This window comes from Barbatula barbatula, assembly GCF_947034865.1.
Source record: "Barbatula barbatula genome assembly, chromosome: 24".
Classification (NCBI taxonomy): domain Eukaryota; kingdom Metazoa; phylum Chordata; class Actinopteri; order Cypriniformes; family Nemacheilidae; genus Barbatula; species Barbatula barbatula.
The window spans coordinates 12,888,017-12,999,571 of NC_136787.1; the positions used below are offsets into that span (position 1 = coordinate 12,888,017).

The 111,555-nt window shown below is 40.0% G+C and overlaps 2 protein-coding genes across 7 annotated transcripts; one reads left to right on the plus strand and one right to left on the minus strand.

The window, feature by feature from the left end:
- The first annotated feature begins 281 nt into the window (after nt 1-281).
- Nucleotides 282-56,924, plus strand: cblb (Cbl proto-oncogene B, E3 ubiquitin protein ligase). 2 transcript variants are annotated; one of them, XM_079448853.1, is made up of 19 exons: nt 282-619; nt 1,004-1,166; nt 1,831-2,081; nt 28,685-28,831; nt 34,973-35,129; nt 36,477-36,598; nt 39,000-39,137; nt 40,163-40,250; nt 40,405-40,536; nt 43,646-43,837; nt 45,822-45,989; nt 46,061-46,423; nt 47,418-47,503; nt 52,267-52,392; nt 52,478-52,542; nt 52,880-52,984; nt 53,468-53,623; nt 53,952-54,074; nt 55,293-56,924. In XM_079448853.1, the coding sequence occupies exons 2-19, from the start codon at nt 1,014-1,016 to the stop codon at nt 55,514-55,516; spliced, it is 2,796 nt and encodes a 931-aa protein (XP_079304979.1). In that variant the 5' UTR covers nt 282-619; nt 1,004-1,013; the 3' UTR covers nt 55,517-56,924. The 2 variants fall into 2 exon arrangements, with proteins under 2 accessions (XP_079304979.1, XP_079304980.1); XM_079448854.1 differs by having other exon boundaries at nt 284-654; nt 55,293-56,923.
- A 40-nt stretch (nt 56,925-56,964) lies between these two features.
- Nucleotides 56,965-111,249, minus strand: alcama (activated leukocyte cell adhesion molecule a). Of its 5 annotated transcripts, none has more exons than XM_079448856.1 (17): nt 111,177-111,249; nt 109,619-109,962; nt 71,210-71,316; nt 70,834-71,053; nt 69,866-69,930; nt 67,750-67,837; nt 67,010-67,183; nt 65,824-65,948; nt 65,536-65,668; nt 64,587-64,699; nt 64,365-64,491; nt 64,157-64,278; nt 60,954-61,083; nt 60,271-60,297; nt 59,797-59,911; nt 58,938-59,054; nt 56,965-58,524 (listed from the first exon to the last, which is right to left on the minus strand). In XM_079448856.1, the coding sequence occupies exons 2-16, from the start codon at nt 109,674-109,676 to the stop codon at nt 58,970-58,972; spliced, it is 1,689 nt and encodes a 562-aa protein (XP_079304982.1). In that variant the 5' UTR covers nt 109,677-109,962; nt 111,177-111,249; the 3' UTR covers nt 56,965-58,524; nt 58,938-58,969. The 5 variants fall into 5 exon arrangements, with proteins under 5 accessions (XP_079304982.1, XP_079304981.1, XP_079304984.1 ...); XM_079448855.1 differs by having other exon boundaries at nt 110,966-111,219; XM_079448858.1 differs by lacking the exons at nt 109,619-109,962; nt 111,177-111,249 and adding an exon at nt 88,428-88,741.
- Nucleotides 111,250-111,555: the final 306 nt, after the last annotated feature.

Here is a 111,555-nt window from a genome sequence, read left to right on the forward strand (position 1 = left end):
AAATGTCTCCTTTTAAAACACCAAGACATAATGTTCAGCCAATGACCCACGTGGTTTCAGAGCACCTAAACAACAAAATGTGTTTCCACCGGAGAAAGTGAAGATGACTAAATACAATTTGCATAATAGGAACAACCCACAAAAGCGCTTTGCGTTTTCATTGCCTCTTCATTTACGGAAATATTAAGTATGCACAAACAGCCTTTTGTCTTATTGGCCATTGGAGAGCTCCATCACCCCCGCGCACGTCCCTTTAAGACAGTCGTCTCCTGATTGAACATACGAGAGCGATTGCTTCATCGACCCCGCCCTCTCGGCTCCGCCCTGCTGCTTTCGCTGCTCTTGTTCCACAGCCGTTTAAAGCGAACTGATTTTTAACCGAGCTGCCTCACGATCATATCAGAGCGGGATTTAACGGGCTTTAAACGAGAGGATACGGCACAGCAGCGTCTTGTTTCTCAACATCTGGGCAGAGATGTGACAGCCTTCTTGGCATCGGCGTTGTGTTTTTGTTGCTTTTGTTGTCATCTGTTGTGGAGGACCTCCCTAAAGCCTCAACTCAGGAACTATCAACTGACATTCCCTGCCTTGGCAGCTACACTGTTTGCCTTTTGCCGCAGTAAGACTGGAGTTTATATGTGATACAAAAGAGAGGTTTGGCGAAATTCACAGTGAATTTGTACACTTTTCACCTCTGGTTGATAAGTTGTCAGTTGTTTTGTTACAATGTTGCCGTTTCTTGCATTCTTGCACAGCGATACATAAGTCACATTGCGCTCCGGGAGTTACATATCTGTGATTCCGTGCGTTGTTAACAACGACTCTACTCATTGTAAAGGAAACTTGACCGTAAAGTTAAGTTTAGGGGTTTAAGCGTGCGGTACAGACACGAAGGCAAAGTTAAAGATGTAGCGCATAGCACAGTCCGGTAGCCGTTTGTGAGATGTTCATGGTCACTCGTATGTGTTTTGTTCAGGAGCGACATTTCGTCTCTGTGTTACAGTGTGCAGAAAATGGCAACTGCTCTCAGCGGACGCCCACCCAACAATCGGAAAGGCCGTCTTTTGGGCATCATAGAGACCATCCAGGACGCGGTCGGACCCCCCAAGCAAGCGGCCGCGGACCGCCGGACCGTGGAAAAGACATGGAAGCTCATGGATAAAGTGGTGAGTTTCTCTCTAGTGTGTTTACGGTGTTCCTGGCGATGACGCAACAGCGCTTCCTCTCTCTCTTCCCGCGCTGACAGAGTTTTCCACGAAGTCGCATTTATTTGATACGATGTGACAAATGTTTACAAATCGGCAAACGTGGGAAGTTTGTTTGTAGATATTCATTTGATACTTACCGGACACGTTTCTTACATTGTATATGTTCTGCGAGGTTATAAGATATTATTTGCGCGTTCTTTTGTTATTATTTTCTGGTTTCATTATTTATATAAATGTTTACCAGTGTCACAGACACAGTCTCCCAACCCGTATGAAAATTAACCATGCTTTTATTGTAGTATAAATGTAAAAGTTTTAATGTTGTAAACGCTTATTTTTTTGGCCGGTGTGTTACCATTTGCATTGCCGTTGTTTTAATACAAATTACATGGTTAAACTACTTATTACATTGAGACAATTGTAAATTTGTGGTTACAACGGTGTCACGACAAATACCACAGTGAAATGATAGCTACTGTATTAAAACCACGGTTAATGTTTTCTTTGTGGGTCCGAATTACCCCGTACACGTTAAAACTGTTTAGCTTAAATGAAAGAATGACTTGATTTGGATTAAAGTTCCTGCGTAAGTCTTTGTTACTAAACCTGTGGTGTTATCTAGGTGAGGTTATGTCAGAACCCCAGGCTGCAGTTGAAGAACAGTCCTCCGTACATCCTGGATATCTTACCTGACACTTACCAGCACCTGAGGCTGATTCTGTGCAAATACGAGGAGAACCAGAGACTTACTCAGCTAAGCGAGAATGACTATTTCAAAGTGTACATCGACAGCCTAATGAAGAAATCCAAAAGAGCGATCCGCCTTTTTAAGGAAGCCAAAGAGAGAATGTACGAAGAACAGTCACAGGACAGGTAAGATGGCCTCTTTTGGCTCATGGTCTGATTCATATGTGGCGTGTTCAGTTTGTTAGTTTTGGTGTTTTTGTCTGTTCTTCTGTGAAACGAATGGGCAAGTCTGCGTGGATAGAATTGGGATTCCACATTGCCTCGGTTGTATTTGCATGTATTTGTTTCGGACGTCTAGCAAGTGTTATCACGGCTGTTACTCTCAACTCGAACAGTCCTTTCTTTTTTGACTGACCTGTTGCTCTTTGAACATCTAATTAGATAGACAAAAGAAGAGGTCACGTCATGTGACTTCCCATCGGTCAGTTTATTGAGTTTGCTCCCGTCTTCCATGTCAGCTTGAGTCATGGCTAATTATCACAGACATCCAGCTTGAATCAAGAACAGCAGGCCTTATAAAAGAGGCAGAGACCCCCTTTGGATCTGAACCCTTGGTGGGCCACCAGACTGTGCACAGGGCGAGACAGAGTGAGAGAGATTATTAACAGACCAAGTGTGTCCCAGGCAAAAGCTGACACATGCACAACGCTCACCCCGGGGGCCATTAGAACACTGTGTCGGCCTGTACATTTCAGACACGAAACACGGCTCTTGACTATAGAGGAAAATTCAAGCATTCTGTTTTAGTGACAGCCAAGCGTAACAGTCACAGCATCTGATTTAGAGAGTAACCTCACATCAATTAAACCGCATTTAGGCCACTGACTATTTAGGTAAAGCTGCACAGTTTGAAAATGTATCACAAGTCGTTTGATGCGGGCAGGAAATAGAAGTATTTTAGTTGTTATGTCCCAGTATTTTGGAATCTGGCTCTGCTTTTGGCAGTGAAGTTTAATTTTAGTCATTAACCCCAGTTTCTTCAAATTCTGCAGAATTGAAATGACACAACTGAGTTGGCTGAAAGTGTGTGTGTGTTGTGTTTTTGGGGTGACAGAGAGGTAAAGCAACATTTGTTAGCCCGAGGACACCGTCTGACAGGCGGGCCTGACACCCCTGTTATACCCAGACGCCGTGACACGCATTCTGGACAGAGCAGAGATATCGTCTGACAGGCTTTCCATGTCTGTCATGCCACCCCGCCACAAATCTCCGGGGAGAGATCCTCAATTACACCTTACAGCCCTTGGCTTCCTGTCCCACACAATGGACAGAACAGTGATGTGTCTTTTGTGCAGATTACAGGTGAAAAGAGGGAAAGGAATAGAAAGAAATGGCAGTATGATTGAGGAGATGTTTGTGGAGAAGAGCAGAGAGTTCATTCATAGTTTGGTGGGGCTGTTGGGAGACATCGGAATGGTGAATTGCTCCCCGGCTTGCAGCCAGGCATCTCCATGGAGGCCGTGCATATGCTGTGGTAATTATACTGCTGCTCCTGAGACCAACAATGGGACGTTTTTTTTGCTTGCCCCCTCCTAGAACACTCCTGCCATAAATATCATGTCTGCCCTGCAAAGTTGTAGAGTATGTGGAAGACCAAAAAATTTGATTGCTTAACTTTTGCTAACTTAAAATGTATTTTTGGTGTGTTTGTTGTGAGCAAAGTAGCATCACACAGTAAACCAATGGAAACTTGCAAGAAGTTTTTGCCAAAACAAATTTTCCCCATAAAAACGTCATGCTTTTTTTATTCTTGATTATTTGTACCCCCATGCTTTATCGTTTAATGTTGACCACACCTCTGTACTAATCTTGTTACCAATCTTCTTTGTTTACATTTTGTGACAGCTGTGGGCAAAAAAAAAAATACCATTAAAATCACCCGAGAGACACCAAAAAAGGGAACCGGTTCTCACTTTGTATTTCATTAACTGCACAATTTTAATAGCAGTGAATTTGGAACAGCTGCTACAGTGGCACACCAGCAATAGACGCCCGTCTTCAGTTGGTTTTTCCATTGCACAAGGGCACATGAGTTGACAGCGTCAACCCTGTTTGATAATTGTGCTGAGGTTCTGATCTTGCTTCTTACTGGAAAGGTCTAAATGCATTACTATCTATTAGTATTGACGTTAAAAGCTAGGCAAAACAGTGGTCTGGAACGGAGATGAATGGGCCGGATGTATTGAATCTAGAGGACATTGGCAGCCTTCACTGTATATTGCTCTGAAATGGCCGTTTTAAGGCTTTAAGCTCATGTTTGTCTTGTGCTGTTGTTTCTTTCATGTCTTTGGTGACAAAGATGGATAACATTGTGTAAAGAAGCATGTAGTGCAGTAGACCAAAAGAGATGCAGAACCCTTAAACTTTGCCTCTTTGCACACTTACCAGCATGCTTGTATCTGACTTGTTGTGCAACGAGAAGGTCAACAAATGTTTAAATGTTCCTGTGGCTTTGAGGTGTGAGCAGATGAGACTGAGACTGCTGTCAACCGAGATAAAGACCTCGCAGAACAAAAATATCTGAGGTTTGGCCTTTGAGCAGTCCTCAGACAGCAGGAACCATTCAGGGAGCTGTTTTGCATTTGCACCATTTCATAATTGTAGAATTGCAATGTTATTTACCCTAGTCTAGATGTAATTGATGGACGAGGTGTCTGTTCTGTTACGGCACCTTTTGCACCCCGTACTCTCCATAAATGAAAATGGCAGAGTATTATTTAAACCCAAATTTCTAAGCTCTGAGATGCATACATGACATCCAATATCTCTCAGAAGGTGACAGTATGTGTTCCACTGTGGCAGGATGTTTAATTTCCCGTATTATAGCTATGTAACTTTGTACGTGTAACCCATGTGGGCTGTTTGGAGTGTTTACCATTTCCTTAAAACACAGGATGTTTACTGATCTCACCGTTGAACCATTCTTAATTTTAGTCTGACCAGGAATATGAACATGAACCTACACATGTATGTACACATGTTTGCATATAGTCCTGATACCATAATTTGTGGATGATCAGACTAGTCCTTCAACAATCAACTTATTGTTATTTTATTATTTTAATTATTGACAGTGGGTGATTTAATTTCAAGACATTTTGAGGCATATGAATTTGTACAATTTGTTTCGATTATTGAAAAAAAATTCAATTATTAGAGAAAATCAATAATAAGGCCTCACCCCTAAAGATAACAATGGGGTGAAAGCAGCTTAACTCATTTGAATTTGCCATCTCGAAAAAAAAGTTACAAATTGCCATTAGATTGTGTTGGTAATTTGACATTCTGTGTTTTTTTTTGTTAGTAAACGTAAATTCTATAGTATGGTTTAGTTATCCAATTTTGTCATTATTAAAATTGCATATCAGCAGCTTCTAACTTTGACAAACGTGTCTAATCAGAATATGAATAGTTACTGTATAACGATTTCTTAAGACCAACTATATAATTAGTCAATCTTATAACTAACGTGATGTTGCTTTGCATGTTCCTCTCCGCTTTATCCACAAGAACACTCAGTGTAGATAAACACAGTGCTCTTGTTGTTTTTAACTGCCGTCTTTTGGAGCCCATTACCATCTGTTGTGAGTAAACAGAAAGGTTCAACACGGTGCGGTGCATCCAGCTTAATGTTACATTAACAGCTTTTCAGCACACAGGAACACACCCTTTAAACTCCAGTGACGAGGGATAGTACATGGACCTCCTGGCTTTGAGATCAGACTGAATGTAATTGCTAATGCAGCAACAAATTTGATTGTTCATGAGAGCCAGTGGTGAAGGTCACTGGTGTAGCTTTACCTTAAGACGTCCTCTGAGTCAGTGACGAGAAGTTGAAGTGAAAGTGCAGACTTTGATGGAAACAGAGCTGTGGATTCGAAACTGCTGGGTAGGGGAACAAAAACACAGGCATTTCTTTTGACCTCAAGTAGGCAAAATGCAGAGAGCATCTTCTAAAAAAACTTAATTTTTAATTTGCAAGCAGAAGGTAAACTTCAGTGTTTCTTCATAAGTCGATTGTTGTAGGTTTGTTTGATTGGTAAATGAGCTTTTAGCGTTCAGAAGGACAGTTGGTTGCTGTACTGTACAAAACACATTTGATCTATTTCACTATCCAAAGTAGCCTATTAACTATAATTTGAAAGGACGTCACCTTACTATAAGTATTCTAATTTTTTACATCAAATTATTTTTGAAACAAACAGTTTAAATGATAGCATATGTTTCCCTTTAAATGCTAATCACACTCTTGAAACTGAAAACCTCTTTATCTGTCGAAATATTTTAATAATTTATATACAATTTAGAGCGCACAATGCTGTATGATAGATCGGCCAGGAACTAGTGCACTTGATAGTCTGAAGAAGGGCATGCTGCCCCTTGAGTTAATGGGAGTTATTTACAGGCTTAAAACCTTCAAAGATAATGACATCCCCATTGGGAATGTAAGGAAAACATATTTCAGAGACTGCACACCAAATGGGTCTCTCACCCTTTCTCCGCCCCGCTACAGCTACAGCTGCATTTGAGGCACACATACACACACTAAGTAAGCTCTGCTAATTGTAATTTCTGTAAACTAACCCTAACAAACATAAGATTTATGTTGTATACATGTTGTATGTTTATTTATGTTGCAACACAAAGTTCAAACAGCCAAATAACAGCGGAACAGAGCCAGATGTTTTACTCAATTAGGGGTCTCCCTCTCCCAATGTTTTTGTTTCTTTTTGCTTTGCTACATTGTGTGACGGCTGTCGGCTCTGCCGTGCTGAAGATTCCTCCTTGGTGTTATTTTGACCATTTTTGTGTTTATTGCTCTTAAATCGTATTGTCAAACGTTGTCCCAGTGCTGTGATTAATGAGCAAAGGTCTGTGTTTGGATAAAACCTCAATTAACATCCTTACATTTTTCCACCAATCACACGGCACAGCACATACCATGAAACCCCCAGTCTACCACGCCTCATTTTCCTCGCCGTCTGCTCCGTGGTGTGATGATGAGGATCATCTGGTGCTCAGCTAATGATGAAAGAAAGCTCTGTAATGAGAAAGTCACGGGCTGGTGGCGAGCTGAATTTGATTTCCAAGTCGATTTAAAGACATTTGAAATAAAATAATTTTTTTCATTTTCTATATTAAGTCGAATCAAGTGTTATTCACATCAGAAAGTAAAGACGCTTGAATTTCTGACCTCTATAGGAAGGACAGACACACGCATGCGAGAGCGAACAGCCTGTGCAACCCAATCTTTGTTCAGCTGTATTTCGCATAGGTGTCTGTTGTGATTTTGCTTGCCGTGATCCGGTGTACCGTTTAACCCTCGGTCATCTGGAAGAAAGCTCACAGAGAGGGAAGTGCCCCACATCCTGTTTCCTGTCTGCATTTATTCTTTTAACAACACACACACTCCTTATCAAGCATTGCTTGGATCCAAGAGATATGCAAAACAATTTTCAAAATCAGTTGTAGTGCAGTCTTATATTCGGTCGTAATTACGCTGGTTTCGGGGACATTTCACCTTGATTGGTTTCGCACGCATCATATAACGTCCAAAAATTCCCCTTAGTGCCAAAAGTGTGAGCGATTTAATGGAGATGAATTTTGAGACCCAACCAAGAGAGCGTTTTTACCCCTCTGACTGACTAATACGCATGCAGGAAGAACCGCACGCCGTCCATGCTAATCTGCAACTCTATTAGGGCCCCAAATTAGCGGTTCAACCTCATCTGGAAAAGCGTGCACACTGGACTCCCCCTCAAAGTGAACATCTGATTAATTATTCGTTTTTAGGGTTTCATTTGTGTCCCCGCTGGTGGTTTTAAATGTCAGAACATCTGCTCACCTCTTTCGCATTTTGCTCTCCCTTGTCTTCTCCGTCTTTTTATTTCAGTCTTCGTCGCTCATCTCCGGTGTCCTGTGGGGCTGTTGCGCTCGTGAACTGAGTGGGTGTCGCACTTTCCGCTGTGGTGAGAATCTTTCTGTGAAACAGGATCCCCGATTGTGACAGCTCCTTGTCTTAGTGGCTGTTAGTCTAAGTAAATGTGTGTTAGTGCTGTTTTTCTTTGACGGGGGGCACAGACAGCAGGTGGCACTTCAGAATGGATTGAGATCAACTCGACAGCAAATCAATAGTTGTCTCGACAGTTGCGTCTCAGGTGGTTAGGTCTCTTTGAGAGAGAGAGAATGAGGAGCGGAAGATGAGAGAACGGGCCTTTTGTTTTCATGTTTGTACTGATGTCCCATCAGAGCTCTGGGTGAGGTTCTGGTGAGGTCCATCACCGGAAGATGTGTGCTTTACAGAACAGAAAGCTTCCTTGTTTCTTGGGTGTGTTTTGGGGATTGGTGGGGTGAAGGAAAACAGTCACAGTCATTCAATAACTGACTTGTTGTTTAGAGAATCTAGTTTCATTTATTTTCAATGTTCTTGCGGTACGTTCTTGCGGTACTTTGTTAAGCGTCCTTATATCATGCTCTGCTTAAGCTTTTAGTGAGTAAGATAAAATATGGAAAAATTATTTCTGCTTTAAATCAAGTAAAAAAGACAAAAGCAGGATCTTGCACTAAATTCCAACTACATTTAACATGATTTCAAGTTGTTCTTGTTCTTGGATAGAATTGATTAAGTCAAGTTAAAAAGTCAAAAGACAAAAAAAAACCCTGTTGAAAAAAACTATAAAACAATTAACACCATAACAAAATCTTGAATGGTTTCTAAAGGGATTTGTATTGGTTTTAAAGGAAACCGTAATGGTGTCTACTGGAATGTGATGGATGCTGTTTGGTGGGATATTAAATCCTATTGGAATAATGCCCAAAAGCCACCACAAAAAGGAATTTTGTAATGGTTTTAACAGAAAAAGCTAATGCTTGGTGATGGTGTTTTAATGGAAACCATTAGAATTTCTGTGATGGTTTCGATTGGCTTTCTTTAGTTTTTTGTATGCAGGAAAGACTCCTGTATTCTGTTTCTGAATGGATTAACTTGTCTATATTGACATACCCCATATATTAACATCTCTCAGGTTGAGACAAAGCAAAACTTAATAACATTTAGGTAAAAAGTAATTTAGTCAACCCACAGCCTAGCTTCGATTTCGATACGAGTAGTTTTGCAAACCCCTTGTGGGACGTTTGGTGTGTGTACCCATTTGGGAGAACAAACGAGTCACATCCAGCGAGCTTTCACGGGTGTCCATATGGGGCCGTGTTTTGTCTTTGTCTAGGTGCTGCTGGTCTTCTGGGAGTCTGGCTGACATGCCTGATTTATTGTGATGTGTTTGCCTCCCTCTTTCTGTTTCCTTCTCACATGCACTGGAACACACATACATATATGCACCAGCGGGCCATCTGAGCCCAGTCACCATCCGCTGTTGTGAATGAAATCCCTGGAGACAGGCTGAGAACAAACAGCTTGGAGTCTGAGCATTTAAAAAACACAGACTACATAAAAACATATCCTTATGGAACCCACATCATGTTAGCCTTCAGTTGCCCAGTTGAGTTATGATCTTGAGTCTTGTTCCAAAACATATTGAGCTGTTTACCAAGCAAAATTGGTTAGAATGTTTTGTCTATAATTGTACACATTTTCCTTTTTTGTTGTGAAATGTGATTGCTTACATTTCATCTAATTTCAATGGACCGTTTTACCCAATATTTGAAGGTTGTATGTTTTCGATAGCAAGCCAACAAACTAGTTTTTGAAACCAAGTTTCCTTCCTTAAACCGTGGACCTGTATGTGAACTCTTATAGCCTGAACCTTCAGTTCATATAAAAGAAGTATGTGTGTGTGTATGAGAAGATGAAACCTCAGACCTGACGTTTAAAACAGCCACAGAGGAACACCTGCTGTATCTCTGAATGGCTTTTGTCTTTTACCGGCATACTAGCGGTGACCTCATCAGAGCGACCACATAAACGTTCCTGTCGGCCTTTGCATTGTACTGTCAGAGCATGTTGAAGCGCACAGGATGGAAACTCTGAGCTGGCAACATCATCTTTTCTTCTCTCTCAGATCAGAAACCTCACTTGGACTAGATTCTGCATAACAAGGTCCTGAAGCCGCCGGCAGCGCCGTGACCGACTCGCTACCTCAGTGTGAAAGCCTGTTAAAGTGTCAGACTGAATCTGTCCCTCTAGGATTGGCTGCCTTCAGTCTGTCACTCAATCTGGGAGATGTGTCATTCATCGCTGGGTGTGAGAGATGAATGTGCTGTCTTTTCGGCTTTCTAAACACCATTTATCTGTGTATTAAAAAACATACAGTGAGTGACTTAAGATAACTGAAACTGTTTCATTGTTAAATGTTTTTTGTTAGTTTAGTTGTTATTAGACTTCGACTTCATGAAGATTCACATTTTAAAAAGAATCCAAGCCGTATCTTTGTACCAAAATGTCTAACACCTAGCAATTCCTTAGCAACAATCCGAAACCACCTAGCAGTAGGAAAACCCTTAGATGTTGAGAGAGAGAGAGTCGCAACAATGAAAGTTCAACATTTTCGCGTGTCAAGTGATTCATGGAGCCTTCAGATAGCTCAAGGAAGTTATGATTTCTCTCTTAATGCTTTATTTCTTTCATTTTTGTATTAATTGAATGAATTACGTCTTTAATGGGTAAAAAGTTTTCCTCAATTGGTCTGTTAAGCTGCAGCTCAATGAGTTTACTAGTAACTTCTGGGAACCGTCATTGCTGTGAAAAAACGGTTCCATTGGAGTTGACGAAACTTTATTTTAAGGGTGAGTAAATGATGAGTCTTTTTTACAAGTTTTGGGAGAACTGTTCTTTAACCTAGAGAAAACACTGCTTCATTAGCTTATTATAAAGGTAAATTCTGAACGGCTTGTTTTTAATTAGAATAATGAACTCCCAGATATCCCAGACGTTTCCCTTAATTAAAACATCACAGCTAAGTGCTTGGACATGCTCCCACTGCAATCTCTCTCTCTGTGTGTGTGTGTGTTGTCTTTAAAGACCCGATCTGCACTCAAACTGATAAAGCAGGATAGATCCTCCAACAACCTTCCTTAACCGACACCAATATTGATCCACACTTTCCCGGAAGCAGCATCATTCGAGAAGAACAGATCGCCCGTGAACAGATTTATTGTGAAACGAGAAGAAACTAACTCATCACTTTTTAATAAGAACAGGTTCTCCTGCTAAACAAATCCAAGCACAGCTACCTGACTATTTATTTGCTAAAGGCATGTTCTCAACAGACTGACTGAACAAACTTTGACCCGTTCTATATTTCTTTGTTATTGTCCACTTATAATAGGGACAGAGGCAGGAAATGGTGTGATTATGATCCGGAAATGCTGGATTTGAACTAGTATTACCCACAGAAGCACCGTAGCTTTCTATTAAAAGGTGACAGTCTCAGAAAGTAGTCTATCGTTTCAGGAATTGGATAAAAAAATAATATATTTTTTATCTTTTGGAGCATACTCGCATACAGAGGCCTTAAAGATAACAGACATGGTCAAAACTTTGTTTTGAGAGCTTTAGTCCTAAATTGTGCAGAATTGTTTCAAATCAGATATGCACGGAGAGTTCCAACCCTATGCGGATGCTTTTAATTTATCTCTGTCTGGTGCGGAGCGTAAGATGTCTCACGCTTCTCAGAGCATTTGATTTCTATGCATGGGAGCATGGGAAATCTGTCCAGCTGTTGTGGTAAGTTTCTGCGTATGATGGCCGATGTGACAGCTGTACCCACTGCAGCTTCTTAAAGTAATCACCACACAATCTGCTCTGTTGTGTTTTTATCAGGAAACAGGATGTTGCTTGGCCATAGATATTGTTTCACTTTGTTTATAGCATTTGTTTTGACTGTGCACTATGAAACTAGGGTTTAATGGGTGTCGTATACAAATAATGTTGTTATAGGGATAGTTCACCCAAAAATAAAAAGATCTGTCATCATTTATTCCACCTCCTGTTTTTCTTCTGTGGAACATAAAATAAGATATATGGAGAAAGGTCTCAGTGGTTTCGTGTCCATGAAATGGAAGTTAATGAGGCCCAGTGTTGTTGGCGTTCTTCAAAATATCTTCTTTTATTTTCTACAGAAGAAAGAAAGTCAGGTTGGCAATGACATGAGGGAGAATAAATGATAAACCATTTTTTTTGGGTGAACTATGCCTTAAAGGAATTAGTTACTATATATATGAAGCTGCCGTTGACTTGGTCAACTATTATCTAGTGTAAAAACATTATTTTGCATTGTCAGTAAGTCATCTATGTCATATGTGTTGCCGTAATAAGGCCTGAAATAAAATGTGGTGATCTTAAGAGTTTCAACGTGAAGTCATGTGCAACAGGCGATTTCCTGCCAGTAAGTGCAGTCAGTGTTTAGATCAAGCAGGTGTGTCAATCACCTCGCCGTAGAAGAGCTCCGCAAACAGGAAATGGCTTGAAGACATCCATTCTCATTCTCATTAGCCTTGTCTAAGCTCTGTCTGATCTGAGGCTACAAAGTTTCTAGCTGATTTCATAAAGCTGATCATTGTAGAGCTAATCTCAAATCTCTTTTTCCTGTTTTCTCTGTGTACCAGTTGGAACATACTGCAGTGATTCACTTGCAGTTAAAATGATATCAGTATGGGTAGATGTTTACGTTGGTCCCTTAGGAAATGTGACAAAGTGAAGAGTTTCTTCGAAAAACCACTGGCATACAGTATGTGGCTTATCCTGTTGCTGTGTCAGAACCAGTGGTCATTGCCTGGGTGTGTTAGCGAGATTGTTTGTGATAGTGCATCCAAAATATGAAAATTCTGTCATCATTTACTCAACCTCATGTAATTTCATATCTCTATAAATGACTTTGTTCTGATGAACACAGAGAAAGATATTTGGAATAATGTTAGTAATTTTCAGCTCCGTTGACTACCATAGTAGGAAGAATTAAATGGTTGTCAAGGTGCCTGAGAACTCTTTGTTTTCCTAAATTCTTCAACATATCTCATTATGTGTCCAACAGAACAAAAGAATACTATATTTTTTGCTTTCTACTATGGTAGTGGATGATGTCCCAGAACTGAAAATTGCCAACATTCTTCCAAATATCTTTCTCTGTGTATATTCCCTTTCGAAGCACTACGGGGGCTGATACAGAACTAAGATGTTCTCATGTTTTTGCTTCTCTGCAGAAGGAGATAACGTATTTACGAAATGGCTCCGTGGAGCCGATTGTCCGTTTAAGGCTACTGAAGAAAAACAACATGGTGAATTCAATATAAGGGGACCCATGGTCTATGTATATAGATATAGCTCATTCTAGGGCGGTAATTTAAACATAATGCTTCATTATGTAAAGTCTTTATACACCTCTAAGGACGTAGTTATGTATATTTTATTGGATTTCTGTCAATAGATCCTTGGACCTTTAAGTTTGGGGCACATGACGTTTTGTTTATGTTGTTTTTGTTGAAACCATCTATATTGTTCTGTCTTCTTCTGGTTTCTGCTTGTTCATAGCGGTTTCCTTTTGGCTTCAATAAAGTGCTAAGGTTATGCTATGCACGTTTGTATTCATGTAAACCGTCTGCTGAGAAAACAGGCCTAGAGGGGGAATAAGAATTGAGTAAATTCGCTAGATAGAAAAGGGGTCTTTTACTCATGTCTGAGTAAGGCAGCGTGTAGCGAGTGACACAGGAGAAAGGAATGATGGAGTCTCCTCTCAGCATGAGAGTTTTGAAAAGCACTGACTCTTACTCTTACTCAAAACAGAGCTATAGATCAAACTCGGGGATCACCCTGAATAACTAGTCTGACACAGACTCTCCAACAGACTTGGAAATACAGGGAGTTCCCCTACTTCATCCAGAGCCAGGCGACACGTAATGCCTTCGATTTTGCTCCCTGTTCATATACACGCTGTTATAAATGAAAAATTATATTTAGCTAAATTCATATTATGTTGTTAGTGGACAGATATTTTGAAATGTATCAGTTTGCTCTGAAATTTCACAAATTTCCGGAAATGGCGAATAATTTTTCCACCAAATAACCACTTAAGGTTAAAGGGACAGATTGAAAAACGTTTTAATGCAAATGGAGTAAAGATGAAGTTAAAAACATTTTGTTCCACACTTTGCGCGTCATGTGTTATATACAAGCAAAAACATTTTTAAATGATGACACACATTTATGCGATTAAAGGGGTCATATTCAATGACTAAAACGAACATTATTGTGTGTATTTGGTGTAATACAGTGTGTTTACAGTAAGAAAAAAACGCAATAGTTTTCACAAACCGTGCATTACTGTTGCTCCTCTGTGCGCCGCCTTTCTGAAACACCTCTATTTTTCACAAAGCTCATTGTTGTGAAATGCGCCGTGTGCTCTGATCGGCCAGCTACCCAGTGCTTTGTGATTGGCCGAATACCTCAAGCATGGGACAGAAATGTAATGCCCCTTACCATCAGCCTTCGGAACATCAGCCTTCAAAGCATATTGACAGCTGATACTTTGCCAGCGTGACTTTGCCAGCAGAGCGTAACAGATCGTTAAAGTTTTATTTTTTAAAACTATTAGGTTTAACAATGAGCTAACTAAAGCTAACTTCTTGAGCTGCCTTTGACGCCATGTCTCGACGCAACGTGACAAAGTAAATAAAACAATAGACACGCCGGAAACAGGAAAACGCGACCCATCTGCCAGGATGTGGTGATACGGACATGAGCAAGGTTTAGACATCTAGTAATTACATACGCCTATGGCTCAAGCCATGCCGGTTAGAGGCGAAGCATGTGGGCAGTGAGGAGGAGGATGGAGTCTTTCTTTAGAAATGCTGACTGTTAGGGCTCAATGACACGCGCTTAGTCACTTCGTGGGTGGGGATGGCGTTTTATTCATCTGTTTATTCTTTGTATTAATGAAGAAAGCCTTCTGGCCACACATATCACGCTTTGGAGTTGATCGAAGGATAAGACATGCCAATGCCACAGTAAATAGAAGTGCAACCTTGATGCTGGAGCTGACAAAATATGTGATTTGATTTTCAGTTTGTTTCTTTTACATGCCCTGTACGCTTTGCCTTTCTTTTTGTTACAAGGCATACGATCACATTAGCAACAGGTTTTCAGGTTTCATTTTCCATTTTTTGTAATGATATTAGTGGTCTAGGACTGCACGATCATGAGTAAAATTATAATAATTTTGTCAGTTCAGAACTTTTGTTTTAAATTTGACTTCAGCATGTTTATAAGGGCCTGTACTTTACAGCCCATGATGTTATAATCTGCTGCCATTGAACGTCTTCAACATCATATTTCAAAGCACGCGATCAATCATCTAAACAAAATGAACATTTTGTGACCTTCGAAATGAAACCTTGCTACTCCATTTTTTTATTTCTTGTTTTTTTAATAGTTTTAAATATTGGTCACCCTTCAGGTTTGTCTGTGGGTTTTGGAAAAAAAGTACAAAGTCAGTGAATTTTTTATTTCCTGTAAAAGTGGCAGTTAAAATATGTTTTTCTGGCCTTATTCTGAGTTTTTTTGCTTGCTTTTAAAATCTTAATATCACAGCGATTAAGTTGAGACTAAATTGTGGGAAGCATAAATCGATATCACGATTAAAATAAAATTAATCGTGCAGTCCTAGGTCTCACAATATAATGATTATTTTGGCTAGTGAAAATTCACTATATTATTATTATATATTATTATTATAGTGTGTGCGGTTAAGAGAGATTTTGTAAGGCAAAACTTCTTTACAATATTATCATATGTGTAGAATTAATACAATATCAATAACCATGGTTTTCATCACAATTATTGCCCAAATCTGTATTTTGTGACAACCCTAAAGATTAAAACAACACATTTTTGTGGGAAATAACCTGAATCACAGAAAAATGTGGGAACTATTGCAAAAGCTGCATCTGGGCTCAAGAGGACATGCGATTTGCATCCGTTGTCGGAGTTTGTTTGCTTGTGTCTGTGTGGTATGCGTACCTTAGTACGTGTGAGATCATGCAGAGGCCTTGGGGTGGAAAGTGACATTTATTCTTTATCTGGAATGATTGATGATGGGCTTCGGTGTGTCCTACGCCTGTGTCTCTGTTTGAGTGTTGTTCTGTGCAGCCAGGTAAGGTGCCGTTATCAGTCTGAGGCTAAGCTGGTGACTCACGGCTGATCTGTGATCAGTGCAGGCTGACGCCTACACGTTCACCAAACTGCTCTCAGTTGGCTTCAGTCTCTGCATGCTTCGGTTTGGGTTCAGTAAGTGTTAAATAACTTTTTCTTTGGAACTTTACACCTGATGCACAGAATAAAAATATATGAAGCAAATGCAAGCTCTTTATTGTCATAATGGTTTCAATTGGACAGGAATTAAATTAGCAGAGGAAATAAAGACCAAGACTTCTGTATCTCTGATGTTTCATCTTTATTAAAATGCCCAATTAATCTGTGTTGTTTGTTATTCTGACCAATAGGAGGAGGGGGAGGGTGGTACTTATTTGAACACAGTAATTATTTCAGTTTCATTTGGAGATGCCAGGGATCCAGAAATTATACACTTTGTCTTTAATCACATGGACTGTGGAAGAACAAACCTTTGAGCTGTGACCTTTGATTACATGTTTTTACACCTGGTGTCTAAAGACCCATGCACACCCACACACATACAGATTTCCATTTCATCACATGAGCTCACACCATTCCTCCCTCATACACACACAGCATTGATGGCATCATGATGGTGGTGCAATGGCAGAATCAGACATGCAGACAAAGTGCTGTTTTGTTTGTGTTAAGTGCAGCACGAGACAAAGAGCTGTTCTACAGGCCGTAATCTGTTTCTGTCATAACACCGAGTTAAACATACAGGACATGCAGTTGTGTTTGTCTCTGTGTAAATGTGTAATGCAAGTTCATTTAAAGGGAGAGTTCATCCCAAAAGGAAAATTCTGTCATCATTTACTCACCCTCTTGTCACCTCAACACAAAAGAAGATATTTTGAAGAATGTTGGTAACCAAAAAATGGGCGTACACGGTGTCCATACAGTAGAAGTCAATAGGGGGTCTGTGTTGTTTGGTTAGCAACATTCTTCAAAATATCTTCTTTTGTGTACAGCAGAAGAAAGTCATACAGGTTTGAAGCGTGAGTAAATGATGACAGAATATTCATTTTCGGATCAACTTTCCCTTTAAGCTCCAAATATGACACACACTTCTCAAATTAACATTTTACTAGAAGTACTTTTGCAGTCGGTATTGCACACAAAGCAAAGATTTTATGGTTACATTAACACAGAATACTTTAAAACATGTTTTTTGGTAAAAAAACAGCATGTGGGTTTGAAACACCCGTGTTTTAGATAAACATTATCTTTTGCTGCTAGTCAGGGTGTCAGCACCACAAACATTCACGACTTCCAAGCACTCGCCTGCATTTCACTATTCTTGAGTTTCCGTTGCACGAACTGTAAGCAAAAAGCCGCTGCATGCATTTGTATTTTTGATAGTTTCGACTGCGTACAATAGCATGGGCCATTTTTTTGCTTAGATTTTTCGTCATTGTATTAACGTATAAACTTTGTGCTGAATTCGAGGAGAACATGAGTCTGTCTATGTTGTTATATGTTGTTTTTGTTGTGGGCTGCATGTTGTTCTGTGTTGTTGTGATCGTAGCTTTCATAGCATCAGTTCAGTATGAAAAACAGCATGCAGGGTGTTTTAGATCAAGTAGCTAGAACACAATCACACTCTGTGCCAACAGCAATTATCTGTCTGGGGTGAGACAGTCTGTATTGTAACGCTGTCTCTAGGACACACACACACACGTGTCTTTTTGCTGTTGCTTTGACATTCTTTGAAAGCTTTGCTCATGGCAGGGTATCTTTTTTTTTAATTATTCATTTCAAATACCTGCACTTAAAAGTTCTGGTGGTGGTGGGCTTAGTAGTACACATCAATGTAAAAGTCGTGTGCAATGACAAAATTTGATTGAAATTACTAATGCAATGAATAAAGTTTTATTTTAAAGCATTTCTGTGTGACACGATGTGACAATAAGTGTGAGCGAATCTTGTAAATGCTTTCCTGGAGCTCAGTGGTAAGAGCATTGCGTTAACAACGCAAGGTTGTGGATTCGATCCCAGGGGATTGCAGATACCTATGTAACATGTATATCATTTAAGTCACTTTGGATAAAAGCGTCTGCCAAATGCATTAATGTAAATGTAAATGTGATACTTCCCTTGGCATTTTTACTGTTTATTTGCATCCGTCTGAACATTTTGTTTTCTTTCAGTCAGTGTGAAAATTAGAAGACAAGGAAATCCAGTAAACGTTTTAAACCTTTGTTGAACATACTGTAGGTTACTGTATGCCATATCAAAGTTTGCCAAACACGTTTCTACACATTTCTGACCACCATCTAACCAAAAGCGATAGAGAGAAATTTTGTCTGTGAGCAAATGAGAGGGTATAATCTCTCCTAAATCTATATACCAACTAGAAGAGAGATCTGAACGATCAGTGAGATGTAGATATGTGTGACACGCGATTTCGATGCCTGACACATGTGTGCATGCTTTCTTACACACATACACTGAAAGCCTCCTGCCAGCAGAGACTGTTTTTTAGTTTATTAGATAAGCTAATCAATGAATATGTTTAGCCTTTTTTATTATCAATTTAAAAGTGTGCAAATGTTTAGGGCCAAAATTGGTTTGGTCACTCAAAAACTCATTTATCATAAATAATGTGCTGAGTTGATTATGGTTTGCCGGGTAATATTCTACGGAAAGTGGATTTGAATCAATACGTCAATGTGGTTGGAATGATGGGATTGATTTCTCTTTGGCCCATCTCTGTCACAGTAGCCACACACATTCTCACCCTCTCATACTTTCTCTTGTTAAAGGGCTAGTTCAGACAAATTCTGTAATTGTTTACCAATCTATTAGCCACTCCTATACAATTAATTTAATATCGTATTATTAAAGTGAATTGGGATCTGTCAAGCACCAGAATAATGATTTAAGCTTTATAAAATAAGATTTTTTTTACCTATAACCGATTATTCTGATTAATATCTGGCGATACAGATTCTGAAGATTAAATTAATATTTATTAGATTTCTGAATATTATTAAATAGCATTTTCCTGTCCTCTTTTGATTGACAGGATATATCGGCTCGGATCATTGAATGTTTTTAAACTATCGATTATTACCGATTATTGGCCGATATATCGGTGCATCTTTACTATGAAAGTTAAAATATACAAAGCTTTGTGACGAACAGGCTGAGATGTACGTTTATACTACCTTCATGACCTGTCATATAGAATGCTTTTATAATAATTACTGTATATTATGTTTTTTTGCACACGTTTGAAGCTAAGCAGCTCCAGCCCCCATCCATTTTCATTATATGTTGAAGAGTCTACATTTGTTACTATTTCTCCATTTATATCCCTCTACTGAAAGAAAGCCATGAACATTTGCTATGACATGAGGGTGAGTAAATGATGATAGAATTTTCATTTTTAAGTGTGCCGGCCCTTTAATTAATCAGTGTGTTATTATGAAGAGTACTTTGTAGCAGCCAGGGCAGGGTGCCAGTGCTGGGACAGGCCATCGAGGTGCGCAAAGGCTTTCAACGATTGTATAATTTGTAATACTAAAACTTGATCGGGTAGGAGGAGCTGAGCAACAAAAAAAAACAAAGAGATGGGGGTGTGTAGGATGTGGTATATCAAGAAGGTTTGATAGCCAGGGTGGGGTTAAGGGGAATTTTCTTTGCCAGTTGACAACCATCCCCCTCCCTCTCGTTTTAATTTCCTCAGGCACATGTGTCCTTCCTTTCCCCCGGGACGGACCTTAACCAGGCAGTGGACTGATGAGACAGACGTGTCCCTTTTCTTTGTTTTGATTGGCACAAAAGCAGTGTTCTCCAGACATTCGTAGCCGCATAGCCCCCAGAAACACAGCCTGGAATTAATATTCCTATACCCCAACTTCAAAGAGAATCTCGTCTCTTTCAGTCTTAAAGTCTGTGTTAATTTGCAGGTCAGAGATGAGAGAGTTTGCCGCACACAGAGAACTCAGTGACAACTCGGAGCCGCAAATGCTGCATAAGTCTCCTCCATCCTTTGAAGAAGAGTTCCTCCCAAAATGAAAGTTGTCATCGTTTATTTGCCCAACACTTACTCCAAAACCATATGATTGACTTTCTTGTGTGAAACACAAAAATATTTTGGGGACCGGTTATGCTACATGTTTCTTTGCAATGAAAGAAGATGCTGCTTAAGCACTAAATCAGTCTCTACTCACCTTCATTGAATGCAAAAGCTGATATTTAGCAGAAACAGGTTTAAAACTTTATGAGGATAACTTGACAGGAATTTTCTCTTTTATCTAAATAAACGTTTAGCCCTATCTTTAGAAATTCCTTCTTCATGGCCTATTTATACTTGATTCCCCTTCACTCGAGCTGTCGAACTTTAAGTACACGTATCATGTCAGACTCCTGCGAGGTTGAACTGCTGACGTGCACCACTGTCCTTTAGTCACTTTTCTAGAAATCGAACGGATTGTGTTGTAATCCAAGCTAGTACTTTGAATCTCGACCGCTGTGAGCGATGCAGAACGCCTGCTGTCTCTAAGGACTTATTATAGAAGGATAATGAGACTGAAATTGCTCTTTCATAGAAAATGTTTTGCCCCGCAATTTTGTTTTCATACAATTGCGATTAATATCCTACGTGCTGTAAGTGTTTTCTTTGCTCTCATTGAGCGTTTAGGGCATCATGGGGAATTTTCACAGAAAGAGAGGGAGGATTTGCTAATTAGCGAATGAAATATTCCGGCCACATGAATTGGTGTTTGGCAGCATTTGCATGTTAATGACCTAGGCCTGAGCAGAGACACACATTACCATTTTATTATTTGAATATTTCTTCCTAACATTGCATAAGCTGCGAATCTGTTTACACTGGACCTTTTTAATTAAACATGCATTGCCGTGTATAAAATGAATAAAGCTTTGTTGCCTTTTGTATTTAAACCCACAAAGATCTCCGTATAAGTGAAACTCTGCATTGCCTTCATACAGGATAGACTCAGGCGGCAAAAATTTAGAAGATAAGCAAGAATAAAACTTTGAGATGAGATTATGTGCGTCTCTCATAACTAAAGGATCATCTGAAGCCCCCGGCAGGTCTTAGAAGTTTTCTTGAAGGTTTTTTTACGATCAGCGTTTCAAGCCTTTCGAAAGCTAGTTGTTGTGGTTTCTTTTTAAGGTTGAGCGAAGTTTGTTCACTGCACCACAGCCAATCAGAGAAATCTCATCTCAACATCAAATTTTGAGTTTTTGACCAGGTTAGAGTGGGAATCGAGCAAGAGATGAGGAGAGAATGATGTGGATGAGATAACTGCCAGGAAGCCCTCACATAAAGTCTGTTTACTTTGTTGGTTTCCCTGAAGCTGTAAAGCCTCTTCTTGTTGATGTGAGTGCGCAGAGGTACATTTTTACATTAGGTTGGGCAGAGATCGATATACATCCATCTTTTGATTCACCAAGTGAAAATTGCTAAAATAAAAAGGGATTTTTATATTTTTTTTTATAGAAAATGTCAGTGGTGCATGCCGGTGTTTTGTTTTTTGTGAGTGCATTGCTTTGAGGTTGCTAGAATGTTCCGCCAAGTCTGCAATCAAAAGTTATTGAAGATTTCTCTATAATTCAAACATTTACCTAAAAAATCTATTATTTTTCAACTTTATATTCTTTAGGTTTTTTAACAATTGTTTTGTTTCTGTTTGTATTTTTCCTGAGCAATTAGACTATAAAGACATAAAATCTTCTTGCTATTATAGAGCTAATAAAATCGACCTAAAATCTTCATCTGAGAAACAAAAATATTAAATCCAACTCGCCGTGTGAACAATCCCAAGTGTTAGCAATAGAAATAGCCCTGCTTGTCTTAGCTGTGCTTATTTTTGGATGGTTTGGCAAACAACTGCTAATCTTTTCCAAGCTAGTTAACAAGACTTGAAATCAGTTACTTGAATCCTGTTTTTTCTGAACATTTTCGATGTATCGGTGAGTGGATTGATGTGTTTGTGTATTAGTGAGACTAAGAGGGGGTTGTGACAGCATCGATTTGTTGTAAAACAGGCTTATGACGTCTCACTCCCATACACTAGTCCCTCCTTTCTGCCACTCTCAATTACAGAAGGATAGGACCACTTTAAAGTTTTTAGCTGTGTAGAAGAACTCATAGTTACGTTTGGCTAATGGACATGCTTGTTTGTAAACTCTGAAAATGATTGTCAACAATTTTAATAATTCATAGTTATTTGTGTATGGGTGTTGCTGATAATTTGTGTGTGTGTGTGCTTGTGTGTGAAGCAGATTGGCCTGTGGCAGGAGGTCCAGATAGATATCTCATCTGTGCTTCAGCTCTTAGAGGTCCTGCTGCTATTACCATACTGCTATTACCATTACCATACCAATCTCTCTCTTTCTCTTTCTCTCTCTCTGTACGGTCCTGCTGTGGAGCAGTCTGCCAGGTGTTTTATTGATGAGTCATGTCGCTGGCCTGGTGCGTTCACTACTGCAGGGAGCTTTCAGATAAAGAAAGGACAAAGAGAAATGAGAAAATTCAACACTGATGACTTCAATATATACTTCTCATTTCTCCGGTGTTCTGTTCATTCTATGTCATTTTGTTGTGTCATTCACATTTAAATATGAAGGTGCTTAAAAGGTTCTTCACAGCGATGCCATAGAAGAACCATTTTTGGTTCCACAAAGAACCATTCAGCCAAAGTTATTTTTATAATATTTTTTTCGCCACAAAGAACCTTTTGTGAAACAGAAAGGTTCTTCAGATGTGAAAGGTTCTTCATGGAACAAAAATGTTCTTCAATGGCATTGAAGAACCTGTTGAAGCAACTCTTTTATAAGTTTGACCAACAGTAAGGCAATGCCATTTTTTGCGATATCACTTTATTTGTGACTTATTTTATTTTAAAATAATTTTTCTGTTGTGCTTACCGCTTTACAACTTTGCAAACTTGCAGTATGCATTTATTACTAACTTTTTTTATAGTAAAACAGATGTATTTTATCTATGATATATTGAGATTAGGAATAGTTATGAATATGAAAAGATGTGTAGAAGAATTCTTGGAAATAGAAACTATTTGTACCCATTAACTTCTATTGGACACATTCCAGTGAAAAGCCAATGGGTACCATCATTTTTGTATTAAAATATCTTCTGTTGTGTTCTGCAGGAAAAATAAAGTCATACAGGTTTGAAATGACATGAGGGTTAGTAAAAAGTTTTTGGGTGAACGTTCCCCTTAATAGCTTGGGAAGCAACAGTTTTAAAGACAATTCCCCAAAATCAAATGAATAATACAGCAGGGGATTTTTTTTTCTGTGATATTTGACAGCTCTTCTGTAAATCGAGCAAATTTTACCCGCCGCAGAGCTGCACTATGACTGACAGCCGGCCGGTGTAATGACAGTGTTTATGGAAGAGGGCGTGTGCTTCTGAATATAGGTCAACAAGAAAGTGAAACACAATAGCAGTGCAAAGTCCTACAGGTGTCAGGAAACCTGAAGAATGTCATGCGGGCCGTTAAACGTGCCAGGTGCCTCCACGTCTCTTACACGTGCCACAGAACCGCATGCTTCTCTGCAGTGTGCATGAGGTCTTTGTTTTATGTGTTGCAGATTGAGGTTTCCATGTCAAACTACTGGGCATGATGAGCAAGTAGATAAACTAATTCTTAAAGGTTTTGTTTTACTTTTACTGCTTTCCTGTGGCTCAGTGGTTAAAGCATGGCGCTAGCAACACCAATGTCATGGGTTTGATCCCAGTGCATTGCACATACATTGCATCACTGTATGTCACAAGTGAGTAAGTCACTTTGGATAAAAGCGTCTGCCAAATGCGTAAAGGTAAATGTACTTAGTCAATATAGTTTGATATAACACATTTGTATTGGTTTCTTGTTGAAGCACAATTTCAATGTGTAATAGTGACATCTCTTTGACACAACTTAGTCCATTTGTGTTGGGACAGTGGATTGAGTTCCCAGCATGCTTTGCTCTTATGACTGGATTTAGATTTTAAAATTGTTAAAGTGCTATTGTATTTGTGTTTTTGGACATTTAAGGATAAGAGTGAAGGTTTTACTCAGGTTTACTCAGGACGAGCACATTTATGCCGTAGCATGTGTCCAACTTTACTCAGCAAATGCAGTAAATTTGTTATATCAAACTATATTAAGTAAAACAAACAAACTTTAAAAATCATTATTTTGGGTGCGGGAGGTCTCTCTCTTTCTCTCTCTTTCTCTCTTTCTCTCTCTCTCTCCCTCTCTCGCTGGATTCTCTGTGCCTTAATGGTCTGGCTGTTAATCAGATCAATGCCTGGTCTCTGCCCGGCCACCATAACGTTCAAATAACATCTCGGTTCTGAAAGGACATTTTATGTGTACATTTGACACTCCCTGATGTGTAGCTTTAGACCTGAATGCAATGAAGTACTTGACCCTGCACACTTCATTAGCACAAACAGCATGGTCCTGATCTTTTATGGGATAACAATGAATCAAGTTTCGTTGATCTTGTAAAAATGCATATTGAAGGTTGTTTTTATTGTTTGTTGGTACCACTTGGGATTGTAGTATAATAACTGGCTCAGGCACCAACGTACATTTTTAACTAGTATCGACTGATCTTTCTCACAGAGTTCGGATTAAACAATGCCGCTGTGGCCTTTTTGTGCGTAGTATGATTAAGCAATACATGTCAGATGGGATACAAACTTTTCAAGGGCCCGCAAACACGCTTCATGGGTTGTTCTGGAAATGGTGCCGCTTTTCTCCAGCCAAAATGCAGCAATGGGAAACCTGCAACCCTCACCGGACCACTCAACATCAGCCACGTGGCAACATCCCGAGCCAAAACGCTACGCATGTGTGTATATGGGGGGTGGTTATTAGAGGTTTCGACAGGAAACCCAGACAGATTGCTGGGACATAATTGAAGGCTGAAAAAAAGCTCTCCAGAGTCGTTTTACAGTTTTTCCCTCCTCTCAAGATGAGCTCAGACAAGCCCCAACCCAACCACTCTGCCATTATCTGCAATTACTGAACAATCTTCTATGTTCAAATGCAACACTGTCATCCCCCGTCCACCAATAATAAATTGTGTTTTATTGGTCTTCGGTAAGGAAGCGATCTGATTCAGCACACAGTTAGACTGATTCATAAAAAAGAGCAATACAAACTAGGCAATTCACAAATTGGATACTGTATATAGTTTGTTTGCATGCAGTCATTGAGAACACAGCGATAGCTCTGCAGAAAGACCTTGTTTATCCTTTTCAAGTGCTGATATCTTCACTGTAGACCTGCTGGCGATTATGTGTGCTCGTGCAAGTAATCCGTTCCAGAGAACCTACCATGCATCAGTGATTCACAAGGCACATTAGTTGCCACACAAACACTCCCTCTCATTTTTCACATGAAAACACACTTGTTTGGAGTGACTCATTGGAACATAAAGCAAAATTGTGCTCAAGTGCGCTCCAGTCATTTTTTTCCTGCTCCAGCAATCTATTGAAGGAGTTTAAGAATCTGAACTCCAGCCTCGAGACTCAGTGGGTCTCACGTGACCTTGGCAAAGCTGAAATGATTGAGCTTTATATGCTTTCAGTCCAGTCACATGATGCTTATGCGCGCTCCGAGTCTCGTTTATAGATGTGATTGATACCTCTAATTATATGGTTTGTCGAGGGGAGGTTTGCTGTTACTTTTCTAACCGATCAGACTTTTTTCATTTGACGGACAATAAAAAGGGTGAGAACCTCTTGGGATGTATTTAAGGGAAAGTGATGCGAGTTATATGTAGGGACTAGAATATCATATGAGGGAGGGGGTGTATTTTGACATTTAGTTTGTAAAATACTCTAGAAATGCCATAGCAACCAACCAGTACACCCTAGCAACTACCTTTGGCAACCACCCACTACATCCTCTGCTCTGTTGACAGTGAGTTTCGGACAGCCATGCACCCTTTGTTTTACTTTAGAAAATGTAAAAATCTACAGGAAATTCAGATGAACATTTCGCCCTTCAGAACGCTGATTTACAAAGGAAGGTGAGTTTTTGCATATCCCCGATTAATCTTCATGCAGACCCCGCCGAGCTGTGGCATTGCGTGTGATAGAAACGTGTCCTGAACTGGCTCTGTTCAAGCACACCCCCGCTCCTCTTGATAAGAGAGGTGAGGCATACAGAAAAAATCCAAGCGGTGCAGAGGGAATTAGCATACGTTAGTTGGCTGGGGGGCCAAGATTATTGTTCCTTTATTAAAATGTAATTTATTTTACCTCGGGACAAGCTGTATGAGGATTAATACGCACTCTCTCCCTATCACGGGCTGTTACCATCACTCAATGTCCTCAAAGGCTTGTCGGCATCTTGTTTCCTTTGTTGTCGGCATGTGACATCTTATCAGTCAGAACCTTATGGATCAGGTTTAAATGATTTGGTAACATGGCTGGAAATTGTTGTGTGTCCGAGGACTAAACTGTAGCCTTGAAACCAATAGTAAACATGAGCATATCTTGGTTTCATCCGTGTTATGTTTATTGTCATGTGAAAGTTAAGATATCATTGCTGTTCTTATGTCGCTGACACTGGCCTTCAGAACGATAACAGCAATTCGCCCCTTTACCTTAACTTACTGCTCCAGGTCTACCTGTCATCTTCGGTCTGAAAATGAGCGACGCCTGGTTGTACCTTCACAGCGAGGAACCAAATTGCTTGCAAAAACCTTCACTCATTCAGTTCCCCTGTGGTGGAATGAACTGCCAGCCTCCACCCGAACTGCAGCATCCTTCACAACTTTCAAAAACAGCTCAGAACATACCTGTTCCTCATTTATTTGACTAACCAATAACTGTTTATGTCTTGTCTAAAAATTGTTTTTACTTGTTCATTCTCTCCCTTGCTTACTCCAGCTTTAATCCTCCTAGTAGCATGGCTTTGAAAACTAACTGTACTGTTAACCGTGTTTGACAAAATGTTTATATGCTCTCCTACTTGATGTTAATGTAAATTAAACCAAGGATGTCCAAATTAGCTGTTTTTCAGGAAATAAAAAAAACCCACTGATTGCACAGAATTTTGTCATTTAAAAAGTACAAAGTCGACAACCATTTGGTTATATATTTGCAAAACCCAGTTACAAACATAAATGGTGACAAAAAAAGATTTATATCACACAAAAAATGTAAATCACAAAATATAGAGATACAAGGTTTCAGAAGAACAGCAGCGGGATGTCAAACATTTCAATGCATTTCTTGTGTCAACCACAATATTTAGACTTTTATTTTTAGACATTTTGCTTTGACCGTATTCTGAATTATGAGGATCATGGAATGAACGTTGTTTTGAGAAACGATACAATTTGTGATTAGTGAAATTTCACCCAAAGTGAACTATCTCCTTAAGAACCATCCATGCTGTTTAGTTTTGTATTGTTTTTTAATTGTTTCCTTAAGTCCGAGCTAAACACCAGCTCTGAACTACTTCAGTGTTCTTATGTAAACATCACAAGCTTCTTTGATCCTGTGTCTCATTTGTCAGTCCTCTGGCGGTTCCGAGCTGCTGCTTGAGTGCTAATTGCTTTGTTACAGTAATGTTTTGACAGGAAGCTACACTGATCCAGCAAGCTAATTAATGGGCCTCTTAATACGTCCAGATTTAGAAAAGAAATTCAAATGTGTCTGTCGCCGGTGAAAGTTGAGAGATTGTTTGCGCAAAAAGCCCAGACACTGGGCGGAACAGAGACAACACTCCTGAGAGCTGCAGGTGCATCTTTTGCAAATTGCTGTGTTGCAAAATCCCACCTTGAAACCTGAAAGCCTGTATGTTGTGCCTCAGAGGGGCTAGTTATCTAATGCTCGCAGCTTGGTTCTTCTCAGCCCCTCTCCAGACCTCCCTTGAGCTGAGTGGCCCAGCGTAATTGAGTGCCACCTGAAAGGTTCTTATGAAAGGTGGGTTATCTGCCCGCTCTAATCCCACGGGAATGTAAGGGCCTGTGCAAAGGGAGGAACGGGACAGCCTCTTAAGATTGTCTATAAGCCACAAGGCATTATGGGAAAAGTCAGTTTTATGACTGGCTGTACCTAGAAACGGCAATGAATTATGTTTGTGTGCATCTCTGCAGGGATTTTTGTGTAAAATACCCAGTAGTCATTATTTTGGGTAACAGTAATGATGTTGTTATGAAAAGTACACACATGAGAAATCCTGAAGTAGAAGCTGTTATTGCAGGTACTCAAGGAAATGAATGGCGAAGGATGATTGTAGTCATGGAAACCTACTGTAGGCGTGTAAATTATGTGTGTAGCTGACTACCTAGGCGTTTATTTTCCTTTCAAAGTGTTGTTTAATAAAAGTAAAACTCAATATGTATTTCTACAGTGTTTCAACTGCATGCCCGTCAGACCGAGTGCATCAGAGTGCGTCTTTCCACGTGGATTATAAAGAGAGATGTGTGAGGCATATTAACTTCCAGACAAGCTCAAGGGCAAGAAACTCTAGCATCTCTGCTCAATAGAAAAGCAGAGAGGTCACATCTCTACGCATATGCACGCTGACTGCTGATGTGTTGTCTGTTTGCTGTACTGACCCTGGCGCGTTTCTCTTTGTTGCTTTCTCTCTTTCAGGCGAAACCTCACCAAGCTCTCGTTGATCTTCAGTCACATGCTGGCCGAGATCAAAGCCATCTTTCCAGGCGGACAGTTCCAGGGAGACACGTTCCGCATCACAAAGGCTGACGCTGCCGATTTCTGGAGGAGATCTTTTGGCGAAAAGTAAAAGCTTTTTTCCCTCATTTTCAGATGAGTCTGCCAAATCAGACCTGCTCTTTGCAGACCCTCATTAGAGCTCCAATCTATTAAATCTCTTTAGCATGGAGGGATATGCTTTTTCTCCTCCCATTTAGCCACGTGTAAGTGGGGTGTACTGTCAGGTCATGTGCTGAAGTGCTGCTCTTGAAACAGCCCAGTTATTTAGCATACATCTGCACACCGAATTAGATGCCACAATGCTTTTCCTGATCGCTTCAGTCAGCGTTTATATGGTGAAGGTCACCGATTTGTGGAGTTTTAGGCTAATATGGAGCATTAAGGGTCTGTCTATTTTTTCCCTAATGTTGGAATATGATGTTTCTCAGAGGGCTTGACCAGTGTGAACTTGTTTGATGGGAAGGGTAATGCACTACATGCAGCTTTTAAAGATACAGAGGCAATAGCAGTGCATACCCGTGTGCATTATGTGAGTGATGTAATACACTTTTATTTAAAAGTCGTTCTTTGACTAAGGCTTTGTTGCAATCTGCACTGTCATTTTGCAAGTAATTTGATTTATTCCTTCAGACAGTGTAATCGATATTGTATTGATCTATATTGGTTGGTAAAGCAATGATGCAAAGCCAGTGATATTTTGCTAATAGACTTACAACAGCAAAAATTCAGACACAGTTCCAGATATTACTGTGCTCATGAGGTTACATCCATTTTGCATTCTGAATGGGGAAAAAACAAGGATAACACTCTAAGCAAGGGTATTAGTTTACCTAAATACTCATAAAATATGGAATGTTCAATGATTAATCGCATACAGAATGAAAGTGTGTGTTAACAACGATATATGTCTGGGTACTCTGCATATCTACTATTAAGAAACATGTATATATTCAATAAAAATATAAAAATGAATGTTTATATATAAATATAAATTAGGGCTTCATTTATTTTTCACATCCAGAATAAAAAAAAGTTTGTTGTTACATAATATTTGTCTGTGTACTTTGCATATTAATTTTGTATTTATAAACACATACACATAATTGGGAAATATTTACATGTATTTAATTATATTAACCAATCATTTAAATTATATATACAAGTTTATTTATTTTAATATTCCTTGCCTAAACATACAGATTTATATGTATGTGTTTATAAATACAAAATAAATATGCATGACACGCAAATATAATTTATTACAAACACAACCCTTTATTCTGGATGCGATTAATCATGACTAAGCGTTGAACAGCCCTAGCCTTGAATGTGCATCCACCAAACCCGTGAGTGTAATAACATCGTTTGTCGTATGAACAAAGCTTTAGATATTATTTTAATTTCATCCCCTGATAAAGGGGGAAATAATAATATAATGCTGATTTCAATTCCAAACACGCTGGATATGTCTGATCTCTCCGGATCTTTATGAGCTGTTGTCCGCTTACAGATGGCAATGTTTAATTCATTATCAATCTCTGTGGATGTCTCATATTTCCCCTTCTGTTGAATCCAGCAAATCTGAGGGTTAAAAGGAAGCGTGTGCACACAGACGGACACACCTATAGATACACAGACAATGATGGGGCGGAGAGGTCTGATCAGCTCTCCCAGAGAGGAAGCACAAGACATGAGCGAGCGAGATAGAGAAGACTGGCGCAGTCTCTAGTGTGTATCTAGTTACCGCTCTGATATTTTATAGATTATTATGAAGGTCTACTTCCCGATCTGTACAGAGGAAGTGTGTGAGTCATTGATATGAGAAATAGAGCACCCTTCCTTGAGCTCCTCTCTCTAGCTCTCTCAGTTTGTGTGGAAATGGAAAGCTCAGCATCCTTATCCCACAGGCACACATCAATCCTGTGAGCGCTAGAGCGCAAATCTTCAGACACTCAGCCCAGGGGTGTGTCCAGATAGCTGGCCTGCAATGCCATTATGGACCTCTATAATCTGAGTGGACACTGGTTTTACAGACTTGAGTATATTTTTAAATTAAAAAAATTATATTCATCTATGCTTTCTTTAGAAAACCGTGTAAGACGTTTTGAAGACTTTATCATGTCTGTAATTCAACTGGCAGCTCGAAATGATCAAAGGTGTGCTCTGTAGGAAGATAATATATTATCTCTCTCTCTGTCTCTCTGCATTAGTGTGGCTGTTTCTCGTAATGGAATATAATGATTTTCCTCTCAGTCACCAGAGAACTGAATGAATGTGAATTCACCTCTGTGATCTGATCACTGTTCTGAGATCAGTTACAGTTCTCAGACATCAGGATGGTCAGGCCCGTGGCCCTTCACCTCCTCTGCCGATGTATAGACTAACCCCAGCCAGAACCTGGTGCATTGTGTGGGTATTTTAGGAGTGGAAGATACACATTTGCTTCTGCATCAATGAAGTAATGCTCACTGTTTCTCTATATCGGCTCATATTAATGGCCTGCTGTTTCACAGGCAGACGTGTTGTTTTGAAACTAATTTTAATTTATTAAACTCCCTTCTGTCCACCAAAACTCAAATCCATTTAAAACTCTTGTTTAAATGTGAAAAGTGGCCACGGGCCAATAGGAGCACAGTTTCCAGAGGCCACCAGCCGAGCTGTCCGTTTTTTCATTCTTAGCAGCCGTTTACAGAAATAAAATAATGCACTTCAATCTGTTTTTAACCAATTTGCTTTTGTAAGGCATGCCATTGTTTTCTACAGAATTGGTGCTGGAGGCAGAGAATAGGAAGAGTAGCTTATCGGACAAACATAATTGTCTGACTTTTCATTAACTTTTTTAAACCTTAAAGCATTTCTTAGGAAGTTTTGTGATTGGTTTCAAAGGCATTTTTGGTGGTGCTGTAGCTTTCGGTCTGATTGGTCAAAGTTGAGAAAGCCGCTGTACATGGATTAATGACTGGGTTAACAACAATGAGTTTAGAGGGGATTTTACCTAGATTGAGTCCACCTTAACCCCTTTCACACAGACCGCTGATACCAGAAAATTGGCCAAAAATGGCCCGAGTGCCTTGTGTGTGAACGCAAACGCATCCCGGATTGAACTTTTCGCAAACTTTGTTTAAAAACAAAATGAATTAAAGGCGGGCCGTAATAATAACAAAATGCACTATTTAGCCAACTAAAAACACTGCAAGGAAATATATTTTCACAACAAAAAAATGCACATAGCTTTACATTGCAGTATGAAAGTATGCAGTAAAAGTCTTAGTAATAAATGTGCTCATATGGAGGCACAAATCAAACTGCCGTAGTGTGATTCTCACACCCATTTATTGTCAGTGACATGATGCCATTGTAATAGTGTATTAGTGAAGGACATGGTCTTTTATTAGCTGCCTTTCGATGTGTCCCACGGAGATGCCCTCTGCCCCTTAAAAAGCCTTCTTTAATCGAGGGGTCAGTCATTTTAATGAATTTCATTAAACAAGATCTCATCTTTTTCCACCCGCCACTCACACAACCTCCTCCCCTCCGATTCCTTTCCTCCTGATGTATTTTCGCTATTTATGAGTCATGCCTTAATTCCATTACCCTTCTTTAAACTCACCAAATTGATTCACTGTTTGTTAAAGCAGAACAGCCTTATCGAGACTGACGCCCATCAAGCCTCTCGCTCTCGATAGATGAGCAGTTTCTTTTCCGCCTTGACAGGCATTTAGCAAGTTCATAAGAAGCCGGAGCGAGTTTCCTCATTTCTCGACACACACAGGAGTGCGTCAGCAGGTTATGCTTGCTGACTAATAAATATGCAAAATATAATTTTTCTTCTGGAAAAAAGGGGTCAATCCACCGCTGAGCTGGTGGGTAATTATTTGAAAAACACATAATGCTCAGGGCGTGACAGAGATGAGTTTTGAGGTCTGAGCTGATAATGCCCTTCATTTGGTTTACAAAGAGCAGTTGTTCCGTCGCTCGCGTGTGGTGCTTATGTAAATGAAGGCATCCGCCGGCGTTGTGTGTGTCTTTGTGTTCTGTCATAGCTGCCGAATGTAATAAAACGAGTAATGTAATGTAAATGTAAATTTCTGTTCAGAGTAAATGATAAATATGCCATTCATAGAGGTATTTAAATATTTTATGGTATCTAGTCACACCATAAACCCCCATGTTTGCATGTTACATAACATGCTCTGTGTTGTGAACAAGTGCTCTATTTAATTCTGATACATGCTAGACTGAACAAGTTAGTAAATCCGTACTGTGTTATGCTCAGGATATGACAACACTTTATATTTCAGCTCTTCTCCTGTTACTGCCTCCATGAGAAGAATTGCTTTATTGTGTTCTTCTTTTGTAAGTCGCTTTGGATGAAAGCTTATGGGAATTGAATAAATGTAAATGTAGAATGTAAATGTCTTTCCTCCATCTGCCTGTGTTTAGACAAACCAGAAGCCCCACTTCAAACTTACATCATTGAAACAAAAGTCGACTCAAACAGGACATTTGTTAAAGTCCCTATACTTAGAAAGTTAAGTTAAGTAAGGGATAATGTATAGACAGCCGGTTGTTATCGCAGAAACAAGCCCCGACAGTGTGATCACGACCTGATGCGAAACGAAGGTCTTGTATCACACATTTTGCGTTCATCTGGGATTAACGGACCTGCAAATGTCACGATTGGCCAATCAGACTAAAGCATTCCAACGAACCATGTAATAACATAATTCGTGTTGTCTTGTTAACCTGCTGGTCTATCCGGAAGGTCTCGCCCTCGGCTGATTCAGTGAAGACATGTTACCATAATCCATGTCATTGTTCTTGGCATTCGAGCGATTCAGTTTGTCTTTACCGGCTTGATGAACAGGCTCTGGCCCTCATGCTGACTCAAGCTAGTATCAGTATTGTTCATTTTGTGTTCGCGACAGAACACTTCTCACTTCTCGGCAAACCTGGGCTGGTCATAAAACCTGAAAGTTCCTCTTCTCTGTGCCAAAGCATTCTTCCTGAGGAACAGTAGCCGGCAGGGGGCTACGGGGTAGATGTGTGATGTGCTGTCAGACTGTCAGAATGAGAAACGGTGGAATCTCTGTTATTAGCGTGATGACTCTTTTTTATTTTCTTTCTCGTCTGACCTGAAGGAACATTATGACAGCTCAATATGCCCATTAGCCCGAAGTGAGAAGGCATGTGTTAAAACTAAAAGAGAACAAGGGGCTTTTAAGCAGAACTGCACTTGGGTTTTCTGGAATCTCAAATTTGTTTCCTCGTAGTTGTTTAACTTTTTTCCTCGAGTGTGTGTCTGAATGCGTTTACTGTTAAAATGTTTTTGACGGTCAGTGTTTATGAAACTGTTGAAGAAGTCACAGCAGCGTGTGGGTGACACATTTCTCCACACTCTGCTGTTTCCCTCACCAGCTTTCATTTTGTTCCTGTCCTAGACATCACAAGATTTTGTTAGATATTTGTACGGTTTGGTCATAGACGCACAATTAAAACAGATCAAATATTATGCTTTAAAGGGATTCTTCACCCGAAACCGAAAATTCTGTCTTCATTTACTCACCTTCAAGTTGGTCTAAATGGGCATAAATTTCTTTGTTCTGATGAACAGAGAAAGATATTTGGAAGAATGCTTATTATCAAACAGATCTCAACCCCCTTTGACTCCCATTGTAGGAACCATTACTTGATCATATTTTTTGTCCTGTTAAACACAAATAAAGACAATTTGAAGTTCTGAGGCACTTTTGACTACCACTGTATTTTTTCCTAATATGGTAATATGGCCAAGGGTGGTCAATATTAGTTTGGTTATAAGCATTTATATACTTATATAAGTGTCTTTCTCAGTGTTCATCAGAAGACATTATTTAGGTGAAGTATCCCTTCAAATGCCTTTACATGGTCAAAGTGTATTTTATAAAGCTTTTGCAAGGTGATGGTTTAAATCTAAAGAAAAATATTAATACCAATTATCTTATTACTATAGTGATGCTTGATTCATATTAAGCATAAATATAATAAATGTTTTTTCAAAACTGTGTAAGTTTGTCCTAAAGACATGAATGAAGTTGTGTGGCTTACTGAAGAGAGGTGGCTATTTGTTTTGTAACAATTGCAATAACATGAAAAACATGAGTTTTGCATGAACAAGAAGAAGAGTTTCTGTGAATCTAATCAGTGTGTGTATTTGTGTGGTTTCAGGACAATAGTACCCTGGAAGATTTTCCGGCAGTGCCTTCACGAAGTGCACCCCATCAGCTCTGGGTTGGAGGCCATGGCTCTCAAATCCACAATCGACCTCACTTGCAATGACTACATCTCCGTGTTTGAGTTCGACATTTTCACTCGACTTTTTCAGGTAACTCCCGAACCAGCCTCCGCAACCCCAAACCCCCATCACCCCTTTATACATCAGTCCATTTTAAATGTCAACTTCTGTCTAAAAACAAGTCACAGTAATGACGAAAGCGATACCAGAGGATCACCCTTGTTTTTCTTTCTCTCCGGTGTGGGATGATCTACTCATACTGAGAAACCTTTGTGCATAGATCGCTGACAGATACCGCAACACTCACGCGTTTGAAGACTCCCAGAGTCTGACACATTTTCTCCATACGCTGATGGAACACTGTGCCAACGCTGGGGATCACCTCTGTCGAAGTGTGTAAAGTGGGCGGCTTGTTTTACGCAGAGGAATCCCTTTCGTTATAGAAAAACACACCTCGCCCTTAACCGCAAGGCACACATGCTTACAAATCTGTGTTTGCACAAGCTTTTTAATGCATAAGGTGCAAAACACCCACATTTCTGCCTACTGATTTATTAAAGTCAACATTGTGCTTTGAAATACTCAAATTCCCATAAATGTAGCACTATGACCCACGCTGTTTCGCTTGCGTCGATTTGTGTTCGTTTGTGCGCCATTCAAAGAGCAAGACATAGACGATGAATACGAGTTTGTATCTCACGCTGTGCTTCTTTGGATGTCATGTTCCTAACTTCCTGCTGTGACAGCTAGAGCTCGTGTAACTTTCCTGCGCTGAATCACAACCTACAACCTCTGTTACCTCACAGCCAAACCTAACAAAACGACACCCTGCTCATTTTCACTTCCAAAACCGTGTCTCTTTGATTTCGGAAATTGGTTCGGTCTGCTCGCGGAAGGTCGAAAGTTGCATGAGGAACTTTTCCACATATTTGTATTATCAGAAGTCCAAGGAGCTTTTCATTGAGCTTGATTTAGAATGTCAGGATGGGTGTTTTTAAGACGTCACAGGGAAATAGTTTTTAGTCTAGATGAGTAATGCAACCCATGTCTTCAATGTACTTTAGGTTCATAAAAAAGTATACATTTCATAACAAACTAGATTGTCATATGAAAATACTGAGTGACTTTTTAGAAGATGTGTGAAAGGGGCTCCCTTATGTCATTGCAAACCTGTGTGATTTTCTTTCTTCTGCAGAACACAAAAGACGACATTTTGAAGAATGTTAGTAACCAAACATCATTGGCTCCCATTGACTTCCATTGTAAAGAGACAAAACCTGTGTTCCACAGAAGAAAAAAAGATCATTCATCCATATGCTCAATAAATGAAATTAGTGTGAATAAAAAATGACAGAATTTTCTTACTGGGTGTACTATCAGTCACTATGCGATAATGTCTGACTTAACCTAGTCTCGCTTCTCTTTTCCTTCCTATAGCCGTGGGGCTCAATCCTGAGAAACTGGAACTTCCTGGCGGTCACTCACCCAGGCTATATGGCCTTCCTGACGTACGATGAAGTGAAGGCACGTCTACAGAAGTACATCAACAAACCCGGCAGGTACAGACTAGTTTGTGTGTGTGCATAATGTAACCCTCGGGGTTTGCGCTGTTATCTATGCACCATCTGCTATTTGGTGAACGGAGCCAGCCAGCTGTTTTTCTCCACTTTGCTGTAGTCTGGCAGACGACCCGCTGTTGGAATAGGGGGCGAGGCGGAGATGTTGGCTCATTACAGGAGGCTCAGATACACAGACAGACAGAGCCGCTTTGTCTGCGCTTCTGTTCTCGCCCTCTCGTTGGCCTTTTCTTCTTGCTTGTCATTTTGCAGGAGCTGTATCAGCCGAAGCGACTTGCTGCGCTGTAATTGCCGGGATTGTCCTCTTTAAGAATGACCTCGGGTTAAGTGCCTTGCTCACGGGGGCGGAGAGGACTCTCTAACTTCCCAGTTCCTGGGTCATGATAACCTGGAAACAAGCCTGTGATTCTTGCACTGGTCGTTGCCATTTCAATATAAATTCTCTTTCAAATCAAGCAATAGATAAAGTTATTAAAAAAACGTAATAAATATCAGTCAACTGCAGTTTCATGCTTTACACAGAAAATGCGATTAAAGAGGCCAGATCGTTTCAGCAAACTACACATTAGTTGATTTTGCGAATTTATCCCTTTGCGCATTTGAGAATATATGAACGTCCCACAGACTCCCCTGGTGGCCGGTGACATAAGAGGTAGTTAAATCTAGTCTGTTGGATTAGCTGATTAGAGAAGCATGACTGCATCTGTGCTGGAGCAACGGTGAGGTCCAGGGACACAGCAGACGCGATTACACACTGTTTAGGGGCGTTTAACACAACAGCCAGATAATAGCAACGCTTAAGAAACGTAATGTCTCTGGTTGATTTTCAGCCCTTTTTAAAGACTCTCTAAGCTGTGATATGTGAGTGTGTATTTAATGCTCACACAGTGATGTGTGTGTCAGAGATGTGGCTAAGCAAACAGAAGGAAATAGAGGACAGTGGGTGGTCGTGCAGAACTGCATGCAAATACCAAACTACTTAAAAGAAGCAGCAGCTGTGTGTGTGTTTGTGTGTGTGTGTGTGTGGTTAGAGCAGGTCATAACAGCACCCAAGGGGATAAACCAATAGTTAAATGTGCATGTGCGTGTGTGTGTGTGTGTGGGGGGGATGCTATGTTTAACTCATTTAGTTTGTTGCTGATAAGTCAGCTGGCAAAGCGAAGCTGTTGACCCACAGTTATATTTTCATATATAGAGAGGAAGCACACACACACACACACACACACACACACACACACACACACACACACACACTGTTGATGTTATTGGTTGGTAAGAGGACTTCAAATGTCCTCACAAGTGGGTAGTTGACATGTTTTATTATATTTTTGAGGGCATTCAAAACTTGGCCACATAAAAAAAACGTAATGCAAGAATTAATCTCGAATGATGTGGTTTATTGATCACAGCAGCTCAAAGCTGCTTATGAATTTGTGTGCATGTGCGTGGACAATTCTGATCTTGTATGTGTTTGTGTCTTAGGACAATTCTGAGCATCCTTGTGGTTGAGGACATTATGAGTGTGTTTGTGTGTGTGTGTCTTCATCTGTGTGTCTGAGGACGTTGCTGTGTGTGTGTGTCACTTGTCAGTGAGTTTCAAAATTTGAAAACATTATTTCTCTTTAGGCTAAATGTTCAATAGGCACAAAAACATAACCTACTATGCACTGAAGTAGTTATGATAGTTTCATATGTGTAATATAAAAAAATATTGATAGTCACATACCATCATTATTGTCAATAACGGTAATTGATCCTAATTCACAGCAACAAGTGTATTGTTATTCTAGTGTTGCAAAAACTTGTTCAGACACTTTCAAAACCTATTTCAGCCCTGCTATGAAACAACAGGCTGTTCCTTCATTCCTCCGTCAGCCAGTTTCTCTCTCACCCGGCTGCAGTGCCAGGCTGTACCATCCTGATGCCGAGGGGAATCGCATCGAAAAGTCCGGTCTGGTACCAGCCTGATCTCCTAATCCTGTCTGAATTAGTTGCTAGGCAGTTGTATAACCGAGAAGCTTCCTTTAATAACTGGAACAATGTGCGCTGCGTTTTCCTTTCATTCGTTACATTTTTTCGATAAAAGGACAAGCAGGCGTAAAATTCATCCATATGGTTCTGTTTTGCTTTCCAATGTGGATGTTTCCGTTTAATGAAACTTGTGAATATTTCAGAATTGAATCTGATGGTTTCAAAGCAGTTATGGATGCCTAGTTTAGCCTTTTGAACATGTATTGTAAATAAATAAATCTTCTCAAGTCTATTATCAATCCAAGATCATCTTGTATGAAAAACCATAATATAGTAATTTCGTTAAAACCTTATATTTGTGCTGTTGTGTGTTTTGATGTTGGTTTCTCGGTCTCTCACTCTCTCTCCCCAGCTACATCTTCAGGCTGAGCTGTACACGGTTAGGGCAGTGGGCCATCGGCTACGTCACCAGTGACGGCAACATACTGCAGACCATTCCACATAACAAACCACTGTTCCAGGCGCTCATAGACGGATGCCGAGAGGGCTTGTAAGTCTTGCTTCGGAAAAACTAATTTTTTGATCTGTGGCCATGTGTGCCATGTTGCTCATGCAAATATTGTGGGTTCACGTCTGGTTTGCATCTCTTCCTGACCTTTTATTTTATTATTTTCGGTCTATCATCTGTTTTTGCGTGTTGCTATACAAGTGGCAAATAGATAAAAAAACATTAAGATCAAGTTTAGCCCCTCTTGTTTTAAAAAGAGACACACAAGTCCGTATCCTTGCAGTGTCTAGATCCATCCCTTTTATTTGAATTTCTCATATGTACTTTTCCTCCAATGTTATAAACGTCTCATCGAAAGCAACCTGGCAGGACAGAATGATCTGAAACTATCACTTTCTTGTAAACAAACACATTCACGCAAAAAAGAGTGGAACTTTCTATAAGCATGATGCTTACAGTGTGCTAGTGAAAGCCGCTTACTTTCTCTGAATGTCTCACTAAAGTTCCCCTAAAAATGAAATTCTGTCATCATTTACTCACCTCCGTTTGTTTCATACCTGTATAGATTACTTTGTTCTGATGAACACAGAGAAAGATATTCGGAAGAATATTCGATATTTTCAGTTTTGGGACATCATTGACTACCATAGTAGGAAAAATGAAATAGTAGTGAAAAGTGCCCCAGAACTGTTTGTTTTCCTTAATTCTTCAAAATATCAAATTTTGTGTTCAAGAGAACAAAAAAATAATAGATATGGAAAATTGCTAACATTGTGTTCATCGGAACAAAGAAATATATACAGGTTTGAAACAAAGTGTGAGTAAATGATAGAATTATCATTTTTGGGTAAACTATCCCTTTAAATTTTGATCCCTGTAAATACAGATTGACTGCTGCTCACTCAGGCTTTAGCTGTGATTGGCCGGGCCGTAGAGGTGGCCCACTTATACAGCGCAGCTAATGGAGATGCCACATGGGCAATTACGTGTCAGCTCGGCTGTCTCTTTGCTTGGGGAAAAGATGTGTTACACTGAATACTCTCAACCTTGTTGTTTTTCTTTCTCAGCTATCTGTTTCCTGATGGCCGCAGTTATAATCCAGATCTCTCCGGCTTGTGTGAGCCCACTCCACACGACCATATTAAGGTCACCCAGGTTAGTGGCCGATGTGTGTGTTTGAGTGGTTCTGGATTACTTCTGAGAACAGCATTCAGAGAACAGACATCCTTGTGTGATGATGACCTTTGACCTGGTCTATGCTGTATGTTTAAGCTTCTCCTACTCTTTATTTCTTGTTTTGTCTTTTTAGGAGCAGTACGAGTTGTACTGTGAGATGGGATCTACGTTTCAGCTATGTAAGATCTGCGCAGAAAACAATAAAGATGTAAAGATCGAACCATGTGGACACCTCATGTGCACTTCCTGTCTGACATCATGGCAGGTATGTATACACCAGAAGGCACCAGTTAGCCAACCCAAAAGCATCTACTAAAGGGGAATTTATCAATTCAAAATGTTTACGATGTCATAACTCAAAAATAATAATAAAAAAAATATAAAATGGGACTGGACTGAAATTTTGACTTGACTTTTGTCATTTTAATGCAAAGCCAGTTCCAAATTTGTACATTTCTAGAAGTAAAGCTCTGCTGGATTGCTTATTTTAAAGCTACTAAATGTGACACGTGTGCGACCGCTCTGTACTTTTGCTTTTCACAAAGTGGCAGCCATGCATGAAATTTGAATGCACAGAGATACAACTCTTTGCATACTAAGCAAATGCTTTAGTGATGGCCAGTGCTGAGCTAATGGATCCGGTTAAAGGTGTTTTAATTGTGTGCCGTGATCCGAATACTGGCGGACGTCAGACTCGCTCTCTCTTTCGATCGACCTTGCAATTGTCCTGATCGCAAATACAATTGCCACCACAACAGGAAGGTTTAAAATGGCAGAGAGGGAAATAATTTTGTGTGAAGTTGTTGTTAGTGTGAGCACATATATGTGTTCTGCGATAACAGCCATATATCCCCGGTGGTGACAGATCATCACAACTTCTCTTACAGTAAACACATACTTTGGGGTTACGATAGGGTAAGCACAGCTCAGCCCAGTCTCCTCATCCACAGCAGATGTGAGTGCGTATGTGTTGCTGTAGCAGTGTTTTGCTAGGGACAGTGATTTAACATCTCCTGAACTTGGATCAGCCATCCTTTGTGTTTCCGAGAAGCTGAAGGTGTTAGTGTTACATACAGACTAAGGTCACTTATCGAAGATATGTGCTCAGTGATCTTGTACCAGTCCTCAAGATAATTTAAGATCGGAGTATTTGAACACCTAAAGCACGCTTTAAAATGTATAAATGAAGTTGCATTATAAATGTATTTCGCTTTTTATTTTAGCAATGCATGAAGAGCTAACACATTAGAGAAAGCTTGCTGTTGCACGTTGATTCTTGTTTCTTGTGGAATAACATTAATGCAATAAATGTTGACAAAGAGAGAGAGGCCACTGAAAATTCAGGCGGAGGTTATCAAGACAGTAAAGTCTATATAAGCACTTATGGTGTTTATGAAGTTATGATTTAAGTGTTTACTTTGAGTGTTTTATTTTGTCCGTGCCACATGATATTGTTAAAAGAGTGCGAGCAGAAAGGTGTGATCGGCGCTTCAGGACAGTGTTGTCACATAAAGTAAATCCCCACAACAGCTATAAAATGACATCTAAAAGGCCACAGCTGTGGAATAGCATCACACTGAAGCCTCGGATGGTCCTCAGAGTTCCTGATAACATATTGTGTCTGCCTGGCTATCACAGATTTATTCAGAATAAAGAGGAGAACAAATATGAGTGCTTTGTGAGAACGTAAGGCTTTCACTAGCTCTCTTTTAAACCGAGTGGCTTCCCTTTTTAACCCGTGACCTGCCTATAAAAAGAGACATGACTGTTAAATAAAGCATGAAATGTACTGCACAGGTTGAGAGCCCAGAAAAATGTCGTCTCACCCTCCAGCTGGCAGGGGCATTAATATTCATTGCTGTTTTTCTGGGGAGTTTAGGATCTCAAATTCATCAGGTGGCACTCAGGGAATGATGATATCAGACGTCTGGAATAAAACTACAGCCCACTTTGCATAATGTTTCATTGACGTGTTTTATTAAAGGAGAGAATTTGACACGAATTCAGTTTGGTGTGTAGACATCATGTAACTGTAGGTTGTTTAAGGTTGCTAAGCAACAGCACAGGTATATTTTGACCATTCCCAATTTTTATTTGACCATAATTTCTAGATTTCAGTTCAGCATCTGTTAAATTTCAACAAAATCAAACCTCAGGAGGGACTGAAAGCAATATGAAAGAATGACAGAATTTCCTTTTATATATAAATTGGACATGTAAGACTTGTACTTAAGAGCCTAATTGACCTTAGATACTAAGTCAAATTAAGGCGTTAATGCATCAAACCAGAATAAAATCTACCAATGGATTAAAAAAAGTACTTAATTCAAGGTTATTTTTTCTTACCCCTTTGGTTTAAATATACAAATGTATTCTTATCATTTTTTTCAGAACACAAGACTTAAAGCAAGATACGTTTTCTTGAGAAGCAAAATGACTTGGGATATTAAAAAGTTTACATAAAAAATACGACAAAATACTAAAGAATTCATTTTCGGAGTGGGCACTGTTGAAATGTGTGTAGTTTGGTTGATCAGATTGGACGAGGCCTCATTCTGGTAGCCGCAGAAATCCCTCTCAATGCCTCTCTTTTATGCAGAGTCAGTCCTCCAGTGTTCTCTCCCTCTTTATGGGCTTTAATTAGGATTAGGTTTCAAAAGACGCTTTGATGTCCTTCATAGCCCCTCAACCAGATGGCGGCCATGATCATCTTTTGTTCTCGTAAATATTGACACACTTGGATTCTCCAAGTTTAATTGAGGAAATGAGACTTGATTGTTTTTGGTTTCACCATGTGTACGCTGTCGCCGGGCACAAAGCTTACGACGTAACGGAGTGGCCTGGTGTGTGAATCCATGCGTGCGTCTGGCTAACTTCGCCAGCAAAAGTTCTCTTACTAAATAGAAAAGGAGATGCTTGATGCTCGGTTGGGGGGGAGGTTGGTGTTGGGTCAGGGGGGGTGTAAGCATGTGTTTTCCAGCTGTGTGTGATCAAGCATAGCCATTTAGATCCTGCCAGTAAAGAGCTTCCTCATGGCAGAGAAATATTTCCAGTCTGTCAGTGTTTACAACGTTGTACAAATAAGCAGAGCAGAACCGTTGGGATCAATATCACCGGAGGCTCTACGGCCTGTGTGTGCGCATACACACGTGCTCGCGTCTGTTTTGGATATCGAGCTTGTTTCTAGACTTCTACATGCGCTGTAGCATTTGTGTCTGTGTGTTTGTGAATCATTTCACTGTTTGAGTGTGCATGCTTGTGTTTTTAAAGACCACAGGAAATCAAAAGGATTGTTATTGTATCAATACAGAAAGGAAACTGCTCATGATGCAGTCGTGTAAAGTTTAATTTATATACGATGCTCTTTTTTGCAGGATTCTGACGGCCAGGGTTGTCCATTCTGTCGCTGTGAGATCAAAGGGACGGAGCCTATCATTGTGGATCCGTTTGACCCACGAAACGAAGGGGCCAAATGTTTCCTGCTGGACCACTTCAGCTGTCCCATGCTGGACTTCGATGATGACGATGACAGAGAGGATTCTTTAGTCATAGATCATATCAAGAAGGTGAAATTCTTTAACACTCTACTGAGTTATTAAGACTTCAAGTGAACATGAAAGAATGACTCTATTAATGTAACATGTTCATTGTCTTATGGGGACGATTCAGCATTCATTTTATGTTACTTCAAGAGAAAAATCTTCATAACATTTTATCGAAATGTGAAAATGTTCTTTGTCTTTGAATGACTTTCTTTTTAGCTAACGTCACCAAACCCATTTTGGTAACACTTTACATTAAGGTTGTTTTTGTTAACATTAGTTAAAGGTCCAGTGTATAAAATGTAGTTATTTAGTTAGGTTGCGAATTGCAAGCAACAGATCACTCCACCCTTCCCTTTTAAAGCACTATGGTGGCTGATAAAGGGCTGAGATGTTGTCACGTTTTTGCTTCTTTGCCGAAGGAAAAGAGCCATAGAGCACTTTGTCCTTTTAGGGCTCCTGTAGAAACAACATGTCAAATTCCATGTAGATAGAAACAGCTCATTCTGAGGTAATAAAACCTAATGCTTCATTATGTAGGTCTTTATATATCTCGGTTACATAGTTATGTATATTATATTGCATTTCTGTTGATAGATCTTCCAAAAAATTTGACCTTGAATGCATTAACAAACCTGAACTAACATAAGCAATACTTATACAGCATTTATTAATCTTAGTTCAATACCCAAACAACACCACATCTCTGCCTCATTGCTCTCTCCTAAAATAAATAGTGAGCTATTCGAGTGTTATTGTGTTGAGTATTTTCAGTCCTATTTAGACAGCGAGGACTAAGCACTTAACACAACATTTGTTTCAACACACAAAGAGAACAGACATCTAGCAAATGCTCATAAAGTTGTTTGTTTGTTGATTTCAATGGTCAACAGTGTTTCTCAGAAATCGCTTCGCCTTTAAAGTGGTAGTTCACCCAAAAAATTAAAAGAAGTTTGCAACAAAAGAAGATATTTTGAAGACTGTTGGTAAAGGAACAACGGTGGTACACATTGACTTGCATAGGTTTTGTGTCCATACAATAGAAGTGAATGGTAACCGGTGTCGTTCGGTTACAACATTCTTCAAAATATCTTCTTTTGTGTTCTGCAGAAAAAAGAAAGTAATACAGAGGGTGAGTAAATACGGACCGTTTTGAGAGAACTATCACTTTAAGTCCGATTTGTGTTATCATAAATGTTTAAAAGTTAGTTTTTTGCTCAAACCTCTGTAGGTAGCCTAATACTGCATCAGTCACCGCCATCATTCCATCACTAGTCTGACTTTAACATCTCAAGTTCAAAAAGCCCCATATCCTGATTTTATATTAGTAAAAGAACTCCGAGCCCCCCTAAAGACGGCTTCCCGCTCACCACCAGCACAAATTTCAGCCTCTTTTATTAGAAAGCGAAACCTGCCTGAACCTGCCTCATGAACCTTCACAACTCCACAGAGTAAATTCTCATTAAATGCTGCTTCAAGAGCAACCGAGGGCACCTAGCAGGGACATTTTTAAATATAAATGTGAGATATTAGTTTTCTCCTATAATGCTCTTGTATGATCCAGAGTGGGGGATATTGGCCTCCTAGTGTGAGAGGGAGTTTGATGTTTCAGGGCACATGTAGTACATTATTCATCTTTTCATTTGCTGTAATTTTTGCTGCAAATTAAATTAGCCTTTTAACCCTCAATAATGAATTTTCTGCACTGCAGACAAAAGCAGTTTAGCTTTGTTCATGAAAATGCTAATGAGACTATTAGTTTATTATCAAACCAAGTACACGAATCTGCTTGAGGCACTGAAGGCAATAGGCCATTTTGATAACTTAACACAGAATCATGATAGGAGTACATTTGTCATTGCTAATTTCATTTGTACTTCTGTCATGTTTTTATTTTAATCAAGACTAAGATGTTTCAAAATGCAAGCCTACCTAGGGCTTATGTATTATAGTTTCATATGCATTTGAATGATGTGGAGTTATAATCATGTTTTCTCCTACTCCTCAGTCCATGGATATCCAAAACTCGCCCATAATGTCCCCGACATCCTCTCCCATATGCGATCGTCGAAAAACAGCTGCAGATCATATGGGTTCTCACCTCAACATTCCACCTGTTCCACCCCGCCTAGATCTCATCCGATCGCCGGCCCCCAGCCCCACCGGCTCCCCTAAGGTTTGTTTCATGTTGCTGATCATGATTTCACATTTTCTCGAGTTTTGTTTCTCAACGTCTTTCCTCTGCAGTCATCACCAGGCATGTCCAGAAAACAGGACAAGCCGCTTCCCGCTCCCCCACCGCCACAGAGAGACCCCCCTCCGCCACCTCCTCCAGAACGCCCTCCTCATATGTCTCAAGAAGGTCGGGCCGCCTGGCTCGCCACCCCCACGTCTGGCCTGCCCAGAGACCCGAGAGCACCCTCGGAAGCCTGGAGTCCCAAAGACAGCACCTCTTTGTCAGACAGCAGGGCCGCTGCTGCCGATCGCTCCCCTAAACTGGCCCATGCTGCCCCTGTACACATCAACGGGAGACCCCTAAGCTGCTCCGGTGCAGACCTGGGGGTAAACCGGAACGGCCACAGATTTAACAACCAACCAGAGTGTAGTAAGGTAAGAGAAAACCCTGTATCTCCATTTGAATGACTTTTACAAATAAATCTTTACTAGAGATGTGCCGATACAAAATTTCTCCACCGATACTTTCTGAATGTTATTAAGCCTTATAAGGACTATTAATATTGAAAATCAGCTGGTGATGTTTTTTTAACATTTGTTTTATATACAGAGAACAAATTCATTGCATTTGCATGTCCTCTGTTGATTGACAGGATATATTGGCCCTGATCACGGGATGTTTTTAAACTATCTGCTTTTATTGACAGATACCGATTATTGGCCGATACATCGGCGCATCTCTGATTATTACTATTGGTCACCCTCTATATTTGCAAATATTTAACCAAAGACATGCATACATTGTTAAAAAGGATACTAGGTATTATGGGCTGTGAAACTCTCAGAAATCCAGTTGGAATGTCTTTCTCTGATAAGTCTGGTATATCAGATAAGAACAGGAGAAAAATGTCTGGACGTTGTGCTTTTAAATCACCTAGAACCCTCCGTACCCGTTCACCTATTCTGAGCCATAAATATTCAAGTTTTTTTGCTCATGGCTGTTACTAAGCAACAGTGATGCAGGAATGCAGGGATGGGAAATTTGGCGGTGCAGTGCTTGTCTTTGGCCCTGTAGCTTTAAAGGACATTTTTAAAAACCCATTCTGTGCCTTTCATGATGACAGCAAACCCCCGCAAACAAAATGCGGAAACGCATGTATATTCGTTATGTATATGTGGGTTAATGCATTAAAATTGAAATATACACAGAGAAGTTATAGATTATGTATTAAATAAGCATGTACTGAAAGAGGGAATTCAAGAGAGTTGGGTATAAAGTTACAGTGAGTCTCATTAACTCCCTCAGTAACTCAGAAGTGTGTGTGTGTGTGTGTGTTTGATCTCTGGTGCTGCACCAGGATTTGCAACGTGCAATTATATATAAGCACCAATTGACTGATTTGTCAATTCTCTCTTTCTCTCTCTGTAGTCTTTCGTCAATGGTCTTTTACCTGGTGATGATTATGACATCCCTCCGCTGCGTCACTCCCCTCCTCTGATGGAGCACAACCAGAGGTGAGTAATACACACACACATTCAGGACACACCTGCTGCTAATCTTTCTCTATTGTGAAAGAAGCCTCACTAAACCAACAACTGTGTTTGCCCAGCAAAACCGATTCTTATCTGCTGGATTTTCATACGATTACATATGTCAAATGATATGACTCCCTCAGGCCCCGGGTTTTGCCATAAACATGCTTATGGCAGTACAGAGCATCTTGTCCTCTCTGCTTTTGTTAAAGTTCTGTGATGGATTTACTGCTCTCTTTTTTGTGGTGAAACAAAAAAAAATCACGTGGATTTTATGAATGTGTTAATGTGATCCAGGGACCATGCAGACAGGCTGCATCCTGTATGTCTCTAGAGCTCGGGCTGAAGAACACACACACATATTCACAGCGGTGTTTGGACACATGTGCACCAATTATGCAAAAGCACCAGGATCCGGAGAGCATGTGCTCTTTAAACAAACATAAAGCCATACGCACACGCACGCACGCACGCACGCACAAACACACAGATCCAGCAGTGATGGCCATCCTGTGACGCTTTGCAAGTAATGATGAACAACCTTAGATGAGATGTTACATTCTCTCTCAATCTATTGGCCTGTCTCTCTCTCTTCCATGAGGCTCTTGGTTTATGTTTTTGTCATAATTCATTTTAGTTGTTACTTATAATAATAATAATAATAATACAAACAGAAATAAGAATTAAAACAAGAATAATGATGATTTAATAATAATAACAATAATAATCACTATTATTGATCATAATAAACACTGTTATTAATATGAAATTAATCACTTTTATGAATACATAATAATAATAATCACGATTATAAATAATAACAATATTAATAACAATAATAATTATTGGTGTATAACAACAACAACAACAACAATAAAATAATGTTAACTTTCCATACATGCTAAATGTGCTACTGATATAAATGATGCAGCTTGATGACTTCATTCATGGAATATGCGTTGCTTTTTTGAACAATTTCTGTCATTGAAGAAGATTTAGTCAAAGGAAACCGAGAGGCTCTGAAAACTACAATTGTTTTTATGTAAAGCATAGAAGAATCGTGTTGAGTGCGTGTGTCCGTAAAGCTGAATGTGTAGTCACTGATGTGACATGGAGGCAGGGCTGGACTGGGATAAAAAAAGGGCCCTGGCATTTTTGCTCAGACCGGCCCACCACAATCGGTCGGACACAACCAACCAGTACCCCATCCTTGCGGTCCCTGTAGATATGTATATCTACTTTTCCATTCCCCAAAACCCCTACAAAGCTGAGAACTAAGTGCCATGGACCAGTGTACTCACTCACTCTCTCTTGACTGACTCCGTGGTGACCAAAGGTGGCAGTGGAGTAGGGCCTACACAAAGTGAGGAGAGAGAGAGAGAGAGAGAGAGAGCGAGAGAGAGAGAGAGCGAGAGAGCGAGAGAGCGAGAGAGCGCGAGAGAGAGAGAGAGAGAGAGAGAGAGAGAGAGAGAGAGAGAGAGAGAGAGAGACGAGAATGATAACTGAATGAGAAAAATGATCCCCATACAAGTATCTTTAATATATAACAATGTAGAGAGATGGTTGCACATATTTTATACTTACTGGTGCTCTGAACATCAAAGACAACGAACTACAAACGTAAGGGCATCCTGAGATAGAGAGAGAGAGAGAGAGAGAGAGAGAGAGAGAGAGAGAGGGGGGGGGGAATAACGAGTCACATTTCAGTCTACAATATTATGAATATTTTTATAATAATATCAATAATCTCAACTCACCTTACAATAACAGCAGATTCCTCAGTAGCTTGCTCTTCTCTGCAACTCTGTCAATTACAATGTGCTCCATGTTATAAAAGCTAGTTAACATTAGAATAATCAGCCGAAGTTGCAATTGAGTAAGTTAACTCTGCTAACCTAGCTACAAAAACAATGCAAAATAGCTTATGCTGTGTTATTTGACTTTAGCTTACTGAGTGGCTAGTGCAGTAGGTGACAATCTGACAGACATTATAATAGCGACAACGATTATGTTGTCTTACTATAATATTCATTAATTTAGGTAAATCATCATCTTCGTAGTGGCCCAACCAGGCCCACACACTGTGATGTCACCGTCCGGAGCAGAAGGTGGCAGTAATGCACCAAAAAGCTGTTTACCGTAAAACACGAAGAAGTCACCGGCCGGTCCCTGTATGGTGGTGGCGTCACTTACTGGACCAGGATCGGTGATCCTTAGCTGTTGTGTTTCCGATATGAGCTTGTTCTTCAGAAATGTTTGGTAATATGTAATGTTAGCTTGTGTGGACGCTACCGCACTACTTGATCAACAAAAGAGCTTCGCTACTGAAAAGCTATTTGATTCAGAAAACAGCGACGTTACCACCACGCTACTGAAAAATGTAGTTAAGCTAGTAGCGTCACTGCTTGTAGCGACGCTACTGCCCAACACTGCTTACAGTTTCAAGTACACTCTCCTACTCACTCTGTCTCTCCTTGACTTCACTATCAGACACCTACTCCTCTGCCTGGGTGCCGCCATGGCTAGTCACCTCTCCTCCATGTGCTATGTTCACCTGTTTTTGCAAAATTTCGTCAGGTAAGCTACTATAGGCTTGGAAACTGAAGCTACAGCACTTAACATGTCGGTTATTTTTGCACATGTTGAGGCATCAACCTCTAGAATTTGTATTTGTTTGGCCCGCAACTTCTCCGCACTCCCCTTGCCCTTGCGCTTTTGTTTCTCCATCCTAAGTCCACAGATTTCTGGCTCTGACCCACTGACTGCATTTGACACAGGAAACCGAGGGGGAGGGGTGGAGCCCTAACCATAAGAGATGATTGGGCCAGCCCAGTGTCAGTCTGGATAATGAACCAATGGGCCGCTGTCCCTGCTTTATGGGCCGGTCGTTGGCAAATAAAAAAAAATAATTTTATATTAACCGGCCCCCAAGTGCGTCGGCCCACCGGGCATTTGCCCGGTATGCCAGATTACCAGTCCAGCCCTGCATGGAGGCTGAGATCACGGTGCTGTCAGTAAATGTGTGTGCGCGTTTGCAGCTGTACCCACTAACCTGTTGGCTCTCAATACACTAGGCTCTTTTTACACACTTACATACACTTACTGTACATTCACCCAAACCACAGACTTGGAACTGTCATGGTACCTTCCTGTTTCTGAAAGAAAGCAAAACGCGATCCTTTCTTCTCCTGTCATCTTTTCATCTTCCTCTTTCCTGAGGTTTTCACACTGATATGGGTGGCTTTTATTCAAGACACAGAACATGCAACTCAATAAACACCTCTATTACTGTTCAAGCCTCAAAGAAACACCCCCAACACTTAATAGCTTACAGGCAAATATATTTAAGTTATCGCTACAGTCACAGCTAAGGATTAGTCTAAAGCGCCATCTACTGGTGCATTGCAGAATCACCTCAAGCCTGGATGGACAGCAGCCGAACTCGTACTGTATCACAGCCAGAGCTTGTTAACCTCTCTTCTGTTCATCATACCTGACTAGAGGGTGTCAGATGGGCAGTCTGAGTGCCAACCTGTTTAAATCTCGGCCTGGCTCGTGACTGTGACCGCGTCGGAGCATTATGTGCTCCTACACTTCAGATTTGTTGATATGTTGCAGATCACTGCAGTCTATGATGTGAATGGTAGAAAATGTACAATTATTTTCAAAAGCAATAGCGAACCCTCAAACTACACACCACCTCAGAAAATGGTTGAAAACTGCCATAAGATTGTGTTGTTATTCCTCACTTTGCTGTAATATTATTTCAGCAGTATACGTATTGAAACCTTGTTTGAGGCTGTTAGTATACCATTATATTATGGGGACAAAACAGTCTTTGATCTTTTGATTACAGAATTTTGTTTTCAGTTTTATTGTTATTTTATTAATATTTTGACTTCGGTTTTATAGTTATTTATTTTGTTTTTAAAGTTAATTTAAAATGTTATGTGCTTTTATCATTTTCAATTCATAATTTTAGTGCCTCGATATTTAAAAAAGTTTGCTAAAACTGTTCAAAATCACTTAAAATATTGGCCTCAATATTATTAGAAAACATTTGAAATATTGAGACTAAACGATAAATGAAAACTAAACCAAAAATGTTACTTGTATAGCAATATAATAAATAAATAAATCCAGAAAAAGTAAATAAATAAATAATTGACATAAGCACATTCTAAAATAGCTTCAAATTAAACTAAAATTAACATGAAAACTAGAAATATAAAAATATAAGCTAATTAAAAATATTACTTAAACTACAATAAAACTGAAAAGATTAACTTATAATATAATAAATAAATAATAAAATTAAATTTATCTAAAAAATCAATCATCAATGTACTTGAATACTTCAAATATAAAGTGAAACCTGATTTCCTTATTCAAACTATAAAAAAACTACAATACAACTGAAACCAAAACTATTATTTTGTTTGTGAGTATAATGTGAAAATCAGCAGTGTTACTTGTCATCATAAATCAGTCAATTAGAGAACAACCGTATATAGCAAACACATTCTGAGTATGTCAAAAGTAAATCACTGCAGTAAACTTACATTTTGTATGGTAAATAGTGTACAATGGTACCCCGCAGCCCTATTCTGCAATGTGGTCACTGAAACACAATGATGTTAATTGTGGTCTAGAAGTGACCAGGCATCATGGGATAGCTTGCTTCTGATTGTATGATGTCATATGTAAGATGAGTTGTGTAATTGTGAACACTCTGTGCTTTATAGACACACCAACCCCTTCACCAACCGGAGTCACACAGACAGACTGGAGGACGAGTATCAAGTACCTTCATCACATCCTGTCTGTCTCACACAGCCACCCATCTGTATCTCCCACCGTATCCCCAACAGGTGAACGCACCCGCAAAATGCACAAAAATACAGAAACTTTCTTAGTGTTCTGCGTGCATTTACATTTACTTTTTTCTCAATGAAGGGTTTTAGAAAATGGCTTGTCAGATCTCTCGACAGATATAAAGAAACTCAAACCTCCAGAGCATGGTGAGCACACATACACATATATGATTTATGAGTAAATAATGTACATCACGTGGTATGTCCTTACAAGCTCACTATATTTGTACAGTATATTTTTTCATCTGCCATCTTTATTTTCTGAATGACTATCATTTTGTGTGATTGTGGGAGTTTGTGTGTGTGTTAGGCATTAGGAATGAACACAAACACAAGAATATACAAGAATTCATAGAAATGTGTACAATTATGATCTAGCAGTCAATGTTGGCCCATGTCTGAATTGGAATGAAGTTAGCGTTAAGTCTCGGAGGTCAGCTTTAGTTCTTCCTCAGTCGAGTTAACCCTTTGTTGTGTTTCTCAGGTGGGTTTGACTCCAGTTCATTGATTTCAGGTGTGTCTAACACCACACAGTGTCCACTTCATAACAGGACGCCCTCAGACTACGACATTCTACTGCCCCCTCAAGGTAGCCAATGATAGCTCATTATTTAGGGCCACAACCTGATTGGCTGTCTAATTGGGGTACAAACCTTGGAAATCATACTTCGTTATACTGTCTGTATTAAAATGAGTTTTTTTCTGCACTATAAGGCAAAAATTAGTTGCCCAGATTGTTATCGTTATTAACATTAGAGATCGAAAAGTTATACAGGTTAAAGGATAGAATTTATGTGACAGGAGTGTGTGTGTGGGTCTTAAAACCATATTTATACGTTTTGGATTTTCATGTTCCATTTGATCATTTTTAGTATATGTAAATTCATATAGTTATTCAATTGTATGCTCTGCAGCTCAATTCAAAGTCATATCGTCTTCATATCCTCTGATATCAGATTTAATTGAATTTAGACTAAATTCATTTGGCTGCATTATATTTTGGCCCCATCTGCTGGTGAGACAAGGGATTGCAGTCACGATCAAATTCTCTCACTGTCTCTCTCTCTTCCAGCATCTCCAATGGAAGACCCATTCAACTCTCTTCCCCCATCTCAGCCTCCACCTCCTCCTCCCATCAGAAATAGCTTTACAGAACCCTCTTGCTCCTCACCCTACCCCAGACCTGCCCGTCCCTCGTCTGGACACGACCACTTCCTGCTCAGCCCCGGTAAAGCCAACCCACCCTGAACACAGCTCACAAACACTGCATTACAGAACTAATGAGTCTATAGTTCACTGTCTTCGGTTACAATATACTGTATGTCGAGTTACTATTGAGGGGTAGTTCACATTTTAAGGGTGGGGTACAAATCGAAAATATAGAAATTCTGATGGGAAAAAAGTATTCATGTCAAGTTTCACGTTTTCTTTAAATTACACTTGCAGATGCTGCTTAACCATTGTGTGCTTTATACAACGAGGGAGATATTATTCTTAACGGAGGAGGTTAAATAAAACGTTTTTTTTGAAGTATTGGCATCTCTTTTATTTTGTAGATACATTTATAGATGCGTTGAACAACTCTGCTCCTAATCCCCCTGTGCGGAGACAAACAGGAGATAACACAAAGACTTCATTCAGAGCTCCACAAGACTACGATCAGCTGCCTCCCACCTCAGGTACTGAACATAATGAATATATGAAGAGTTTAATAGCAAACAACAGATTTTTATTGTGTTAGTTGGCTGTATTTTGGGGTTATTATTACTTATTTAAAACAACCCAACTGCAGTTTGATTGATATTTAGAAGAATACACAATAAAATATTTTTCAGAAATGCATCTATTTTAGAGTTAGCTATTTTTGAACTGGTACAAAGTTTTAGAATACTTGAGGGAAATGTTTCTCAGTATCTTAAATGTTTGAAATTGTCAAAAATATAATTGTGCAAATATATATTTTTTTATTCGAAACGAAGATTTTATTAATAATAAAAAACCTTTATCATAATTGCCAAATATTGGAAAAAAAGAGCAGCCAATAACTCAATATTGTTTAAAAAGAATCTCAGGTTGGAACCCCAAGAAGCTTTTAAAACCAATGTCAAGATGACATTTCTGCTAATTTTATGCAAAACCGTTGATGCTAGGGTAGGATTTTTTTGTATAGTTTTTTAAATTCTCATAGTTTTCTTTGTGTCCCCTTGTTTTGATGAGCTTACCATTTTTTTCCTTAAATGTGGAAAAAATATGAATGAGTATATAAGTATGTTCTGAAACGTTTGACCTGTTTTTTACTGTATATTTTAATGCAGTAGTGAAGTGAAAAGGTTTTCCCAATCCTAGCCTTGTGTATCATTTTGCATTACCCATAGAGGTTACCCGTTAAACTTAAACCATTCAACCGTTTAGGATCTCTATATTACCGTTTGTTGGTAAGAGAATCACATAATAGTTCAGCTTAATTTGAATTTGTTTAATGTAATATAAAACATCATCCAATCTAAGATATCTTTATAATATAGTAACCATGTATTAAATAACACGCTTAGTCACAGGGGTTTGTTACACCTGACAGTGCCCACCGGCTATGACTGTGTTTACTTCTACTTTATTGTTTAACCATTCAATATTTACTGCATGCAAGAAGGAAGACTATTGTTAGCACACCTAGAATGCTCCAGAAATCATTCTATAACACCTAACGACAGCACGGAGGCAGAACAATGTGTTTTTAGAATATATCTAATGATTCTGCAGGTTTATTAAATGAAGCCATTAGGTGAGATGAATTATTAATTATTAGCCTGTAATGGGCTTCTAATGCGCTTTAGTCGACTGTTACATCCATTCTCAATGACCCATTAGGACTAAAGGTTCTTTCTTCCTGTTTCCAGTGGCCGCAGATTGCTTCAGGGCACCAGAGAGACCTCCAAAACCACTTCCTAGGATCATCCCACCGTCCCGAGAAAGCGTCGATGCCAAAATCGCCAAGCTGATGGGAGAGGGCTACTCATTCGAGGACGTGAAGCGGGCGCTGATGATAGCGCAGAACAAAGTGGACGTGGCGCGGAACATTTTACGAGAGTTTGCGCTGGTGGCGCCCAGGCAGAGCCTGTAGGCCGAAGCAAACGAAGACTGACTCTTAGTGCAGAGCTTACAATCGCCCGCAGGCTGATACCCTCTCGCTTGAAGCACCCGTGCGGGTCCACCGTCTGCCGAATCAAACGGAAGAAAACATCCGTGAGCTTTTAGCCATAAAGGAGCGTCACGCTGTCGGTTGTGTGGACAATAGAACCCTGTGAAAGAGCCTGGTGTTTACACAGCCAGTTGGTGTTTTGGTGGCTTTCCACTGTTGGATTTTTATCTGGTCATCTTCATTGTAGCCATGGCCGTTCGAGAGATGAATCGAAAATGATTTTTGTTTGGGTGTCCATCCACACTTACAGCAGTAGCTCAATTTTTTCATTTGTCCGTGAGCCTGTGTTTGTATGCCAGTGTCTGCAGGCTGTTAAAGCATTTCCTGCCAACGCTGCCCGCCTTACCCCTGCAAAACACACACGCATACGTCCGGCTACTCTTTCATGGCCTCTCGGGTACGTGATTTCACAGTAATGGCTCTCCGTCTGCTCGTTCCTCCTTTATCTCATTAATTCGCTATGATCACAACAAACCAGATCAGAGAAAGATTCTGTCTCTCGAACTTCTGAATGTCATGTTCTTTCATAATTCACTCTTCGTCAGCTTCTGCGGTGTAAACCTGGTTACAGATGCTCCTCTGTTTTGGTCGTACACTTCATGAACGCATTCAACATCTGTCGTGCGGTATAAAGGCTCAGTGCAAGCAGGGTTGTGAAAGGGCTAACAATAGCTGATGTCATCGCTGCGGAAATCTAAATGTGTGCATCAGTTTTGCATCATGTCACTTATTTGACATGGTTAGTTCTTCAGAAAGGAAGTTACTTAATGTTACCCTGAGCTCACAGTGGTTCTGAATGCAGAGAATCCGTGCCATTTTTATTTGATCACACATGCCAAAATAAAAATGCAGAAAGAATTTGAAAACATGATTATAGAAACCAGTTTGACGCACAAGTGTAACACTCCCGATTCATCCATGGCCTTATGGGAACTGTGGATGCCGAAATGCTTTGGCTCTTCTCACTGGCTGTCATTTCTCTTATCAGGTTATCTCTTGCACTTGAAACTTCATTTTGCACTGGTCTTTCACTTCACGTTACACCTGAAAGTCTTGAACTCGAGCGGAAACTTGACGATGGCCTGCGGATGAGGACGTGACCTTTGACAGGTCTGCTGCGGTGAAACTGTTTTTCTGTTCTCTCTCTTCTTTTTTTTTTTTACAAGAGATCTAGTTTGTTGGAAACCGCTTTGTGAATCATTTAAACCAGTGATGTGTGCAATTAATTTATACGTTGTTAAAAAGATTATTTTCATCTTTCAGTAATGTTGGTAACCCGTGATCAGTTCTTGTGGAGAAAATGTTTTATAAAAGCCAGTATTAACATCTGCTTCTTGTCACTCACTTTGTCGCCAAACAGAAATGCAGAATTTTCTTCAAAATGTACACTTTATTGTCAACAAAAGTACAAAAACAAAAGTTTATTTACAATACTTTATGGCCTTCTTCTCAATAACCCTCTTTGGTTTCACTGCTGACCTGATGGTTCAAATATGCATGAGACATTTACACTAAACATGACCATTCTTCAACACAACCGTCCTTTATGAAGACAAAAAAGTGAACCAAATTGCTTTTAAATATCGTGAGATTACACGTTTTAAGGATTTAAATAAAATCATGAGTTCGGACTCTTCAGTGACCGAGCAGTATCGCTAACCTTGCATTTCTCACACATTATAAATAGCCAAACACAAGCTAGACATTCAGACATATTTACAGCACGCTTCATCAGAACACAATGAACGGAATAATTTCCTAAAGACTACAGTGTCGGACGTTAACCTGACAAACAGTACAGACCTATCTTGAAACAAAAAGTGTAGTGGTGGTCTTAGGGAAGTGCAAAACTTCTCAATGAAAAGCAATAAAGTTATTCCGCAAAATGAGACATTCCCGATAAGTCTGAGGTTTCACATTAAAGTACTGACTCGGGTACACCTTCCAATACTGACTCTTTCTATTAAGGCAGAATTAAAGAACTAAGGGGCTATTATATTTCTATTTCCAACTAAAAAAATAAAGGCTCTTTGCAAGGTTGCTACAGTCCAGTTTGATATCGAGAGAGGGGACGTTTGCATGTATCTATACTAGATGCATCACTTGACCTCAGTCACATGTTTATGTCTCTACATTAAACTAATGGACCATGTTCTGTTCTGAGTTCAGAACCCTACGCAACTATGACTTCATGCAGTCCAACCTAAAGGCCACTGGGTGTAATGGGACATTTTATTAGCTATACTAAATTTCCGTTCATCTAAATTCATTTACGCTACTTAGCCACTCCACAGTGATGCAGGGATATTTGACAAACGTCTTGGGCAGCGTTGTAAAGTGGTACTAAATAAATAAAACATGACATACACAAACATGTTTTAGAGAACAGAAAATGTTACAGCAGTGAAGTCATCGTTCCAGAATCTTGAGCGCCACTGAGATTTCCGAGAAAGGGCGGTTCGATGCCTAGTCCCGACCAATCCATATTTTTTTCAGCAATCCCAAACATTACGCAGAGAGAACATCGCCCCTGGCTTATTTACATAGGCCTAAAAAGTGTACAGCGAATTTACATTTTTACTAGAGGGAAAAAAAAGAGCTGTGCCCACCACATCTGCAACGCGCATAAAACAACAACATTCACTTGGAACACAAAAATCTTTTTCAAAACTCAAAGCAGTCCTCAGTGCAGACTAAATTTACAACACAAGTGGTTTTCTTATATTCCTGGCTTGTGGTGGGGAAATTATGATTTTTAGCAAACTGTTCATCTGGGTTAGGAAATATTCTGGAAACATTCTGAGATGCATGATGCACACGAGCAGCCTGAAGAGGAGGTGTCTGCGTCCAATCAGATGTCTGGAGTTAGATGATCGAAGTGTGAAGTACAGCACATTCAGTGTGACAAAGGCCTCTTTCCTAGTTCATACCTGAAACAACACACAATAGCGATTAATATACAACATGTACATGCAATTATTAAACAGTTGATCTAAAAATGATAATCAGTTCGTTTCCCCTGACTGTCACTCTTCTGCAGAACACAAAAGAAGATATTTTGAAGAACCTTTGTAACCGAACAACACTTTGACTTAAATTTTTTCATTGACTTCCATTGTACAGAATCAAAACATTACTCAAAATGTCTTCTTTTGTGTTCCACAGATGAAAGCGTCATACAGGTTTTGACTGACATGAGGGTGAATGTCAAAGTAATGACAGTAATGAATTTGTAGTCTTGGGTGAACTATACGCATTTTACGCTGTTGTCACACTTTACTGCAATGTGAAATTCTCCATCTGGTATGTGACAATGAGCGTGTGAAGACTACAGTTCTCTCACCTTCTTCATCTTTGTGATGGCTCTCCTCTCCTCTAGACTTTATGGTTGTTTTCCTCCAGTTTCTTGCTTTCTTCTGAAGTGCCAGACTCCTTCTCTCCAGTCTTCCAGCTGCCTTGTCTAAGACGACAGCTTTATTAATTCTTCAAAATATATTTAAAACTCAACTCTTTGTACAATATCTCACTGTTTTCTGTTGTCAATTCAACCCTCTACTGCAGCCCTTATGAAATCAATGTTTGTTTCTGCTCTTAAAATTCTTCTTAGGTTTGTTGCCTGAAGACAACACTGTGAATTATTGGATTGGATTAGTTTATATATTGGAAATAAATTAATATCAGTCATTAAAATGCCTGTAATGAAATGGAAGGACCTTTCACCAAAAAAGTTTGTGAAACCAGTTATAATTGCTGAAGATGAGTGTAACAGCTCAACATTCTTAATTTCCGTTTTACTTCAGTAAAAAGGTAAGTAAAATCGTAAAAATCTTCCTTTTACTATTAAAATAATCGAACATATAAATTCAGTCAGTTTATTGCCTTTTTATGCTTTGCAACGATTCATCTAGTCAACAAACATATTTAAGCATTCCTCATAACCGACATGTTATGAGGAATGATTACTGAAGAGCAAAAATGTCCATCTAGATGGTGCTGCATGCACGATAGGATTTTACAATGATCACCAAAGATTTTTACTAGTTTATTAAGGGATCTCTTCATTATCAACCATTATATTGACATCGTATATGCATCAAGTGTTTGCAAGGTGAAAAAAGTGTGACCACGGGTTAATGACATTCCAACAAATCATGATGGTACTGTATACAATAGAATTGTTGCTTTGTCATATAGCACCTTACCTTGCTTTCTTTATATAGAGCCAGTAGATCAGTCCAACCAGACCAGCAGCAATGAGAAGACCAACCAAAACCCCCACAATCACCTTGGCCTGCTCTGCACCCCCTTCACTTTTATCTAAAAAAACAAAAATAAAACATTTTATGATTTCCTCTAAATTATCAACATTCCCATAGATGCTGACAGGGATTAAAAAAACATATACTGTATATATACACACACACAATCCTACGAAGCAAACAACAATGAACAAATTCCCACTAGAAAAATGTAATGACTTTTAATGGGATACTTTAAAGGTGATCCCGAGGTCCGAAGTATTTTGGTTATATTATAAAAGCATTCAAGATAAAAGCCGAGCGTTTGCATGATGTCAGGATGCTTGACACCCTCCACCTCTCCCTGAAAGATTTAGCAACTTAACAATTTTGGATTCTTAACGTATAGGACAAACTTATGAAATCATATCATCTTACCTGCACTGGCCTTCTCCTCCTCAAATACTGAAATCAGATATAAAATTGTATTAACTTCGGGTGCAAAAAGAAACCAAACGGGTATGCATGACAAATTTGCTTGAAAAGCACCACCACCCAACTGTGGTTTAGCAATACGGATGCAGTTAAACCAATTAAAATCAAACTGTACGTGCCGTCCAATCAGCTTTTTTGAGAAATTATCTACAGGATTGGTAAGGAGGAAGACCACAAACATGCGATAGCGGCCAGAGAAAGAGAAGTTAAGGAAGGGCAGTCAGCACCCTGACAACGGCAAACAAAACCACACAGAACCAGAGCCAAAGTAGGAAACCAGGAGAGAAACAGAAAAGATGTCATGCCTCGAGTGAACCCCAGGACCTGAGAGAGAACAGTCACCTTTGTTTATGGTCACACTAATGTGTGGTGATATATATTGTAAAGGCCACAGTTTTCTCACATGCACTTAAAGAGATGTTAGATTTCACATGTGGCGTTTATCAGGACTGCCAAACCATGTAACCATATTGTGCCAATAAAACTCCTTCAAAATACCAACAGTATAGAATATGGTCTTTTCTGACAGCCCTATAACAAGCCTTTTAAAGAGATAGATTGAGTTGTTAGTAAGCAGTATTCGAAGATCAGAGCGAAGAAAAACCTTCAGAGCATTTAGTACTTACGTGAAAATACGCTGATATCTTTTTTGTCACTTCCTAGTTTATTGGTCACCTCGCAGGTCACGGTGAGGTTCTTACTAGGCACTACGGTCAGTTTGTATGTGGCCTTCCCATTGACGTATGATATTTGATCCTGCATGACCACAGACAGACCAATGAGACATCAAAATAATTAAATAAGGAATTGCCATATTTTATATTTTAAAACAGTTAAATACATGAAGAGTTTGGTTCCAAAATGAGATAACATGTTTTCTTTGTTGTGCATTTAAATTCATATCTTTTGATTCAAGCCGCAATAACTAAAAAAACACAGCTAACTAACACAATAAAACATTGTAAAACAAATGTACGTAATAACGGATCTCGTTTTGGAACCAAACTCTTCAAATATCGTAAAAATGTACCGCATTGTGATGAAATGTGTAGCGCGAATGCACTGTTAATCTTTTTGGATAAAAGCACATACGAAATGCATGTAAATATAATGAAATAGCAGGCAAATCTCTTTTAAATGTAATTTGATTAATGCATAAATCCGGCAATTCCGGTGAGCGAACGGGCCTGAAATGAAATAATTTGGTTCGTAATGTGTCATAAAGCAGCCATAAATTACGTTTCTAAGATGATGACTTGCTGCTCTTGGATGAGGTGCTATTGACCGCATTACACCACTAGAAGGCGCTAATGATCCTCAGGCCATTCTGCACCACACCAGGAGCTAACGCACATCACATGGAACCCACCGTCAGTAATCACAGAGCCATTAAACGAGACACCATCACTAATACTGTCCCCTAATGTGCAAACCCATTCCAATATCAGTGTCATTGAGCCAGGCAGTGACTGACTGCTGAATCCCTCACAGTATTGCAGTACAAAAGCCTGGACTACAATTCACGTCTGTGATCAAAATCGATAAAATGGATAGCAAAAATGTTATATTACATAACAGAGTGTAATTTATCATTTATGTAGACATAACATAAGAGTAAAAGTTTGCTGGAATGGTTAAGATAGTTCTAGGCGTTGATTTAAAATAAGTTTGTTATCAATATAATCCCCATTTGGTGAGCTTTGGGCCGGTATGTTTCCCCCAGTCAATAAAAACACACCAAAGACACGTTTTTATGTGTCTTTGGTGTGTTATAAGTTGCCCATGCATGTATTAAACATGTAAAACTGCAGAAATGTAAATGTCTTTTTCTATTAAATTCAAATCAAAACCATGTTATTAAAAATAGATCACTGAAAGATTGTTTTCAGAGTGTGCACGTGACGCACGCATCCACATACGCAGACTCTGTGTCCTGTGTCCTTTTCCTTTTGAAAGTGAGGGAGACGGGAAATAACGCCCCTGACAACACCTATGACGACGAGTTTAGAGTAGACATATCATTCCTTAAAAGTACTTTAATAAGACATTTAACGTCTCAGTGCTTTCTCGAGAAGAGCTCATTCATTCATGAAGTGCCAGATTTAGATGGAAAGTCACGAACGGGTTTGCGAAGCTAAAAGAGGTTCACTGGAAACGTTAAGTCAGACAAACTTTCTCACTCTGTTCGTTGGCTAGAGTAAAAATGTCACCGAATTGTCTATCGCTTCAGATATGGACTCAAAATTAACTGTTTTACAATGATATTTGTACCATAGTAGCCACACATTTACCACCGCCTCACTTGTTGTTATGATACTATGGTGATACAAATCCATTTAGTCTGTTAAAAACACATTCAGTCACTATAGTTTTTAGTAACAAGGTTTTGCTGTTCCAATCCCTATCATTTGCCTCCATTAAACACAATAGAGATGTTGGACAGACTATTAGTGAATGTTGGCGAGTGACAGCTTTAGTCAACATTTACTTTGTGTATGTGGGTCTTATCTGTTGGTTGGTTTAGCCCACAGTAGTAAACAATGGAGCACCATCTAATCTAAAATATATCTAAATCAAGAAAAAGATGGACCCTTGAAGCTTACGGCAGTACTACGTCTATCCAGCGTGTCTTGGATTATACAGAGGAATAAAACACAGGTCGAGCTCGGACTAAAAAAAAACATCTTTTGAGATCTTTGATCTTAATCATTCATTTGAAATGCATCCACCGAGACTGGCCAGGCAGAATCGCACTGCATGTTTGTGATGTGTGTCTGCAGTACTAACTCTAATGCTGAGTGTCTGGAGGAGGGGGAATCTGGGCTGTTCGTTTCACACGCTGGTCAGATTGCGCTGTATCAAAACCCAAACACTATGGTGTGACTCATTGGACACACAATGCCCGGGATGTCTGGGATAACAAACAATGATAAGTTTTCTGTGTTCTTCTTTGCCATGTCTGTCCGCATTATTCCTTTCTGATTTACCCGGCTGCAGCCTCACAATGAGTGGAAACAAGGAGGGACAAACTCCAGAGATGTGGCACAGACACGCAAATTCAGAAGGGGTGGGGACGCCTGTCTGCCACTTCTGTTACAAGGAAATGTACGGGACGTGTGCCGAATGCAGAACAAAGTCAAAGGCTCTTCTTCCAAACCCGCCAAAATGCAAAGCTAGTTTCTACACCGCCAGTCTGCGAAAGACGGGGCGAATAATGATTTGTTGGGTTTAGAATTTTGGTGATTCTAAAAATCACTTCCGTCGCACAACTTTTTTGACAATTGACTTCAGTCACACACATTGAAACCTTTCATTATGGAGTGTTGAAGAATGGCTGCTTCATACACCTGTGCACCTTTCATCTCGCCCAGATCGGCACGGAGTGAAATATTCAGACGAATTTTCTTTTCGCATACAAGTGTTGGAAAGTTTGGAGACGCTGGAGGGTTTGGGCACACGTCAATATTTGCGTGTTTCGTCTTAGCACTCGAATCCCTGTAGGAACTATGCGAGGAAACAATGCCAACACATCCCAATGTGATTAATGCAATTTGCACAGTGCTATTTTCCATCTTGCAGGTACGTTCGGAGTGCTAGGTTATGGATGACAACCCATTTAAAGCACTGCTAATCCACCGCTGCACCTGAATCGCCTCTAAAAATGGGTCTTTAGACGCCCTTGCATCATTTGATGAATTACTGCTGTCATGATTGATAAACAATGTCAATAAACGTCACTTTTTAAAGTTCCGTGAATAAATCTCTTATCTTTAACAGGCAAAAAAACATTTTTGCACCCAAAGACATCTTGATACTGTCGGTGACTTACATTAGTTCCATTGACACTCCATAGCACGTCTGGTTGAGGTGAACCCTCTGCCTCGCACTTCAGGACTTTGTGTTTGCCGTCAGTGCTGCGATGCTTTGTCAGACTCCTTATTTTTGGAGTACCTGAATAAAATAGAACAGTTTTGCTTAAAGTACGCTAGTTTGGGAGTATGACTTAGAATGACACCTTATCTTAGCGAGAATCTTACCTTCTACCATCAGCTTGAAAAAAAAGGTGCGTCTGATTCCTTCAATGGACACGTCGCACTCGTACAGTCCTGCATCGCTGTATGTCAGATTGGAGAAGATGGGCAGTTTGTCTAGTGTACGCTTGTCCTACAGAAATAAAAGAGGTGTTTTACCCATCAACATGTAAGGAATCTGTTGACAATCCTAGCTTTACTTGAAGGTCACATCCCAAGATCACTTACCTTAGTCCATGTCACTTTTGCTTCAGCGGAGGAGTTCTTTTCCAATGACACCACTAAGCTTTCCCCGACCGTTTTCACCACATTCCCTTTAGGACTGAGGCTTACATCCAGAACTATGAAACAGAGAGAGAGAGAGAGTAAGAGGAGTTGACAAGCATTTAAGACCTATCAGTCCGCTGCAGGCTTCTTTCTCCACAACATTCGTCTTCAAACATTTCAACAGCTGACTATACTCAAACGCCTCACATCTCTCCGCCAACTAAGCGCTGTCATATGGACATGCAGCGCGGGCACCCCGCTCAGCCTGCCCTAATTGTTTTCCATCCTCAAACACACGTTCAAGATGTCACCCCGCTTTGAAACCGCACTGGCAGCGTGAGGCCCATTTGAGCTTCAAACCGAAGCATCGCTAAATTCACATTATGGAGATAATCGGGCCTTTTGAACTAAACGGACACACACACACACTCACCTCAGAGACAATTATTAAATGAAGAGAAAATGTGCGAGCTTATCAGCGAGCGGGAGCTTCTTGTCTCCTTATGTCTCCTCAGCTCAAGTCTAAGACTCATAATTAAGCTGTCTGCCTGGTGTCCCGCCCCTTTTGCTAATCCTACTGAAGATGGATTCGATTACCGTTTCACTCGCGTTATAATTTGCATCATGAAAGAGGGAATTAATTGGAAGGGAAAAGTTGGGTGAACTCGGGCAGCTCGTCCATTTGACGGCTAAGACAATTTATTGAGCTTTGAGTCCAGAGGTCAAACAAGCAAGTTCAGAAATTCTTACTTTTAGCTCTTCATTTAAAAGATTTATGTAGGTGCTGAATAAATGTACAATAATAAATCAATATGGTATATTATCACAATTATCAATATCGGAACCGTGACCCTAAACATGGAAATAGAGAAGAGAAGGGGAAAGAGAGAGAGAGCATTCGTCCACTCACAGCTCACTGTAACAATCTGAGTGGACTCCATCTCATCTTTATTTAGCAGGGAGCATTTGTACACGCCACTTTCGGCTCGGGTAACTCCAGTAATAGTATAGATGTCCGTGTCCGCCACTGTGACCCTCTGACCCTAAATAGTACAAAAACAAATCAGAAAGAGATGTCGTGATTAAACTGTTGAGAAGGATAGAGGACAGACAACAGGACCCTAGAGATGGATGTAGGGTGGCAAAGCATGCCCATGCCACGGCACTGTTGCCTTGGACACTGCCGGCGATCGCTCACCTTAATGTTGAAGTTGAAGCTGGTAGGGGGAGGGTTTCCATCCGCCTGGCATTTCAGTGTTATATTATCACCTTCCCTAATGGGACTCGGAGAGAGGACCTGTAGACTCACCTTCTCAGTGGGGTCTGAGAGAGAAAGACAGAAATTGGTAATGAGAGAAAAAACATTACCCACCGGTTGTCATTATCGGAATGCGTCCTGACATTGTAGTTTATTATTCCCCTCATTTAATAACAATGTTATGAAAATATTCATTTTAAGAGAAGCGGGGGTGTACTTATGATATTCATTTTTAAGTCAAATATGACTGGGACGTTTTCCTGACAGGTTTTGTGAGGTCTACCCTGACTTGCCGTGACTTTTTAACACCTAAAAAACATTCTTTGAGACACAGCGTCAGACTGCAGACCCCAAGGGGGTTCATCTTCTTCATTCCCACAACCATTTGCTTTCTCTCTCTCTCTCTCTCATGCCCTCGTTCTGTTACCCAGCAGCCACAAAGCATTTCATATCACATCTGCACCCTCAGGCACTGAGCAAACCGCTCAGCATTCAGAGCGAGAGAGAAAGCAATTGCTATAACGGCCTCGCTTACCAGCAATATGTCGGACAAGACTCTGAAAAAAAACATACATAAAACTGAGCCTGGCCACCAGCTGAGACCCATGATATAAGCTTCAGGACTCGTGGCTTCATCTATTAGTAACATACGGACACGCATGATAACACACACACACTCATGAACACAAACCCCTCAAACCAACTGAATTATCCAAACACCGCAGAGCCTCATTATTAGCAAACAAATTTCATCTTCTTCTTAGTTCAACCTAATATGGCAGAGCCGTCCCTAGGGGGCGTCATGTTGTGGTATTATGAGCTACTTATGCCCCTTTATGTTTTCTTGCTGAATCAACAGTACAAATGAAATTGTATATCGTTTATATGTGATGGGATAAAAAGACTGGATGCTGCGAAATAATACAAAGACAATAAACAAAATACGCAATTCTATTGTATTGTTTTTGTGTGCAGCCAGCTAAGACAAATAGCACATCCAATATACTCTGAAACTGATATCCTTTGGTTCAAAACATTTTTGTGATAATACATGCAAACAAATAAAATAGTATTGTGTTGTTTAGTACGTAGTTGGTAGCAATTCTGCGTCTTATAGTTAGCTTACAGTGAATTGGGAAGATCTCAGCCGATGAAACCTGGTCTGGGCCCAGCACGTGTTTCGCCTTGCAGGTAAACTGCGATGCCATGTCCTCTTTACTGGCAGTGTACTGCAGACTGGAAGATGTGCTCGACAAATGTGTGGCTGGGTCCTTGGTAACAGTAGATTTGATGATAATTGCTGCACACACACACACATCAATAATAAGCCATGGCAAATACAGTAAGTGTCATACTGAAAGTTGCTCATAAACAAACCCTAATGAAATTTGCAGTCTGAAAATAGCTGGTCTGTCTGGTGGATCAGGAAAGGGAATCAAACATTTTTATTAAACCTGTTGGACCATTTTACGTTGATGCAAGTCAACAAGAAATCGAACTGGTTATACTAGTCTAGATGCCTTCTTTCATTTACACAACATATGATCAGGGCCCAGTTGCATAAACGTAGCCGCAAAGTTAAGACAGCGTCTTAACAACTAGTCTCACTGACTAGAAATAGTCTTACATTTTGTATCATTTCGATCAGCCCAATCCTTTTAATGTAACTGATTTAAAGAAGTTATGACCAGTCTTGAAGAAAGAGTTTTTTCTGCATGCTTTGAACTGATTTTGCAGTCAAATTTCAACAAATCTGATAAATGCAGTCAAACATTTGCTTGAACATGTGACAGAAGGGAAAAACTTATGAGACTGTACATTCTGTGTGGGTCTGTAAATAAATTGTGGAATCTCAAATAAACTCACTCTTCCCATCATCCACAAGTGGCTGGTTGTTCTTCATCCAGATGAGATTTGCGGCTGGGTTGCCACTCTCTGCCACGCATTCCCCCAACTAAAAACACACAAAACATTGTTTTAATGACACCTGATATAGTTCAGGACCCTTGAGGTATACTGAAACTTTAACAGCGTGTTTCTAAAACACTTTCACTTTCGTCTGACTATCCCCTTTTATTTATGGAACAGTGACACATAGTTTCAACTTTGAATGAGATTGTCGCATGATGTGTCACTTCCTTCAACCTGATTTGAATTGACATGTGACTCGGGGACGTTCCCTAGTTATGATTCACGTCCTCTGTAACTCACGGTACTTTTACTGTATCTTATTGTATTGCTGCCCTTTCAGTGGGGTAAGTCCCAAGGTGGCCCCGGGAAGTTTCTTGGGACAGAGATGACAAAAACAATCCTTCGTTTCCCACGCATTTTAGATGTTAATGGCCCCTAAACAACACACTCTCCGCAAGCATTTCTTCATTTCTCCTGAAAAGAGGTGGGGCCCCCGTAAATTACACCTATGCTAAAACAGAATGACGACACTGACTAAACAGCTAAAATGGGCAGGGTTTGGACTTTGATATTCTTTCCTTCTCTCTTTCATTTTCTGCTCCTGTTTTGCTTTCCCTTTTCTCTCCGGGTGAGTAGAAACGCGTGCCAGAGGCCGAGCAGGGTCTGCATTAATAACACGCTGACAGGATCGCATGCTGACGAGCTATCTGCCCCAGGATAGAGAGATCAGCAGAAAGAAAGAGCAGAGAATGGTAATAATGGCAGAAGAGCAGAAGACACAGTGAAATGATGCATGAGCTCAGGTGTTCACGGTGGCATGAGTAATGTAAGATTTAGTGGAGCTACGACCGAGAGGGAAACCGGGGGAGCGGGGTGAAGGGAATCACCAACTCTGATTTCTGTCTCTGATAAAACGTCGGACCCTCCTCTGGGGTCCGTGATACATCACCTCTCACACCTGTAGCTTTCATTGAACCATGAAACAGCCCAGCTGTGACTAAGCATTTTACGGAAACTACCTGAGGTGGGTTTACTGATGAACTGATTGTGTGTATTAGGTGAGCACATTCAGCACAGGTCAGTGCAATTTCTGATGATGAGCGAATGCAGCAAAATCTGGAATATTTTACTGTTTAGCATCGCACCACGATCGAGACACAAGACACGTGAATCCGTTCCCATAACATCTGATTCAGATGCACTTCTAATGCTGGGTCAAAAAACGTATCTTCCATCATTTGTTGGATGACAGCTGCGATAAAAATAGAATGCAAAACGCTAGAAAAGGTAAAAGCCGTGCTTTCATATAACTTTCCGTTGAGCATCTGTTTGGGACAATTACCTCTTTTCAAGATCTCAGACCTTCAGTCGACCTGCATGTTTTCAAAACAAGCAGCTGATTTCAATAGAGGTGCCCTTTTCTTCCGCGCCCCCCTCCTTGTTCCGAGAAGTCTTCGCTTTGAACATGACAGACCTCGGTGGGTGGCCACCTAAAAACATACCCATAATGCTGTATACACAACCCCTGCGGTCCCCACCTCTCAATTCCACCTCTTCCCTGCTCTAAGATCTCAGCAGCTCGGAACTACATTGAAAAAAGACTGAGAAAATGAAAAACAAACCCCCTGGTTCCATTAGCAAAAGCATCTATAAGGAGCGCGTGGGAAGCCTTCTATGCGCTTCAAGTCGTCTCTTTCCCTTTCTCTTAAAACTGAATAATATTACTGCTGTCCTGCATGAAAGATGCAAACTCCAGACAACATTAAAGTGACTGTTTTATGTGGCTGAGGCTGTGGGAGATCGCTTGAGCTCGACCTAAATCAGATGCGCACGCTCTGCAGACTCGTTCGAATCATTAGCCCCGTTTCAGAGGAGTCTCTGACCGCGATAACAGCAGGTGCGTGTCAATGTTGAGACTGCTGGACAGGCATGCTGGGTAATGAAAACAAAGACACAGGGTTTGATCCTGCACATTGTTAGTACACCAGCTGCTTAGTGTACAGGAGCAAACACGCAGGCAACAACTGCGGCTCTGGGTCCTAAAGTGTGGCATGTAAAGAAAATGACTCACCGTTGTTAGCTTGCCGTTTTCAAGTTCCTTGGCTTTGTTTTTGATCACAGGGGCCGATGGTATCTCTGTAATAAGAGATAATGTGTTAGATTTTTGGGTGACACTTCAGTATGGAGGGCAGTTCTCAATATTAACTGTAGTTATTGGCTGTTTATTAGTACTTATAAAGCACATGTTCTGCATGTCCATACTCTACAACCCTAATCCTACCCAATACCTAAACCTAACAACAACCTTCCTTACTATAAATAAGCAACAGATTAAGAGTTTACTGGAGGGAAAGTCATAGTTAGTTGTTTTTTTAATAGCGAGAATTGCCCCCTATACTGAAGTGTGACCCATTTTTTTTTACGGGTATGTGACTGTACATATGGGTATTCATATGCGCACTATTTTTGCAGCATAGGCCGACTGTATGGGTGCTTTGTGTAGTGAGCATATATGTCAGGTAAAGGGCATTGCATTTTGGGATACAATATTCTTTACTGAATGCTCTGGATGCATACATTTGCATGCTTACAGGAATGTGTTATGCTAATAAATAAATGCGTTTATAATACATTTCATTTAATAAAAAATAATGGTCACATCTATTTTCTGCACTTCACCTACACTAAAATGTTACTTTATGAAGTACATACCCAAGCCAACCAAAAAAAAATCTTTATCATTGCATATTGTTTCAGGTACAAACGCACATTGCATTTCAAAAGCAACCTATAAGCAAATCTATAAAAACTAGATCAAGGCTGTGGAAGTGAAGATGTCCTCTCCCCATATTTGACAAGCCACACACACCCAACTTCCATTCTATTTCAGATCCGGCACTTGCGCTTGCGTTTGGTTTCATCATAACCGTGATTATATAGGCAGAGGCTTATGAATTTGCCGGCTAATATCTCATTCTCATTAACCACTCTGCATTTCAACTTATTTACATTTATTAAGTGCGTTTTGTGCATACTTACTGTAAACTTTCACGTCCACCGAGTGTTCTTGCAGGTTGCTAAAAGATACCACCATGCAGGTGAAAACTCTCTGATCGGCCAGCGAGCCATGAGCGATCAACAAACTGGAGTTTTCAGCGATGCTAACTCTGTTTTTGTATCCGTCTGTAGCGGACACGGTCGCTTCGTCTTTCTGAGGATGCTTCACGAGAAGATCGCCCGCAGAGCCGTCGTCCTTCATCTAAAAGAGATACGGAACTGTTAGCGCACTGACAACACACGTTTAGCACCTACAGAGATTAGATTACAAATCAATACTGCTTAATGCTAGCCGTACGTGGCGAGACGGCTAGCAGTAGCGGAACAGACACTCGCTCGGACAAGAAGAGACACTCACGTATTTCCATTTGGTGAAAATGAGGCCTTCTGGCTTGTTATTTCCATCGTTGCATGGCACTTCAATAGTCTCGCCGTACAGAGCTGTGACGTTCTGTAGGCAGCTCCCTGGAAAATACAAGACAAGATCATTCTGTTTAGATTCAGAGCCGGTATCGCACAGAGACGCTGTGAAGCATAGACAGGAATTAGTGTCAAATATGACATACGCGTACACAAACATCAGGGCATTATCTGGGCTCCAAAACGGTGCAACATGAAATGGGAGGGAAAACAGGGGGCTGGGGACTTGTTTGATTATTCCCGAGACATGCACACAATCTTAATTTCAAAGTAGATGCGTTAAATAGAATCTGAAAAGGTAGAGACACGTTCTCGACTTAACTGATCACTGCGGTGTTCTCTGATGAATTGGAGATGAATTACGTGCCACAGTTTTTACAGATTTCCATCCTAATATAAAGCAACTCCCAGCAAAAATATCTTCATTCTATCTACATGATCCATATCATTACAGTGATATTACAAGTGTACATGTACATGCGTATTTGTAAGCGTGTAAACGTGAGCATTAAGGCATAGAGGAATTCACACGTGGAAGCAAAACAATGTCATCTCAATTGATATACTGCGCCGCTTAAGCATTCCACTACCGACACGACAAGTGTTGTTTGTCATTCCTGCTGGTGAGCACTGTAAACATCCCACCACCTGACGCAGATAAGTGTTGACAATCGCCGACAGTTGTTCATAGTCTGGAGCGCTAAAAGGCTTGGCATTGTGACACAAGACAGCTGGTATTTGTCGCTGTACCAAATATCAGTTAGAATTAAGAACGAACTTCGTTGCGAAACTTCAAAATGTTACCATACAAAAAACAACATGTTTTCAACACGCAGTAAAGAAACGTAACGGAACGCAGACAGGTGTCAAAATAATAATATGTCGCCTTTAAAAATGTAATGCTTGTTGGCACGCTGAGAACGTGATGCAACACCGCAGAGATCCGTGCACATTTTGAACTATATTACAGAAATATTTTCACTTGGATGACTAGCTGACCAATGAGACATAAACCTAAATTCATGACTGTAGTGCAAAAATAGCAGTACTTGAAAGGTTAAGAGTACTTATTTAATGCCAAGTGAGGTTGTTATGGCAGTGAGGTCATTCGGTCAGTGGCACGGTAAATTGGGGTTTAGCAGCGTAACAGGTCATAAGGTCAGGGCTGAGGGGACCACATGGTTCACCCACTTTCATCAGCCCCATGACTCTAAAAGAGGCTATTTAAAATAGCTTGAACAACAAAGACTCATGTTCTGGTCAGACACACATACACATTCAGCTTTAGCCTCCGGGGCAATCACACAACATTTTCACAGCTTTTCATTGTGATAGCAGTTTTAATATTGACCGAGACGCTGCACTGCGGAGGTCGAAGAAGCTGATATGGGAAAAACCGCAACATTGATACCGACATACACACACACACACACACACACATGCACTAACACCCATTCAGCAGAAAAGACCATCTTGAACAACTGAATTAATTCTTATTTGCACAGAGAGACACCAATTCACACATCTGTCTGGCTAATCTCAGCGGTGTAACGTGTTAGTTTGCTGGTACAGGAATATTCGTGTTAAACAAGCAATCGAGATGCACAGGGTGGCCGATGTGTTGCTAAAAGCTTCGCAAACCTAATAGGCTTTGCGTCCGCTCAGACTGCGACAGGTTATGATAAATGACAAAAGTGGGAGATTTTTCGCTAAAAGCTCTGAGCTAATAATAAAGGCGACTGAACAGTGATCGTGATAGACGAAGACAAGTGCGGAAAGGTTTGTGTACATAGCCAAGGCTAAATACATCTAAAGACTGCTGACTGTTTGAACAATCCGCTGCGCACACACATACTCGGTACCTGCGCAGGTGGGCCGTACCATGACAACAGCTAATCTGTCGGAAGATCGTGACGGAGATAAAGAAAGGGAACAAGGAAAATGGAGAGGAAAATTGAGCATTCTATCCATTACGGTCAGAAGGAGTTTATACAGAAATAGTGAGAGACACATACTTGTCAATATCAGCATTTCACCCCAGAACAAGAGCAAAATTAAGAAAGTATTTAAATGACATTATTCATTATAATTAAGAACATTTTCCTCAAATTGTAATGCACAATAGTTTGATAAAAAAACCTTTTCGTTATTATAATGAATTCTGTCTGGACAAAACCTGAATTATGTTTAATACAATAAATATTACCATTATGTTGGAGTTACTAATAAAATACTCGTTATTTTAAGAAAATAAATTTCTAAAGAATCAGCTATTTTATTATTACAGTAATGAAAATTGTGCTTAATTGAACATAATAATGTCACAATGCATGCAAACCTAAATACAAATGTTAATACAGTATGTGCTCTGTGCCACCATTACTTGATAGGCCTACTACACAGAACGTTTGCATTTCTTTACATCATAATTCTTCACATGAAATATTCAAATAAAGAAAAACGTGTCAAAAAGTCTGCCGTTTCTTACTCAAGAATACAAATGGATGCATTTAAATGCTGGAACGTGTCAAAAGTCTCTCATATCTCCCTGCATAATGAGGGTGATGTGTTGAAGTATTGTTTTAAGAGAGAACTGCATAGAACAGAAATATGTGTGAAGGGAAATCAAACACCAGAAGTCTGACCGTTGCGATTGTTTGTAAATTTCTGAAATGCTTGTCGACTGGTTGCCACCCTGTTTAAACAGCCCCCAGCGACCATATACAATCCCACTGTGAAGAGGTTGCGCCTTTCTGTGTGAGGGTCTGTTTGCTCGCCGCTAAAAAAAAAAATACATCCTATCAAGCTGTTTTGCTACAGCTGGGTGGATAAGACCAGACCAACAAGGAAAATTTGTTTTCTGTCAGAACTATCAAGCCTCGATAGTGAGCGATTGGACCTTAAATCAAATCTCTCTGCAGGATAACGGATTTCATTTCTTTCCCTAAAGCATTTCTCACCAAAGCACTAGGCAATTCAAAGACCTGACTCCTAAAAAGTTTTGTATATCTTGAAAGGCTGCAAGGATGATATCGAGAAACTTAGTTGTCAGGATTTCCTGATTTCAATTATTTCACAATGTAATGAATTAAATTAAGAACTTCATGACTATGAATAAAATGCGCGCAAATTCAGGTAAGCAAAAAATGGCAGATGCGTTTCTAGACTTGTGTCCGCCATGTTGGCATTTTGACAATAATGTTCTCAAAAGGGCAGTAAGTCGCTTTCCCGCTCATTCTCCTTCTCAACTTCTTCCTTGTGGAACATTCTTCCCAACTCCGTCCGGTCAACCACATCTGTCAGCCACTGTTGTGTTTTAAAAGGGAGGTGTGGAGTGAGCCTTTGGTTGCAACAATACGCATACACCTTAATACGCATACACCTTAAAAATCTTTGCAAATAACAGGTCATTACGTAATCATCGCAGCAGACCTACACTACCAGAACTTTGTTACCCCGCAGCTGATCCCACACTTCCTATGACATCAAACTCCATTACGACTGATCTCAGATTACCGATTTCGCCATTACGGCATGACAGCTGAAATACCGCATTCTCTCCTGTTTCTCCAAATCAACTCCATGGATTCAGACGCCCCTCATGGAGAATAGCAACGCTAGAAGAAAGAGGTAGAAGAACCGGCACTGGGGAAATCAATGGCTTCTCTGCTCCGCTCCGAAGCCTGCGATTCATCAAACGGCGCCCGCCGTGCCCATGATCAAACCCAAACATATTAGCCGCTAAACACAAGAGCAGATTGAAGGAGCTTCTCACAACCACTCAGTGTTTATCTTACTCCGCTTGCTCTCAGATAGACAGCCGAAACCGCTTTTGGCAACGCCACTCAACTTCAACGTTCTCCTTAATTTAAAACCTGCTGGGCATAGAGCCACCTTGAGCAAATCCTGATTCAACTCGAGAGTTGCCAATCGACAGAGCGCTGGACCGTTGACGTCAGATAAAGCTCTCGAATTCTTAAAGGCTCTTTATACAACAGTTAGTTCTGCTCATCTAATCGTATTAAACATGCAGCGGTTCAAAAAAGCTGATGTAAAATACAATGGGATGCTTCACCGTGTCTGTCGTTCTGCTTGTCTGTTTGCCGATTTCCAGACATATCGTTGGTCTGTGAGCTTTCTTTAAAAGTATTTTCTTTAACAGAGAAAAAAGACCAAGTAAGTGTCCATAATAAATAACTTGATATTAACTGCCGTTCACGGAGGACTGGGCTGTGTTAATTGGTCATGCTAACCTGACTTCAACACCAACTGCTTGTCTGCCTCACCTTCATATTACAGGTTCAGAGACAACACACACTCGCTTCATGAATAGGGAGGTACATGTTGGTCAATTTGATTACTTCAGTGTTTGACAGGTAAATCAACCGAGACTTTGACCTAGACCAGAACTTAAGCCTAGAGATTCCCAGCGATCTACGCCGGGATTTTTGCTCAACAAGGTACCACACCTAAACAAATCACAAATAAAAAAATGAGGCCTCATTTTGGCACGTTCATATAGACGTTAAAGGACTTGATTGGTGTGAAATGCTTTGAAGCAGAAAAAACTATAAATCAAGTCTCACAATGAATGTGTTTTCATTATCGATCATTGCTGTCACTTTGGAGGACACAAGTACTCGCGCTCACCCATACTAATAACTTTTGTTTTAGCAGTAAAATGCCAATTCATTTGGAGGCATAAACCTGGAACGGTTTCCATCCACCTGTGGGAGAATGTAAACTTTGCCGAGTTAACATTTTCCTGGTGATGCTTTCAGAGTTTTGTTCATTTAAAGAAAAGAGTTGCACTGTATATCAGTAGATCCTGGAATCTCTAATCTAAAGACCCCTTCACAACGCTTATTTGACTGAGACAGATCATTGGTCGATATACCGGTGCATCTCTACAGCTGTTGATCGTACTTGGTTTAAATGTTTGTGTAAACTGAAACAGGATGTTCTTCTGGACAAGCGTTAATAACGTCATCCAAAGTGGTCTATATTTAATTCAAATTTTAAAATGAATATTCTGGTATACAAAACACTGATCAGCTACATTCATAAGACAAATGTACTGTAGCATTTGCTTAACAACCCATTTTTTATTTAAACAAAAACCAAACTCACAAAGAATATAATTACAGTACGTAAAGCACTAAAAAGTCCAATGCAAGAGAAACACGTAGGTTAAAGATCACAGTTTGAAACAGCTCTAAACAAAAAGAATAACCAGGTCCCTGCAGACTGAGAGTCCTATTATAGATTCAGAAATTAGTTTTCAAGGCGGATTTTGTTCGATAATGACACATGTTTAGGCTTAAAGTAATTGTGTTTTCGGTGCAGACGTTGAGGTGTCCCTCTGGAAGTATTTTCCACAGATCTAATCCATACAAACGTGTAGTAAGAGCGCCATTGTTAAGGTCTGCTGCCAGTTTCAAACTCTAATTGATTTAAGGCCTGTCTAATTAAAGCAAAGTGAATGAAATGCATCCAGACCGCTGATTTGATGGAATTAATGAAGCTCCGACTAAAGCCAGTAATTGGTTGGGATTCCATTAGGCGCGGGACTCTCAGACACGCCGACTGGAATAAACAAGCAGGGCATGCGCTTTTATACGAAAACACGCAGCGCGAGTATCGACTCCCTGTTAGGTGGATGAAACCCGTATCCACACGGTCTGGTTCTTCCTCATGCCTGAAGTGTTTGTATTACTGTGAATTGCAAGGAAGTTTAACACAACACACAAAGAAACACGGAAGATTTCAACAATAACCAAAATCCATGAAATCACTCTCATCTCCGAACTAAAAACAGAAGATGTGGATGAACAACCACAGAACTCAGTGATTTGAATCTAAAGACAATAATTAACATCAATGTGTTGCAAAAGTCACATTGAGCAAAAACAGAGGTGCATTACAAAAGCACGGGGCGGGAGACACATCGAGGGAGGGCGAGAGATATCATGATAGCTCGGCACTTCACAGGTTTGACCCACAGCATGCATAAATGTATTAGTGATCCCTCATTATAAATCACTTCCACAGATAGGCATAACGGATATATACGGCTAGCCAGATTGTGGCTCTGGAAGAAAAATTACAAATCAAGATCGGCAAAAGTCCCTGATTGAGAATTCTGTGGCAATAGCACGGCGAGCCTGATCTAGCACCTGAGGGCCTCTGAGCACCCGCACTAATAAAACACACTGTTTGCATTGGCAAGCTGCTTTCATCTCTTTTAATGCAAGTCTGTTCATCTTCTAAATCAAATATTACTGCATGCCCAGAGCTCTAGATCCACATGAGAATGATGCCGATAATAACCCAGAAAAGAATGGCTGAAACGTCAAAATGTGTTTTTTTTCGAGCATGTAAACATCATCTAAAGGCAAACTTGGTATTGGTAGATTTCTATGATTTAATCTTCTGGGACCATTTATCTGTTTTTTAAGCGACTGAATGTTTTAAGCTACTAAAACATCTTTCTGATCAAAACTATGATATTTTATTCAAGTTATTGGTACTGCTATACATTAAGAAAACCATGCAACCCAAGTCGCCAGACATCCGCATTCCTAAAATAGCCACCCAATTCCAACATAATTCACATTGCATATATTAGTCTATCACTAATCACATCTTGCTAATAAAAACTAGCACCTCCTGAAGTGTCCGCAGCCCTATTAAACATGCTACCCTGCAGACTCTCAGCGGATGCAGCGGGGCCAGTCGTACTGAATTCTGATCACGAAGCCGATTTATCATTTGCGATATCCACGCCCCTCTTTTAACCATATGTACACCAATGGGAAACACCATTCTGTGTTTTCTCTGCCAACTGTCTCAGCGGTAAGCTGTAGTTTGCATAACCCACCCACTCCCCATCCGAACACCCATGACCATAGCAGTCACCCAATCACTTCTACTCATTGATCACACTTGCAACATAAAAAAACACTTCACCACAAAGTCACCACTTTATCTGTATGTTCTGGTTTTTGTTAAGCAACCACTGAATCTCTGAAATGGCAGTAAGCCTCCGTGTTCTTTGCTGTTAGAGGTAGACAGAGAGCGGTGGTCGTGAATACAGCAGCCGGTTAAGTGATTTGTGTCAGAAGAGTGTCAGCATTCACTGGATGTGAATGCAATCATCTTTCATGGGTCTCGTCAATTACAGTGCAATAAAAATGCATTTTCAAAAGGCAGATTCGGCTTCACACTTTCTGTTTGGGTACATGGACTGGAAACTGTTGGATATGAAAACCGCAAAGTAACTACTTGTGAATGCTTACAAAGGACTTATATGAGCAGACAATTCTGACGTGACTCACTGAGTGATATGTTTGCATAAAAGTTTTGCATTGTTTTCTTCCTTTTGCAAAGAAATGTAAATTCTTTGAAAGCTACTTTTTAAATGATGACAGAATTTTATTTTTGGTTGAACTATCTCTTTTGGTTGAGGACACCAGCAGTCAAACATCTATATTAGCATCTAGTGATACCGGTCATTTCCCACATCTCTCATTTCCATTTAAATCTGTTCAAAACAGCTGATATTTACTCTATCTGCGACTGCACTCTAAAGAACGAGCAAATATTTGCTCTGTGGAACCGAGCAAAGCTCTGTTCAGGATCAGGGCCAACACTCTGGAACCAGAAGTGTGTGTTTGATTATTTTCCAATAAATTTGCAACCCCATAAGAATTGAATCGACTACTGCATAGTGCCTGTTTTCATTAAGACATATGGTAAAACACGCGTTCAGGATCACAACACGTAGCGGAAATCGGCCTTCCTCCAGCTCTAGCTAAAAACAGCAGCACGTACCATTAATGACACCCGCTGAGCGGAAACCTTGCATACAGCGGTCTAATAAATACAGTCTACAACAACTTCATCCTGTACTGACAAGGAAATCATCTATGGCACTGCAGCATCCATACCATTAACCTGGCTTTACTGCTTGCTCAAGCCCTTACATTAGCCTAAAACCATAATGCTGTCGACATAATACCTCTCAACATTGACTTGCCACATGAAAATATAATAAGGGAAGTGAGCGATAAAGCCTCTGATGGGCTTCCTGTGGATGGAGACACTCTAAAGGAAATGTAGAACAGAGTGCTGAAAGACATCCTTCACAATGTGTCTGAACATAAAGTAAAATATAAGTGATTGGGTAATGAGCTATTTAAGTCTGGGCACAACGAGAGCTGGAAACAGCGGCGGGCAGCAAATCACGTGGGCAGGGCACCATGTGTGATTTCATATTTTAAAGCATGTTGATAACCGAACAACGGTACTCATTAACTTGCATTGGTTTTATGTCCATACAATATAAGATAATGGAGAACACGTGTTGTTCGGTTATCAACATTTTTTTAAATATCTTCTTTTATGTTCTGCAGAAGACAGAAAGTCATACTGGTTTCCCTTTAAGGCAGCAAAACATGTTTTACAGTGTACAATGTAAATGTGCAAGGGGATCAATGCTCTATGCCACTACATTTGATCCCCAGTGCTGTTAACAAGCAGGAACTAACTGATAGAGAAAGCGTAATGAGCCACACAAACACGCACAGACATCACTCTGTGCTCAGAAATGAATAGTGGGTATTCTAGACATGTGAAGCCCAGTCAAGGACAGTCACTTTATTAGCGAAGTCTTCATCACATCGCAAGCAGGCGAAGAAATCAGAGCATATTTTCCCTTTCGTCAGACTCCTTGTCGAGGGCCTCCGGTGGAGCAAGCAGGCTAATTGACCCATCTACGGCCCAGGCTTTCAGGAGCGCACGGGCACCGAGCCTGGAGTGCTGAAATAATTGACTTGATGAAATGAAGAGCAGAAACTCTCAGAGGACAACCGACTCGTCCATGCGCATCCTCTCTCTCTTTTTCTTTTTTGGGTCTGGTGCACTGACTGATTAGTAAAAAAGGAAATGCTTCTACTGTCTTCTTCTGGGAAGCCTGATGTTCTCACCTTTAACGCTGATGCTGTGAAGACAAGCTGACCGCCCGGTAATTCATGTTAGTTTTATTGAATGATTAAGCCTGGACTATCTATTGAGGACGTATTTGTACTGAAGGATATGCAAGACTTTCATTATAATGCTCTGGTTGGTAATTATAGAGCTTGATTATATACACAAAAAGCAGGAAAAGGAACATGATGCCTAGATTAAAAAATATGAACTTAGAAATTGAGGAGACAAGGAACAAAACATGAAACAATAATACCAGGAAAACATCTTTTGATTAGAGACAGGAAAGGTTTACAGTTTATATTTTAAGGTATATCAAAGTTCATTTTTGTTTTTTATAACTACACCTATAGATTTCTCTTTATTGAACTATGTTGTATATTGTAATTTTCATGAAGTTAACACAATCAGACCTGTAACCCCAAGGACAATGTGTGTACACAATAGAGAGAGAGACACAGTAAGAGAAAGTTCATCTGTTTTGCTCCACTGAGCAGGTGGCCAGGCATCTGAGGTACAGGAACATGGACGGAAAAGGGCAAGAAACACGCCATAATTGCCCTAACCACAGTAGAGTCTGTTCCTCAATAGCCCTGCCAGTAACTCATGCCCAAAAGGCTTATCTGGCAGCAAAGATGCAATTTCTGCCACGCTGAGCTAACCAAACAAACCCACTTAATTCAAGTAGATTACAGAATTTCTATAGGAAAACCTTGAGGGCTGTATAACAGGAAAATTGAGCAAAATGGGCCAATTGACTATTACACAAGTCAATACAATTTCTAAGAATCATGGGTGGTGTGATAACAGTCACCTGCAAATTCTTGGGCAGCAGAAGGAACAGATTTCTGATTATTTGACACATCCTTCCTTGTGTTGTTTATAAGTTTGCAGAGTAACAAAAAAGGTAAATTTGGTACATGACAGCTCCGGTCTCCATTCACTTTTATTACACCAAAAAAAAAAAGAGTAGCCAGAAAATTCTTTAAATATTCATTATTTGTATATAATAGAGGTCAGTGAGGAAATAATCGAGGTTAAGTTCACCAATGGCACATTTTTGGGGATGTGCTGTCCAAACGGGGCCAGTCTAAAGCAAATAAAATCAGTTTTCAGATATGTTGTTTTGGGTATCAGGGTAGGGCAAGGGTGAAGCTCTGCTGAAGGAGCAATTAAGGGTTGTTTCTCTGGAAAGAGTAAAGAGTAGAGATGCAACGTGAGGTAAGAGCGAGAGAGAAAGTTCACGCTGTGCAAAAACCACAGGGCTTCCAGCCTCTCATAGAGATCATCATACAACCAACTTTCTTTTTCTCTCCTCTCAGTTTGACGCGGCATCTCTGTCGGGCGTTTCAGATCAATGCAGCCACTCCCTGCGCTCAGAAGTACAGTGTTGTCTGTACGAAGAAGTTTCAATCCCACTGATAGTGTAGGTTTGTGTCTGCATTGAAGCATGGGCCAGCATTTTAATCCAGAGGCTACTCTGCTTTGCCAAAGCGCTCTCAAAGGAGACATTCATTCTGCTCTCCGTATAAACGAAAGGCAAGTTTCTGCTCCGTTTAGGGAATTTCTGAACCTTTGCCCCCTCCACCACTTGCCGTACTTGTTATTCAAATGTATTCCAGTTAAAAGCCCTAATGTCAGGATAACGCCAATAGGTGTCAAAGATAATAGAAAAGTTCACTACATCACAATCAAAGTGATGAGAACATTTGCTTAAGACCTTAAAAGTCAACATGAAACATCAACACTGCCCCTGTTTACTAGCTAAACACACATTTCTAGTCTTACGGTTCTTAAGCGCTTGTTATTCTAATAGGTAGAAAAGGAAAGGTATATCAATATTTAGTATTAAAATGTTTGGCTAGAATTATTGTGAAACACAATAATTATGGACAGCTTCATTATATTAATGCATTTCGAGACGAGTTCTTTATTTTAATGAAAAAAAAATTGCCATGGTTTTTAGCCTGACAAGCACTATTATCCAATAGTCCAATAATGTTATTATCTAACATTAACCAATTTTTTATTTCTAAAGAGTGTCCTTTGGGTCTTGTACAAACATCCTTATTTTCAGATCTAGCAGAAGGTGAAGGATTCTTTGAACTTCAGTCGAGATTAAAATAATAATTACACTGTTGCATAAGACGATAACTTAAATTGACATGTTGCTAAGTAAATTAAAAAGACTCATACTTGAACAGTAGTTTTGCTGAAGTAATGACCTGACAGGAAACGCACTAGGCAATGTCATTTAAAATGAAAGGTTTTAAAAGTAAAAAAACAAAACCTCTTGAATACTGAAATGTCGAGAATTGTAAGCTTCTCCCTCACTTTTCTTAAACAACTATTCCTAGCACTGGCAGACAGACACACACAAAGTCAAAAGTTTCTCTGGTGAATTTATCAAATTTCTCATTCATGTTAGAGAAAACAATTTGACATAGAACTCTTTTTACCACATCAAAACAAAAATCCAATTATCATAGCATTCGAACAAAACGCGAAACGCTGAGACTGAAACAGTCACACAGAGGAACAAAAAAAAGAAAGGCGCAAATTAACTGTGCATTGTGCGTCTGTCTGAAACGGCTCCCGTTCCCTCCCTTGCTTTTCTCCTGTCAGTCTGATCTTCTCTTCGCAATAGCAGGTATAGCTTGTTAAAGAGAATCCTATTTCTCTTATCCACACAGATATGTATTTCCGCTAAAACTAGAACCGTAACAATTTTAATAGTAATACTGCAGCTTTTAAAAAAAGCACATAAAACGATGTGCCGTGTTGTTTTGATTATGTTGAGTGATTTTGAGTGATTTTCATCTTCCAAATCGAGAAGGCGAGGTATAAGGAACAGCTATCTTCGACAGGCTACATCCAGAAAAACAACAAAGTCCATAAAAATCTGAGGGTGTTCGAGTCACAGAACATCTCCTGGAATAAGTCAAAATGGCTGCAGTGATTTTACCCTCTCCTTTTATCTCTTCTCTTCATAAGGAAGAACACCACTCCTCAAGACCCAGAAGGAGATGAAAAAGGACACGCACGCCGAGAAAAACAAGAGCAGAGTTAGATCAAGAACATTGACATGAAAAACCTGCCTATCAGTCACTGGAGGCAGGTAAGTGCACTTTGCAATAATTTCTGTAATGTTCTACATTATAAATATGGCATGCCGGTTGGAGGACATCCTTTGGGAGCATTGAAGCATATGCTTCCAGGAAGTCACGAGAAGCCGGTACAACCAGTTTGGTTGCGAGCCTCGCACTGCCATCCTGCCGCCCTTAATGAACCACTATTAAACCCACTGCAGGGCCATTTGGAAACAACAACCCCTCCATAAGTAAAGACCTGCTGCGGGGCATCATTACACTGCAATCTCATTTAGGACTGTAGGTAAAGCATCGGAATCATTACCCTGCGTCTGTTTGCACATATAAAGGAGCCTACGGGCCATCTGGAACCTGACACCAAACATCTGAACAGCACAGTGGCCAGATAACAGGGGAGAAACGGGCATCCTCCCATCGCCGGAACCCTGCAGTGAGCAGATGTTGGAGGTTTATATGTTCAGGTGTAAGATGTGATGAAAAGCAGTTCAGCTCAGGTTTCACAAAGAGAAGATAGTTTTAATCTGAAAAGGGAAAGAAAACAATCAAAGGGCCTAGGAGTGGTACATGTGGTACAACCACGGGATGACTAAGGTGTCATATGTGGAGACCACCCATTCACATTCTTGTGAAACAATACAATAACATTAGCGCTAAGGGAAAAAACACACAAACAATCTTCATCATCATACACGATGTCATGTACCTCTCAGGGAGCTCACCAAAGCCGGACATACAAGTTGAGACAACAGGTTTCCTTGTTATGAGTACAACACAAGCGATACTGCGCTTCATTTCCACCTGCTTGGTCTACACACACACTCCAGAAATGTCTTCACCCAGATTTCTTCGAACTTCTTTAAGTGACGAAAATCACAATGCCATTAGGCAAAATCCGATTATTCCTACTTTATTAAAGGACCTTCTTCTTTCTCACACAGCTCTTCTACAATAACCAGCAGCAAGTCCAACTCGCCCGTTTGTTTGTTTCACTAAAGTTTCAAGGTCTTCTCAGCAGAGATTGTTTTCCTCTCTGTTCTCCGGTCTCATGCTGGTGAAAGGCCAGCAGTGTGCCTGGAATGGACAACACCCGCCACCCCCAGCGCGATAGCCACAAAAGAAGAGTTCCCGTGAGAAAAGCACGCACGCACTCTGTGACAAAATCTGTTTCTGACCTGCTGCTCTCGTGACCATTAGTCGATCTAGAAGGAAGCAGTATCTGAAGCGGCCGGGAAAGTGAGGACGGGCATGAGTGACGGTGTGAAAACGTTTAATGGCTGGGGACCATTTAGCAACACAGACGAAGAGAACAGTCCGACATGCCTTGTGATTCCACACACTGGAACCGTTTCACACCTGTGGGAGTGTTAAGCCTTTTAGTGCGAGTGTGTGTGAAAGACAGGCGTGAGACATGCACCATTAGCGGTGTGTGTTCTGTCACGCTGGCCGAATCTCTTACCGGAGACACATTCCTTCATTCAGTTCCCAAAGTGAAGTGTTCAGTTTATACTGCGAGTTAAATGGGCGAGATCTTATCTTTGCTTACGCGTGTGTATTGCAGTTTAAATCCCCGCTGATGGAAATCTCTCGGGGGGTGGAACTTTTTCGTAAGGCTTTGCAGGATGTTCAGCAAGCGTGAGGCCAAAGCTATGGTGGACGCGCGCGCAACTTCTGCGATGAGAGCCACCTGCCAAATACAGATCCAAATCCACCCACGATCCAGAAGACATACAAATGTTGCAATGTAGGCCTAATCTCAACGCAGAAATGAAAAAGGCTTGGGGCAATTAAGCACAATACTGTGATAAGTGAATTTGATCCATTATGACCAATATTTTTCCAATGCTGACACACATGAATAATTACTATAGATATAGAGTGAGTATTCAGTAGTATTAATTATGGTAAATGGAAAACTGTACTAAATAATGTATACGATTACACTATATTTTATACAGGTTTACAAACACAATAGTATGTAGGAATACTTAGATTTTTAACTTTGATCTTTCAGTTAATCCTGGGAGTTGGACTGGTGGTTTGTATCAAACCCCGCTGCCTCTCATGGATGGCTGGTACTACTGGCCTGGCACACAGCAGTGCATTTATTACTATTAATGAAAAGTATTTGGTGATCTCATCACGTCTGGCGGTATATGTTGACTTGCGTAGTGATTGAGGAAGGGAAAAGACACACACAGAGAGGGTATATGGGAGGGAGATAAGGGTATTCAGAGGATATACAGAGCTCAGTTGAGTGTGCTGCAAACTGGCACCAATCCACAATGGACATTAATTTAAGCTGCATCTCCACACTGCATTTCCACAGACACGTATACGTCTTAAAGGGATAGTTTACCCAAAAATGATATCGTTATTTATTTACAATCCTGTCAAAAGCACATAATTTGAACAGCATTGGAAAACAAACAACATTGCCCCCCATTGACTTCCATTGTATGGACACAAACCCACGGAGACATTTCTCAAAATATCTTCTTTTATCTTTCACAAAAAGATAAGAACCACAAGGTTAGAAACACACCCTGATACCCCTAACCTTGTGGAATGAAAACGGCTCACAAACAGTGATCAACAGAGTCAACCTCTTCCCTCCAGACCTTTGAGAAACTCTGTGCATGTCCACCACTGACCTTGACCCCTGGGAGTCTATAGATAGAACTGCTACAACACTGTCAGAAAACAAGGACAATGAAGATGAAGCGTGTAAAAAACTGCCCTCAGGAGTCACACGGCACACATTCTGCCCTTTGTATTTCAGATGCTGTTACGGTGGCCAGCCCCGGCAGATACAATTCCTTCACTGTGGTGCAGTGCATACCATCTGTGCTGTGAAACAACAATGGTTATGGTATTAAGGAACATTTCTGGCCTTGAAATCCAATACTTCCCCTCGCGTATTCACATCAGGGTGGCATTGCCTTTTCTCGGTTTTGCCTTGTCTGTATATCTGCCCTGGGGTTAGAAAGTACAAGCAGTACGATCTCAATATTCTCTTCACCTTCCTTCAGACAAGTGGAACAGCCTCTGCACACTAATTCATATACACATATACTGTTCTGTGCACACAAACTCTGACATGCATACCTACTGTATATGTTCTGATATACACCAAACAGGTGAAAAAGTAAACTGTGCCCCCCTTTGAAATTCTTCAGGCCCCTACTCACTGCATCTTGAGATCAAAGGCCAAGGGGTCAGATAAACAGGACTAGCAGCAGGAGTCACGGGGGAGGCCAGCAGGCGATAGCTGATAGTTTTTTGCCTTGCTGCACAGTGCCGCAGTAGGGTCATCCGGAGCCCCTTGACACGCCAGCTGCTTTAGTCATCATTATTGTTAGCTGGCTCAGATTCTCTTAAAGTTAAAGAGCTCCTTGGATTGATTTACTGTACCATCGCGTACGTGCGGAACCCACCAGCTCAGAAGTGCTGTAGTTACCCAGACAACCTGAGGGTCCAGCTACTTTTATGTTCGATAGAACATCGGCCCTGAAGAAAAGCCTTTGGCGTAGCAAGACTGGAGCTGATCACAGCGTCATGTGATGTTTGTATCTGTGACAGTATAGAGTATAGCAGAGTTGATGTATTTTCATATGCAAAATCTGTTAGAATTTTAGCACCTCCAGTTCCAAAGCCCTCAAAGCCAATGGGTTTTTGGTGAAATACCTCAAATATGGTATGTGGTTATAAAAACATTCAAATATTTTCACGTTTTATTCTATGACATAAAACACGCTAGTTACAACCTGCGCATTACTTTTAAAGTGTTATCGTTTCTCAAAAATGGCGGCTGCTAACAAGTTGCTGAATGCGACTACATCCTTTGCAACATAGGAACAAAACAAAAAAAACGTGGATGGGGATTCTCGCACTTAAGTTTAAAAACACGTTGGAGGCTTGGTGGTGGTGCCGTTGATATCGAGCGTTGGTTTATAGCATCATGTTAGCTTTTTAATTATGCCAGTTGTATTTAGGCTTCAAAAATAGCGAATATTGTGTTCTTCTGTAAAGACGATTTTGATAGACAAAACGTGCAAGTATCATAAACCTTTGTTTATCGCAGAGCTTATTTTTTGCGATCTTCCAAAAGTCTATGGGGAAATTCTGTGTTCTCCTACAAAAATAAGTGCGATATCTCTGCGATACTCTATTTCAAGTAAACTTAATTTAAGGGCAGGACCCCCTTTTATTTTTATTGGCAGCAATAAACATGCTCTACAAGATACAATATATCACATAACACAATGTATTCAAACAGTTCAGCCCGATTGCTGTTGCTAGGATATTAGAGAAGTAACACTATTGCGCTGTTGCCATACACAGAGATAATATAATCTTGGCTGTTAGAACATTCTAACGGCAGACAATTGTTCTAGATAGTGCTCAGATCCAGACAGCAGCCAGTCAGATACAATAGTCTGTTCCCTCAATCACACTTAAATGCTTGCTGTCTAGGTGCAGAGGTGTATGTTGTTTTTAGCTTTTTAATAACTTTCAATTCACATTCCTAGAGTAATAGTGATCAAATCCTTGTTATTCTAAAATAAATAACAAAAATACTTTTCTAGTTCCTAGTAAGAATTTATTAAAATGTAAGAACTTGCTCTTAGTCTGAAATAACTTTCCTTTTCTGTTGATGTTACTTAGGCTGACTGAGTTATTGGATAATATTAACCAATCTCCCAGGTTTTACAGTACACTCTTTAAAAAAAGGTGTTTACAGCGATGCCATAGAATATATTTTTTCTTAGAGCTTGTTATTCTTCTATGGCAATGTGAGGCACATTTTCAGACACACATATATTACACAAACATTTCACAGCTCTAAAAAAGTGTCACTGTACCAAACAAAAATGGGTTTCAAACAATTCATGTTAACTTTAAAGCCACAGATGTCCACAGTGGCATGTTTCCGTTCTTCAGTCGCTATTTCTATTCACACATTCCATTAGTCTTCATACCAAGCCATCACTCACAGTACTAAAGCGAGATACACACACACACACACACCTGAGTGCTGAAAAATGGCCCATTACATACCCTGAATAGGGTCGCGATCTTCCATTCCCAAATGGTTCCAACCTCCCCGCTGGGGCAGAAGGGCTGAGATTACTACTTGACAAAAAGAGCTATTTATCTTGACACACACACATACACTGTCTGATTATCATGCATGAAATCTCCAGCAGAGCAGAGTATCAGCCCTGGGGACAGACCTCTAATGCGTATACCATGTTGCCTGGTTGGCTTGAACGCTTGTGGCACCATCTTGTCTGGATTTCGATCGAGGACGGAAGCAACAAACGTGCCGCTTCTAAATACGGCATGCGTAACGCTCTCTAATTAAGATCTGAAAGGGATTATGCCACTAATTCCGACAAGCAGGAGAAGCCCCACTGTGTGAAAATTATGCTGGAGATGGTGTGCCCCTCCCTGTAATTGTGGGACCTGTAGTCGAATTGCTAGGATTAATCTCCATACAGGAAAACATTAATATAATTTTGTGAAAATCTACGTTGAGTCGACCTCGAGTCTACTTTGTTAACAATTACGATAAATTCTACATCAGAAATTTCACATTTCTCATTATATACTAACCTGGTCACCACCAGCTATGTAGAAAATACACCATGGTGATTCTGAGCTATCAATTCTTAAATACTTCTCGTCTCGAGTGGGACCACCCAGTGGTCTCATCTTCACCACCCTGGTGGGATGCTCCCTAGGTGCACCCTGTCTTGGGACTGTCAGGCTGGAAGCATCAGTTAAGGAGGAAGGCTGAATAACTCTCCCTCTGTTTTCGGTTTATGTGATTTACCCGAGATTGTATTAATGAGCCCTTGGCTGCAGAATGAAACTTTCCGGCAACACCAGGAGGGGGTGAAAGTTCCTGTTTTTGCTTCTGAAACTATGTAGAGCCCCTCCTAAACAGACACGAAGATCACCCTAAGGAGGGAAACGTCTCTAAACAGGTTTAAATAAGCAAGCGTACCTGTGTTTCGGTGAGAGAAAGTGAAAGAGCGCGCTGGAGTTTGACCCCCCCATGCGCTATGCTTCTGTAACAGAAACCTGTGTTGATCTCAAAGCTCTTTTTTAAGAGCAAGTGTTTACCATTAGCAGCTGCTTTGCTCCAGTTAGCCCACAGAGATCACATCAAAACCTCCCATTCACCTCAAAACACCCCCATCCCTCAGCGGGAGCACCATTGCCTGATAACCATGACAGGATTAAAACCAGGCTGACAGGAACCTTCTAACCGGAGGAAGGTCATCGGTAATATCACCCACAGAATAGACTACAGTAGTTGCTAAAAGATATTTGGCTATAATCATCTCCTTTGTTTTTCAAGAGCAAGATTAGAATACAGTACATTCAAGCTACAGGACGTTTTCATCACATTTAGTATCAATGGTTTATATTTCTAAAGTTTACAATTGCTATGCTTTGAATAGGTACAAATGAAACCCACACACACCTTTCACATTCCCTGCAATGAGTGCGAGGCAAAATCTGCAGAATGGATTTACACTGTTATCATAGAAGATGTGCCGTTCTCTTCTTGGTAGCTAAAATACCTTTTTGTTACTCTAGACCTAGACCCCCATAAAAATAATAATAACTTTGTTTGAAATACTTTACATTTTTACTGTATCCTAAATTACAAGCAACATAGCATTTATGGATAATATTTGTCAGTTACCTCCCTTATGAAAATATACCATGCTTTTATTACAGTTCAAAACATGGTTACTGTAGTAAAGCGTTTGTTTTTATAATTTAAAACATTTTGCTTTTACTGTACCTTTTCAAAAGTGTATAATTGTATTAACGTGGGCGTTGAATTTCCATCCTTGTTAAACATGAGTCATCGCCACAGAATCATAACTAAACTGTATCATTATCACTAATGGAACCAGGACATGAGAATCGCCGAACAATCTGTCAACACATTCTGAGACGAGCCTGTACACCCAAACACAGATGTCTCGTTCTTTCTGAAAAGGGCACAATGGAAAAATATAAAATAAAATCGTGACTGAAGTGTCTGTACGACACTCAAGCGTGTGCCTGGGGGCCACACGATTGATGTTGGAGAACTCTGACCCGGTGAGGGCATTACAGACTGCGAACTTTAGAAACTAGAGTGAAAGAAGAACCTTTGAGGCTCATAAAGGGTTTATTGAGGAGACTCGGGAGTTGGGTTTGGACAGGATTGACAGTGGCGAGGGATGGAGTCAGTGTTGTGGCAGAAGCTAATATCAGCACGCCTGTGTCTTCAATTTCACCCATTTTGCCAAGTGAGGCCCACCAGCCTTGGCAGAAAGCCTCCCGGGGCCGAAAGAAGGAAAGGGGGGTAGGTGTGTGTGACACTGGCCACAGTGGGTACTGTGTTGGCCTCGCTATCAGCAGGGGAGTGTAGAGGGAACTCAAAGAGATAGGTGAGTCAAGAGCTGAGGTCACCCCGTCTCTGGGAGTCTCAGATAAAGCCCTGGGGGAGTTGTTGAGGGGGTTCTGGAAGACGTTACGAGGTTCTTTCCAGGTTGGTTGCAGCCCACACGAGTGTCCTGATGTCTTATCGGAGCTGGCGAGCCAGAATCATTCATCCCCTCACACAGACTCAGACAACCCGGACGGAGCTGGGCGGGCCTGCGACAACGAACGCACTGGAACAGTTGCAGCACTGGAAGATGTGCCAGGAACGGAAGAGAGAAAATAGCCACTGTCCCTGACTCAGACCAGATCACATATCTAATATTCATCTCTCTCCAAAAACGTTGTAAATATCCCACGAGGCATAATCAAACGACAAATTATTCTTGCAGTTATCAAAATGCAATCGAGCGTGGTCCAGTTTGCAGCTTAATGTGACCAAGAACCGCCCACTTACACAAGAAGAGCCAGACTGTCTGATATGAAAAACTTTCTTTGTTCGGTTTTTGTTTGTTTTATGGAAGGTTTATGTAAAGCTGTCAATAATACAATAACAGCCTCATTCCAACAACTGCACAGCAGCATGAGTGTCTCTACAAAAAAATGTCCCAGACTGCAATCACAAATTCTGTTGGGCTAAAAGTATCTTATTTCACAGACATAACACGAAAACAAATAAACAGTCTGAATAAACAGTAATACAACATATGCCAGCAAATCCAGCAATTTTTTTCCAGGTTATTGTAAGAGAGCTGCTACATCGTAAACACAACGCTGCTTCCTGCAAGACAGATATACCAAGCACCGGCCAATCAGAATGGAACTGGAATTGATAACTTTCCATTTTTGTTTAAAATATTCATCAGCATCAATATCTAGTAAGTCGATGTTAATGCTTAAATCCTCAGGATAGAATTTGCACTAGATTTGAGAAATTTGGAAATCAAAATGCGTCTAAAAACCAAGATTCTGTCATCATTTATTCACCGTCATGTTGTTTAAAATGGACTTCAATGGGGTGTCTGGGTACCATTATCCTACCATTGTATTTTGTGTTCTGCAGAAAGTCATACAGGTTTTAAATGACATGAGGGTGAGAAAATCATTAAAGAATTTAATTTTGAGCTGAACTATTCCTTTAGGAAAAATGAATTGTTCATTGGAGTACTTTGCTTGGTTATGTGTGTGTAGGCTGTGTTGATGTTAAGTTAGTTTATCTTCCTCTCACCCTGGAATTACTCTGGAGCTGCGCAGAGGTGGATCTTCATATAATTAAAATATGCTAATACTGTTCATACATTTATGTCTAACAAGTTTCAGTCAATTAAAGGAGCGAATGTTTTCTCAAACAGCAGACAACAGTAATAACTTACAACCAATCGCGAAGAGGTGACGATGATTAAAACAAATGAGTGCCATTTAGTTTCATACACATTCTACGAGGTTCTAGTTCATTGCTCGTCCTTGTCTGTTCACGTCCTCAAGCGTTTTCTGAGTAGAAGTCATTTCCAAAGCTACATGAGCTTTTGATTGTGTTTGTCCACGCGCTCATTATTTTCAGGTCTTTTTTTCGCCTTATCTACAAAACACTCACTCAAACTCTTCCAGAAAAACACTCATCACAGCATTAGTCACATAAACTCAGTCTTTCGCCCGGAGATCCGATTCACTGTCTAGGCCGAGCCTATTTGTGTGTTGCATAATCGATCATTTGACTGCGAGGGGACAGTTCTAATGGAAGCAGACAACAAACAAAGCACCAACAAACAAACAAACAAACAGAGTAAGAAAAGAGTAAATCACCAGAAGAATCTATTCGGTAACCGGCTACGTTCAGAACTGCTGTGCTTGAGAATCAAAGCCTCACATTTGTTAATGATTAACATTTGACATTTGAGAACGTTTCGGTGTGAAAACAAAGCCGATCGTGTCGGTCTGGAACCTGTTAAGCCTGCTTGGTTTAGCGGGTAATCCAGCTGTTACAAAACTCAACTCAGAGATGGATCAGACTCTGATGAGGGTGGTGGATCAGAGGAGATATATTTGGATCGTTGGGAATACCCGGAGGAATAGAGACGGCACAGGCGACGAGTAGCGCTTCCGTACCTTCCTGCATGTAACATATATAATTGGCGGAAACACTCAGTAGTTTAAAGCGAGTGGGAACCGAGAGTGTAAATTACAAGAGAGAGCGTTGCGATGTCAGTGGCGCTTTTAAATCAAAGTCTGTGGTTTTTTAAGCTTCAAAACAGAGACTCCGTATTTAAGATGGATATCAGAAGCTCCCCACAGGGGCCGGAGGTCAGACCGAAAACCGTCAGGTGCCGCCCATAAAATTTGTGCTGTGTCTAACATCAGAAGGTGAAATGAACGTTACTTGTCTACATTAGTTCTCAAGGGGCATTTTAGCTCTCGAAGAATTTAAGTTTCTCTAGGCCTGATTTTCTCTCATCTTCATTTCAGAGATAAACGGGTTTTGGCCGTTGAATTGAACTGATAAGAAACCGTTAACCAATAGAAGCTCCAGAAGTTGATAAGCTAGATAAGGAGTCGAGCACTATCTGAGCTACAGTCGCAAATCTTTGCGACTCCCCTTTTCGTGCTGAGGATGAAGTTTTTGTTTCATCGAATGTCTCTGAGAAATGCATTGAGGAAATGTGTTTTGTTTGCTCGGGTAAAGGGCCCCATTTAAGGAGACACACACAATCAGACAGAGAATGCATTAGTATACGGGGCACATACTCAGTTTCAGCAATAAGTCGCTGCCAAGGAAAGCTGTGCTATCAAAAAACTCCCGTTCTTAGCTTAGACATCTTACTTAAGCCATAAACACTATGGAGTTTAAATGGGACACGTACACCCACCCAACCTAAAATTCTCTACTAATGTGTTTTAAACAAGCTTACATGCTAAACTTGGCACTGGGTGTTTTGCATATCATTGGCACTTATAACAAATTGCATGCGATGATCCTCATTTTCAAGTCACTTTGGATAAAAGCGTCCACCAGATTATTAAATTCATATATGAATATTTGGATTAATATTTCATCAATGATTTTATTAGTAGCCGAATCATACTACTAAATGTGGAATCTCTCCAATAATTAAACTACATCCTGGTTTTTGACACAAGAAATGGCTCTCAACATACGGTAAATCAACTAGACATGCGCAGGAACCGCAGACGTACATATGGTGCATCATTTCCGATGTCACTTCTTATTACCTATGAAAAGCATGTAATGGCAACCCTTCGACAGAGAGCAAACATAGAATATAACATTCAATAAAATCTATCTATTCAACAGAGAGCGGTACACCGGCACCCACGGATAATCCAAAAGGATTTCTCTGAGAGCTTCTATATTGAAGAACATCCATATTTAATCACAGTATCTGGAGTAAAACATCTAGCCCTCTGCGAATCGCGCACTTGCTTTATTATCGTATTTGCGAGCAACGTCTCGTATTTACCGCAGGCGAGGGGAGGACGGAGAACTGAATGATTTGGTAATGGCTTCTGGCACATTCATTATTCAATATGAAATACCTTGAAAGTTTATTTTACTGGGCTCCGTCTCGCATTCCGGTCTGCCATTTCACACACGACTAAATTGATTCAACGGTTTTGTGTGAGGTGAAACATTCCGAAGGATGTATCATGCGGAGGTAAGCCCGAGAAACAGAAGACGCGGGGAAAGGGAGATACGGAGACGGGTGTTTGGGCACATGCCGGCCGGTTACAAACGAGCTCTCAGATTAGCTCTTGGCATATAAAAAAGCCAATGCGGCTGCTAATGGCCTCAGGGTCACGCTCTCAAGAATTGACTGCGAGACATGTAGGAGGTTTCTTTGAAATTGGCAGTCCAACACTTCTAATCGATATCGGCTTGGTCTTTAACGGAATAGTGGGATTGACTTATACCAGAACGGGTTTGTGGATGCATAAACAATCAAACAAAACCTGAAGAAAACACTGGATGACGCAGTTGAATGATGAATCAATGCAAAAAAATGTTTTGCTCAATTTAGTTTAATTAAAACAAACAATTCTGGAGCATTTAGTAATATAAAAAAGTACATGAACAATGTAAATGTGAAAAAGTTATTCTATATACCATAATTTTGTTTATATAATATAATTTGTTTCTTTGAAGTAGTTGGATATATGTTTCAATAGAGAAACAAATAAAATCCTGTTAAAGGCATAGTTCACCCAAAAATGAAATGCCGCCAATTAATCATATGCTTGTCATTTTAAACTTGGACTTTGTTTCATCACAAAAGAAGATATTTTGAAGAATGTTGGTAACCAAACAACAGCGGAACCCATTCACTTCTATTGTATGGACATAAAACTAATGCAACAATAGGTACGGTATTGCTGTTATTCGATTACATTGTGATTCTTTTGTGTTCTGAGGTCATACAGGTTTGAAATGACAAGAAGGTGAATGAATGATGACAGAAGTTCTTATTTGGGAGGTGAACTTTCCCTTTAATATATAAATACGAGATTAAATCAGTGGTTCTTAATCCTGGTCATTTGACTATCTATGACTAAATTCTTCTGTTTGTTGGTAAAGACTATCCCCTGTATTAGGTGTGTCAGAAAACTGAGACATCAAAAAGTACAGTTCGTAGAAACCACTGTAAAACTAATCCTAATTTACTTTAATTTAATGCTAATCATTAAGTTATTGTTTTTAAAGGTTGATTCAGGCTCTTTATTTACATGCTGGACAATATGAAATGTGGAGCATCAAGTTACTCAGCTTTTGTGGTATGCAAAGATGAGAAAGAGCGAGAGCGAGAGAGACAGTGATGGGAAGGAACACAATGGCCGTAAATGGAGGTAATGTGTGGGAAGGTTGGTGGCAGACAGAGAAGTTCAGAGGCGGTGCCACCAATCTAGTTATGACCCCATGTAGAGATTGCTCTGCAAAACTCAGAAATTACACCAGTTCCCTCTCGGGCTGGAGGCTACTGTGCAATAGGACCGGTCCCTTTCAAACCAATGGCACTATGTAACTGCCAAGAAAAAAACAACATTCCAGCTCATTAGCTTGGCAATAATGAGATGCAGGAGACCCTGCAGAAGGCTATAATTTTGTACACAAAGATTTGTCAAATAGCATAATTTTGCTGATCAAAGCTTGGTCCAAAGGTTCGAGACCGCTGGTGAAAACACTTTACATTTTTCATTAGAAATTATAAGCATGATCATTTGAAAGAAGAGTTAAATTGAAAAATTAGCATGAATTTTCGTAGCGTTTGCTTGACAGCGTGCACTTGGGATGGCAATTTATCCATGTTATCTCAGCACGAATCCGATACATGTTTTGAAGAATATCAAGCATATTTGGTTCAATGCAAGAAAGGAATCTAACCTTTTCTATAAAGTGATTAACATGGTTGACAGCACAAATTTGCACACATTTGATTAGTTTAGCTCTCAAAAACAGATATTTAAGTCTTAAATATTTCTTAATCATATGTCAAAAAAAGAAAAACTTTTGAAAGTCTAAAACTTTTGAATCCCACCGTATAGCAAGAGTTTATTTAAATGTTGGGTGTATTCAAATCTTATTAAAGGAAAAATTCACCCAAAAATACACCCTCAAGTTGTTCCAAATCTGTATACATTTATTTGTTCTGATAAACACAGAGAAAGATATTTAAAAGAATGCTTGAAACCACAAAGTTCTCGGCCACCATTAACTTCCATACTAGGAAATGTTAGAGGATATTTTGAAGATAGGAAAGCAAACAGTTCTGGGGCACTTTTGACTACCATTGTAATTTTTCCTACTATGGTAGTCAATGGTGGCCATGAACTATTTAGTGACAAGCATTCTTTAAAAAGAAATTCTCTGTGTTTATCAGAACAAAGACATTTATAACTTGATGCTGCGTACAGTAAATTGTGCCAGAACTTTTATTTTTGAGTGAACTGCAGGCAGGAGCTAATGATTGGGCGAGAAGTGTTACTGCTGTTTGGATGCAGAGAACATGTGTTGATTAATTTACACTGTTGCATGTAGACTCATGCATGTACAAGTATATTCAGTTTAATAATCCAAGACAGGGAAAAAATTGTATTCCTGTATCAGTCGGCAGTATTGCAACTTCAGGCTTTAAAAGAATAATGTGAATCTTCTTTTACCTCCCATACTTCAGACTCATTTTATTTCAGCTGGGCCACAATGTAAATGCAATCACCTCCCAGAGAAGAGTTGTTCGATATTGCCTAAAACACTAAACGTGATGGGTCTGTAATGCAATTTAGGTAGGGCACATTTTTATGAGAGAGATATCTTTTTTGCTCCAATTCATTTCTTTAGGAATATTTCTGTAATAAAAGTGTCCCATAACCACAGTCACCTCTTTGAAGATGTCTTTGAAATGCAGCAAAGGCAGGGATTAAATAGGCTTTTGGTTTTGGAAAGCCAATAAACCGACCATGTCCACAGATATCTTGTGAGCCAGCTGCTTTCTCTTTTTATATCCGACACTGATCTTCCTGTATAATGGTGCCCTGGTATGTCCACTAAATCTTTAAGTACACTCGACCTCAAGTTCACACATTTCAAGCAACGAAAAACTCAAAAGGTCGCTATCTGAAGGTCCTTTTTACTGATTTTTTATGGTCTGCATGTCAAATGCCTTCAAAAGACCAGTAGAGAACTATGTACTCGCGGCAAGTAAAGTTCCTGCCTTAGAGGCAAAACTTCCCATCTGGCCTTTCTTTAAAATGCAACAGGATTATTCCTTCAAAAGAATACAAAGCCTAGTTATAATGAGCTGATCTCAGCTGGGTATCTGATGAATAAATGAAATCTGCATAATTTTAAAGCCTCACTTTGGTGTAGACATCTGGCTGTCCGGCACAGTCTACGAAGTGCTCCTGGCAAAAAGGGGAATTTTCATTAGCTAACAAACCTCAGGAACACTCCATATAACCTTTACACATATACTGTTATGACGTTCCAGCCTGATGGAACACACTAATTCCAAGTGGTGAATGGTTTTTCTTTTGCTCCACTTAAATGTTAAGTGCCTTCATGGACGCCGTGCACAACATGGTTGAAAAATACATGGATCTTCAATTTCAATTCAACTTCTTATGAATCAATTTACTTAAATGAGGCTGCTGGCACCAAAAGCTTTAACAGAAATGAAACTGTATTCTTTAATAATTCTCATTTGTGTATATAATAAAATATAGACTGTGTGAGAAAGGCGGTGAGGGTTTTAAGCAAAGACATCATTTTTTTTTCGCCTGAACACACCCACGCCTGCCCCTTCCATAAAGGACCACGCAAGACCAAACTCGAAGTCCAGTGGAGAGATTTAAAAGAGGGACAGAAGAAACTATTTGTCTTTTCTATCCATTTTTCATTTACTTCTTACCTATTCTAAATAAAACAATTTTAAAAAATGCTTAGAAAACCCTCACGAATACCCACGCTTGTTTTAGGTTGCTTTTCTTTAGGTTGTTCCTGTTTTCAGCAAGACATAGAAAGATATCATGAACATGATCTATTTTTGTATCACATATTAAAACTGTGTGTCCTGACACAGTAATGTAATTAAACAAGGGGGAAACAGGGACTTCTCCTTAAAGCGATAGACACCTAAAAATAAAAATTCTGTCATCAGGTATTCACCCTCATGTCATTTAAAAGCGGAATGACTTCCATCCTTTTGCAGAACGAAAAATGAAATATCTTGAAGAATTTTGGTAACTGAACTGCAGAAGTACACATTTGTGTGCCCAATTGAATTGAATGGGTACTGCTGCTGTTCAGTAACCACCTTTTTTCAAAATATCTTATTTTGTGTTCAGTGGAGGAGCAGCTATCCCTTTAAATCAACTGTTTGGTTACTTTTTATTCTAAGAACATGCATGTCCCTTGTATTTCTTTGGAAATTTGCTTAAATTGCACTTAGATTTTCAAAGATAATCACAGATGAGAACAGAGGTCTGAGTCTCCAATGAACTAATTTCCTATCAAATTCTTCCAAGATCAAATTATCTGAGCTATGCCAAGCTCTGTAATTTTACAATTCTACACTCTGTGTGAACAATTATCTCTCATTCTTTCTAGGCGATTTAAGAGAAACATCTAAGTTAGATCAGACATCTCCATTATGTCTCCTGAGCTATAAAAGATAAATCTTTAAGCAATAAACATTTTCCTCATACAGAGGAACACAGACGATTTTTCAACGCTCTACTTCAATCATTTCACACAACCAAAAACGAATCATAATTCACAATGCCGACACCAAAATCAGAACTGTGTGAGAGAAAGAGTGTTTATCTTAGAAATGTTTCCTTGAAATACTATGTGAAAACATTTAATGGACAGAAAGAAGAAGATGAATGCAGGACGTAAACAGCACTTCAGCATTTGGTTCCTTTATGGAAACATCACAGCTTTCAACTATCAGGCTCCTGCAGCAAAGACCTTCTTGTTCCTTCAAGGCAGGAGGTTCAGAAAGATCTGCCGCCTCCTGATGTTTTCTTCAAACACTTGTCAAGGCTGGGCACACTGTTATAGCATTACTCTAGATGTCACAAACCTCAGAAATGTTATTTAAAAATGAGAAAACAAAGCCAATGCGTGATCAGAACAGAATGAAAAGATGAAGTGAGCTTTGCTTTGTAGTTTCAATCATGCAGGGCGATGCAGCACAGCCAATGGCAGCCAGAGCGAGGGCAGATTTCACCCCGCTGGTTTTACCGCACAGCTCCTGCGGGCCCTCTGGATTCAGTTACCACAACACTACAAGCTCAGATCGGATTTAAAAACACCTTCATTGGCCAAGAACAAGACATCAGCCCTGGATCCAATACAACAAAAACAGCAACGACGAATAATAGAACGAAATCAAAACAAAATTCAATATAAGGCTGCACTTTTCTGACGTCAAGCTTCGTATGAGTTTCTATATTTGTTGTCGTTTACGGTCATTTTACCCCCCTAATGTCTCTTAAAGTTATAGTTCACCTGAAAATGACAATTCTGTCATTATTTACTCACTCTTTCTTCTGCAGAACACAAAAGAAGATATTTTGAAGAATGTTGGTAACCACTTCTATTGTATGGACTTAAAACCAATGCAAATGGGGCCAGTTAACTACATTCCTCTAAATATCTTCTTTTGTGTTCTATGGAAGAAAGAAAATCATGCAGGTTTGAAATGACAAGAGGATTTGTAAATTATGAAAGAATTTTCTTGGGTGAACTATCACTTTAAGCTCAGCTATTCTCACGCTCTGTGACAATGACACAACAGATGTTAGAGGTCGAGTCACAAGGTTACTGCTGCCAGGTAACATACAACGTTTAGATTTTTGGCGGAGGAAAGCAGCTGCACCGCCACCCAGGGAGGTGTAACATCTGATGCTGAAGATAAAACCGATCAGTCGCGGCACTGAGCCGTTGGCTGCCTCGACCCATAAGAGACGTAAGAAGCACCGAGGTAAGTTCATGAAAGAGATCAAACACGCTCCAGAGCTTTAGAGATATGATATGTTACTCTCCCCCATGCTTCAGAAACCAAGAGAATTCGAGATAGTGAAAGTTCTAGAATAGAAATGAGGGACTGCCTGAACTGTATAAAACAGAGGTTTGAAGCCAGATGAAATCGTTATGTACAAATAAGTGCTGAACAAGAGACAGAATGTGAATAAGAGGCACGCAAGCATTATTTAGGGTTCATTGTTTCTGAACTTCTGTTTTTAATTATGTTTATAGAAATCATCATCACTTCCACTTTCTAAGTATCAGACACAAATATAGACAGAGGAAGTCTACCATTAACAAAGAAATGAAATTGGTAGTTTAGTTAAAGGGACAGTTCACCCAAATATAAAAATTCTGTCATCATTTACTTACCCCTCGTTTTGTTTCACAATCTGTATAAATTTCTTTGTTTGATGAAAAGAGAAAAGGTATTTGGAAGAATGCTTGTCACCAAACAGTTCTTAACCCCCATTGACAACCATAGTAGAAAAATAACAATGGTAATCAAAAGTGCCCCAGAACGGTTTGATTTCCTACTGTACATTTTTCTAAATATCTTTCTCTGTGTTCATCAGAACAAAGAAATGTATACAGATTTGGAACAACTCGAGGATGAGTAAACTAAGACAAGAGCTTTCATTTTTGGGAGCAAAATGGGTCTATTTTGATTCATAAATGTAACACATTGCAACCTTTTCCTTGTTTTCATATTCTCTGAAATAGCAACAAAACGTCTTCCGATAGTTTTGCAATTACTTACACTGCAGAACCCTTCATTTCATAGGTCAGTTTTATTAAATGACAACTAAAAGTGTGGTCATAAGACCAGCGCATAGACTCGAATCAGACAAATACTTCAGCTTGTGGCGACTATATATAGTGCAGCAGCAGATTAGCACTTTAGCCAAGAGAAAATACATTGTCTCTTATCTTTGGTGAACACACTTGAAGAAATCTTTTCAGACATGTGTGCGCTCCCTGAACGAGACAGAAATGAAGTGAGACAGGAAGCAGAAAAAGAAATTCTTCACCTGCAAATAGTCCATCGAAAAGCACCAAAGACACAGACTAAATACCTTTAGTGTGAGATCCATGATAACTGCTTCCAGGGAATGGTGTTATCGCCAAGCTCCACAAATATGTTCGCAGGTATCTCCAAATAAGGATTTAAAAAGGACGAGGACATTGGTCGGTTAATTTTAGTGTGCTATCAGCCTAAGCTTTTAGCATAGACCCTTGAAGAACACAGCCTGAGTTTCCCTCAAATATATTACAGGCTCACGTCAGCAGAATGGCCCAACAGAAGATGGAGTAGACTTCTTTAAGTGCTCTGGACATGCTATAGTGACTGTTGATGTAAGCGGTGGTGTTATTTATGTTTATGAATGTATGATTCTCGGATGACACTCGGATACATCACTTTACTCCAAGCACACGCTACGCGATTGAGGCTCTTAACCACATTTAAAGATTCATGGGTTCTTGTCGTGTCTGTGTGCGTTTTACATGACAAATCATGCAACAACAATTCTTAGACAATGAAACCCACACCAGAAGATGTAGAAGTATTTCTTATTTAACACATCAAAAGCTTCAACCTTGTAGTTTGCGCCTGGCTTTAGTTGGTAAAACAATGAACTGTAATCTAGGGCTGTGCTATTAATCAAAACATTAATCGTAATCGTCAATTTTAGCCTTCATCAATTACAAATAAATAATAATCGAGATAAACGATTATTGTGCAGCACTCCATTTTGCAAGGATCCTCTCCTTTCTTGTAGTATAAATTCACAGTGCACACCGTTCCTTTACAGGGGTTCAGCAGTGCTATTTCTTTACATTTATTTTTCAGTTAAATTCAGAGTTTAAAAGCCAAGTTTTTTATTTTCTATGTTGTTTTAAAGGTTAGCGAGTAATCGTGTTAAATAATCGGGATCTGAATATTGGCCAGAATAATCCTGATTATGATTTGTGTCATAATCAAGCAGCCCTACTGTAATCATCAGATGTGAACAGTGACCATTAGAAACATAAGAATATTTAGCGCTTGCTTAATGTATGGAAAAAGCTGACTATAATTTTTTCACCTCTTGCATCGTTCTCTCTCACATTTTGTTCACATAATAGCAAATATGGGCACTCAAAAGATATGAAAAATAGTTTGAATAGAACAGAACAGAACAGAAAGGTGCTATAATTCTTGCTATTAAAAGGGAGCGGTTCAGAGTTAAATCACACTTTTGTAAAGCCCAAGGTTAATACTGGATATGCAATTTCCCAGTTCACTTAGAGGAAAATTATAGGAAAGATCAATACGATTATAAACATAGCCCAGCAATGCTTTAAAGCGAAGGCCAGCCGAGCTAAAAATGAACTCCTGCCGAGTGACAAAATGTCTGACTTCCGGTGAAACGAAGCCTGTGGCGGTCTTTAAGATATATGACCTGAGCACTTTTCTGAAACTCTTTCCTTTCCAATGACTTTCTAAACTGCCTGACTTGATATTCAGCTTGCTGCTCGGTTTTCCTCATCTTGGGGACTTTAAACATAGAGCCCATTGTACTTGACCTCTCTAGATGGTAAATAAATCAATTTGAGCTGAATGAAGAAAGTGCTGTCACACACAATGAATAAAGAAACAAGGGATTTTGCGACACGAGGAGAGTGGGAGACAGAGTTAGGGCGAACACCCAGAGGTGGGATTTATAAAAAACACTGAACAGAATCAAACCTAAACTTTCACTTAGAACAAACTGTGAAAACAGAAAGACAAAGTGCCCTCAGTCTGGGGGAAAACGGTGCTTGATCCTACTCTCTATGGTACCCGGTCCTAAAAGCAGCAACAAATCAACAATGAAAATGTCTGTGCATAGTGCATACAGCATAAAAATACCCCTAAACCATAAAATTTGCACGTGAAGGTGAAGATAAAAAGGAATTGTGAAATGTGATGCCACAGCCCCATGGCTACGCTCTCGATGTGCAGTAGCAGGTATGGGAAAGAGAACAGGCTTCTTCTGCACCCGATGAGAACTGAACCAGCTGTGCACTGGCTGTGTATACATAATCAACCATTTACCTCTTTTCTGACTTCCAACCTCTTAAAATCGCATTAGAACGGTGCAGGCTGAAACAATACAGCACGCAGAGGGTGCTCCTCCAGCTTGCGAGAGCTGGAACTAATTTATCGCATGAAAGAATGCTGTTTCCCTTGCCTCTCGGGAGCGGAGCAGGTCGACTGCCTGCCCTAATCATTTTCACCGTGAGGTTTACTGAATGTTTAACCTGTCAAAAATCCAGTAGTATCAGACTATAGCGTGTAAAGTCATGTGGCAAAGCCGTTTTAGATTCAAAAGAAGGGGATAATAAATTGAGCCGCGATTGATTCTCTATGCCAAGTAAACACATTTCTTTCAATCGACAGAGACTGTTTACTTGCGCCCTAATGACTTTTCTACGCCTAATTTTATTGGGCATTGCCAGGCAACAGTAATTTAATCTGTGCAGAGCTTCCAGACCGTGAACTTTAGGATCAACTTCCTATTGCTGCGAACCACTTCCTTTCCTACTTTCTTTGTTATTTGGGTTAAAGGTTTTCTTGTTCGCAATGTTATTTTTATACTTCACACCCCCCTGGTCACAGTCTTGTTATTCATCTGCCAGTACAACCCCAAAGCCTCCTTTCTTCTCACACCAGTAACTCTTAAATCACATAACCGGTTTAATTTATTACTAAGGCCTGCAAAGACAACAGTTCACCGCCTCGGATGGTGATTTAGTGGGAGGTGCTAAAACACGGACGTGAACCAAGGAGGAGGCCTCTAAATTGTAAGCGGGAATAACATTTTGACCCTTTTTCATTAGTGCTATGTACTAAGATAAGCCCCGTGGAAAAGATATATGATGCGCATCTATCATTCTCGTGTCTAGACGGGACACATTGACACAATGAAGGCTCCCACTTTCTTTCTTCACCGTCGGCCACCGGCACAATTAAAACTCTACCAAGCGTATCTCGTGCCTGAGTCTGGACATATTAGGTATGGTTTCTAACAAGGTTCTGTTTAATAACAGAGTAATGTACCAAATCGCTGACATTTTGGTTACCCTCACACTCATGGTTCACCCAAAAAAAAAACAATTCTGTCAAGATTTATTCAACCTTTCTTCTGTGAACTTTCAAAGAAGATATTTTGAGAAATGTGGTTTTGTTTCCATACAATGGATGTCAATGGTAACCCATGTTGTTCGATTACCAATGTTCTTCAAAGGAACTCATGCAGGTTTGAAATTACACAAATAACAAGAATTTTCATTTTCAGATTAACTATCCCTTTAAACAGACTTAAAGGGATAATTCACCCAAAAATTTAAATTCGGTCATCATTTTCTCATCATGTTTGTTTTACAAAATCCTTCAAAATATCCCATTTTGTGTTCAAAAGAACAAAGAAAATCTATAATTTCTTCCTCCTATGGTAGTCAATGATGTTCCAGAACTGAAAATTGCTGACATTCTTCCAAATGTCTTTCACTGGGTTCGTCGGAACGAAGAAATTTTTACAGGTTTGAAACTACCTGACGGTGAGTAGATGATGACAACATTTTCATTTTTTTGGGCGAACTACCCCTTTTAACTTCCAATAAACAGTCACATTGTGAACCTACTAAAAGAGCAACTAAAGCTCACCGCTAGGACCGGCTTATGACCGCCTCTTCCGTCCATATTGTTAGTGTTCAGCGATTCTGAATAGTACCGTCACCCATCGGGTTCACGGTTCAACATGCTTCACCTTTAATAGTTTAAACCAACGCAGCCATTCGCTCATTCACCCTGACAGCTCTGGGAGACTCCGTCCCCCACACATGGAACTCATGGGCACTCGTTTTCCATCCTCCTCACTCTATCCGGAGCAGATTTAAGAGAGGGAAAAAAACATTGCCTTCCGCTGTCATGCCCTTTCGGGTTCAAAGCATCACTTAAAGAGGCGAGAGTGGCGGTCAGGAACGTCTACTCACGTGGAGAAATGCAATCTGCACATCACAGAAGCCATCAAAGCAACAGAGCCCGGATAGGAATCCGGTTATCGTGCGTCTCCATGGCTGCCGGAAAGGTTGTGTGGCTTTGAATGTCAGCCTGAATTGAGGCGCTCAAAGCTCATAGATGGATATTTGACAGAAAGCGTCGTCGGGAGGGGTGAATGAGGTGAGGGCCGGTACGACTCGCAACCTTTTGTGGATGGCTCTAAATGCCAGGACAAACATTTGACATTGATGAAATAATATCTGCCAGACCACCATTAACCAATACAGAAGAACAAGCGGGCTGATGTATGTAAATCCTTTATCCGGGGGGCATTATCGACCACAAAACTGCACGGCTTAAAGCATGTCAGATCAAAGCGCTCATAAGCACAAACTTACTTAAATTGGCTCAATGCCGCGTCTCTAAACTGATCGATAAGAAAACCCTTTCTTCGTGCGACTTATGACTCTTGCGCTATAAGCAAACTTATAAATAACGTTCAAACAGCCACATAATTGCTGTTAAAACAATATTGAAGAGCTCGATGTGGCCTTGTAAGAACCGACTAACTGCACACTTGAGTTATAGCCAAGGAGAGCATGTTAAAAAAACACGATTTGTAGAAATAATTGGATGCTTGTCTGATCGATCGCAATCCTCTGACCCTTCTATTGACTACCACATCAATATATTTCTATCACCGGCCCATAAATGACTAAAAGTGGCCCAAAAGAGTCAGTTATGGCTCTTTAAACACCAGCCCATTAAAACCACGATGGGATAAGAAACCTCAGTTTAAAAATGGGCCTAGCAGTTTGAAAATCACCTTAAATCCTGACAGTCTGTCAGACATCCGTGTGGAGTTTCCAATATTTATCAATAATCATCACATCGATGCTACAATAACAGACCGCCACAATTAATCTCTTTTATTTATTTTGACGTTAAGATTTCAGTTAAGCTTTCTACGATATGTATTGATCCGTACGCACAAAGCCGCAGGCTTTTCGCAACTGTGTGTGAAAGCAGGAAGGATGATTGAAAGGAGCTGAACTAAACATGGTAGCTACAGACTTCCATATTTGATTGTGCCGAAGAGAACGGCACAGCAGAAATAACATTGCGTAGAAGTCAGTTCTCTCCCGCTCTCATTTAAAGCTTATCTCCAAAGCCTTGCTCTCGCGTCTCCCCACTGCGCATCACTACACAGCTTATATGAATAACAATATTAAAGCGAGAGAACAATATTCCCTCTATGCATATGCTGACAGGGGAAGGTCTCCAATTTGAGACCCCAAACCGCCGTCTATCAACCAGAAATCTTAGTAAAAGTATTTTTTATTGCTCTCCCATGCTGGTATCAAACCAACAAAACAGGCGTTTAAACACTGTCCGCTAATCTAATGAAAGCATCCGTTCTGATATGTGGCAGACGACGGATGTGATATAAAAAAGGAGGGGCTGAGGAAGTGTAAATGAGAGAGGGTGAAGTCTCCAGAGGCTGTTTCGGGGGCGTGAGGAAGACGAGTCTGTCTTAGCATCGGTCTGATTAATCCATTAGCAAATGAAAGTGCACATGATGGACAAGCCAGATGAGATAACGTATGTTTGTGGGTAGACGGGGTTGGGAGGTTCACGTGTAAACATATGACTGGTGCAACACATGACCAGAGAAATTTACTGTAAAAGCCTGAGAGCATGTGTCCATCTGTGCGTCTGTGGGTGTGTGTGGTTGGGAGGGAATTTAAATATGAATAAATGATGACATAATAGCCTCAGCACTCAAACCAATTAAAGCGGTCGGTCAGAAGCACATACTAAAGCCTTAACTGTCTGTCTGCTCCAAATTTGAATCCAATAACTCATAGCAAAATGCCCACAATCATTTTACAACATAAAACACAATAATTTGCTTATGCTCTCAACATCTTTTCCTTTTTTTCTCCCCTTCCCATCACTTAGGAAGAACAAAGCCCCAAAGCTGTAAAATTAGCTTGTACCATATGCTACCATTGGCTCTTCAATACTTAGGCTTAAACTAAATAATTATGCAAATACAAATGAGATCTCTTTTGGCGAAATCCTTTTTTCATATTTGATATCTAAGCGGAACTGACATTAATCAGCTGAAAATCCCGCCTGCCGATAAACAATGACAAAATATTCCATCATCGTCACCCATCCACCCCCAGACGCAGGAACACAACACTTTCAGTTGAATGCTTAATTGATCTGAAGTGGGATTTTTTGGTGGAAATGGCTTAAAATAATTCGCTTTTTCCATCTTGCACTTAACCAAAAAGCTGTTTTGGTCTGTTTAGCGAGTTCCACTTCCTTATTTAACATTACTCAGTCAAATGCCATGTTTTACATGTGGTGTCACTGAACTTTTCTGAAATTCATGACGTAAAACAAAGCTGTGGTTTGAATAACCCCAAAAAGCCCCACGGGATGTCATAAGAACTCATTTCAGAAGTCCTTTTGTGCATTTCCCAATACATCATAAACAAATCCACAATATGCAGATACTACTGTATAATTGATATATGAAAGATAGGTGAACGTTCAACCACTGAGCTCACAGAGATGGCCAACTAGAGCATTACACATTAAACTGACCTTTCCCATCACATAAGTAAAAGAGCCAAATAATGGCAACGGGTAATTCTCTTTGAGTTAAAGGCTACTGGGGTTTTTGTGAATGTGTTTGGAAAAGGGAAAAACCTTTTGAAACTTCCTCTACATGGGGAGAGAGACGTATACCAACATGCCTGACATTTTTAAATAAACCATAATGTGTCATGTTCACTCACAAGGAAACGACACTGGAAAATATCAAAGATAGTTTGGTACCTGACTATCCGAGGCATGTGCCACACCCATTCCCTTGTCAGACAAGCTCAGAAAACAATGATGGAGAGAACCTCTCCCCATATTTTCACTGCTGTTCAATTAATGACAAATATAGAATCTGTCACAAATACAGAGCAATAAACTGTAGTATCAGAATTTTTTATTAAATATCACACGATAGCCTATCTATTTCTCTAGTGAACGCATTTGATTTGTCATTTTCCATTATTGACTTCAGAACAATCCATACCGACACCCAGAAACAGCCTTCAAAACTAAAAACTCACAAAATATTAGATAATATTGTGAACGTTGTGTGGAGTGGTGCATAACATTTTACTATACAGAACCCAAAGTATCTTAAGTGATACATTAAAATGAATATATAATCAAAATACCTAATAGGCCTGAAAAAAGATCAATCATTTTTTAAACGTATGCACGCATCTTTTATGGATCAAGAACACAAAATACAATGGACAGCCGACAGTATTCACAAAGTAAAGTATTCACATAAAAAGTGAACCGATAAGAACGCAGCTTATGTATACGAGTACGTGTAAGAAAACATCCATCCCAAATGTTTGAGGAACAAAGCATGTGACACCGACAAAAACATACACCAGTCAGTCAAATGACTGAACTTGTAACACAACGCCTTCCATCTCCGCATCACTGCGCGGTCATGCACGCGCTCTCTCTCTCTCTCTCTCTCTCTCTCTCTCTCTCTCAAAGACGAGTCTAGCCGGGCACCTGCGTTCACGCGCACGTCAACACTAAAATCAACAGACTTTCAATGCAGGTTCATTGGGTAACGTTTGAGCGGCACAGCACATGAAGCTAATAGAGTCACTTATTAAGATCCGTGTGTTTGGTTTCTGTTTAAAGTGACGCATACGGCAGTGCTTGCGTTACCGTGTGAGGGGATTTCACAAACAGGAATGACAAGCGAAACTAAAAACGCTACGTAGTGTCAACACAAAATTACGTAGCCACTGAGTCATCAGAAGATCCCCATCAAAATAAAATGATTCTGTGTTGAGACTCCTTGAAGTTCGGTTTAAAGCACTTACAGTCTTCTCTTTCTGGTGATACAAATGAACGAATGCGAACACGTACAATCATCTACATTGAACTTCTGTGCTTCACGACGTAGGGAAAACGATAAAGTGTGACACCTGCCCTGACAACGATTCAAACGAATTGCGACAAAATCTAGGCTACTGTGATAACTTGTTGATGTTCACCGATGTGAAGAAAAAAAAACTAATGGTCACTGTATGAACGAGTCTGGTAAACATAACTTGTGGGTTAAGGAAGCGATGTTTAAAAACAGAATATGATAATGACATTAGCGTATGTTTATTGTAAATGTCCACATACCTGGAGAAAACATCCGGGCTGCTATCAAGGCACCGAAAAGGTAGATAACCGACTGCATCCTTAAAGAAAACCCGGGTTCTTCCTTGTACAGTCACTCTCGATGTCCGAAGAGTATCTCAAAAATGTTAAAAGCTTAAGTTGTTGGATTCAGACAGCTCTAGGAGGTCGGCGAGATGAAGGGATCGGAGAAGCTTCTCTGTGTGGAGCGGGCAGGTGAAGTCTGGTCACTGCTAGCGAGCGAGCGAGGGATTCACTGAGTTGCGCTTCAGCCACGCCCACAATCACTCCGGTGTCACGCCTTCGGGTGATGCTCGCTGTGGTCGTTTGACGCCGTTTGCTAACCGCTGGAAAGTCCAGTGATTTAAGCGAAATGTTTGAAAAAAATAATGATTTTAAATACGAAGTTGATGCCAGATTCTTAGACAAGTTATAGGGTTTCACTGAAGGGCCCTATACAGACCCCTGACGCATTAATGGCTTTTATAAAAAAAGTCCCTTACGAAAACGAACCATGGTTTTCATAAAGCAAACCACATTAAAGTTACTTTAATTTGTGATCAAACAAATCCCGATTTGCAAATGATTCACTTGTCTTGGAGTCGGTTGGTTTAAACGGGTTAGCATCATAGCAGAATGCCGTTAATCGAGACATGCGGGAGTTTACAAAACGTTTGACGTAGTCAATAATCATTCTGTGAGAAAAATAACATAAAAACAAAGGCGATTGACTTGAGTGTGATATTACACACAAACAGTTATAAAACCAATCGTTAGCCAACGAGGGATTTCAAGTTTCAACACATTGGGGCCAGGCAATTGGTAAGACATTTTCCAAACCGTAAACAGAACACACAAGTAGGCCTACTAAAAGGGTATATTGAATGTTATACTCTTTCCGTATTATAGGCCTACTATATACAATTAAGTGTTATTGCAGGCATATTTTTAGGCAACGTATTTAGACCGTTTCTCAAACGGAAGCAAGGAGGTCGCATTTGCAGACTGCACCACGTCGTAAAATTTATAACATTAATTGTTATAAATTTGACCATTATTCATAGTTCAGCTGAAATTGTTGTTATTATGACTTGCGAATGTAACACTCAGTTAACTCAAATAAATTAGGCTTGATGACATGCGGACTACAAGGAGGATTCAGCCTTGCGTTTGAGAACGGCGCAAATGTGTTGCAGCTCTTTTCATGGGTTCAAAGCAGCACTTTCGTTTGGTTGGCTAATAACAATGTGTTTGAACGGTAGAAAAATATGGTTAGGTTACTGTTATTCAGAGAACTGTACGCTATCGTAAAACATAATTCGTTAACCCTAAAGGCTGAAGTATAGTTACCCTTTTACGCGTACGCGTAGGACAGCGTACAGTGCGCGTGACGCAAAATCTTTCTTTAGAATAGCACGCCACCACCGCCGAAATTTTGGCTGCGTTCAGAGACCCTCACATACGGTCTTAGCCACTTGAGAGCGCACGAAGTAGGTGCGGAAATCTGTCCAATGTCTTAGAAATGCCAAAGTGCAGTGCCCTTAACGCACACCAAACTCACACTGTCTTGAATAGCTCTTCCGAGCAGTATTCCGGCTAAGTGCATCCCATTCCCATCATGCATCACGTTGACTGGGTCTTGCAAGATTTTGCGGAAAGCTTTCATTAAACCACTGCTTTTTAAGGTTATTTCTTTATTTGTCTTTAATATGTAGGCCTTTCGCTATTGTGTTTTTCTTTAGTTTTAGTTTTTTTGGGTACAGCTGCTTTGATACTTTAAAAATAAATCTGAATTGAAAATATAATTCGATATTATTAAACTTGTATATAATATAAAATTTCGTAGTAAAACATAGTGTTGCACATATTATTGGTGAAAACTTCATAGTTAGGTTTTTTGTAAAACTGCTTTTTATCACATAATTAGAAACACCACATTA

Excerpts from the sequence above, each read along its gene's own strand:
- alcama (XM_079448856.1), bottom strand. The coding sequence starts at position 109,676 with ATGCAGTCGGTTATCTACCTTTTCGGTGCCTTGATAGCAGCCCGGATG. Across the intron at positions 71,317-109,618 it reads AGCCCGGATGTTTTCTCCAG|GGAGCTGCCTACAGAACGTC; the intron begins GTATGTGGACAT and ends TGTATTTTCCAG. Across the intron at positions 61,084-64,156 it reads GGAGTGTCAATGGAACTAAT|GATCAAATATCATACGTCAA; the intron begins GTAAGTCACCGA and ends GTGGTCATGCAG.
- cblb (XM_079448853.1), top strand. The coding sequence starts at position 1,014 with ATGGCAACTGCTCTCAGCGGACGCCCACCCAACAATCGGAAAGGCCGT. Across the intron at positions 28,832-34,972 it reads AGGAGATCTTTTGGCGAAAA|GACAATAGTACCCTGGAAGA; the intron begins GTAAAAGCTTTT and ends GTGTGGTTTCAG. Across the intron at positions 40,251-40,404 it reads ACCATATTAAGGTCACCCAG|GAGCAGTACGAGTTGTACTG; the intron begins GTTAGTGGCCGA and ends TTGTCTTTTTAG.